Source organism: Martes martes (genome assembly GCF_963455335.1).
Source record: "Martes martes genome assembly, chromosome: 9".
Classification (NCBI taxonomy): Eukaryota; Metazoa; Chordata; class Mammalia; order Carnivora; family Mustelidae; genus Martes; species Martes martes.
The window spans coordinates 120,080,387-120,215,816 of record NC_137896.1 but is presented as its reverse complement, the minus strand read 5'-3'; the positions used below and the strand labels follow the sequence as shown (position 1 = coordinate 120,215,816).

At 48.3% G+C, this 135,430-nt stretch overlaps 2 protein-coding genes across 2 annotated transcripts; one reads left to right on the top strand and one right to left on the bottom strand.

The window, feature by feature from the left end:
* Positions 1 to 28,872: 28,872 nt before the first annotated feature.
* On the top strand, positions 28,873 to 113,272 carry EFR3B (EFR3 homolog B; the record flags this gene model as incomplete). Its single annotated transcript, XM_080814695.1, has 23 exons — positions 28,873 to 28,957; positions 66,219 to 66,295; positions 67,330 to 67,457; positions 75,901 to 76,051; positions 90,628 to 90,749; positions 94,046 to 94,195; positions 95,662 to 95,796; positions 96,245 to 96,323; positions 97,022 to 97,157; positions 97,381 to 97,542; positions 98,232 to 98,343; positions 98,721 to 98,772; positions 101,215 to 101,387; positions 102,087 to 102,162; positions 102,486 to 102,647; positions 103,855 to 103,986; positions 105,489 to 105,556; positions 106,258 to 106,385; positions 107,121 to 107,212; positions 109,737 to 109,785; positions 111,067 to 111,173; positions 112,470 to 112,519; positions 112,935 to 113,272. 23 exons carry the CDS (start codon positions 28,873 to 28,875, stop codon positions 113,038 to 113,040), a joined length of 2,532 nt encoding a protein of 843 aa, XP_080670821.1. The 3' UTR covers positions 113,041 to 113,272.
* Positions 113,273 to 119,998: 6,726 nt separating this feature from the next.
* POMC (proopiomelanocortin) lies at positions 119,999 to 123,209 on the bottom strand. The gene is made up of 2 exons (XM_080814640.1): positions 123,064 to 123,209; positions 119,999 to 120,840 (listed from the first exon to the last, which is right to left on the bottom strand). Exons 1-2 carry the CDS (start codon positions 123,193 to 123,195, stop codon positions 120,175 to 120,177), a joined length of 798 nt encoding a protein of 265 aa, XP_080670766.1. The 5' UTR covers positions 123,196 to 123,209; the 3' UTR covers positions 119,999 to 120,174.
* Between the last annotated feature and the right edge of the window lie 12,221 nt (positions 123,210 to 135,430).

Genomic DNA, 135,430 nt, shown 5'->3' with positions numbered 1-135,430 from the left:
GGAGACCCCACTGAATGCCCTTTGATACCTTTTGTATTTTGTACCATATGTAGCTGTTGACCATTCAAAAAATAAATGTTTTAGGAGAAAATAATAAGCAACAAAGATACTGGAAACAAACAGCAAAATAGATGGTGCCAAAGAACAGAATTTGGATTTTTTTGTGCCATATCTTATGAGGCCGAAAGGAATGGTAATGAGGGACGGCGTACTCCTCATTAAGGTGAAGATGAGTGTGTTCAAGACAGACCTTCTAACCTGACCAAAAGCCTTTCCACTAAAATGTGAAGCAGAGGAAGGACAGAGCCAAGCTCTGGCTGCTAAATTCAATGCCTCCAAAAACATACTAGCAACAGAGATATAATTGGGAGAGAATGGGTTGCTTAGCACTGGCTATTTGGTTCCAGAAAGAGAACCACATTAATAATCACACTAACTTGAGGAAGCCAAAAAATGCTCGTGTGTAATTGTAAACCAGATGCTAGTTTTTAACTTGCCTTCTACTGGAAAGGGGCAGGAGGTCTGTGACAGCTCCAGGCGCTGTCCAGCTCCACCCATGAAGAAGACCAGGTACCAGCATCCACAGCTGCTCTCAGGTGGGCTGTGGGACCACTGCTTCAGGTTAATGGTCTCCGGAGATCAAAGAAATGTACAGAAAGGGCAAGGTCAGGGATCTGAGAAAGTACTTGAGTCATGGTCAACACATGCCCGGGCACTGGGGGCCAAGAAATGCCACGGGCCAAGTGACAATCTTCCAGAGTCCCCTCCTGGGAAGTATTTATGGACCTCAACACAGAAAAACTGTAATTTTGATGTGAAGCTTCTTTATTCTCCGAAGAAAGAACAGCAAGGTGGATTGATAATTTGGGGGATCCAAAGGTCAAATTCATAACCAGCGAGAAGAGGAAAACAGATCTATGATGTGTTCCTGCTAGAGTGGGATATTCACAGGGGTCAGTGGAACAAGGTCTGGGGAATCAGGGACACTTGAATCAAGATAACGTAAGAATGATTGTATATTAGAAAATATGTACTCAAGATGTATCAAAACCTCAGGGGTCCCACTGGATTCTCAGTATTGGCAAATTGTTCAGGGATGAAGAAGTCAAAAGGAAACCAGGATGGCTCTTAAAAAAGAGAACAGATGGGGGGATTAGGGCCTGGAGCAGCAGAGGAAGTGGTGTAGCTGGGCCTCTGTCCCTCAAGCCAGATCTCTGGTCAGTGAGTTTCAATGCGTGAGGGTCAGCCTCCAAACCCAATCAAAGCCAGGCAGGCTCAGATTGGAGACTTCATGGCCTGCTTTGCACTCAGACCATAAAGTGCATCACAAGCAGTATCATTGTGAATACTTGGTCACCAACCCCTTGGCATTATTCAGACCCCAATTATTCGCCACAGTTAAAAGTTGGGCAGACAGGGGATGGCCCCAATATTTGCTTTAGCTATGGTAACGAGGAAGAGCCAGTGGGAGTCTGAAGTCTTGAGGATTTTTACCCAGGGAACATATCTTTTCTTGCATAGGATAAGGCAACTCCTCCTAGAGAAATTCTGCATTCCTCAACTTTAAGAATTTCAGGCAGAAACTATGAATAACTAAGAATCTGGCAGCGGCTCTAGAGTCCTCCATTAAGATTGCACTCCCCCAACAGGGGGTTGGAGTATAAATACAAGGAACAGTGGATGGTCTAAAATGATATGTATCATTCCTCGTGGAGAATCACAGATGTTGTACTGGGGGAGAAGGAAAAAGAATTGACAGTGTTGAAAGAGAGACATGAAGACCAAGAGGAATGGTGGAGAAGGAGATTTTTATGACGTATTACTGGAAGTTATGAATAGGTCTTTGTTAATAGTCCTTGAAGGAGGCAAATAGAGATTATAATTTCTTTTATTTTTTTATTTTTTTTAAAGATTTTATTTATTTATTTGACAGACGGAGATCACAAGTAGGCAGAGAGAGAGAGGAGGAAGCAGGCTCCCTGCTGAGCAAGAGAGCCCGATGCGCGGTTCGATCCCAGAACCCTGGGATCATGACCTGAGCCGAAGGCAGAGGCTTTAACCCACTGAGCCACCTAGGCGCCCCTATAATTTCTTTTAAATACTTCCGGTTGCCAGACTCTGTTTATTGGACTGTGACACCCTGCAGAGACTGGGGACCATGGAGCTCAGGCTGAATTTTGGGTTACACCAGGCTGTACCCTTTTGAGAAGCAGAGAAGAATATAAGTGACAGACAGTGTTTTATGCTTCATAAATACTTGTTATTGAATAAATAAATGAATTGATTAATGAGAAATTGCAGGTAGCGAAGAGAAGAGATGACATATAAGAGAAAGAAGCAGGGGCGCCTGGGTGGCTCAGTGGGTTAAAGCCTCTGCCTTCAGCTCAGGTCATGATCCCAGGGTCCTGGGATCGAACCCTGCATCGGGCTCTCTGCTCGGCAGGGAGCCTGCTTCCTCCTCTCTCCCTCTGCCTGCCTCTCTGCCTACTTGTGATCTCTGTCTTTCAAATAAATAAATAAAATCTTTAAAAAAAGAAAAAGAGAAAGAAGCAGTGAACTGAAGGAGAGGTAAGGTTGTTACATGCAGCAGAGCAATTAATGGGCAAATGTGGTCATTGTTCTTAGAGGACAAGAGACTAGAAGATGATTGAGATAAAGAAGAGGAGTGGTTGTGTGGGTTAGAAAAGCTAAGTCCAGGAAGATGGAACTGGGCGTGGCTTTATGCACACCAGAGAGAATGCTCTCAAGATACTCAAGGCATAGTGGTTCCATGTTGACCTTGGATTCATTCTCTTAGCAAAGGTTTATCGAATGCTTACTTATCTGACAGGTATTGTATTAGGTCCTGGAGACTAATCATAACCAAGGCACAGCTCTGACTATTCAAATCTTACAGTCTAGTGCAAAGCTCAGCAAGCTGCCGCCAAATCCAGCCTGTTTTTGTAAATAAATGTTTGTTGGAACACACTCATTTGTCTACATATTATCTATAGCTGTTTTTTTAAAACAGCTTTATTGAGATGTAATTCACATACTGTTAAGATTCACCCTTTTAGCATTTACAACCTAGTGGTTTTTAGTATATTCACAGAGTTGTGCAATCATCACCATTATCTAATTTTACCCCACCCCCCCAGTACCCCCCCCCAAAACCCATACTCATTAACAGTCACTCCCCCATTCGCCCTCCCACCCAGCGCCTGGAAGCCACTAATTCACTTTCTGTCTTTATTGATTTACCTATTCTGGACATTTTATCTAAATGGAATCATACAGCCTTTCGTGTCTGGTTTTTCTTACTTAGTGTATGTTTCCAAGGTTCATCATGGTAGAATGTATCAGTATTTCTACATATGGCTCTGTGATGGCTTTTGCACTCTATTGACAGAGTTACATAGCTGTAACAGATTCTATAGCCAGTAAAGCCCAAGAAACTTACTAATATTTATTAAATATGATCAAAAGGTTTGTAGTGTTTGGTCTAAGGTGAGGAAAGAGATAACTTAGAATCTTGGTCTTGGTGAAAAGGGTACAAGTCAGCAAGTTTAACGTCTCACCTAATTCTGGGATCTCTTCATTAGCATTCCTGTTAGTCTTAGTCTGTTGAGAGGACATCTGATGGATTCTTGACTTGACTTGCCAATAATGTATCAGGAAATATTGAGAAATAACTGACTCCTAATGGAGAAGTCATGAGAAAGTGGAAGGAATGGGTGGGAACTAGGGGCATAGTAAGACCAATACCTTAGATTTTAGAAAACCAAAGAAAAGAATAACTTGACCTAATAGTCAGAAATTCAAAAAGGGCCCAGATAAATGAATGGGAGGACATCCATGTTCATGGATTGGAAGACTTCATATCATTAAGATATCAAGACCACCCAAAGGGATCTTCAGATTCAGTGCAATCTCTGTCAAAATCCCAGTGACGTATTTTTTTAGAGAAACAGAAAAATCCATCTTAAAGTTCATATGGAATCTCAAGAAACTCTGAATAACCAAAACAATCTTGAAAAAGGACAGTCTCTCTGGGAGGTGTTTGGGATCCTGTGGGTGCCATTTTGTTTGCCACAATGATTGAAGAGCCCCAGGGGCTTGCAGAGATGCTGCACTGTGTGTGATGTATGGACGGGCCCACACGGTGAAGAACTGTCTCACACAGGTTTCCAGTGCCACCAGATTATCCATGTAGAAGAAATCCTTCTTATACTTATCCTAGCCTAGAGGTGAACTGCATTTTACATATGAACACACACACAGTTTACATGGCTTTACTGGATATAGTGAATTTTCCCCAAGGGCAACTGCTGGTTAAAGTGGGAGAATATTCCACTTGGTTTTGTTGGGAACTTTACCAAGAGTTGCTCAAAGTTTCAGAAAATCATATCACTTATGGTAATGTTGCTTGCGATATTTGAGTCAACATACCTGTATCAGCCTGCATTTGTGTCTGTCCAAGCTATGGTGTTTTTATGGCTTGCAGAAGCATATTTGTTTAACCTTTATTTCTAAATGTTAAATAGGAAGTTAAAAGATCAACAGTATCCAGATGCATGTCATCTTACTTCTCTTAAATCCAAACTTATTCATTATAAGGAGTCACAAGCATCTGCCTGTTTCATGCTATCTTCTAACTTAGCTGTGCCTGAGTATTTATGGATTAAAATACAACATGTTTTATTATAAATTACTTTCCTTTATTTCTTCTTTATGTCATGGGAATATATCGATTTTAGGAAGTGATGGGATTATGTTATCTATATTGCTTATGAATTTCATTCATAAGGGTGTTACAAATATTTTTAATAAAAGGTTAATGTTAGGTCTTGCGGGTTTGGGACCACTGTTCTGGAATATTAAATGAACTCTTATTTTTATTTATTTTTTTAGGGTTTATTTATTTTAGAGTGAGAGGGAGTGTGCATGTGAGCAGGGGGGAGGACAGAGGGAGAGGGACAGAGAGTCTTCAGCAGACTCTCCAATGTGGGGCTTGGTCCCATGACCCTGAGATCATGACCTGAGCCGAAACCAAGAATCAGATGCTTAGTTGACAGCACCACCCAGGCACTCCAAAATGAACTTTTATTTTATTTTTTTTAAGATTTTATTTATTTATTTGACAGGCAGAGATCACAAGTAGGCAGAGAAGCAGGCAGAGGGAGAGAGGAGGAAGCAGTCTCCTCGCTGAGCAGAGAGCCCAATGCAGGGCTCAATCCCAGGACCCTGGGATCATGATCTGAGCTGAAGGCAGAGGCTTTAACCCACTGAGCCACCCAAGTGCCCCCAAAATGAACTTTTAAATATACCTGTAGAACTATAGTTCTCACACACACACACACACACACACGCACATGCACACACATTCACATCTGTGTGTCCACATATGCTGCCCATGCAAAGCAAATCCCTTCTTAGAACATAGCTTGTTATCATTACAAGCAATCAGATAGAACATGTGTCAAATAATATCCCCCGGGACATATCAACTTCCTATGGAAAAACTGAACCTAATTTGTCTTTAAATATCCTTCCTGGCCAGGCTTATTTTCTTGGAATGAGACCAAACGAAAACTGTATGGGTGCATGTTACTACTTTTCTAGCATAAAAGGAGCCATGGTTCTTGTCCTTGAGGTTTCAAAGCCTGCAGAGCACGGACTAATCTGTGGTACACACACGTTGTTGCAGTGCAAGTTACAGTTGCTGCCATTATGGTAATATCCTTTTACAACATTAGTCCCCTCTTCCTTCCGAAGTGACTGGACTGCTGGACAGTGGAGGGAAGATACTTTGTCTCATCATTTTCTGCATTCATGATTGCAGAGGCCATGGGGTAGATCATCTTTATAGATTCAAAGTTCCAGGGCCTTTGTTCCCTTGTTATTTCTCTCCTTCCTCCCCACCCTGCATCTGTGTTTTCCTCCTGGTCCCTTCCTTCCCTCCCACTCTTTTCTTCCCTCTGCTGTGCCTCCACACGGCTTGAGTCACTGCCTCCCGTCCTGAAGGCGTGATCATTAGTCAGGGATGCAGGCTCAGCGTTCGCCTGGTTTTCCCTTTGTGTGCAGCCGTTCCGGCTCTCTGCAGGATTCTGGGGAGACTGCAGGGATAGCTCGGCTGCTGGCATGGCCCCGGCTCCTCCAGAGTTGTGGTAGGGATGGCCACGGTGGCCGCAGTGACCACAGGAGAATGAGGGGCGTGGGCTGATGGAGGCTGTGCAGGGGAGACCGGAGGGGCTGTGTGTGTGTGTGTGGAGGGAAACCCAGCAGGTGCACGGGTGGATGGGCAGATCAGGGCTCTCACCTGCCTGCCTGGAGAAACGTCCTCGGAAACCTCAGGCACTGTGTAGACAGTAAGCGAATCGTCTGCCTGCAGTGTCGCCTGCCCTGTGACGGGCACCCAGAGGAATGCGTGCCCACCCCCCGCTGTGCCAGCCCTTGACCTTCCCTCTGTCTCCTCTGTGCCTCCTCTCTCATCCTTCCTCCCACTCCCTCTGGAGAAGAAGTGCTCATGGTACTTTTAATAGTTGCAGTGACGTAATGCTCTGGAATCCCCAGGTACCTGAATTCTATAAGCCAGGGGACTCTGAGGAAGTAAGTGGGCGCTCAGAAACCAGTCCTGCAGGCAGGAGGGAGTCACAGTCTTCTCCTTCCTCTCCCTGAGTCCGCCCAGTTGTTTCTGGTTCTGTTTTTAAAATCTGGTGCGGTTCTTTGGAAGCTGGCGGTCAACACCCTTTCGTGTCTTTTTCAACCTCCAGGCCAGGGCAGAACTGGGACCAACCACAGCAAGAGGTTTTGAAGGGATGAGCTCTGCTCTCCTCCATCTCGCTTCCTTGTTCCAAGCCAGGTTTCTGTCTCTTGCCTCACCATGAAATTTGGTAGCAAGGGTCAGAAAAACTAAAGTTCAAAATTGGAATAGATTCCAAGGGGATGAAGGTGGGAAGGGCCATCCCCCTTTCTATGAAACTTGGGGACATCACATGATGGACTCTTACTCCTTTTCCGCCCTGCATCTCTAGAAAGGATACGTTTGGGGTAGACCAGCAGCTCTAGTCTTAAGTGAAATTGAATAGAAATTATAGTTTATGTTGGGTGTACTCCTTTTTTTCTGGGCCCATGTCTTTGCATTGTCCTTTCCTTCTAATTTACTTCCCTCCAGGGAATTATGTTCCCCGTGGTGCTCTATCCAGAAATGCCCCAGCCAGATCTCCTGGGGCAATAGTGCACACTGACTCCGCCTTCGTCTTCTTCCACATTTCATCACAATTCTGGTTCCCTTGGGCTGGGTTATCTCAGCTGGTAGTTAGGAGAAAAGCATCTAATTAAGCTAATTTAAGTTAAAGTCATGAAAATGCTCTTCTTAAAGAGCTTGTGTATTTCCCCAACCTCTTAAAATAGCCACACAGGGTACCCAGTTGGCCTGATGTGAGGGATTCCTCTTTAAACCAACACTCTCCTCCTTCCTCCTTTTGTGGCCAATGAGCTCTGCCGGCTACCTTAGAGAAGGCCCACCTCTCTCACCTTCTCTCATGCCTCACCGTGAAATTTCCCAGACATGTAAGGTGAAAGCTAGGAAATGCCTCCAGGGACGGTTTCCTGAAATGCATTCAGCATTTTTAACTCAACAGGTCCTTGAGGGGCACCTGGGTGGCTCAGTGGGTTGAAGCCTCTGCCTTCTGCTCAGGTCATGATCCCAGGCTCCTGGGATCGAGCCCCGTATTGGACTCTGCTCAGCAGGGAGTCTGCCTCCCTCACCTCTCTGCCTGCCTCTCTGCCTACTTGTGATCTCTGTCTTTCAAATAAATGAATAAAATCTTAAAAAAAAAAAAACAAAACAGGTCCTTGAGTGAATGTCCACACCTCTGTGTCTAGAGGTAGCCCTGATCCTTATCCTGGACTCCTTAAATCCCCTAGAAATCAAGAGCTACCAGAAGCAGAGTAGATTACCGTTGACCCTAGAAGCAAATAGATGCAATGTACCAGTTACGATGAGGAAGAAATCAATCATCTGGAACAGAAATAATGAAGATGTAGGCCAACCATTACCATTTGTGACATGTTGCCTTGGCTCCTTTTTTTTTTCTTTTGGGAAAAAACCAAAACACAACAGGACATATATCTATCTATCTATATATAGATAGATATATAGATAGATAGATAGATGTATGTATGTATGTATAGATATATAGATATAAAAACATAACATAAAAACATAACAACAGGATATATACATATATCTATATATACATATAGATATATACATATAGATATATATGTATATATCCTGTTGTTATGTTCTTATATATATATATCTATATATATATAAAACATATGTCTCATATATATATCCCCTGTTGGGTTCTTTGCTCCTCTGGAGAAACCTCACTAATACAGAGTTTCTACCTAATTTCCCCCAAATCAAGAAAGGACTAAATGGAGGCTCAATTCTCATGCTTAATCTCAGTTTACCTGCTTGACCAAATGTGGAATGTCACGGGATCAGATCTTGTATGTTTGTCAGGATTGTGTCAACTTAAAAGGCAAGAAGGAAGGGATTTGTTGACTCGTGCATCAGGTTGTCCTAAACATGACTCTTCAGATGTGACTGGGTTTAGAGGTTTAAATAATGTCATCGGTTCTGTCCTCCCATTGTTGACTTGTTTGCTCTGGAGTTGGCTTTCCAGCCAGGCAGGTTCTCCCCACCTTGTAGCAAAGATGGCCTCTGGCAGCAATAGACATTACGTTGTTTTCCTCAATAGATCCTTCAAAAGTCCCCAGGATGACTCTGATCGACTTGTCTTGGGCCAAGAGAACTGAACAGTCAGGAGGATGAAATCCTTTAATGGCCAGTTCACATTGTGGGTCCACCATGCGTGGGAAGACCAGGCAAGAGATTGGCCATCCTGTTAGGTAGAGGAGGAGCAATTCTCAAAAGCAAAATGCGCCAGGCCGATAAAAAGTAGTGTGTTGATACACTTTTATAAGGGTCAACATACTTTCTGAAAATTTAATTCAAATTAGCAAGGAATAGGGTGAGACGTGTGAATAATACAGAGATTTTTAAGACATGCTTTTTTTGTCCTTAAATAACATTTATCTAGTTGTTCTGAAACTGATCACATTATTTAATAATTTAAGGAAACACGAATTATTTCATTAGAAACTATTTTCTGAGTGCTTACTGAACGCTAGACCTCATGCTAGATGTCTGTTGTACAGAGGTAAAAGACAAATTTCTTCTCACAAGGACCTTACAATCAGGTGGGAAAGACAAGCAAACCAGGAAACATTTTCAATGTGGGGCCACAAGTGCAATGATAGATGCGGGCATAGGAGCCATGAGACTCCCCCAAAGGGCACCTATTTAACGCTAGGGTTTGAGAAGCTGATACAGGAGCCAAAGTTTGAAAAAAACAAGTGGGGGTCAGATGATGTTGGAGGATGGGAAAGAGTCTTGCAAGCAGAGGGACTAGCGTGTACAGGAGAACAGGGTCACAAGGTAGGGTACTATGTTTGAAGAAGTATAGATGACTTGAATGGTGTACAGGTGGAGTGCAGGGAGGGATGGAGCTCGAAAAGGTAGGCTGGAGACAGATCACAGAGCCCTGTGCCAAGCCCACAGATTTGAGTTTATCCCTGAAGGATTCTAAACAGGGCATGATTTGTCCAGATTTGCAATTGAGCATGCTGCTCCTGGCAGCAGATGGAGCGGAGTGAGCCAGACTGGAGGCAGGGAGAATCGTCAGAACACTGCAGTGGGTATGTAAGATACGAGGAGAACGTCTTTACAGAGAATGCCCCTTAATAACATAGGGGAAGTAGCAAAATCACTATTTTGCAATCCCAATTCAAGCAAGGATTGTGATTATCCACCGATGTCAAAGTGTTCATATGGTCTTAAAGAATCACTCATTGGATTATTAATTACAAAGGAGAATCCGTGCTTTTCCAATGGAAAGATCTGGCGGCCATCACCTTAACCTTGAGGTCAAACTTAGCGCAGTGGAACAATCCAATGTTCCGTGCCTTCTGGTGTGAGGCAGTAAGAGTCACATAACATCTCTTACATAGTATTCTTTCCAAAGATGTTTAATCTGAATTCAAGCATGTAGAAACAGACAAATCTAGAATGTGGGATCTTTTCTAAGAAAAATGGCTGGAACTCTTAAATAATGTAGTGTATGGAAAACAGAAATACAAAATAGGAGGGGAATGTTCTAAATCGAAAGAGGTTAAGGAGAGCCAGCAACCACATACATATGTAACCCTTCCTGAGATCCTTGATCAAAAACTTGAAACAGCTATAAAAGACATTTTGGGGACAATTTGGGAAAGTTGAATATGAATTAAATATTAGGTAACAGCTTTCTTAGTGTGACAATGGTATCATTCCCACGTAAGAAAATGTCTTCATTCTTATGTGATGCTGGAGAATTAAGAAGTAAAGGGTCTTGATATCTTCAACCTAGTTTCAAATGGCTCCATCAAATGCATAATGTATATATATGTGCAAATATGTTATATACGGATGCTTTGGCATATATGATGTATGTGTGATATGTATGGGTGCTCTTTCGTATCGAGACCATATACGGTGTATGTGTGTGTATGTGGGAGAATGGGACAGATCACTATTCTGCAATGTCTTCTTCAGAATTTTACAAGAGTGGGAGGCCATTTTGGAACCTTATTATGATGAAACACATTATATACTTGAGAATGAAATAACTGACATATTAAAATGTTAAAATATGTTAGCGAAATATTCAAATGTTTCTTTAACATTATTTGTATCTCCTTATGTAATAAAAAGATTTACTGTTTTCTTTTTTAATTTGGTTTGCATTTATTAAGGACTGCATTAAAAAAAAAGATTTTGTTTATTTATTCGAGAGAGAGTGAGCACAAGAAGGGGGAGCGGCAGAGGGAGAGGGAGAAGTAGGCTACCCGCTGAGCAGGGAGAGTGACATGGGGCTGGATCCTAGGACCCTAAGATCATGACCTGAGCCAAAGGCAGATGCTTAACTGACTGAGCCACCCAGGTGCCCCAAAGAGTCACTGTTTTCATGTAAGATATTTTCCAAATGGTGACGACTCTTGGCTCATTTCTTCTTGTTCTGATATAAGGCTGACCTGTTACATTATCAATTCAATACCAGAGAATACCAGAATAAAGAAAGGACAAGGGAAAGATACAGAATTTCTCGGTCTATGATACTCTATCACCGCTTCTGAACAGCAGTGGTGGGATTTGTAGGGGGTATGAGTATAGTGAATGCATAACAGGGGACAACCAATTGAAGGGAGAAAGGAAATGAATTAAATAGGAGAGGTGTGGAGATACACACATATGGTAAATACCTTGGAGATTCCTTCTCCTCCTTTCTTACTAATGCCAAATAATAAAGTTTAATTTTAATGTACTGTGTGTGTGAGAGAGAGAGAGAGAGAGAGAGAGGAGTGGGAGAGACATGTGAGGGGGATACATTCTAGAACTTCAAAAAAAAAAAAAACCAACCCAGTATTAATTGTGAGCACTTTCTAATGCCATTAAATTCATTTAAAAACATCCTAACAGTTGACAGATGGGTATTGTTTATTATTTCCAAGGAAGACCCTAAACCATTCACTCATCTAAGCATGTAATATTTGAGCCAAGAAGTTCAAATCACTTAATTCATCTTCATGGTTTCTCTGGGAAGCAAGGAGAAAGAAGAAATTACTCTCCATCCCCTCTTTTATACACCATCTGTCTATGAATGCATATATTTGATTATGCACTTTATAGAAAAGGAAATTCCATAAACCAAGTACATTTCTCTGAAACACTTCTAACCCTCATTAGAATACATACATTCACCTGAAATTATTGCCTACAGACGCCCTGTATTCTTGCAATTTTCCAAATCGGTACACTTCTATGACCACCAAGCTTATTATTTTTAATGGCTATATAATATTCCATTTTATTGATTAGGCCACAGTTTGCTCAAATACCTTACTCTGACATTTTCAGGGGTTGTTTCTAAACTACTTTTGGCATCATAAGTAATGCTGTGAATGTGTCATTGTGCGAATATTTTGTTTACCTTTTGGATTCTTTACCTGAGTCTCAATGATGCTGGCTTTATTATTTCATTTTTGCTGGACTTGTAAGTATATAATAGAACCGTTAAGCTGTTTGATTTGTATTTCTCTCATTTCTGTCAGTGGTTTAGCCCACAGTTTCTATTTGCCTGTGTACAAAATTGTCTATTCGCGTATCCTTTTACACACTGACCAATTGCCACAGAGAAGCTAGAGTAGCCATAAAAATCTTTATTAGATCTAAATTTTTTAAGAATGTAAGCTCCCACGAGTTATATTTGTCACAAATCGTTTTCACATTCTGTGGTCTTTCTTTTTTAAACTTCGTTCAGTTACATTATTTAATATGATGTATTAATAGACATTAAGAAGAAACTGTAACAGGATTTGCTCACAGATTCTTTTCCAGTGATTTCTATTGCCCTTGGAGACCTCCTTATCACCCCTGCAATTCCTAACACCCGAATCCTCTGGTCCCAGAACAAGAAGAGAAAATAGCTTTGGCTCAAGGTTGAAGTGAGGCCTGGCATACCCTGCGAACACAGCCTCCTCCCTGGGGACCATGACTGAGAGCTGGGCGGCTAGTCCCCAGGGACACTGTTATCTGCACTCTGTTTTTTTCCATTTCCCTATTTGTTCCCAAATGATCACTGTGATATCCCAGAATTAAATCTCTGGCTGTCCCTTAAGCCATGTGGTGAGGAACCAGAACTGACTATTCCCAGAGTTGCTTGGCGGGGTGGCGGGGGGTGGGGAGTCACAGGGAGAAATGGGCAAGGGTGGTGTGTCTCTTTGTGTCTCTTTGACTCAGTCATGCTTGCTCCAGGTCACTGCGATGACACAGCTGTTCCCTTCCATTATCCTGGGCCCGAACCAGGCATTGCACACTTCCCTGGCTTGGGGCTAGAGGTGTGAGACAGCTCCCAGCTCCACGCAGAAGATTATCTTTATGGCTGTTTCTGGCAGAACTCAGTCCGTGTGTGTGTGTTGTGTGTCTCTGGAGTCTCTGTTGTGCGTTACACCTGTGTGGCAGCACCGCCTGCACCGTCCTTGTGATGTGTGGATGCGTGCTTGGCCCCCAGCAGCCATGAGGAGGGAGCTGCTTCAAGGCCACCAAGCCACATTCTCTGACGCAGTCTTTCTGCTCGGCTGCGGGCACTTGGACCGCAGTGGGTCCTCGAGCTCTCCACTCTGATTCTGCTGAGACGTAAATAATATGACCTGGTATGAGAATCCACGTGAAGCTGGAGAGGCTGAGGAGCATGGTGGTTTGGGAATGGGAGCGGTGGAGGGGAAGAGGAGTGTGGAGATGGTCTACCACTGTGTTTTGAAGAAGGAGGACTCTAAAACTTAAAGATAAAAGGATATACACATTTGTTTGAAAATGCTCCGTTGAGAGTTCTGAAAGGCATCATTAACTGCCTGAATTAGGGGACTGCAAAAGTTGGTATGATCTTCCTCAACTTACGGTGGGATTCCATCTCGAGAAACCCCCCATCGGCTGAAAATACCATGAGTCGAAAATGCATTTCATTCACTTCACGGGCACAACTGCACCCCCTTCCATGTGCTCAGAACAGTTCCACTAGCCTATAGCTGGCCCAAATCATCTAACCCAGAGCCTATTTTATACTCAAGTGCGGACCATCTCATGTAATTTACTGAAGACTGCGCTGAAAACGAACAGAATGGTCGTGCGGGTGCAGAAGGGTGGTCCGTGTGTGGACGGTTCACCCTCACGGTCGTGAGGCTGGCTGGGTGCTGTGCTCACCGCCCGGGATCATGAGAGAGGGTCGTCCCGCACAGCGCCAGCCCAGGGAAGAGATCCAAATTCAAAATCTGAGGGATGGTTTCTACTGAATGCACGTTGCTTTCACCCCATTGTAAAGTCAAAAAATCCTAAGCTGAATCATCATAAGTCTGGGAATGCCTATATTGAGGACGTGGTGAGAGAGAGCTGTTCACACACAGGCAGAGTGAGAAATCTCAAGGATAAAACAAAGGAGGGTAAGACTCAGGGCAAACACTGTGTAAATAAAGAGTCAGGCGGGAATCGGGGAGGTGGGGAAGAGTGGGGCAGGACAGGGCTGTCACTGGCAGGGCTGACCCCATAGACAATGCAGTACATTCAGCAATTCTTCATTCTACCCATAAATAGCTCTCTGAATACGAGGCCATAGGTACCATTATTTGCTTAATATTTATAATGGACTTTCTTTTTAAAATGTAAGCATCTGGGGTGCCTGGGGTGCTTAGTTGGTTAAGTCTCTGCCTTCCGCTCAGGTCATGATCTCAGGGTCCTGGGATAGAGCCCCACATCGGGCTCTCTGCTCAGCAGGGAGACAGCTTCCCCTTCTCCCTCTGCCTGCCTCTCTGCCTACTTGTGATCTCTCTCTCTCTGTCAAATAAATAAATAAAATCTTTTAAAAAAATAAAAATAAAATGTAAGTATCTAGTTTCATCTTAAATAATCCTACCTGGGAAATCAAGTTGGATATGCTAGTTATGCATATTTCTAATATATATTAAAATAAACACATACATTATATGTTAATACAAAAAAGAACAAGATAAGACCAGTAGTCTAAATTCACTATATAGAGAGAGAATTTAAAAAAAAAAATAAGGAAGGATTATGATTCCAAAGTTAGTCTTGGTTTTCCCCATCATAAATAGATATAGAAAATTAAAAGTTATATAGAGACCCCAGAATACAAGAGAGATATACTCTATTTAGATAACATTATTCTCCCCAGGATTTAAATGTTTTCTAAATCCATTAAAAATTACAAAAGACAAAAAAAATAAACATAATTAGTATGGATATACATATGTGAAGCATCTAGAGTAATCCGAGGTACCGATCAGCAGAAGGCACATCACGTGCTGGAAAATCCGTCCTTTCTTCACCCCACAGCCCATACCTCAGCCATCATCACCTCTTACTGGAATTATCGGAAACTTGCCCAGAATACTCTTTTCCTTCTCTCCATCTCCTGCTCTGGGCAAAGTTAGACTAAGTTTGAATTTGGCCTTCACGTTCCAAAGAAATGCACCCCACCCCCAAACTGCTAGCACACTAGACTGGAGAAGGTTTCCTACCATTGATTCCATAATTCCCCCTCTTCCCTAATTCACTGACTACTCTTACTACTATCACTGAGTTCAATACAGTTGCCCTGGAACAATCCAGGGGCCAGGGGCACCGACCCTCATGCAGGGGAAAATCCACATATAACTTTTTTTTAAAAGATTTTATTTATTTATCTGACAGATAGAGATCACAAGTAGGCAGAGAGGCAGGCAGAGAGAGAGGGGGGAAGCAGGCTCCCCGCTGAGCAGAGAGCCCGATTCGAGGCTCAATCCCAGGATCCTGAGATCATGACCTGAGCCTAAGGCAGAGGCTTAACCCACGGAGCCACCCAGGCTCCCCTACATATAACTTTTCGCCCTCCAAAACTTAACTACAAATAGCCTACAATCTTCTAGAAGCCTTACTGATAACAAAAACATTTGACTAACATGTTTTGCATATGTATTATATACTGTATTCTTACAATAAAGTAAGCTAGAGAAAAAAATGTTATTAAGAAAATCATAAGGAAAAGACATTTACGGGCACCTGGGTGGCTCAGTGGATTAAGCCTCTGCCTTCGGCTCAGGTCATGATCTCAGGGTCCTGGGATCGAGCCCCACATCGGGCTCTCTGCTCAGCAGGGAGTCTGCTTCCCCCCCCTCCCCGCCCCGCTCTGTCTGCTTCTCTGCCTACTTGTGATCTCTCTCTGTGTCAAATAAATAAATAAAATCTTTTTAAAAGAGAAAAGAAAAGATATTTACAGTAGCACACTGTATTTATTGAGCAACATCCACATAAGTGGATCCGAATACTTCAAACCTGTGCTGTTCAAGGATCGGCTGTTATTTTCAACCCTCAATTGGGCATGAAGCTGCCAGAGCAAAGACGCATTAGTCTTTTTCATCATTATATTATCAGGCCTACCCCGTTGCCAAATACATTGTAGCTCTCCATGCAGCACTCAATTCAAGCTGTTGAATGAATGAATTCCACTGTCTAGCACCCTTGAACAATTCTTCCTTTTATCAAAATCTTTTCTTAGCTGAACTTTCAATCTGCAAAATATTAAGATCTCTAGAATTAAAGACCAACTGCGTTACCGGCCTATTTGTGTGGTCCAGCTAGCCAGTGAGATATTTCCCTGCAGACAATCAGCTCAGAGTCCCTCAAATCACACTTACGTGGTGGGGCCACCTGTTTTGCTTCACAAAATAGCAGTGTGCATGATGGGTGACAGCAGTCTCCCAGGTTGGATTCCTGGGTTCCAGTCTCTGATTTCTCACTTACTAACTGTGTGACATTGAGCAAGTTATTGAGCATCCCATGACTCAGTTTCCCCACCTGCCTCATAAGGTTTTTTTAAATGTTTTTGACATGGTGCTTGGCACACCGTAAGTGCTAAGTAAATTATCATTATGGCTACTAGAAGCCTTTCCCTGCATGCTCTCCAGTTTGTTACTATTTCTTTTTCAAAGTGTAACCAGTCAGTGGGGCACCTGGGTGGCTGGGTCAGTTAAATGTTTGCCTTTGGCTCAGATCATCACCCCAGCACCCAGGGATTGAACTCCATGTCGGGCTCCCTGCTCAGTAGTGAGTTTGCTTGTCCCTCTGCCATTCCCCCCACCTGTGCTCTCTAACTCACTCTCTCTCTCTCTCAAATAAATAAAATCTTCTAAAAAAATAAATAAAGTGTAACCAGCATTCTAGTCTGACCAGAGCAAAAGGTACAGGAGGATAACATTTAAGTTCTAGATATTTTACTTATTTTTAAAGATTTTTATTTATTTATTTGACAGAGAGAGATCACAAGTAGGCAGAGAGGCAAGCAGAGAGAGTGGGGGAAGCAGCCTTCCTGATGTGCAGAGAGCCTGATGCAGAGCTCGATCCTAGGACCCTGAGATCATGACCTGAGCCGAAGGCAGAGGCTTAACCCACTGAGCCACCCAGGTGTCCCTAGATATTTTACTTATTTTAATACATTCTAAGATCACACTGGTTTTGGTTATCATACTATTGAGCCATACTGGCCTTGCATTTCGTAAAACCTTCACGCCTTTCTGTGTGAATTTCTGTCCAAATAGCACTTATCCTTCCTGTCTCTGAAGAATTATTAAAAAAAAATGCTGAACTTTTACATTTGTTCCTGTTAGGTTTAATTTTTTTGGCTTAGACCTGGTATTTCAGTTCATAAGGATCATTCTGAAGTTTGATGACATTGTGCCATATTTGTTACCATTCTTAGATCTATGGCGTCTGCAAATTTGTTAAGTCCATTTTTTTAATGGCATATCTAAATCGTCCACAAAGTTGTTGAACAGAAAGAGGCCAAGGGCAAAATCCATGTAGCATTAGTAAAGTCTCTGCAAGTTAACATCTAATGGACCAGCAGCATTCTTCACATGACATCATCCAGCCTAGAAATCTCCATCTGGTCCATAAGGATTCTAGATTACCACTTCTCAATAAAGATGCCTGTAAAAACTAGGATCTAAGGATGTTTGTCGAGGTACTATTTATAAAAGCAAAAAACAGAAAACTATCTTAATGTCCCATAAGAGGTAATTGATGGAATACATACTTCCAATGGATTAATTGTCATTGCAAAAAAAATTAAAATTCTGCAGACTCATGGTTTCCAAACTTATTTTGAGCCATAGATACTATAGAAATTTGCTGGTTTTGCTCCCTAGTTTTCATACCCTCTTCTGATAATGTCATTTGGACATCCAGGAGGAGATTTCCCTTTCCCCACTGATGTACTTTTAGTAAAACTAATAATTTTCCTTTTGCTTCCCTAGCCAGAGGGTATACCCCTGACCCAACCTGGGACAAGTGGGTTCTCTCTCCTAGCACTTTAAAAACAAAAAGTTGGAACTGATGCACCACAACAGTCATGCCCTCCTCCAGCTGGTTGATGCGACATTCCCGCTGCTGGGAGCCCAGAGCTGCCCTGGTTCCTGCCCATTCTGATTCTGATTTTTGACCTATGCCCTTAAATCAAAGAGCTACACATAATTTTCTAATGAATTGCATTTTTGTTTCAGTTATCTAGTGTTAATTTCTGTCCCTTAAATCCAACATTCTATGTATGGTAACAGATGGATGCTACAATTGTGGCAAGCCTAGCATAATGTATAGAGTTGTGGAATCACTATGTTTTATACCTGAAACTAATGTAACATTGTGTGTCAAGTTTACTTCAATAACAAATAAATTGAAAGATTAATTTTAAAACTCTAACTCTAGAGCCCTTAAATACTTTATTAATCCATTTCTAGAATTACAATATATAAACAAAACAAAACAAAAATCCAGAGTGTCCATGTTAATGGGAGGTCTATCCATTTGGCTGCCTCTTGCCCCATTTATTATATAAATGGAAAAGGCTCTACAAACGTAGTGTAAAATGGAAGTCATCTTTCATTGGTGCCATATTTTCTCTTCCTTCTCTGGGGATAGTAAATGTAAAGTTTTCTTCTACTAGCTGCACTGTCTCTATGTCCTACAAGTCCTATCTACTGTTTTGTGTTTTGTTCTCTATCTTTCATGTTAGATGCTTTTCTTAAGGATCTGATGATCTTTGGCTTTTAGTTTATATTTAAAAGCAACCCACTAAAACATGATCAGAAATGTGAATGGACAGGAGGCATATCCAGTTCTCCCGTTTTCAGCTCCACTCCCTACATCTGGCTCTTAGTGCCTGTGATCCTGAGAGTTCCTGGAGTTCTGCTGTCCACACCGCCTTGTTTTCATTGGCATCTCCTTTGTGGGCACTTGTTTTCCACTCTCTTTGTTCTGCCAAGTCAGTTCCATACATCTACTTTCCTAACTTCTATCTTCCAAAAATGTGTTGTCCTCTATGGTCCTGTTATCTCTTCTTCTCATTTCCATTTCCTTGTGGATTCTTATCTTCCTTATTCCTTTAATGTAATTAGTGGGGAGGAAGTACGGGTAATAGTTGGAGTTCATTTCACTAGAAAATTCTATCTACTTTTCCATAATTCCCATTGTTTCTTTTTATAGTAAAAGCAAATAATGGTATTTTTAACTTTTTAAAGACACAGTACTTATAACATTTTCATTTTGTCTACTGATGGTCAAAAACCAATTAATGGATTAACAGATTGAATGATTGATGAATTGATTCAAAAAGGAAATAAAGATGGTTACTATGACTGGTCCTTCATAAATTCATACTGGCTCCAAGTGTTCACTTAATCATTTTCTAGGTATTCACAACAAGCAACCCTGTTTAACCAAGTGATTCTATTAATTGTCAGCATTTAACACGAATCTGGTAATTAGCAGAATCCACAATTTTCCTTCATACAAGGTCAATTCAATTTCAATTCCTTTCTAGTTTCTCATGAATTTTTAAAGTTTATTGATACTTTGCAATCCCTTTTCCAAGACTTCCTAACATCTTAGAAAGAAATTTATCTAGACATGGAGATTTTCATTTGTTAAAATAATTAATTCTAATAAACAACTTTTGCCTACCTTAGGCTTTGTCTTTTTGCTGTTTGTTCTAAATCTTTTCAGTTTAAAGACCATAGTAGACTTTTCCTGGGGGGAGTGGAATGGGACCACCTAGTGTCCAAACGCTCTTCTCATGTGAGGGAATCCAACATCTGTAGGAAACAAGGTTCCACCTTTCACTACGGAAACCAAGCGGAACAGCTCTCCCTGTTCTCCACATACCAACTAAGCGTATGGTCTACAACCAGTGAAACAGACGCTACTGTACAAGATTTTGAATATTGTGAAGATACAGAAGGTGGGAGGTCTTTGTTACTGCAGTACGGATTTGAAAGAACAGATGAAAAGGAATGGGCATCCTTTGTTAGAGACACTAAAAGTGGCAGCAGCAAGTAGCCAGTGGTGGTGTGGTCAGCCATGGTGGCCTTATTTTAGTGGTGTGATCCTGATGGCATTTGGATTCCCAATCTCTCTTGGTTTCTGGCTGGGTTTTGATCTTGGGCTTCCTATAGACTCTCTACTATTCTAATGAATTTCTTTTCTGCTTAAGCTAGCCAGAGTTAGTTTATGCTATGTAGACCAAGAACCTTGACTAGTACAAAGAAACTGGTGCTGGGAGATCGTTGCCAGCAACAGAACCTTGGGGAAATTGGTAGAAGACAGAATCTGCTACCTAGTTACTTAAGACCAAGAAAAGTAAATACCATTAGTATACATGACATCCAGTGGCTGGAAAAAATTAAAAGGTAAATAATGCCCCTGATCGTTGTTTGTTAGAACCAACTATGATCCTGCCAAACTACAGCAATGTCAAAAGGAATTAAAGGACTACAGAATGGTATGACTTCTTCTGTTGTGTTGAATTTGCCTAAATGAAAATAAGCCACCAACTCAAGTCCTTAAATTCTCAGACTGTAATACAAATTTTCTGAGACTGCATGAAAAAAACTCATTTCTTACAGCCACAGGACAGAGACAACTCAAAGCTACATTCCAAGAGTTGCCAAATTACAAAGTCAGCGGAATTGACAGCCTTCCTAGATCTCTTACATCAAAGTTGGGGCATTGATCAGCAAACTGGTATACCTCAAGCACTAAAATGGGAAAATATGCAAGAATATGAAGAGCTTAGGGAATCCTATTCCCCCCCAAACCTCACTGAACCTCCACCAGTTCTAACAGGATCTGCCTTTCTATCTAATGAGGCTATTATTATTTTACATGAAGAAGCATCTAAGGGAGTTACCTTGCAAGGAGAAGCCAATTATCCTTCCCTACTCTACCACCTTCACTCCTCGTTATCTCCAAACATATAACTAGAATTAGGGACCAGCCTGCCCAGGGGGGCCAATTATAAAGTAGAACCCGGGAGTTAATGATCAGCGCTCACTGTGGGCAAGTTGCACACACACACACACACACACACACACACACACACACACCCCAACTTTTCTTAATTTATATGAATGTGAGGGAAAACACACATGGGAATAGTTTTTTGGGGGGTTTTTTGTTTTTTGTTTTTTTAAGGAAGACAACCAACATTTTAGATTCAGGCAGAATTTATAGACGTGGATGTATTTTCTAGAAATTTGAATTTAACATACTAATTTGAGTAGTTGGAAGTGTTTCTCCTTATTTTCTTGGTGGGCTGCCTAAAACCTAGTCACACCAGAGAACAACGTTAAGTGAAGCCGAGATACGATGTAGTGTAAGGTTGAGGAAGGACTTCAAAGGCACTGAAAGGTAGAAATATCAGAGGGCATTTTTCATATCCTCTTTCTATGTCCCCAAGGTGGCCCAGAAAATGTTCATGAAGGAAATCTTTGAGAGCGCTTTAATGGCTATCCTAAGTAGGCCAAGAATGGCTGTGTTAAGCTACAGCTGAAATGGACCCTCCCCCCTCAACTCCCCTTCCTTTATTTCAAACACCATGGACAGATCCTGGCTCAGCAAAGGCCAAAGATGACCTTTAATTGCTAGAGGTACAGGGACGTGATTTGCATCTTGGGCAGCAAGGCAAGTATAATAACCAGAAACTTCAGGCCTTCCAGGATTTTTTTTTACTAAAATAAATAATCAACCACTAGGATCCTATTTGATTTAAAATTTTTTATATAAATAATTTGAAAATTTGAAAACCAAACACCTGGTCTGCTGGAAAAATGTTTGGCTCAAGTCTTTACAATAGAGTGGCAGCCTCACATCAAATTGCTAGACCCAAGACTTCATGAATAAAGGGAAAGCCTGGGTGCATTTGAGGAACAACACTGCTGTGCCACCACAAGTATAGACGGTGTGTAGTTCTACCCTCTCCCAAAGGGGATTGTGGCCATAAAAAAAGGATCAGTTAGGGATTACTGGGCAATGACTTTGGCATAACACTAATTCTTCAGAACATTTCGTTTCTCTCTTGCCCACTGGTTGGAGTGAAGGTCTACTAGAGTCAGGTCATAAGTGGAATTTTGGTCAGAATCTACTTCACAGTAGGCCCTAGAACCCTTGAGTCCATCCCATAGTTATTCCCTCAGCTCTTGAGTACAGAGTTGGACTACACATTCTCAGAGCTTGGCATAATCACAGAAATGGGTTCCTCACCTGTGGAATAAGTTCTATTATGTAAATAGGGCCATGTGGAAGTACCGGTGATCCCTCCTACTAAACAATATGCTGATGGTCACTTAGGTTGTTTCCTTATCTTGGCTATTGTGAGTAATGCTCCAAATGAGCATGGGAGTGCAGACATGTCTTCAAGATATTGATTTCAGGGGGTGCTTGGGTGGCTCAGTTGGCTGAGCATCTGCCTTCTGCTGAGGTCATGATCCCAGGGTCCTGGAGTTGAGCCCCACGTAGGGCTCTCTGCTCAGCAGGAAGCCTGCTTCTCCCTCTCCCTCTGTCTACCACTCTGCCTACTTGTGCCCTCTTTCTCTCGGTCAAATAAATAAATAAAATCTCTAAAAAAAAAGATATCTATTTAATTTCCCTTGGATACATATCCAGGAGTGGGATTTCTGGGTTATATGGTGGTTCTATTTTTAATTGTTTAGTAACACCCATGCTGTTTTCCATATTTGCTCTACTAGATTACATTCTCACCAACAGTGCACAGGGGTTCCCTTTTCTCCACACACTCACCAACACTTGTTATCTCTTGTCTTTTAGATAACAGATATGAAGTGGTATCCCATTGTGGTTTTGATTTGTATTTCTCTGATGACTAGTGATGGGAGCATCCCTTCATATACCTGCTGACCATTTGAATGTCTTCTTTGGAGAAACATCTATTCAAATGCTTTGCTCATTTTCGTCTCAGGGTCTTCTTTCTTTTGATGTTGAGTCAGATGAGTTCCTTATGTATTTTAGATATCAATCCCATACGAAGAACATGGTTTGTAATTATTTTCTCCCATTTCATAGGCTGCCCTTTCATTTTGTTTATTGTTTCCTTTGTTGTATGAAAGCTTTTTAGTTTGATGTAGTCCCATTTGTTTATTTTTGCTTTGCTTACTAATGCTTTTGTTGTTATATCCAAAGAATTATTGCTAAGATCAATGTCAAAAAGCTCTTTAAGTATGCTTTCTTCTAGGAGTTTTAAAGTTTCAGGTCTTATGTAGAAGTCTTTAATCCATTTAAAGTCAATCTTTGTGTTTGGTATAAAATAAGTGTCTAACTTCTCTCTTTTGCATGTAGATACCCAATTTTCCCAGGATCATTTGTTGAAGAAACCGACCTTTCCCACTGAATGGTCTTGGCACCCTTGTTGAAAGTCATTTGACTATAGATGTGAGGGATTATTTCTGGGCTCTTCATTTTATTCCATTGGTTTATATGCCTATCTTTGTGCCAGTACCATACTGTTTTGATTACTATTGCTCTGTAACATGGCTTGAACTCAAGAAGTGTGATGCCTCCAATTTATTCTGCTTTCTCAGGATTGCTTTGACTATTCAGAGTTCTTGTGGTTCCATATGAATTTTAGGATTTGTTTTCCATTTTTGAAAAAAATGTTGTTGGAATTTTGATAGGGCTTGCATTGAATCTAAAGATTGTTTTGGACCCTGTGGACATTTCAACATTCATATTAAATTTTTTAAGCCCTAAATACAATGTCTTTCATTCGTGTCTTCTTTAATTCCTTTAAGAAACATTTTAGTTTTCAGAGTCCTGACACTCTATTTTGATCCTTCTTCTGATATGCCATTTTTTATGTCTTGACTTACCTTTTCTACTAGACCGTGACTTTTCTGGATGGTGGGAGTGTTCTTAGTTCTCTCTCTCTCAGACTCTCTAACAAAGTCTCTTGCATGTAGTACGCTCTCAGTAAATGTATGTCCCATAAATTAGAGCACAACTGAGTCCTAACCTAACAGACATAAGATACTAATGGGTTCAAAATCAAATTGAATTCCTTGGTTATAGGCATGTTGGTATAAAGATGTGCGAGCTTCTTCATTATTTTCCCCTGGGAGTTGCTGAGCATCCTGTCAGGGGACTGAACTGAGCGGTCATCCTTGAGCCAGAAAAGTGAGCACTTTTAGAGATTCAGAGATTTAGAACTTTAGAGATTTAGAAGCTGAGAATGGGGCTGAGTATCAAAGAGGGGTCCTGTGGCCAAGCGGAGTCCAGGGAGGGGGAAATGGGCATGGCCAGGGATTCCCAACTGCAGGGCCACCAAAGACTGGGCATCTTATGGGAGAAAAGGAAAGGTTCTCTCCAAAGCCAACATGTGACTGTGAATAGACAAGGCTGGGAAGCCTGGGTGTGGCTCAGGCAGGCCAGGGTAACGTTTTTGGAGAGTTGGCATCTGGCCTCGCTGAAGTCCCAAGGCTCTGCCTGCACTGGTGCCATTTTTCCAGGCTTCGAGTTCAGCATCACACATGTCCTTCCTATATTCTTCCCTAGTGGTCATGTTTTTCTCCCTTCTCCAAGTTCGCTTAAACCCTGCTTTGACAGGGTTGGCCAGGCTCTGGGCAAACCTGTTCCTTCTGGGTGCGGTATCATGCTGGTCTCCTTAGCCAAGGTCTGGAAAGCCAGATCTGACCTTCGGAGATGACCTGTCTGACCAGCCATTCACCTCCCATGTTCCTCTTGCTTCTAAACCATGTCTTTCAATGGACAAACATGGTGCCATGGGCCTTAGAGTCTTTCAGTGCGTCCCAGTGGAAGCAAGCATCCCACAGGCTGGAGATGGGAGGTGATGAGTGGCGAACAGGTGGCTCCTGACAGCTGGGAACAAGGACAGAGCGAAAAGACAGAAGAGTCAGGCCAAAGGGCATGGTAATCCCTGAGCTGTTTACTAGAAGCAAGTGAACATGGATTTGAACTTCGCATGGGAAGGGAGCCTCTTCTCCAGAGACCACAGACAGCGGCACCTAATGAAGGGAAGCCGGCTCTGCTCTGGAGGGTAAACACGGGATGAACCGAAGACAGTGAAGAGGACAGTGACCAGGAGAATTTGCTTAGTACTTTTAAACCTTGAGATGTCAATAATCGATACCTCTCTTCACTCACTCTCCGGCAAAATCTGGTTTAGAGGTGAAATCTGTCTGCAGCAGCCTCCTGTCCCCTGGATGCACAGGCCGTGATCGCACGGCAGCAGGCAGCCCTGTCCCCCTGTGTCCCTCCTGCAGCCCAAGGCAGCTTCCAGGAACCTGGCCAAGAGCACGTCCTACTGACCCGGCTCTGGGCTGTTTTCTGTGTTGTGGAGATGCATTTTTCGGCCCTAGGATACCCACCTGCTCCTAAACTTGGGTACTGTTTTTATAGGCTGTTCTTTCCCTGCGGCTCCTGAGAAGTAGGTCAAGGTACCTGCTTCAAGGGAGAAGTGCCAAGGGTTCAAGTCACCAGGTCCGGAGTCTGGAATCCTGAGTTCTATTTCAGGCTTCACAGCTAATCAGCTACGTGACAACCTTAGGGGCACACTCTCCCCTCTGGTTCTCCCTGGACCCTTCTCCAGGCCTGATCATTCCTTTTCTCGGGAGCACTATCACTCGGAGCTGTCGTCTTCTTCCCTTTTACCTCCTTCTGGAAGGCCCTTTAAAGCTGTTGACTGCTTAAGGCTGGTGCCCAGAGCAGGAGCTGCTGTAGCTGTGTGGCTGGTGGGGCGATTAGAGGCTCCTGGACAGACACAGAGGAGCCGGTGTGGCTGTGTAGGGCTGGAACATCACAGGCCAGGGTCCTGGACTGAAGGACAGGCCTGGTGTGATTCCAGAGCCCAGGATGCAAGTGAGAGTCCTGCTTTTCATGCCATGATTGTGGACTGCTTCCCACTTCTAAGCCCTCCTTTCTCTGAAGTGCAGGGAAATCTGGCCTTTGGTCCATACAGAAACTCTGTAAATTGTGGTGCCCATTGAGGGGATCATTGAGCTATTGCAGCCAAGCACATTGCTCGGAGTGATTGTGTTCCCCAGGGTGCTCTCTGGCTAATGGAGAATAACTTTTCCTTAGGCTTAGTTCCTCCAGCCTGGCCAACCAGGTGCCAGGACACTCCTGGGCTCTTGCGCAGCTGATGCCACAAGGGTCCACCGCTGATGGCCTAGAAGGGGTGAAAATTAGAGCACCTGCTTTGGTCTGGATAGCTTGAGACCCTCTCCACCCCACCCTCCAAACCCGAATAATGGGAGAGTGAAATACAGATGAGGAAGGAGAGCAAAAACAGGTAAAAGAGAAGGAAGGGGGCATGGCCTTTGGACTGTGAAGAACTACTCAATTCAAAATGCAGTTGTCCTGTGTGCATCAGTGTGGACTGCAAGGCGTCACAGTGTGGTGGGAAGAAAATGGTTCCTGGAGAGCAGAGTGTCCTGGGCTTGAAACCCTGCTTGATATTTACTAGAGTCATCTCACCTCTCTGGGCCTCAGTTTCCCAGCTGCAGAATGGGAGTAGCACTGTTGACCTTGCAAGGTTGCTGAGAGTGTTGGCTGAGATAAACTATGTAAAGTGACCCAAAGCATAACGTACACACCATAAATGCTATTTCTTCTCTACTTTCCTTCCTGCCATACTCATCACCATGTTTTGGGTTTCTGCAGATACAGAAAGAACCTAGTTAGGATTGAAATCTGAATTCTCACTTTTCCTCCTTACCACAGTTCACCTAAATAGTTGATAGCTGCTTGATGTCTTTTCATGGGCACACTATCCTGGCTATTGGGACTCTTGGTTTCTGCCCTTACATTTAAATTGTGAACCAGGGGCACCTGGATGGTGCAGTCAGTTAAGCACCTGACTCTTGATTTCCGCTCAGGTCATGATCTCAGGGTCGTGAGATGGGAGCCTCGCATCAGGCCCCGTGCTCAGTGGGGAGTCTGCTTGTCCCTCTCCCTCTCCTTCTCTGTCCTCCTCCCCCTGCTCATGCACCTGTGCTCTGCCATGCTCTCTCTCTTTCTCTCTAATAAATAGATAAAATCTTAAAAAAGAAAAAAACAAAACAGTGAGCCAAAAGACTGTGCCCCTACCCAGCTTCCTCATACAGGAGTAGCACCTATCAGACATTTCACTCCATGAAGACAGACAGTGCATTAGCCACCGTGCTGAGGGCACCAGTGTTTAATGAGTATATTTTGCGTTGAACAGAACTGTGGGCTGGGAGTATCTCCAGGTGTTCAGACCAAGCTTGACTCCAAATTCTCCCTTCTGCCCTGGTTCAGGTGTGACTCTCAGCAGATCTCAAAGCTACCTGACTTCCTAAAACCGGAGAATAGAGATAGAGCTTCTTTGTAAGTCATCGGAGGGTCTAGAATAAATGTGAAATTCGGGAACCCTCCCAGGGTTCCCAGGGGGGCCTCCGGTACTCACATGTGCTGCCAAGAGAGGTAAAGAGGTAAAGGAGCAGGAGCAAAACCTGGAAACAGCAAGGGAGTAGAAGGAGATGGTGAGGCCAGAGAGAAATAGGAAACATGAGTTTGGGGTACAACAGAGAGAGCACTGTTCCAAGAGTCCAGCAACCCTCCAGTTTTGTTCCCTGCCTTGGGTGAGGAAGGAAAGAAAGTAAATAACTGTGTGAGTGCCCATTGTGCACTTTCACGTAGGTTTTATATAAACTTACCAATAGTTCTGCAGGAAGCTGAGGTTCAGAGAGGGTGGATGACTGGCCTGCGGACACACAGCTCAGTATCTAGGAAGAACACAAATTAACCGCCTCAGTTTCTTCTTCTGTACAATAGGAGACATCACACCATCTTTAAGATTGTTACCTCCTTCACTCCGACTTGTAGAATATATTAGGGACAAAAACCTCAACCATGGGATAAGAGGAGAAACTAAGGAATAGATGCTGGAAGGAAGGCCAGGTGAATGCGTGAGACGCAGAGGAAGCTGGATGGAGAAGCCTTAGGGAAGCCACGGGCTAGGCCAGAAGGTGTCATCAGGGTGTGGGGCGGGAGCCTTCTGCCTACCCTCTGTTTCTCTCACGGTCACAGAGGGTGAAGTCGGCCTGGAGCACAAGTAGAGAGGATCCTGGGCGCAAAAAGTGTGAATTATGCAAGCGGGCTTCCTGCAGCACTTAGGGGGTGGGTGGGGTGGGGTACGTTTCCCGCGTACCTGGCGGAGGATGGACGCTCTTTGGTAGCCAGAAGCTGACTGGGAGGGCCACAGCGGAGTTCTTAATTAGGGAACGGGGCTTCGCTGAGGGAGCCTAGAAAGGGAGGAGAGTTAGTCCCTCATCCTTGCCTCCCCTGGCTCAGCCTACGCATCCTGGACAAATCGGGGGTGGGGGTGGGGAGGGGTACACCTGCGGCTTCGGGAGTCCCTGCTGACCCTATGGGCCCAAGGGTTAGCGGCGATGTCCGCTGTCGACCTGCGCATTCCAACAGGGGCAGGGAATTTGGGTGGGCGACTCCCCCGAAGAACGCTGCAGCTGGAAAACGCGCGGCCCAGGACCTGGGAGCGACAGGCTGGGAAGGGCGCATCTTGGGGTTGGGGTTTCTGGGGAGACGGCTGGGGTCGCAGCAGGCGGAGGGCGGGAATTTGCCTGGGGCGGGGCGCGGCGGGGCGGGGCCGGGGGTCGGGGCGGCCTGGCAGTGGCCGAGCCAGGGGGAGGTACGTCTCATTAGCATAGCCTCCTCCCCTCCCGGCGCGGCCCTGCCCAGCAACCCGAGCGCAGGCCGGCCGCGCTCAGTCTGGGCGGCTGAATGGGCGCGGGGCTCCCGGCTCCGGCCCTTCCGCGTCCCGCCCTCGCTCCCGCTCCCGCCCCGCCCCGGCCTCCGCCGGCAGCCGCCATCCGCCGCCCAGGCTGTGAATGAAAGGCAGGCGCCGCCGGGGCTGGCTGCAGGCGACACGGCGACGCGGCCTCCCAGGAGGCGCTCGCCCCGCGGAGATGTACGGTAAGGAGGGCTCTGCCTCCGGGCTCGCAAACTTGCGGGGCGCGGACCATTGTCCCCCTGCAGGGCCCGGCGAGGCCAGGGGGCGCGGACTCGGTACCCGGCTGGGCTCTTTCTGTCGCTCTGTGCGCGCGCGGCTGCGCCGAGAGGACAAAGATGCTTGAGGCCGGGGACCCTGGGGTCCTCGGAAGTCCTTCGGGCCGGTCGTGTGCGGGCGTGGGGCGGGTGGGCGGTGGTCCGTCAGGGGGCGGGGGGCTGGAGTGACTCGAGCGGCTGCGTTGTGGGGAGAGCGGGTCTCCCCTGGAGCCGAGCAGGCAGGGAGCGTTGGTGGAGGTGGCCGTGTGACAGCATTTGCAGAATTAACAAAAGCGGGTTGCGCTGGGGAGTTTTATGCGGGAAGCCGGTCTGGGATTTCGGGGAGAGCTCGCTGCCTGCCTTGCGCCGGGCTCCGAGGATGAGGGGGGCGGCGCCGGTGCAGAGGGCTGGGGCGCGAGCCAGTTCTGGGAGCTTCTTGTCGCCGTCCCTGGAGGGACGTGGCCTCTGTCCACTCCTGCCGCCCGCGGGTCCCAGGTTCCCTAACTTCCAGATTAGCCCTCCTCAGTGATGAAGGGAGGAGACGCTGCTGAGGGTACAGCGCAGCTCTGGGGAGTCGGCCACCTTCTGGCTGTCACCACCCCCCACCCCCGACATCTCCTTCTCCCTTCCCCAACCATCCCCTCAACTGATGTGCAACAGTTAGCCAGACCCTCCTGATGCACAGTTCCGCTTTAAAAATTTGCCAGGCATTTCTCTGGTTTGGAGGCAGTGTGGGTGAAGAAAAGAGAGCACTTTGGGTCTCACATTGTATCTCTAATGAATGGAACACTGGAGACCCAGACCAGTCTAGGAATCAACAGCCTTATAGAGCCTCAGACGCTATGAGCTGAGGTGTGTGTGTGTGTGTGTGTGTGTGTAAGAGAGAGAGAGATGATCCCAATGGACATAAGTCCATCAGGACCCAGGTCCCGGGTTCAAACAGCTATTTAGGATCAGCCAAAACACTGGAGCTGTGCTCACCTCCCACCCCTGCTGCCAGGTAGGGGCTCAGATGGCACCTAGGGGGTGAGTGTTGGGAGAAGAGCAAGTTCCCAATTTCACCCGCCCCTGAGGCCCTCTCAGCTGCCTCACTCTGCACACAGATCATGAGTCACAAAGTTTGGTGGAGGCAGAGGAAGCTGAGCATGGTACAAAGGCTCCGCAGTCAGTGGGCCTCTCTATTTAGAGAGAGAGAGAGATTCAGCCCTACCATCAGTGTCCTATCCTGTCCTGTGGTCACACATCTGCATTTTTGAACCAGGTGGAGACATCAGCAGATCCCCCTCCGCGAGTATGATTTCTCTTGGATGCACCAAAGGTGGGGGGTGGGGGTGCTGCTCTGAGAGCGTGTTCTGCCGGCCAGTGGGGACTCTGCAGGAAGGTAACAAGGTGGATAAGCTGGGAGGTAACAAGCTTTTATAAGCTGGGAGGCTGTGAGGTTCCCAGGAAAAAGCCCTATTTTCTTTCTTTCTGTTTCCCCCCCTGTTCTTTTCTGCAGAGTGTGCAGGCTGGCGCTGCAGATCACTTGACAAGAGCACGTGACTGCAGGGCACCTGCAGTGGGGAAGGAGTTAGGACCGGGCCCATGAGAATGGGGTGGGGGGGGGGGATTAGGAACCCTAGTCCTGCTCGGCCACCTCTCTGCCTTTACTCTAAGACAGTTTCATAACTGATCCCGGGTATCTGGACATTGGGGGTCCCAGTCTGCCTCTGCTGTGTGGAGTAGATCAAGGAAGAACTGATTGGTACAGAGAGGTGAACTGGGAAGCCAACATATCTGGGTGTTATTTTTGGATACACCACAGCTTTTTCATTTCTCTGTTATGGTTTTATTCCTCCAGTTGCAAACAGAGATGGCACTTACTCCTAAATCATTCATAGAAAGATTATAAAGAAAGAATCCTCTGGGCAGTTGCCTGCAGCAAAGGGAAGTCGTGCCAGTGCTGGTTGGGAGATTATTACTGAGTCTCGCTTAGTGCAAAGCCTTGTCTTAGGAGGTGTGAAAGGGAGGCAACTCTCCAAAGGGAGGCCTCAGTGGTCTGGATTTCAGTGTTTTCTTGCGTGTCGTGAAAAGAAAGGGTCCATGAGATACTTGTAATCATTCTCTCTCCAGCAGTCAAGAGAGTGATGAAAAAAAGAAGTGGATAAAGAGGTTGGGAAGGCACCGGGACAGACTTTTTATATCTGGTTCTTGTTTTCCCCTATTTTCCAAGTGATTGGCCCAAGGTGACACAGTTAGGTGGAACAGGAGGAAATGAAAACAGGCTTCCTGGCTCAGTGCCCTTCTCCCCTCAAAGCCCTGGGTAAATGCTCATTAGGAAAATGCCATGAGGGATGTTATTGGCTGATGGGCAGTGAGACCCCATGTATGGCCAAAAGTCACCTAAAATTTAGGTGAAAGTGTCCCTTGACCACCCACCTGGGTGACTTGATCCCACTCTGAATTTGTAAAACCTGACTCCTGTTGCCACCTCTCAGCTCCTTGGAGATGTGGGACAGACCTCCCCCAGCTCCCCTCTTCCCTCCTCCTCACCTTACCTCAGCCCCTGACAGCTCAGTCTTTCTGCATTCCTCAGTCTCCTCGCTCCCCTTCCTTCTGTCTATGGGAGAATAAGGGCCCCTTGTCTTGGCTAGAGGACACAGTGCTATTTGGGGCAGAAAAAAATCTTAGAACTGGGGTCAGCCCATCTCCGTCTAAGAGCCAGCTCATGGCTATGTGACTGCAGACAAGTGGGATCCTCTCTTGGAATTACATCTCGGTACAAACTGGTGGGGTGCCCGTCTATACCTCCTGAGTCTGTGGTGAGCCTCGAAGCTGGGTGGTGGGTGTAACAGGACGTCAAGAGGGTCTGCACTCACAAGACAGGTTGCTCGAGAGCCTGGGCCCTTCAGATCCTCTCGGGCATTTACTCTTCTCTCTTCCTCTCTGCCAGCTCGTGGGATGGCTGTTTGCACCACCTCCTGCCCCAGCCTAGCCACACAGATATCTTCCTTCAACAGCCGCTCAAGACTCACCCCCACTGCCTCCTTACCATACACTCATTCCTAAATCCCAGTCACTTTCTGGAAATGGCTCTCCAAAGGGGGACTTCCCACAGTCTTGTTTATACCTAGAACAGAGGTTGATAAAGGAGCTGGAAAAATAAAAGCACTTGGTCCTGGGGTAGGAAGACCGTAGGCAAATTTTCTGGAAAGAAAAGGGTCCCTCTTAATGTTTCTTTGTGTTGGAATTGTATAACTAAGTTTCCCTATTCCTCTCTCCTGGGGTGGAGCCACCACGTCCTGCCTAGGAGTGTCCCACTTAACCACTGAGGTGAGACAGAGCTCTCTGAGAGACGATACCCTCCAGGATGAAGGGAATGGGCCGTGGAGGCCGTGGAGAGCGATTGGACAGGATTTCCCCAGAACCCCATACAGTCCCTAGAGCCCCATCCCTCTAGAACAGAAGCTGCTCACCTCCGGGTCCTGCCTCGTCCTCAGCATTTGCCTTTCTTCATGCTCTGTGGTTGAGAATGTAGACTGTAGGGAAGTGAGCCGTGATGGACAACTTTCTGGAAAGATGCCTGACACAGCACACACGTGTGCAACCCATGTGGATGGCATGGAGAAACCGCAGGGTGGGGCTGACTCCCTCGGAGGTGTAAGGCTCACTGTTGCAGAGAGCTCCACAGCTCCTGCTGCTCCCGTCGTGGGCAACTCCCACAGCGCACACACACACGCACACGCACAGGCGCACACGCACGCACACGGGTTGCAACCTCCTCCCCCAAATCTCGAGGCTCCTGCAGCCCTATGGTGCAGTGTCTGGCTTGGGACAGGAGCCCTGTGCCCTGCCTCCCCTTACCTCCCCGCCACCCAACTCCTTTAGTCCTCTCAGGAGCGGGCGGGATCTCCCTGCGGCTCACAGTTCAGTGAATCCAAACGCAGTTTTCTTTTTGCACATGTATGAAAGTAAACCTTAATATTACCTTACAGAAAGTCTAGAAAAAAGAGGAGGGAAAAGACCATCCACAATCCTACACACTAAAACCAATGTTTTAAAAAATACCATCATATGAATGACCACTAGGATTTTGTACTCATCTTTTGCCCTTTTCCTTGCGATTTCTTGCCCCATCCTGGCTGGGTTACCTGTGGTGTGAGGGTGAGGGAGCACCGGGGGGCCCCATAGCCCGGGTCTGAACCCCGACTCTGCCCTTCCGGTAACCTTGGACCTGAGCCTTTCTGAACCTGTTTCCTGGCTCTGCAAAGATGACAACGCACGCCCATCTCACTGCAGAGATTAATCAGGATGAGAATGCTGCCCCCACTCTCTCCTTCCCTTTCCTCAACTCTCTCCTGTGTCTTAATAAAAAAGCCAGGGAGAAACAAAAATGTATGTCCCATAAGCCTGATACCAGTTCTTGTGAGCCTGTTCCTTATATCAGACAACAACAACAACAACAACAACAACAAAAAGAAAGAAAGAAAACAAGAAAGAAAGAAAATCCAATTTGAAAAGCATTTTTTTTCCTGGTAGTCATCCAATCCTTCTAGAAAATCTGGAAAACATAGTAAACTATAAACAAGTATAACTGCTTTTACTGTTTTGATATCTTTCCTTCATGCATTTGTTTGTGTGGTTGGAATTACTCATTTTACATAATTTTATATTGCATTTTTTTCTACTTTAACATTGGAATATAAGCATTCCTTCCCCCACCCCCCACCCAGGTTAATGGCTGCCATTTCTAATGGCTACGTTACAGTCCACTGAGTGGAAGTATAATTTCCTTCTACATTTAGGTTGTACATACAGTATTATAACCCTGGGAAGGGTACCAAAGCTTTCTCTGAATTTTAGAATATTTCCCTAGCAGCTCTCTAAATGGGTCGATCAAGGTGTATGAACATTTAGAATATTTGTTACATATTGTCAAATTATTTTCAGTTTGTATCAGTTACAATCCCACTAGCAGTTATGAGAGTACCTAACCCCCAGTACTCTCAACACCATTAAATATTGAGATTTCCCCCCTACCTGTGCTAATTTGATAGAAAAGTTGTATCATTTTAACTTGTATTCTTTATTTCTAGTGGTCAAACACTTCATACGTGTTTTAACTATTTGCACTTTAGTGAATTCTCAAACAAGTGAGTGCCTTATTTATTGAAGATCTTAACTACTTGCCTGTCATTTGCTCTATGCTTTGTGTTTGAAGGGAAATGGATAGACATTGTCAACGATTTCTGGAGTGTCAGCTACATGTGATACTCCGCGAGGCATCCAAGGGGGATACAAAGACATAGAGAAGTCCTTTCCATCAAGAAGATGGAATTATTTGAGTTATTTCAGTAGGTAACCAGGTTGTAAAACGTGCAAGACTGCAAATGATACAAGGGTAGATTCGGTAAAGTTGCACAGTGTTGCAGGACCCAGGGGTGACTCATTAGCTGTTCAGCCCACAGCATCTCCAGGTGGAAGAGACCACTGCCAGGTGGAGCTGTTTGTGAGGACTTTCGAGGGGGTCTGAAGGCTGGATGGGGAAAGGGATACGGGCGTGTGAGAACGCGCAAGGAAGTGGGGAAAGAGAAGACCCGTCCAGAGAGAATTAGGGGCGGGGCGGGATCCCTGGGTTTGGGCAGAGGTTAGGTGAGGAATGGCTTGATGGAGATTTTGTCAAGATAAGGGCTTTTCACTTATCTCCGGGAGCTTTAGGAGCCATTGAAGATTTTAAACTGCCAAAAGGCGGATTGGCAAAGTTGATTGTTTTGGGAAATGAAGCTGGGGGCACTGTGCAGAACGGGATGGGGGTGGGGAATGAAGTGAAAATGAAGAAAAGCAGAGACAGTTCTTGTAGCCACAGGCAGTAGCCGAAGGAGTGAGAAAGCTTTGGACCACTTAACAATTGTGCATTTTCAGTGGGAAATGTTTGCGTCTTTAAAAAAAAAAAAAAGAAAGAAAGAAAAAGCAGTAGGACTGCGGTGGGGATGGGGGGAGGGGAACTGAAACATAAAAAATTCTCTTGCTACATAAATATGGGTTATATAAGCACATATAGAAAACAGTTTTTTGGGCACCTGGGTGGCCTAGTGGGTTAAAGCCTCTGCCTTCGGCTCAGGTCATGATCCCAGGGTCTGGGATGGAGCCTGCTTCCCTTTCTCTCTCTCTGCCTGCCTCTCTGCCTACTTGTGATCTCTGTCTGTCAAATAAATAAATAAAATCTTAAAAAAAAAAGAAAACAGTTTTTCTCTCAAAAAAATAAATTTTTTTAAGAAATAAAGAGAATAGTTTAAAGTAAGTGCTAAATTACTTCGTGCTGTAAAATTATAATCTAACTTGTTCTAAAGATGATTTGGAGCCTATACTTTATACACACACATATACACATGTACACACATGTGCACTACAATAAATAAAGAGATCAAAGCAAGGAAAATCTAAGAATTATACAGAAAAAAATAAAGCCGGGAACAAAGTTATTTCAGCGGGGAAGAAAGTGCATACCAGCAGGCCCTGTTGCAGGCCCTGTTGCAAATTCAGTTTTGAATTTTCTACAGGAAATTCAGTTTTGAGCTTCCTGTAGGCCAAAAAAGAGGGGAAAAGTCATTTGCAAGAGTCACAGCATCTGCAGACTTTTTTTTTTTTTTTTTTAAATTCAGTTACCTAGGCCCCAAACAGCTTTTTGAGATGCTAAGGTCTGAGAGAAAATCCTCGGAGTTCCTCCAAAGAGAAGAGGTATTTCATAAATATTGGTCTAAATTAGATTTTTCTTTTGCAAATGTAGTTCTCTTAATCTGCTCTATACCAGTCTGGAGGGTACCCGAGTCCTGTCCAAATGCAAGTTTGTGGGTTCTGATTCCCAACCTTGAAATTGTCCATGGCTCTGTTCTCTGCTTGTCCCACTTCACAGATGTGATTTCTCCTCCCAAGGATGAACGTGAACCTTCAGAGACGTTGCTCCCTGGAGAAGACATTCCTGACTTTACAGTTAGGGAGGCTAGCTGGTCACTCTGGCTCATGTGCCTTAGTTTATGTCCCCTCCAGTATTTCTCTTGTCTGTTCTCCACTGGACTGTCCACTCCATGTAAACGGGGAACTCATTTCTCTCTCCCCCACTGCCTCTTTAGGGCATAGGACACTGCCTGGTATAGAGTAAGGCGCTGGAAAACTTGATTGAAGGAGTGAATCCCAAGTTAAGTGTCATCTTTTTTACTAATCTTTGTAACTCCTGACCCTCTCCGTACTTCAGCCTTAAATGTGTTTTGAATCGCAGTACAATTACTGTTATTGTAGTTTCCTTTCAGTGGGCATTTCCATGTGCCAAGCTAGTCGTCTAAGCACTTTTTATGTATTAACTGACTTAATCTTCCCCAAATTATGTTAGGGATTATTATTTTCATTTTAGAAATGAGAACATGGAGGCATTGAGAGGTTTAGACACCTGCCCACGGCTACACAGTTACGTGATAGGGCTGGGATTTCAACCTCGGTGGAGTGTGGACTCCCCCCCCCTCCCTGCCCCAGCACCAGCCCTGTAATATTCTGAATGAGAATCCAAGTGTTTCCTTTGCAGAGCTCGCTGTACCTCACAGACTCACACATGTCAATTTTGGCCATGCAGGGGAGTGCAGAAGGCAGGGAGGGACCCCTGGGAGGGGATGAGCCTGCCCTTTGGGCCCAAGCCAGGCAGCACGGAAACTGAGAGGCCTCACTCCTGAGTCGGAGCCTGTGCCTCTGGCCACCCTTCTTACCTCCTTCATCATTGTTTTGTTTTATGGGAAAGGCCCCTGGGAAAGCCCTAGGTGTGGATAAGTAAGCAGGAAAGGAGCCAGGAGAGCAGGTTGGTGAGGCCGAAAGATAGGATACAGGAGCCCATGATGGCATGAGAACCAAGGAGGCACGGGCGTGCATCTCAGAGAGAGGGACACGTAGGGGAGCAGAGGGAGGCTGTCACGACTACCACTGAGTCACACACATGCGTAGATGGCAGCGTTCTTAAAGACGTGCTCCACGGTCACTGCTTGGCCTGGAGGAGAACAGAGACTGGAGACCTTCTTTAGCAGGAGGACCTCCTGTTTCTGACAGCTTGCCTGTGAATTAAAACTCTTTCCCTGTGTCTTCTGGTCTGGCCAGTCCGGATGCGGCAGTCGCTGACTCTGAGGGGTGGGTCAGGACTGAGCAGTGTGTGGGAGAGAGGGACCGTGGTGCCAATCCCAGATGGCCACTTCCCAGCTGTAGGACCCTGGACAGGTAGTTCCCCTCCCTCTGAGCCCATTTCGTCCCCTGTAAAATGGGGATAATCCTGCAGCCTGATGTAGGGAGGGTAGACTGAGAGAGTCAAATGGGCTAATGTCTAGGTGAGTGTGTTTCCATTGCAGAACACTATGCCTATCAAAGGTGATATTATCCCCAGTGAAGCAATTCTAATGGATGCTTCTGGGGCATGCCCACCACCTCTCCAAAAATACTGACAAGCCCCATGTACAAGGGTGGAAATGTTATGTTTAGACTGTGTTTGTTAGATGCCTTAGAAGGGTCTGGTAAAAACAATGTAAAACCAGAGGGCTGCTTCCATATTGTGAGCTAGATACCTGCCTCTGTGAAATCTCCCTGTCCAATTGGGCCCCTGAGATGGGATAGCCGTAACGCTGATGATGTCGAGGGCTTTCCTGTCACCTAGAGGATCAGCCAAGGGTTGGCGGTCTGTGACCATGTCCCTTTCATCCCTGCACCAGAAAGACAAGAAAAATCTCAGAGACCACAAAGAGGATGGATGTGGCCCCTTCAGCCAAGCCTTATACTATGCTAAGTTTTTGTGCATTACTGACATTTACCAATGTTTACTCTGTGTCATTCTACTTATTATCTCAACTCAGAAAGGTCCTCAGACGGTGGATCCCATTCTTTCTGTGGCTGAGCTGAGGGCACCGAGATTTGGAAGTCCAACGATTTGCTCAAGGTCATGCAGCTGGTGGAAGTCATTTCTCTTCCCTGTCTCCTAAGCAGGTGCTCACAGAGCTTCGTGTGAGATCAAACACTGCCTTTGTACCTCGTGGCAATTAGTGTGCCTTATGCCTTATGCCAAACAGCAAATTTCACTGTGAGGGAAGAATTCCAAGCCGACTATTTGAGTAGATTTGGCATAGTTTCTTTGTAGCTTTACATCTAGGACTTTTAAGCTCAGTGCCCTAGTGCACATCCTGTGGTCTGAATATAAATCGGAGAATTAGGACTTCTGGGTTCAAATACTGACTTTGTCGTCATCCTACAGAAAGACCCAGATAAATTCAAGCACCTGGGAAGCAAGAGTCTTAGCTTCGTAGCTTGGCAGAGAGCCACGCTTTATCTCATGCTTATTGAGAAAGACTTTGCTCTGTGTCCCAACTTTCTTTTTAGGTGGATAATACTTTAAATAACATTTATACATTGTATGAAGAAGAATCCCCAAATTACAAGAACATTTATAAACACCTTGGCAGAGATCCCTTAGAAAGGAATACTTGTAATAGGATGTCTTCTCACTACTTGTACAGGAGGGATGCTTCTAGAACAGAAGCATCCAAGACGATGCTGAAAGAAATCAAGAGCTCGGCAGCCTCCTGCCACGTCTTCGTGTCCCCGCTGTATCTTAAGCTCTGCTGTTATTTTTGTCACTTATTTGTCACCCCGAATGTCATTTCTTTCTTTCTACACTAGATCTGTCACACTTTTGAAGACACAGCCCATATCTTAATTATCTTTACTTCTCCTAGCTTGCAGCAGAGATCTTTGGTATGTAGTAAGAGCTCAAATATTTGCATTGAACTATAGAATAATTATATGTGTCATTCATCCATCCATCCATCCACACAAAACGAGCAGCCCATGTTTCCAGGACACCAATGATAGTGGGCAAGGCAGGGGGCTGGTGTCTCAGAAAGAATCCTATAGTGAGGGGCGCCTGGGTGGCTCAGTGGGTTAAAGCCTCTGCCTTTGGCTCAGGTCATGATCTCAGGGTCCTGGGATCGAGCCCCACATTGGGCTCTCTGCTCAGCGGGGAGCCTGCTTCCCTCTCTCTCTGCCTGCCTCTCTACCTACTTGTGATCTCTCTCTCTGTCAAATAAATAAATAAAATCTTAAAAAAAAAAAAAATCCTGTAGCGATAGCAACAGTATTTCACCATTTTTCTTTGTCTTCCCCCATTGGTCATAAGGCTATATGGTGTAAAGAATATGCCAGAATATAGCCATTTGCCTTTTCCTCTAGACTTTGATGGCATTAGTCACGAGAAACAGCCCCTTGGCCTGCCCGCAGAAACGTGAAGGGCAATTAGAGAGACATTCTCACACACTTCCTCCTTGGTTTGTGAAATTCAGAATAAATGTCACAATCTTTTTCCTCAAAAAGGAAGGTCACTTAGTAGTATAATTATGGGTAAATCTTTGCTTTCCATTCATATCTTTTGTGCATTATTCTTTTGTAAAACAAGAAAGATAAAAGGCCTTTTGAGCCAAAGGCAATGAAATGCCTGTTTTCTTGTTGCTTGGAAGCACCTGACTAGAATGTTCCTGGATAAAGCACTACACAGCTCTGTGCACCCTCAGTCTCAGAGATGGATTTCAGAGGCACTGAGTGGAAGAGCAGGTGTGCAAATCTTGGCTGAGGGTCATATATAGACAGAACAGAAGAGGGAACAAACACCAGGGGCTTCCCATATTGTTTCCATCAAACTCCTGAAAGTGCTTGATCTTACGTGCTGCCTGGGCCAGCAGCTGGTAAATACAGGACACACGTCTGTCTTGAGAAGTTTTGCCCCAAAGCTATTCCACAGCACCACTAGGAATGTCCTCTTCTCCCCAGACAACACTGTCAGAGAAGAACAAGGCTGAGTGTTCTGAGGAGTGGGCGGTGCTGGACGTCATACAAGGCTTTCCTTCTGCTTGATCAAGGACATTCATTTCTGTGCTGGGAGGGAGAGTTTGGCCATCAGGGCTGATTCTAGCTCCGTGAATTTGAGCAAAATTCTTAAACTCCTTCAGATTTGGTTTCACTGTCTGCAAACTGGGAGAGCTGGACTGGATAGTCTTGACGGGTTCCCGGGTTCTTGGGTCTGAGAAAGGGTTGGAGCATCTGTCTGTCCCATTACGGGGGTAGCAGGGGCTGAGGGTGCACTGACAATAGGATTTTTCAAAAGATCCATAGGGCGATGTAAACAACGTGATCTCGGGTCCTTTATGGAACCTGGGTATGCATCCATTTCCTCATTGATCAAATGAGGGTAATGATCCCTTTGTTAATACGAAGAGTGTCCGTGCTGGGGTCCTGTTGAATGGGGTGGTGCAAGCTGACAAGTATGTTGGGGTAAGCTTGGATAAGAGCTGTGTACATTCGAAGTGCTGGGCGCTACTCTTCTTGCTCTCTGTGTATGCAAATTTCACAAAAATCCTGGGTGGGAGGTGTTCCTTTCCCCTGACCCGTTTTCAGATAATGATGAGAATATTCAGAAAAGGGGGCATCAGGCTGACTCAGTCGGTGGAGCATGTGACTCTTGATCTCAGGGTTCTAAATTCAAGCCCCATGTTGGGTATAGAGGTTACTTAAAAATAAAATCTTTAGAAAAAAAAAAAAGTCCAGGAAAGCTAAATGACTTGTTGGAGGTCAACCAGCTCATTAAGTGGTATAGCCAAGAAAAGAACCAGGTCTGTTTCATTCCAATGTTATTTTCATCTGTTATGCCTGGATTCTTACTGAAAACACCATCATTAATTGGACTACATCAAAATTTAAAATTTTTGTGCACCAAAGGGCCCTATGAACAGAGTATAAATGCAGCCCATGAAATGGGAGAAAATACTTGCAAATCAGATATCTGATAAGAAATTTCTATCCAGGGACGCCTGGGTGGCTCAGTTGGTTAAGCGGCTGCCTTCGGCTCGGGTCATGATCCCAGCGTCCTGGGATCGAGTCCCGCATCGGGCTCCTTGCTCCGCAGGGAGCCTGCTTCTCCCTCTGCCACTCTGTCTGCCTGTGCTCACTCTCTCTCTCTCTCTCTCTGGCAAATAAATAAATAAAATCTTTAAAAAAAAAAAAAAAGAAAGAAATTTCTATCCAGAATATATGAAGAGAGCTGGAGCATCTGGGTAGCTCAGTCAGTTAAACGTCCAACTCTTGATTTGGGCTCAGGTCTGTTCTCAGGGTTGTGAGATTGAGCATCCCATCAGGCTCCACACTGGGCGTGAAACCTGCTTAAGTTTTTCTTTCCTTCTCCCTCTGCCTCTCCCTCCCCACCCACCAAATGCACTCACTCTCTCTAAAAAAAAAAAAAAAAAAAAAAAGTGCCTACAATTCAACAACAAACCTGTTCAAAAATGGGCAAAGGACCTGAATAGACATTTCTTCAAAGATATATAAATGGCAACAAGCCCCTGAAAAGATGCTCAGGGTCAGGAATTATTAGGGAGATGCAAATCAAAATCACAATGATGTGTCATCTCAGAGTTACAGGGACAGCTGTTATCAAAAAACCAGAAGTGTCAGCAAGGATATGGAGAAATTGGAAACCCTGTGCACTGCTGGTGGGAATGCAAAATGGTGCAGCCATTATGGAAAACAGTAAGGCGGTTCCTCAAAAAACTAAAAATAGAATTACCATATGATCCAGTAATTCCACTTCTGGATATATACCAAAAGAAGTGAAAAACAGGGCCTCAAAAAGGTATTTGCACACCCACGGTCATAGCAGCATTATTCAAAATAGCGCAAAGTGGAAGCAACCCAAGTGCTTATCCACAGATAAATGGATAAGCAAAATGTGACCTATGTGTACAATGGGATATTACTCCGCCTCAGACATCGCTGATGACCTAGCATTAGTCACTTGATTGCTCAGGGGTGGATAGAAAAGAAGACCAAAAATTATGGTGTCCTCATATTCTTTGGGTCTCTGAAAAATTCCTCTAACTTGAATGAAGAATATCATCAAAGTGCCTTTTTTTTTTTAAAGAAGGAAGATTTACATAAATAAAATTGAGGGCGTGTCTGTTACTGCCCTGCGGTGGGGGGGCGTGGCCAGAAGGATGGTGCGATTTGGCCGGGGAGGGGGAGGAGGGAAGGGGAAGGGAGAAGGGGAGGGAGGGTAATCAGGGGTGGTCTGCGTGGCTGGCAAGTGCTTATTCACCTGGGCGGGGGGCGTATCCCAAGGAGCTAGCCGCAGTCCTTGCGAGCAGTGAAACGGAACCTCCATGAGAAGTCCAGAGGCGTACAAGACATATTCCACAGAAGAGAAGAAATCGTGAATTCAGACGTTGGCCCCCACTGAACCAGAGGGGCTGGCGCGCTAAATTGCAGGTTGAATTTTTGATCAAGCCGCCTGTCCCTCAGGCGGCTACAGGCTCGAAATGGCCCGCTCTGAGGTGAGCAGCAACAAGCCTTATTTTTTTTTTTTTTTTTTTTACAAAAAAGCTCATGCTCCACTAGGGAGCCAGCCTATAATCAGTGCGTGTGTCCCAGCCTTGAAAGAAATCTACTGGAATACTAGTGGTGGTTATTTCTGCGGGACAGGATCATGGATCGTTTTTGAGTTTTCTTTAAAAACTATTTTGCATTTTTCACATTTCGTGTAGTGAGCGTGTGTTTCCTGATGGCAGAGTAAACATAATTAAAAGCATTTTTCATCGTCAAAAGCCTGCGGAGAGTTTTCTAGAACCTTCTCATCATGTTGTAGAAACAATTATGCAAGAATGCATGCAAAAACAAGAAATTAGAAATCAGAATGTGGTTGGGTGAGGGGCTTGCCTAGAAAGGGGGGTTCTTTAGAGGCATCCGAAATGTTTAATCTCTTGTTTGAGTGGTGGCCACACAAATGTATAAACAGTTGTCAAAACTCAAGGCAGTGGACTCAAGATCTGGGCATCTATTGCATGTTAATTATATTGCAATAAGACCGTAGGAAACCCAGGAGAAGAAGAAAACACGCACGCAAACAATAGCGGGTCTGTTCTGCATCGCTGGGAAGTCGTTGGGCCGGAGACAGCCAAGGACCTGTGCCAGCCGGCTCCAGGGATCTTACCCACGGCCCCAGATGGTCCCCGGCACCCCAGGAAAAGCGGCCATTGAGAGCGGCTGGTCAGGGGGGTCAGGCTGCTAGACAACTTCCGTGCTGAGCAGAGAGTGGAGGAAGCCACCCTGGGAAGTCCAGCTCATTGCTGGCAGCCCGGGAGCTGATGGTGCCGGCAGGGCTGTGGGCAGAGGGCCCACAGAGCGGGGCCATCTGGTGGAAGGCCTTCTGAGCACTGCCACTGGCATTCCCTGGGACTCTGAATGGCAAAATAAAGCCTGGCTTGACCAGGTCTACAGCAGCGTCTCGGCACCAGCATCGGCCCGGCTGATGGCTGAGTGGGGTCCTGCGTGGGTACAGGATTGATTTTTCCATTTCCTCCCTGGGGCTGCTGTGACCTTACGGCCTACAGTCCTGTCTTTTGCTGAAGAATTCGGAGCCTCTAATGGCCTTATTATTCACCTGTTCTTAATAATTCTTTTTTTTTTTTTTTTATTTGACAGAGAGAGACAATGAGAGAGCAAAAGGAGTGGGAGAGGGAGAAGCAGGGAGCTTTGGGACTCGATCAGGGGATCCTGGGATCATGACCTGAGCCAAAGGCAGATGCTTAATGACTGAGCCACCCACATGCCCCTCATCTGTTCTTAATAATTCTTAATAATGTGCTGGCTTGTGACATCTCTGCACAAAGGCCTGTGCCTCCCCAGCTAATTTTTTTTTTTTTCCCCTAATGACAATGGAAAGGAATGAATCTCAGCATCACCTTGGCAGGCCAGGGTCAAGCGTGAACAGCCTGGGTTTCAATTCCAACTACCTCACCTAACAGTTGTGTGACTTTGGATAAGTTACTTCATTGGTCTAAGCCTCTGTTTTCCTCATCTGTAAAATGGGGATAGTAGACCTCGCCTCGATATTGTTGGATGACATAAAATAATGCATTCAAACCTCTTAACAGTTCCTGACACAGAATGAGAGCTGAATGTCCGCTGAGGTTAGTATTAACAGGTGAGGTCATAATAGATATTTTACTACCAGCATCCTTCGTAATGATAACAGAGCAGTAACAGGGCCTGAGGATATGGTTCCAAGGAGGCTTTCCGCACTCATTGAGAGCTTTCCAAGGAGCTGTTCCTTTCCAGCTGGGTTTCTGCTTTCAGAGACGCACTCGACTGAGCTGCCTTAGTCCACCTGTCTTTTGCTTCTTGCAGAGGGTGGAACTTGCTGGAGGGACTTTCTTCCTCGTGCGGGCTTGGCCAGAGCACCCATGCGCGCTAGAGCTGCTTCATTAAAAATGGGTCTTGGCTGTGCTTGGCCCGCTGCTTACTTGGCATTTTTAGCATGACTCAACCTAGTACTTGTTTTGCATTTTTGCAGAATTCTGCTACTTGCTCCTGATTCTGTTTTGCATTTCAAAAGTGTTGCTTCTGAAATTTCCCTCTGGCACCGAGACCACCCTGGTACTGGCTTTATTCTTTAGCAGCTCTGGGCACCATGCCGATTTTGGGCTCTGGCACCGGCAGCACGGGCTGTGACAGACTCTCTGATTATATATTTGGACTCCGAAGTGATTGATCTTGGATTCGTAGCCTGTTAGAGTCTGCATCTTAAATCTGCTAGTTCCTCTACATATTTAGAGCACTCACACTTGCTCTCAATCAGTTTGGCTCCCTAACAATGAAGCCTCCTCTGGTTTCTATATTTGATACTGTGTGTTCATTTGGAAAGCTGGAGGTGAGTAACCCTGCTTTTTATAGGCTGCTTGGTGACCGCAGTAGGAAGCCGGACGTATTATGGGAATGGGGAAGGCGTACATGTGTTGTAAATCCTAAATCCTAATTTCTAGTTCTTAGCTCCCAACTTAAACCAAATTGCCAGTGAAATTTCTAACACTGCACTGTTTTCATGTGAGAGAGTCTACCGATCGTTCTGCAAGCTTTTTGAGGGCAGGACTTATCTACTGGAAGGTTCTTAGCCTCCGTAGTTCAAATGTCCTTAAAAAAAAAAAAAAAAAAAAAGAATGAGGGGCGCCTGGGTGGCTCAGTGGGTTAAAGCCTCTGCCTTTGGCTCAGGTCATGATCCCAGGGTTCTGGGATCGAGCCCCACATCGGGCTTTCTGCTTGGCTGGGAGCCTGCTTCCCTTCCTCTCTCTCTGCCTGTCTCTCTGCCTACTTGTGATCTCTGTCTGTCAAATAAATAAATTAATTAATTTAAAAAAAAAAGAATGAAATGCCTCAGTGTGCTGTATTCAGATGAATGAATTTCCACAATGAGCTCAGAACATCTTACAGACAACTATACACGTAAGGATTAACTTTCCCCCTCTGAGCTCATGGATGAGGATTCCCTGGGCTTCAAAGGCCCACAAAATACTATCTTCCACAAGTGGAATCAGGACACTACTTATACTGATTAACAATGCTTTTTAAGTAGTACTAAGGGAATCATAAAAGAGCAACAATGCTCTGTTAACAGAAATTCTATCATCAAAGTTACAAAATATGTCTAGGGTCCTGAGGCCACCCTCGAAGCACAAAGTTGGAGGGCCACCTCAGAAATTGGCCCCCAGCCCAGGGGCCTGCGCCGATGATCCTGGAGGTGACCTGTGGGTCCTCAAGTACGCACACCCGGCAGCGGGAGTGGTGAGCTACCAAAGCAACGTGTCCCCCGTGATGGCTGCATAGACAGGACCAAGCATTACCTGTGCTGTTGTTAAATAAAATGACTCCTGTCATATTCTAGACCCTTCTAAACCAGAAGTGATGGAAACTGACGTTACAGCTCTCCTCCTCCCTCCATGGTGGCTGTCCACTTACCCATTCTATTTGAGATTGCGCTGTCCCCTCTCTACGGAGAACCTGTCCGGAAAGCCGCCAGCCGGTGCCTGACGGCCGAGCCGCATGCCTTCCCTGTCCTCTCAGCCTTTGAGTTTTTCCTATCTTGACCATTTGCACTTCTTGGAACTCCCTTTGCCCCCAAACTGCCATGACAGGTGGCCCCTGGATGCTCACCTCCATCTGACGGCAGGCGTCCTTGCTGGTGGCTGTGCAGACACGGTGAGGCTCCACCCTCACTGTCTCCAAGTGTCCCCCTGGAAATCCCCTCTCCTCCCCTTCAGCTGTCAACTCCCCTCGGTGACCCCCATGGGAAAAGAGAGGGAGAGAGGCCAAGGGAAGCCCACACTTTGCCCACCTCACCTATGGTCCTCCAGCCTGATCCCAAAAGTCATCCCTCACCCTCGGGGCAGGTGAGCCACCAGCAGAAGCCCTTCCTTCCTCCTGACTTTCCTTTTTACCCACTCACCACTCCACTGTGGTGAGACACTGAATTTGCTTTGACCGCCCTGTCACACCCTCACCCAGTGTGACATCTCCAAGTGGGCACTTGCTAGTTCACCCCTTGTCTTGATCCTCTGCCTGGGGAGTCCCATTCCTGGTGGCCTATGGGAGGGGCAGACCCTGTTCCTTCCATGCACCATCCATTGGAAGTAGATTCCTTACACATTCTTCTGCACAATAAAATGTGGTCGAGGGGCACCTGGCTGACTCAGCCAGGGATCTTGGGGTTGTGAGTTCGAGTCCCATATTGGGCATAGAGATTACCTTAAAAAATAAATAAATAAATAAAAGGGGGTTGAGACTGTCATTTACTAATGAGGACGGTTCTCCTCTTGTGTTCTATTTCTTTTCATCTTCTACCCCCTCTGATGTACTCGTTTAATGTACTCCATGGGTTTGGGCTGCATGCATGTATGCACGGGTGTGTGCAACTGTGAATAAATGAAATGACTCCTGGCTCTTTCACAGCAACTTTGTGTCAAAATTCCAGCAAGAACCAAGCTGAGCAAGTGCAGAAAACAGCCCCCGAGTGTGTGTGTGTGTGTGTGTGTGTGTGTGTTTAAACTCTCAGATTCCAAATATTTGAACAGAAAATTCTTCCTGTCACATTTGAAGAGAAAATGGAAGAAACATGAAAATTATGGATGTTTATGTATTACCCATACATTACACATTGTTTTGTATTTTTTAAAGATGTTATTGATTTATTTAATTGACACAGAGAGAGAGACAGCGAGAGAGGGAACACAAGCAGGGGGAGTGGGAGAGGGAGAAGCAGGCTTCCTGCTGAGCAGGGAGCCGGATGCAGGGCGGATGCAGGGCGGATGCAGGGCGGATGCAGGGCTCTATCCCAGGACCCTGGGGCCATGACCTGAGCTGAAGGCAGGTGCCCAATGACTGGGCCACCCAGGCGCCCCTGTTTTGTATTACATAACACAGAACCATTTTGGGGGATGAGGAAATTGAAATAATATTTTAATATTTAATATTTAATAGTCAATATTATTATTTAATAGTAACTTAAACTAAAGGTCTAAGCCAGAGCTGTCCGGGAGAACTGGCTATGGTTATGCACATGTTTTGTATCCGCCTTGTTTGGTACGGAAACCACTAGCCACATGTGGCTGTTGACCACAGAAAATGTGGTCACTGTGCCTAAGGAACTGAGCTCTATGTTTTATTTAATTTAAACAACCACACGTGGCTAGTGGCTTCCGTGGTGGGGACTCTGTCCCCTCCTCCCCAGGCCCCAAGCGGCACTCCCACTCCCCCATGCTGGAGGTAACCGCCGCTAACCCTGCATTGTGGGGGATCCTCACCAGACTTTCTGGGTGCATTTATGGCCTGTTTCACACACATGTTTACACACGTGCCGCGTTTGCTTGGCCAGCATGTGTTTCACACACCTGGAATCATGCCATACGTGTTGTGCATATGTATGAAAGGAGGTTTCCTTTTGAATTGACAGTCTGTTGGGAGAGTTCCTGGGAGCAATGCTCAGAGCCCCGCTTTATTCATCCCGGGGGCTGTGTAGTGTCCTTTGCCTGGAGGTTCACTGAGTTGTTTAGCTGGTTCCCTCTTGATGACCATTTAGGCTGTTTCCAAACAAAGCCACCAACTCGTTCCTACCTGCTTCCCTGTACATCTAGGCAGGTGCAGACACTCAAAATGGCATTCTGAGCCAAGGGGAGGAAAAGTACCCATATTCCACCCATGGTTCTTCGAGGCCGCGTTCTCCTGGACCATGCATGCAGGCTCGGGGCCGAGAGTGACCAGGAGCCATTCTTCTTATTATTATTGTTATCATTATTATTTTGTAGGAAGCTGGCACCCATGTAATACGGTGATCCATGCTCAGACGTTGAAACCTAGATTCCATCAAACAGGCTGCAACGCGCTCAGAAAATACCAAGACTTTAATAACAATCTGAAGATGACACAGACAGCATTCGGCAAGATAAGCAAGCCGAGTGCAACACAGAACTGGAGTAAACCCCGGAATGTTCCGTGCCTCCTTTTTTGAGTTTGATTTCTCAAACCACGGGCATTATTCCCATCTTGGGGCACAAAATAAGGTAACTGGGCTTACAGGCCCGTCTGTTTGCTGGCACCTGAAAATTGGGTGTTGAGCAATGAGACAAACAAAGATTCATTGTCTGATCTGTACCAGAGAGTCATGTTCTAAGTGAGCCAAAGGAGGCCAAGGCTTTGGAAAGAGCCAGGAGTCCATATGAATTGAAGAGAGAGGACTTTGCCTGTCCTGGTGGCCACAGTCTATCTATCTAGTACTTCATTTTTTTTTTTCTAATGTCAAAGCATGCTGAAATAAAAGTTGCTAAAGATTCTGCACAAGTTTTTTCTTTCCCCGCAGTGGTTGCCAGGGGTTACTGGTGGTGATTTTAAAGTTTAACCCTGGAGGAGGAATGTGACGAACAGTAGGTAGCATCCTAGAACTTGAAAACGGCCCCTCCACAGCCAGGAGAGGGAAGGGGCCATCATCCAACCCAGAACCAGCAAAGGAGAAAGAAACAGAAGTGAGAACGGGGAAGGGAAACAGTGGCTTGGAGGGAACAGAGCCTGCTAATGGGGCTTGCAGGCAAATGGAACCAGGGCGGGCAGTGGTGGTGGGCAGGATGCGAATATCTAGTGTTCCTGAGCTTGCAAACAAAGGAGAAAGTTCACTGTGGTTTACACCCCCAACAGGTCAAGCTGTTTCCTTTCCTGAACATCTCCTGTCCTGATTTAATCTTAATTTTGCATAGTTTGGGCCATCCCCTGAACACATATTAACATATACCGCATTTACCTTTCTCTCAGCCCATCCTAAAATGTTTCCAGGTTGTCACCCTATCTTCAAAACCGTGTCAGTGAGGGTTGCCCTTAAGTTACTTCTCCGAATCCTCTCCAGCCCGCTGGCTAGGCTTCTCTCCCAGTTCCTTTGTTTCCAAACATCACTGTGAGCGAGCGTGTATCCTGTGCCTGCGATTAGCAGACATCTGGAAAACAGGAGAGCCCATGCTGGGAGGCTCCTCTCCATTGTTTTCCCTCCAGATTTTTATCAGCGTTCAGTGCACTGATTTTACCGGACAGTGTTTGGACTCTGGCCTCAGTTCACCTTCTTTGTCACGGCCAGTGACACATCTCGCGTGTCGCTCTGACTGGGTGCTCACTGCAGCTGGCATTCCACAGCCAGGGCCGAGTTTCTCAGCCATGGTGAAGCGCCAGTGGGGTCGCTGTTTTGGTCACTAGTCGCAAGTAGTGGACTTCCGCCTTCATCTCTGTGAGGTCAGCATGGGCCATGGGCTGTTCTTGCTAGGACTGTGACCATCGGGCCCTTCCTCTCTCTTCTCTTCCGTCCTCACCCTGACCCTGGCCCTTCTTGTCCTAAACCTTGGTTCCCGCTCCTTGTCCTGCTGGCCTCCCTTCTTCCATTCTCTCCAGAGTCAGGTTCATCTATCCAAATTACTTTTGTTAGTCTTCCCAGGTCACTCTGCTCACCCTCTCACACCTGCTTTTCAACAAACCCTCACGTAGCTCCCCTTCACCGATGACATACTTTCTCAATTTCTGCAAATTTGTCCCAAGAAAATAATCCAAATAATGAAAAAAAAAAAGCTGCAATGGACACACACTCATTCTAACATTATTTTTAACAGCGTGAACCTGTAAACGAGAGAAATGTCAAAGAGTATGGGAAAGGTTCAGCAAATAATAATAGATCTCCTCGCTGGGATTTTAAGTCACGTTAACAATGATGGTTATGATGACAATTCAGCAACAGGAAAATGCTTATGAAATAAGGGGATCTGACAGCTCACATTTATGGATGCCTACTGTACACCACATCCTGCTAGGTGTTTTGTTCATCTCCCACAAACAAGGAAACCAGCAGAGAGCTTGCATGACCCATCAGAGATCAGATAGTTCGTAGTCCCAGTTTTGGTTAATTCCAGAGCATGTTCTTTGTATGCTATAAAATACAAAACGGCAGCTATGTTATGACGCAATTTCTGTTTGGAGTGAGTACCTGGTAGGTCCACATCCTTTAAGGCTCTGCCCAAATTCTACCTCCCCCAGAGAGTTTATCTTCCTCAACCAACCCAACCTAATTCAGTCTTCTCTGAATTACTATAACACATGCAACTTTGCTTGAGAAAACTCTGTCCACCCAGGCTGGCTTACATTTCATTTATCGGTTGTGCCTTTCTCTCCCAATAGACTGTAAGAGTTTTGAAAACCAGACCTGTGTCTTGTGAGCGCCTTGTACCCAGGCGGCCTTTGGCATGGGGGGGGGGCATAATAGGGGCTCCATGAATGTGATGACAAGCCTATTTTTCCCGTGGCAGCCAAGCTAGTTTGGGGCTGGCCGGTCATTGAAAGGGGCGGTGGGAGAGGCTCTGGCATGACTTTGGTCTTATGCCCCCGGGAGCAGATCAGAGTCCTATGTCAAGGTCTTCTGCCAATTACCATCTCCATTCAAAGCAAGTGCCTTTGCCTTTGTTATATGCCAACTTTTAAAAAACTTCTTATTTTGAAAAATGTATTTACAGGTAGTTGCAAAGAAATGTACTGGGAGGGCCTGTGAACGCTTTACCCACCACGCCCTGTGTCTGCTTCTTGTATAACCGTCATTGAGTGTCAATACCTGGAAACTGACATTGGTATAATGTCAGTTTCAGAGCTGATTCAGATTTCATCGTCAGTTATATATAACTTTAAAAAAAATAATCCACCTTGGAAATTATCTTTTTCTACCTGGGCACATTTTCTTCATACTCTTGCCTGACATACTGGCTCTCACTTCAAATCTTTATGCACATCACTGCTCTGAAGTCAGAGGGCCTCTCTTGCTCTGTTCCTGACTCTGTTCCTTGCTCCCTGTGTGGTCTTGGTCAAATTAGTTAACCTCTCTGAGCTCTGATTTTCTCATCCAGAAAGTGATCATACTAACCTCGTGGAATCCTTGTTTTAAGTGTGACGTGATTAACCTAGGCACGTGATATCCTAGACATGAAGGAAATGCCAGTGTGCCCTTTCTACCCTCTAGATACATGGAAAGCCCTTTTTTTCTCACGATTTAATGGAATCCTTCTCATTCAAATAGTGTTCAAATTTAGTCTCCTCTCAAAATTACTTTTCCATCCCATCTCATTACCTCCACAGTCCTGCTCTGTGTATGTGGAACATTTAATTAATATGATTCTGATTATATGTTCCATATTCCTGTCCAATATATTTTTATTCCTATTTTTGCCTCTCAGTAACTTAAGGTATCTGAGGACAGACCTCTGTGCTTTGATTTCTATCAAAGGGATGGTGCCATCTGTAAAACGAGGATGAATACATCAACCTCATAGATTTTTTGTAAAGATTAAACAGACAAATGCAAGTGAGACACTCAGCATAGCACCTGGTCCCACCAGGGTCGAAGCATGGTAATAGCTGCTTGGGGGTGCTTCTACCTGGAGCTTTGTCCTTGGGCATCCGAGAGGTGATGAGGATCTACCTGGATTTGGATTTAAATCCCTAAATTGTTGTTTTGTGCTTTATGTCACACTCCAAGTATAAAATAAAACCAAGAGACTGTCAGGGTCATTCTTGCTCTGAAATTCCATTTTATTCTGTCTTGCCTTCTCTCTCCTAAGCGGGCAAAGAGATTTTAATAATCATTATTAGAGCAATATTAATGATGATAATAGCTAATAGTTTCTGAGTGCTTATTATATGCTAGGAAGGCTTCTCAGAACTTCCCTTGTGTTAACTCAGCCCGTCTTCACTGCAAACCTATGGAGTGGTTCTGTTATGCCCATTTTACCGATGAGTAACCAAAAGCACAGAGGGCTTGAATACCTTGCCTAAGTGTGTACCACTGGTGAGATCTAGAACTGGGGCTGTAATCTGGGCTGTCCGGCTCCTGAAAATAGTTGGGATAAATTTTCCCCACTATCAGTGGTTCTAAGAGACAAAGAATAGAGAAACATTCTGTTTATTTTTACTTATTTTTTTCTTCTCTTAGACAGAGATAGAGAGAGAGAGCGGGAGTCGTCGGAGTGTGGGGGGAGGAACGGCAGAGGGAGAGAGAGAATCTTAAGCAGGCCCCATGCCTAGCACATAGCCTGACATGGGGCTCAAACCCACAACCCTGAGATCATGACCTGAGCCAAAATCCAAGTGTCTGACGCTCAACCAACTGAGCTATACCCATGCGACCCACATTCTGTTTATTTTAATGAATTTCTCACTTGGAGAGCAATACCAAAGCCCAGACAAGCTTACAGTTAGTAAAGAATGGAAGCCTTGACATAAAATCAATTGGACACATTTCTTTCTTGGTTTTTTTTTTTTATTCCCATCCTCTATTAAGGTGGCAATCAGATTAATCAAGATTGGCTGGAAAGCAGTGAGTGTGTTAGAAACGTGGGGGGCCCGAAAAGGTCAGGCTGCTGTCAGACACTGTCTGGCCCGAACTGTCTCCCCAGGGACAATTCATTTGCTGTTTAATTCCACTCCCAATGAAATCTGCCTGGAAACTTGGATCCTGCCTCTTTCCTCAAGCTCATTTTCATCATTGTATCCTCTTGGTCCCTTTGTCCCCAAATCTTCCTGGACAGCGAAAGACAGGTGCTGGTCGCCACAGACACCCCCTCCACTGCACCACAAGTCCGGCAGCCACGGGTCACCATTTGATTTCCTGATCCCCAATAAAACCAACCCAGGCTTTCCCTGCACGATTTCTGGCTTTAATTACCAAGGGCAAATCGCCACATCATTCAGGATAATGAAAAATTAGAAACAACAGAGAGAAATGATTAAATAAATCAGAGTCTGGTCAAAAGGTTGAGTAGTGAGTAGCTATGAAAATGAGGTTCTGGAAAATAATTTCATGGGAAGGTAGATAACAGTACAAAAAGAAGAAAAAAGGTTTTAACACTATACTGTTTGATCCCAAATTTTATGCTTGTATTTAAAAATATGCACAAACACAAAAACAAATACACTAATTTGGGGGGACAACAGATTTTATAGAAAATTGAAAAGGAAATGAACAGAACAAATATTACCTGTGAAAGATAAAAAGAACATACATTTGGGACACCCGGGTGGCTTAGTCGTTAAGCGTCTGCCTTCAGCTCAGGTCATGATCCCTGGGTCCTGGGATTGGCCTGCATTGGACTTCCTGCTCGGCGGGAAGTCTCCTTCTCTCTCTCCCACTCCCCCTACTTGTGTTCCCTCTCTCTCTGTGTGTCTCTCTCTGTCAAATAAATACATAAAATCTTAAAAAAAAAAAAAAAGAACATGCAATTATATCTTCAAGAATTTTCATGGAGGGCACCTGGGTGGCTCAGTGTGTTAAGCCTCTGCCTTCGGCTCAGGTCATTGATCTCAGGGTCCTGGTATCCAGCTCTGCATTGTGCTCTCTGCTCAGCAGGGAGCCTGCTTTCCTCCTCTTTCTCGGACTGCTTCTCTGCCTACTTGTGATCTCTCTGTCAAATAAATAAATAAAATCTTTAAAAGAAAAAAAAAAAGAATTTTCATGGAACATGTTCTCTAACACAGGTGAACTGCTCTGAGAAAAGGCAGTAAGAAAATATTCTAATGTAGTGCTGCCTACTAGAACTTTCTGTGATGATGGAAAGGTTCCATTATCTCTGTGCTGTCTAATACGGCATCTGCTAGCCACATGAATACTTACCACGATTTCACTAAAATTTTAATAGTTAATCACAGGTAGTGTGATTATGTGATGTTTACATTCATTTTTATTTCTTGCTATTTTACAAATGTATACGCATGAGCATGGATTCCTTTTAAAATCAGAAATGGGGGGCCTGGGTGGCTCAGTGGGTTAAGCCTCTGCCTTTGGCTCAGGTCATGATCCCAGGGTCCTGGGATCGGTCCCCGCATCGGGCTCTCTGCTCCGCGGAAAGCCTGTTTCTCCCTCTCTCTCTGCCTGCCTCTCTGCCTACTTGTGATCTCTCTTTGTCAAATAAATAAATAAAATATTAAAAAATAAATAAATAAAATAAAATCAGAAACAAGAAAGAAAGGAAAGAATGATTTTTTTTTTGCCCATTTTACTGATGAGTAGCCCATCAGTACCCATACAGCTACATGCTTAAAAAGATGTCATCTTTGTGGTTTTCTTCAATTTTTCCCCTTTGAAGAGCTGTTGATTTTTCCTTCTGTGGATTCACCTGCATTTACCAACTCTCTCCACCCCTAGAGATCCAGCTCAGGTCTTGCCTCTTCCAGGAAGACTTCCTGGACTCACTGAACTCCCAGATATTTCTTCAGGCTTATGAACTCCTTGGTCTCATTGTGACATATCATCAACCTTAGATATGTATCGGTCTCAACTAGACAGTAAGTTCCTTGATGGCAGAAACTATATATTTTAAACCTCCTCTTCCCGACCCCACCCAGCAAGTACTGTGCAATGTGCTGGATCAGTTAGCATCAGCTGGACGTGGCCAGGCCCTCTCCAGAGGCACTTGAGTCTGACGCTCCTTGTTCTCCAAACTTTGTTCTGCTTCCTCCAATTCATCTAGAAGGGGTGTCTGTGCTATCACCCTGGGGCTAAATTTCATTGTAAATTGCTTAAATAGAATTAGTTGGCTTTGGTAAGGATAACTAAGTCCAGGCCTTGCCTTTACAAGGGGGCTGTAAAGCTAAGAAAATAAATATGAACTATTTTGAGTAAAAAGGCATTGCTCTTGGTGAATGGGGATAATGCAGTTGATGTTTATAAGAAGGAAACTAAGGGCCAGGAGAGGAGGTGGCTTCGCTGGGTCCCACGCTGATCAAAGGCATCACACGTCATACCCACTTTCCTCCAGTCCTTCTGGGCTCAGGATACTGTACTGAGGTCAGAGGAAAGAGACCCGAGGAATTTACAGTTTATCTGGAGGAGGAAAATATGAGTCACTGAAATCACTTAGACCGAGCACGCGGGTGATAGGAGAGTGTGTAAGACAGTACAAGAATACAGCTGGGGAAAAAAAAAAAAATACAGCTGGAGAGCAGAAGGTAATGTCTAGCGCCGGGGCTGTTATTAACAGAGGTCTTTCAAGGAAGACCCGGCAGGTACCAGGACCCACCCAATGTGATGATTTCAAAGCCCCAGTTCCAAGGTTCAGATTCTCCGGCCCCTTCACCATCTTCAGCTTCTGCACGGTCCTCGTCACCCAAACACCCCCTCATCAGCAGGTGCATGACTCCGTCACTAAGGGCCTCCCCACCGGCTCCTCTTCGGACCTCCCTCTCTTGTCACAGCCGGTGTGGCCTCTGGCTGCTGGGCCAGCAGTCCCAGGAGGAGAACATGGGCGAGAGCCGCCCCCCCATGGTGGGAGAAGGACATGAAGACAGACCACGCCGCCACCACCACCGCCACCCCCCACCACCCCGCCGCCGCCACCTTGATGAGCCGCCCCATGTTGAGTACTAAGTTGAAGGGATGACATTTAACGAGTTAGCCACACTGACTGCTTGACTGTGAAGCAAACTAAGGCAAACATAGATTCACCTCAAAACTACACATAGAATGACCTGAAGCAAGGAGACTAGGCAAGGGACATTTACAAGGACTGGCTATCAGGTGTCCAGCAGGCAATCTAGTACAGTGGCTATGGCCAAAGACAGCAACGGCATGAACCCGAGGAATGGCTGAGGATACGTTTTGGGGGAAGTTATGGGAGACCCTCACGGCAGAAAGCTGCGCGCTGTGTTACCCGAGACAGGTGCTTAACCCTGCTGGTCCTGCTTCTTTATCTGTAAAGTGAGAATAACAGAACTTACCTTACTGGGTTGTTATGAGTATTATATTAAAATATTTGTCAAGTGCTTGGTTTAGTGCCAAGCATAGAGTAGGTATTCTCTTTAGATATTAAAGATCAACACATGAGATGCTGGGGCAGTGAGAAGGACAGGAAGGACCCCGCAGGAATGAACACTGTCACTCAGGGCATCTGACAGAAGATGTGCTAATGGGGAATTTGGAGCAAGGGCCCTGGACGTTGGAAAGAATGACGTGTTCGTGGTGTTGGCGATTTTCTGTTTGTTTGCTTCAGACCACCCATCGCCCTGGTTAGTGGGTAGCTCCCATCCAGGGGTCAGATCAGTGGAGGAAACCATCAGACAGGCGAGCAAAGGAGAAACAGGCTGCAGAGTGTAGGAGGCACAGATGCTGCCGGCAGACAAGGTGAGAGGTCCAGAGTCCCCAGAGGCGGCCAGCAGCTGGGAGATCTGCCGCCTCATTCCAGGAGCGGGACCGGTGCTTCTCCCCCGGCCGTGCACCAGAATCACAGAGGAACACCTCAGGCCCCTCCTGAGACTCAAGGTTCTGATTCTGATGAGTGGTCAAGGCCGTAGCCACAGGTCACGCCAGGAGCTGGCAAGGCTGGGGGCCCACGTGCGGCGGGGGCAGGTAGAAGGTGCCCTGTCCCCAGGCTACCCACCAAAGCGCCCCCTCCCCACCTCACCCCTGCCCACCTGGAGGGAGCTTGACTCCAGTGAGCTTGGCCTCAAGAGGCACAGGGGGTGGCCACCCCAACAGATGGGCTGGAGTTAGCGATTCTCCAAGGGCACCTTTCCCCGAGGCCCTCCTAGAGCTCTGTTCTTTTGTTGTCCCCTTACCGACCTTGACATTCATGATTCCTTTTTGGCACTGTCACACGCTCATTCTTCATTCAGCAAATGTGTATGACCATTGACCCCGCCCCAAGGGCTAGACCCTGTCCAGACTCTGGGATTCAGCAGAGACAAACGGGCTAGGTTCTTGCTCTCGAGGTACTCACTGGCAAGTGGGGGAGCCAGAGTGTAGACATAATATGAAATGTGTCAAATGGTTAAAAAAAAAAAAAAAGGAAAGGAAAAAAGTGTTGTGAAGAGGAGTGGGAGGAGTAGGTCAGGGATAGAAATTAAAGGAGACGAAGTCTGTTGACCTGGGGGTCAACGAAGTTCTCACTGGTTAGGCGACATTTTGGGCAGAGACCTTAGCAGAAAAAAGTGGGGGAAGAATGTTCCAGACGGGGGAATATTAAGTGCAAGGGCCCCGAGGTGGGGTCATGCAATACGGAACGTGCAGCTGGGGCAGAAAGAGCCATAGGGAGATGGGAGGAGGGGCAGATCTAACCACTCTTAGAGTTTTCAAGTTCAAGGAGGTCACTGAAATCCTGTCATTGCCCACCATTAATCCCTACTGATGTGATTTGTCAGTAACCCATACAGCTCCATGCTAGTGAAGTTGGATATATCACTTTCCCCTCATTTTCTTAAAATAGGGATAGGAGCACCTGGGGGGCTCCGTCAGTTAAGTGCTGACTCTTGGTTTCAGCTCAGGTCATGATCTCAGGATCGTGAGATTGAGCCCCACATGGGGCTCTGTGCTTAATGTGGGGTTTGGTTAAGATTCTCTCCCTTTTAGATGAAACCAAAGAGAGAGACAAACCATAAGAGACTCTTAATCACAAGAAACAAACTGAGGTTTGCTGGAGGGGAGGGGGATGGGAGGATGGGGTAACTGGGTGATGAACATTGGGGAGGGCATGTGATGTAGTGAGCACTGGGTATCATATAAGACTGATGAGTCACAGACCCGTTCCTCTGAAACAAATAATACATTATATGTTAATTTAAATTTTTTTAAATCCCTTCCCCAAAAAAAGATCTCTCCCTCTCTCTCCCCTCCTACCCCTTCTCTTGCGTGCACTTACTCTCTCTAATAAATAAATAAATGAAATATTTTTTAAAAACAGGTATAAATATATTAGGCAAGGGGCACCTGGGTGGCTCAGTGGGTTAAAGCCTCTGCCTTCGGCTCGGGTCGTGATCTTGGGGTCCTGGGATCCAGCCCCGCGTTGGACTCTCTGCTCAACAGGGAGCCTGCTTCCTCCTCTCTCTCTGCCTGCCTCTCTGCCTAGTTGTGATCTCTGCCTGTCAAATAAATAAATAAAATCTTAAAAAAAAAAATATTAGGCAAGACAGGTCCTAGTGAGAGATCAGGATCCTTAATAAATTTACTTTTACCATCCTGTGGTTGGATCTGTTAGACGCGATCCCTGGAGAGGAAGAGAGAGCCCTGGGGGAGAGTACTTCTGCTTAAGAAATAAAATGGCTCAGAATTTAAAAGATACATTTGGAGGCCGTGGCTGAGTTAAACTCCACCTACTTCTACAGACTCACATTAGGAATAAGTACGGCCAGTAGCAGGATTAAAGAAATATAAAACACTGTATTGCTGACTCTCTTGTAGCAGTGAACAGTTTTCAAAATATTTTCAGCGTCTTCTGTTTTTTTTTGTTTTTTTGTCCCCCCTGGCTGGGTTGTGGCTGCTTTGAATTCACTTTCTCCCGGTTGGAAGCTTTCTAGCAGTGCCTGTGGGTTCCTGTCGTGCCCTGAGCTGCTCTGGCGCGGGGAGGCCAGAGGGTCTCGGCCAAGCCTTGCCAGACATCTGCCTTATCAGAGAAGAGACTTATCTTCTGCTTTCAGCTCTGATGACTGACCCGGGAAGTACAGAGGGCTGTTCAAGGCTTTCTGCCCTCTGGCTGAGATTCGAAAAAAAATCTCTGTAGTTATATGACTGCTTCCTTTCTAACCAGGAGCAGATATAATGGTAAATAATAGTGTTAGGCTGATTTTCCTCAGTGACTCGTTCTTGTGTTTCTTTCCTCCAGTCAGGATAGGGTCAGCTATGTGGCTTCATAGTCGTCCACCCCATCCGCTTCTGGAAGTCACCCTGCCGTTGCTTAAAAACAAAAAAAACAACAAGCTTTTTCTATTTTTCCTCTCTGCTCCAAAAGAACAAACCTATTAATTTTGCTTCTCTAGCTAATTTTCCTTAAAACTGGGTATGTAGGGGCGCCTGGGTGGCTCAGTGGGTTAAAGCCTCTGCCTTCAGCTCAGGTCATGATCTCAGGATCCTGGGATCGAGCCCCGCATCGGGCTCTCTGCTCAGCGGCGAGCCTGCTTCCCCCTCTCTCTGCCTGCCTCTCTGCCTAGTTGTGATCTCTGTCTGTCAAATAAATAAATAAAATCTTAAAAAAAAAAAAAACCTGGGTATGTAAAGGGTTAAAAAACAAACAGAAAACTCCAGAATCCAACACAGCAGATCAGTGTACAGACATTTATATACTGGTTTTCCTTATATAAACACCCTACCCCTGCCCCGTGCCCTCAAGATTCTACTGTTAGAGATTATTTTGTTTGAGTTAGAGATTTTTTTTTTTTAAAGAAACATATGCCCTCCGGAAGACTCTTTATCAGCTAGCTACTAGCATCTTGTGAATTAGATAATCAGATCACTGAGACAGGGAATTTTGGTTTTTTAGCAGGGTGCTAATAAGGGGATGTCTCTAGGACCAATATAAGCAACCTAAAGGCCCCAAATGCCTTAGTTGGAGGGCCTCAGGGAAGGGGAGAGAAATGAGGAAAAGGTGAAATGCCTCACAGAAAAGAAGTGGGAGGGGCAAACAGGAAGAAAATAGCAGAGGGAAAGGACTAGGCAGCCATCTTCGGGGGATCTGCCTTTTGCCCGCCCTCGGCCCGTTTGCCCTGAGCGATCAGATCCTGTCTCACAGCACTGGTGCTCGGTCATGTCTGGGCAGATGAGCCTCAGAGCTCCAGCCTTGATCTCCCTGACAAGCCCTTGCCTTCCGCCCTGACTGCCTGCTGGACAGTGCCACCTGATGTCCCCAATCCCCTGTCTTCCCCCATTCAGCCGAGGGAGTCGCTGGTCCCCCGTCATTGTACTGGAAAGCCCACTGTCCCACCTGGAGCCACCCTCCTTTCCTCCCCACAGAACCATTGCCAATTCTCTCCTTCCTCTCCCATCCGGATGGCTTCCCTCACTTCAGGCACTTACCCCCGACCCGGGGTGATTCACTCACTTATCTCTGCCTTAAATCTCTGAGTCCAGTCTTGCACGCGCCCCCCCCCCCGCCCGCCCCAGGCTGATCATCACCGTCACTCCCTGCTCTTGAAGCTCCCAGAGCTCCCTGGTAACTTGGCAAAACCTAAATTGTCCGGCCTAGTGCTCGAAGCCGTCTCCAGTCTGGCCCAGCCTGGCCGCCCGGGTCTCGCCTTCAAGCGGGCTGAGGAAGAGAGAGGAGGCAGGGGGCCGACTTACCACTTAATTTGCATCGTGGCCCCCTGGCAAGGAGCCATCACCGTCTTCATTTTTTATGGGAGAAAACTCCGTTCTAGGTTAAGTGAGTTGTTCAAGGTCAAATAGTCCGCGATGGGAAGCGCTGGGATTTCAACCTAAGCCTGTCTGACCCCTGAGCTCAAAGGCTTCACCTCTATGCTCTGGGACCTCGCCCTCCCGGTGCAGTCAGTGGACCAGGGGCGGGGGCGGCACCTGGGAGCCTGGCAGGGATGTGGGGGTTCAGGCCCCATCCCTGCAAGGTGAACGGGAATCTGCATTTTAGTTGATTCCCCAGATGTTCTCTGGTGCCCTTTACAGTTTGAGATTTTAGGGGAGAAAAAAGTGTTCCTTGACCCTCTTAGGGCTGGGTCCCAAGATAAAACGGGCAAAGATTAATGGGACAGACGCACAGGGATCTGAAGTTTTACAGGAACCTGGGGGCCTTCACGACAGAAGGAGACCCTAAGACGAGACCAGAGCAGGACGCTTTCGTACCTTTTAGGCAGAGACACGAGAAACTTGTGAAGAATTGACAAGACAAAGGGGTTTGGGCTACGGGGTAGTAGACGGTGAGGAAGCAACTAGGAAGATATGGGTGAACTTAATAAAGTTTGTTTGCCGATTCCTCTGGTGCCTTCTCTGCATTTCTACCTTTGCATTTACTGCTCCTTGATTGCCTTCAGTTCAAAATAATTTTTATGTCAAAGAGCCATATTTTGGGGTGACATAACTCAATTCCCTTTAGGATGCACTGCCTGGGTGGCTCTTCTCTTTCCGTACAAGCTCTTGGCTTTCCCAGCTCCGTGACGGTGCCATCCCCTCCCCTCCCTGGTATAGTAGCTAACGTCATGGCCCCTGGATTTGGGGGGTTCAAATCCTGGTCTGCCGCTTATCAGCTGTGCCACTCTGGGCAGGTAACTTAGCCTTTTGACGCCTCAGTCCACCCATCTGTGAAATGGCAGAACAACAGGACCACCCGGGGGGGTTGTTGCAAAGATTTAACACTTTTTTTTAGCACTGTGCCAGGCACATGAGGAAGAAAGCACCCACTGTGTTTTTCAAGTGTGAATCCTACCCCACATCTTGTTTCTTCTCTTCCGAGAAGCCCTGCCTCCGACCATCAGCTCTCTGGGTGATCTCTTCCTTTCTGGAAATCTGTGGCAAATTCTGGGACTGCAGTCACAGCATTGTATCTTAGGGAAAATCTTTTCCTTTTATGGTCTTGATGAGGAAGCCGTCTCGAAGATAGAATGGCAGAACCGGGACTTGAACTCAGAGTTCAAAGCAACAGAAACGGGACTTGAACCCAGTCCTTTTCAGACTCTAAAGTTAGCACCATTTCCAATGTACTACGTTTATAGCCTTGTAAACCAAGGCATATGCACTTGGAAAAAGAGTGTTAAAAGTATGCGTGATGGTGATATTTGTAGTTGTGAAAAAGGAGGAGATGTTGGTTTGAACAAATGTCAACAGATTCCCTTACCTTATGACTTACCAGAGGCTTTAATATGCTAATTTGTACTGTGAATCTGAAATCAGGGGATTTGACATGCACAGTTTCCTGCACTGAGTTGCCCTTAGACCCTTTTCGGAGGGGTGCTTGTTAGTGTCTGGCAACTAGTGTTCCACGGAACATAGTTTGGGGAATGCAGCTCTGTTCTCCAGAGCCCCCCCCCCCCCGCCTTTTACCCATGGACTCCTCAGTTCATTGAAGTTCACCTTTGCTTCTGCCATGGTGGTGCTGGCAGTTTGGGAGGAGCCAGCGGGAGACGAAAGCAGAGTTTATTGAACAGAGAGAGCAGATACAGACAGAACCTCTGGGAGACTTGGAGAAGAAAGGAGCAGGAGTCTGTATTTCTTTGGGGTCTGCGGGATTTTACTGAGGACAGTGGTCTGGTGCACCTGCCCTCGCAGGCGTCCAGGAACCAGTTAGAACAAAGACAAGGACCCAGTTGCTATTCCTTGGAGCAGGGCGCCTTGACAGGGGTCCCGAGTACGCAGAGGGAAGCTTCCTCCGGTCTTTCTCACCTGGTCCTTCCTTAGATGTTATCCATCCTAGAGAAATCCATTAGCTCCTTGTCTCTTATAAGGAGGACATGTGCTATTTGCATCACAAGGCATGTCTAAAGTGGAGTGGGAGCGCAAGTCCTAGCAAGAATAGAAGCCCCAAAAGAAGCAAAGGAAAAAAAAATTAGCTTTTTCTCTCACGGGGTCCCTTCTGTTTCCCTGTCTCAACACATGACCAGTGCTGTCCCGATGACTGACCTCCCGAGGACCAGTCCTGGGGATTCTCTCCAGCGACACTTGCTTTGTCTCATCAGCACCTGGCTCTGCTCTGCTGAGGGAGCACCTGGCATGTCACATTTGCACTGGGGTTTGCGAAAGCACTATGGTTTGGGGACCCTGGCTGCGGGGAGGGGCTGGAGCTGGAGGTCAAGGTACTGTGATTTGCAGGTGCCTCGAGCTGCCTCGGGCAAGCGGTACATGTTTCAGACCCACAGGTCAATGAGGTTTGATCCAAAGGAGAGTGCCTTGTGTCTCCCTGCTCAGGCCTTCAGATGTGCACCGGCCTTGGATGCTGTCACTGAGCAAGCGGTCAGCGGGGAAAGTCCCACTACGACGTACCAGCCAGCACAGAGCAGCGGGCCGCGAGGAAAGGGCGCGTCTGCCCCGAGCCTGGGGAATGCAGGGGGGACACTACCTTTGAGCCTTCTCGGGGAGCTACCAGGCCCCGCCCTGCTTCAAGGGCTGTGCTGCCACCAACTCGCTTAGACCTCACAACAGCCTTGTGCCCTGAGCCCAGGACACTCACACACAGAGTGTGGTTATTTGCTCAAGGTCACACGTCTGGGAAGCGGCAGTGCTGGGATTTCACTAGAAACCATGCTGTGAGGCACCCGGGTGGCTCAGTCGGTTAAGCTTCTGCCTTGGGCTCAGGTCATGATCTTGGGTCCTGGAATCGAGTCCCGAGACCGGCTCTGTACTCAGTGGGGAGTCTGCTTCTCAGTCTGCCTGGGCTCCTCTCCCCTCCCCCAGCTCCTGCATGTACATGCTCTCTCTCTTATTCTCTCTCTCTCTCAAATACATAAATAAAATCTTTTTAAAAAAAGAAAAAAAAAAAAAGGAAGGCCGTGCTGTTGACCACTCTACCTCACAAGCCCTCAAGGGGTCTGAGGAGGTCGGAAGGGAAGAACAGACCAGGAAAAAGCCCCAGGACCTAAGTCAGGAGGGACCCTGAAAACAGTGGCAGCTTTGTTGATGAGGGGGTACCCGCTCTCCTCTCTTGTTCTTTCCGCCTTCTTACCGCTCCCCGTATGGTGGGACAGTGCCCTGGGGCCTTGAATGCGACTGGTTCTCCCCGGGGCCATGCCCTGTGGCTCCTCACAGCCTCTGTGCTGGGAGAGGCCTGTTCCAGGGAGAGGCCCGTGGGTTAGAGAAGGAGGCACGGGACAGAAGGGGCACGTGAGGCCTACCCCTTCTAGAGACGAGAGATCAGGAGACCAACAGGCTGCCTGGTTTTACTGGGAAGACACCGAGCCCATGTCCCTAGACCGAGATACAGCCAGGCCTGCTCACTCTGGGAGGTGGCTTGTGTCCCCACTGGTAGCACCAAGAGCCCCCAGCCCCCTTGGTGCCCCTGCACAGAGCTTTCTGCCCTGAGTACCCAAAATGGGCTTGTGCTTCCTGACAAGTCTGGGTTTCTAAGGAGCTTGGCCTGTGTCCTGTGCAGGCCCTGCCCCCTAGGCCTCTTAGACACGCCGGAGGGAGGAACAGGCACTGGGGCTGTGCAGTGCCAGCTTCTCTGCGATGCTCTGTCCTCACTCCCTTCAGACACAAATGGCCGGTTCTCCTGGTCTGGGGACAGCGACGAAGGAGGTTGCTGGGAGAGCGGAGGGCATGTCCTGTGGGCATCTTGGGAAAAAGCGTGCTGACGGCTGCACTGGGCAGAGGGCAGGGTGGCCGAAGGGGGAGGGAGGATGGGCTTCGATCCCGGGCTTCGATCCCAGCCTTCGAGACCCGGGACAGAGAACACCACCCCTGGGAGCTGTTCCATCAGGAGAAGTAGCCCTGGCTGGCGTCCAGAGCCCGAAAACCCCCTCCCAGGCGTGGGCAGAGAGGAGATGAGCGCAGAGGGCCTGACTCTGCAGCCGCCGACCAGGTCTGCGGCCCTCCGCAGGGCAGGTGGAAAGCTGGGGGCGCGCAGCTGCCTGTGAGGCGGGCGAGGGGTGATGTGAGCCAGTTACCGGGTGGCCTGTCCTCCTGTGGCGTGCCCCCGGCCTTCTCCCAGATAGCACCCGTTCCCTTGTACCGGAGTCACCCCAAATCTCTGCTCCTTCCTCCTCCTGGCACAGCCGCCCGCTACCCCCCCACCCCCACAATCAAAATTCCCAGGGAGCCGCTTTTCTCCGCAGCTGTAAAGCTCTTTGTGTGATTCAAGTAATTCCCACTAAAGTAATTCATTCTTTCCTGAATGGTCCATGGCCTCGATCCTCCCACGGTGCACTTGGATTCCGACTGCAGAGTTTGTACAAGCAGAATTAAGCATTAATTGGGAGGATAAGGGAACAATTATTTTTGGGGGGTGCACTTTCCCAGGCCCTTCGCTGTCCTCCCCTCGGCTCCTCCCTGCCATGCCCACTCCCCGCACCAGGCAGGGAGAGGTGTGGCCGGAAGGTGTAAGGAAAGATCCCGGGGGTGGGAGGAAGGTGGAAACAGCACCGGATCCCAGAGGGTTCCGTGTCCTTTGTCTAAAGACAGTTTATGGTGGGGCCTGCTTTTTATTTTCCCAGGGTTTGGTCTATTATCACTGGTTTCCTAACACCATCATCTCACAGCACTCAAAGACACAGAAAGAGGTCATGTCAGGGAGCCTTCTACATGCAATAGATTCAGCTTTCTGGAAATGTACCGCGTTGTTCTCGGTCTCTCATTTTGCCACAGGCTGGTAGACACCTCATGGGGTGGGGATGGGGGGGTAGCCCTGGGTGGGGGGAGGCTGGCACAGGGGGGACTGCGATGGGGGGCTGGCCCCCTTGAACTCCACCCCACCCTGAAACACCACCATCACCCTGCATTAAAGATGCATTTTCAAATGTTAATAATTAATGGTAACGTTAATTTATCAGCGTTTCACGTAACGTTCTATAATGGAAATGGCCGCAGGGGACGGGAAGGTAGCTGATATTGAGGAGCAGAGAATAAAAGAAATGGGGTGTCCGTGGGGGTGGGTGGGAGGAACAAGCACTCCTCAAGCTGTGTGCATCTTCCCAGGACGCTGGGGAGGCTCTGGGGTTGCTGGAGGCAGGTTTATAGTCCTGCCCCCGAGAGAGAGAGAGAGAGAGAGAGAGAGAGAGAGAGTGTGTGTGTGTGTGTGTGCGCGCGCGCGCACCCGCGCGTCCGTCCGGGGGTAGCACCTGACCTTTGGGTGAGCTCCCAGCCCTCAAAGTGCCCCTCCACGGCCCGGCTTCACGCTCACACATGCTGCAGGGCTTGACCCTCAAGCGAAGGACGCAAAGCACAAAGGCAAAGGTGTAGCATGAGGCAAGTCGTGAGAGACGGCCACCCCAGGGCCCCCGGGGCTCGGCACTTGAGGGGCGGGACCTTTCTGCTCCCCAGCCTGGGTTTGATTCCTTACAAGCCGCCTTGGCCTGGTTCCCAGGAGGCCACATTCATGGGTTTTTCTTCTTGCTGTTCTAGGTGTCTGTGGCTGCTGCGGCGCTCTACGCCCCAGGTACAAAAGGCTGGTTGACAACATCTTCCCTGAGGATCCCGAGGTGGGTCACTCCTCCGCTTGGCATCGCCGCCCACCGTCTCACCCCATCCAGGGCTGCGAGGGGAAGGCGGGTCTCCCAGCCCCTCGCCCGTGGGCCTGCTCAGACTCTGGTCAGTGCGGAGCGGCTGCCGGGGGTCTGCAGGCCTCGGAGATTTGGATCTGTCTGAAGTCAGGATCTGCAGGGGACTCGTGTAGCTGGTTTCGGCTCGGTTTAGGTCTTTACTGCACAGCTGAGACATCTTTCTCACTCGTGTCTCTCTGAGCAGTGGTTTCTAGAACTGCTCGCTCTCTTGATGGTGCTCTCTCCCTGCTGTGTCCTGTGAGCACTTCCCTTCTTGGGTTTTGGCTCAGGAGCCGGTGTCTTCTCTGTGGCTCCCTCTGGCACCCGCCTGGGGTCTGGCTGTGCGCACACGGGAGGCCTGGCTTCCTGGCTTCCCGGCCGCCGCTCCCCGCTTGGGCTGCATTATGGATTGTGTGGTTTTGGAAATGTCGGGATCTGATATTCTTGATTTGCTCTTTGGAAATCAATGACATCTTCTTGATGGACAGTTGAAGGGCCACATTTCCAGCATCCTCTGGAGAATTCCCTAATTGCTGCTGAACTGCTTTCTCTTCCTGTTCATGTCTTAGGGCTGGATTTCCAACACATTTTAATTCTGAGTTGCTTTCAGTGAAGGCTTGTCATTCACACACGCACACACACACACACACACACATACACGCCTACACGCATGTACATATACATTTGTGTCTATATATGTATACATATATCCATATACATATAAAAATAATATGTACATTTATACCACTATTCTAATTTATAGCTGGCACACTCTGGGCTAAGTTGTGAGTTCCTGGGAGGCAGGAACCATGTTTTAATCATTTCTGTATCCCTGACCCCACATGGGGTGTTTGTCACATACATAATGGCACTGGGCAAAATGATAATTCGATCAACATATTATTTACCTTTAGACTTGAACCCTTCTAGCCATGGAATGGGCATGGTGAGACATGAGGTTCTGTCTTTTACAGGATGGCCTGGTGAAGACCAACATGGAGAAGCTGACTTTCTATGCCCTCTCAGCTCCAGAGAAGCTGGACCGAATTGGTGCCTATCTCTCCGAGAGGCTCATCCGTGATGTGGGTCGTCATCGATACGGGTAAGAGTGTGAGAAAATGAGAGAGATGCTTTCAGAAGCAGTATTGTATTTTTAGGACAAAACATAGGGTCCTTTTATGAAAAGGATAGTAGACTTGGTCACAGAACAGACTGGAAAAAGAGTTGCATGTGTTTTTCCAATGGCAGGTAAAATTTGATGCCATTGCCAAGATGTGGGAAGAAGGGGTTGTTGGCTTCCTAGAAGCACCTCTGTTAGCCTCCATTTTCCCCTTTTGTCTCTATCCAGAAGCCCTCACCCACACTCTAGGGCCTTGAAAAGTTGGTCTAGTCCAAACTCTGCCATTATTCTCATCAAACCAAGCAACTTACAGTCTTAAAAAGCAGGGAAGGGGGGTGTGCCTGGGTGGCTCAATCAGTTGAGTGTCCGACTCTTGATATCGGCTCAGGTCGTGATCTCACGGTTGTGAGATCAAGCCTCACGTTGGGCTCCATGCTGGACATGGCACCTGCCTGGGATTCTCTCTCTCCCTCTCCCTCTGCCCCACCTGCCCCCAATCTCTGATTTAAAAAAAACCAAACAAACAATATTTTTTTTTTTTTAAGCAGGGAGGAACCATCTACATTCTAGTGAGAAGGCAAGGTTAGGGGTAATTTGTCCATTAAAAACACACTAAAATGAAATATTTATCAATCTGAGAGGGAAGGACTTGCTATGTGTAGTAAAGAAAAGAAACCTTAAATGAAAATGACTGATCGATAGATTTAACTGTTTAAAAATTCAAATATTTTGATGTCAAAAAAGAAACCACCAAAATTTAAATGACAACCAGAAGAAGTGTTTTGAAGGAATAAGACAAAGGATTCAAACTCGTCTGTTATTTGTATAAACCAATGGTGGGGCTGGAGTGGGGAAACTGAGTCACTAAAAACTGAAACCAGGGCCCCAAGTAACCAACTCACAGAAAGAGGAAGGAGAAATAATAATGGTCAATAAACTTATAATCAAAGATGTGGCTTGAAGCACTAAGATACTATCTTCACTTAGCAAACTGATAAAAAAGTATTTCCAGTACTAACCAAAGAATGGCAACGTGAGGGGTAGTTTCGTACTTTTCTAGAATAAGTGCAAATTGATTGAACATTTTTATGTTCATTTATGACCATATGTTCATTTGTTCATATGACCATATGTTCATTATGTTCATTTATGACCATAATTTTAAAATGTAAGTCAAGTCTTCAAAAATGCGTATGCCCTTTGATCCGGTAAATTCTTTGTCTATTCTTCTATCCCAAGAAATCAGTCTTTTTTTTTTTTTTTTAATTTTATTTATTCATTTGACAGAGAGAGAGATCACAAGTTGGGACAGAGGCAGGCAGAGAGAGAGGGGGAAGCAGGCTCCCCGCTGAGCAGAGAGCCCGATGCACGTCTCAATCCCAGGACCCCGAGACCATGACCGGAGCCAAAGGCAGAGGCTTAACCCACCGAGCCACCCAGGCGCCCCCCGAAGAAATCAGTCCTAAATATAAACTAGCTTTACACACAGAGATGTTCATTGTGGTGTTTTTTATGATAATGAACTATTGGAAATTAATGTCCAATAAGAGGAAAAGGGTTTAGTGAATTATAATATGTCTCACTTGGTGAAATATTATCTAGTCAATAGAAATGATGTTTATAAACATGCTTTTCCCATAATAATGAAAATGCCTTAAGTAAATGAAAAATAGACTGTATAATTACAAATGCAGTGTTTTACAATTAAGTTAAAAAATAAGCAACAAATACCAATGCGTAGAAAATAAAGTAAAAACAAATATGCCGTAAATGCTACGAGAGCTCATTTTCCAAGCAGTGTGGTTGGGTTTTTGTGTGTGCAAAAGCTGAATGTAAGAACACCCGAAGACATCCCTGGTGGCATTGCTGATGGGTTGGAGGGCAGGGTAAATCTAGCGCCATTGTTCTGAAGTCCCGTTTGCTTCCGTTCTCCACACATCCCTGCTCTGCGTTCCTCTGCTTCTTCCTTTCTCCTGCTGCAGACTCCAGATCACGGCAACATTAGCAATTCTCTTCCTGCATTCTCTCTCCTGTTCTGGTCCTTCCAAATGAGTACTAGCTATGACCTTCAGAACATGGACCTGGCTCCTTTTGAATAAATTGCAGCCTCCCCAGCTTGACTTCTACAACCTGCCCCTAACTCACCAGGCTCCCCCAGCCATGCCCGCCACACCTGCCTTGCCTGCTCAGACCCGCTCCAGCCATCCCCAGCTCTCTGAGCCTCATGCCTCTGCGACAGTGCTCTCTCCTTCTCGATCCCAGTCATGGGCCCCCACCACGGCCCAACAGCCCAACCACCTGCCAAGCTCCCTTCCTCCTGGCGAGGAAGCCAGAGTGAGCACTGGCGTGAAAACATTTGCCTTGTGCTGACAGGGTGTAGACCTCCAAGGTCTGCAGGACCCACCTGCGAATCCAGGATCAAGCTCTCCCTAGGAGTGACAGCAAGACCAGAAACAGTACATTTCTATCATCGTTTTATAAAATAAAATTAGGTCACACGCTCAATAAAAAGGGCACAAATAGACTCTACGTGCTGATTACGTAAATCGCCCTGACATATTGTAAAGCATGCTCAAGCAAGTAAAAATGACTTCGGCCTAGATTCAACCGAAAACTGATATGCTGGCAATAACATTAAACATTTAATACTAATTTCATCCGCCCTCTCTGCAGGGATGGTTCTCTCAATAAAAATGTCCTATAGTCAGCAGAGCCAATTAGAATCATTCCACTGCCCTTAGAACTGCAATTTGAAATCGGCATCGTTCTGTTAAAAATAGTCGTGGCAGCCTCTCAGTGTTTAAAGCCTGGAAGGCCTCAGTGGAAGTTTTAATCGTAAACATTTGGAGAAGAGAAATCCGTTAGATTTGATCTCCCGTTCTCCCTCCCTACCCGCCCCATCTTGCCCAGCCCAGTGCTATGTACATCATTACCGTCTTCCTTGTCATTAGTAGCTTCCTGATGGCAGCTTTGGAAGCGCAAATATTCGCCTACAGACAGTCTGAGGGCTGTGTCTCCCTGTGATCACGCAGGTGTCTGTATTTATGGTTTAACTACATGGATGTGAACCTCGGGGGTTGGCCTCAGGGGCAGAACCATCCTCTTTGACCCCCCCCCCCGCCTCCCGGCCTTTTCACCCCACTCCAGTGGGTGTGAACTCTGCCTTTACCTGTGTTCAGCATCAGGAATGATGACCAAATGTGGGTGGAGAGAGGCTAGGCTGTGAATTCTGAGGTACAGCTCACTGACCTGAGCTATGACGGGCAGAGACGTGCAGAGCAGCAAAAAGTGAGATTTCCTCCCGTTTTTCTCTTTCTTTGTGCATGTTCCTTCCAGTTCAGCCCAACGGCTAGAACAGCCCTAGAACCTGGAGAGGGGGTTCATGCCTCCCTCCCTCTGCTGAGGTCAGCCCCTATATCTGAGTTCCTAAAGCCCAGAAGATTCTGTACTGGAGTGGGGCTGACCAAGTACATTCCAACTGCTTAGAATAAGAGGTTCTTTGTCAAGGCGACTGACCTTTGAGTGATTCTCAGGCAGTGACTGGCCTTGCTAAAGCGTCCCCTCTCTCCTGCCTGCCTGTCTTCATCTATGACTTTGCCTCTCCTCTCCAACACCCCCCGCCCCCCACTGTTCCCAGACTCTATACACCTGCTCCTCCTTTCCTCGGGTTCAGGGACTCTTGACCGAGCTCAAGGTGTTCAAACAGAACGGGCTTCCTCTTCTAGACTTCAACAGGAGACATGTCTTGCCTCATCTCCTGTGTATTTTCCTCAGCTGTTATGACTTACCTCCTGCCTTGGCCGTCGTCGCTGAGTTCCTGTCGTTATCACCTGTCAAGTGTCTTCTCCCGATTTCGGTTGCTGCCCGCGAACCCAATTCTAACCCAGGTTCCTTGGGTTCTGCCTTCCTCGCCTGCTGGGGAGCCTTACCAGTACATCCAGGACCCTTCATCGTCACCTGCTGCTGTCATCTGTACCCGCTCTTGCCTTTCCCCCCAGGCCCTGTGGCGGGCTAGTCCTCACCAGCTCTGTCCGGCCTCATCCAGCTCCTAGCACTCAGGCCAGCCCAGTCTCCCAGACCCACCACTACACCAGACTCCTTCCAGAACACTCTATTCTCCTTGACAGTGTGGACCCCACTACAAGACCTCCCCGGGAAGGTAGAGATTAGAGAGTGAATCTTTTGAGATACTTGGAAAAATTCAGGCTCATAATTACAACCTTTCCATCCTTCATATCGGGGCCCGACACGGGGAACAAAGCAGAGCATGTTCAAAGAACTAGGCTTTAAACTTCTGGACTTTTCAGTTTCTCTTTCTACCATAATTTTCACTTCCCATCAGAATTTCCACTCTGGATTAGTAGCCAATTGCTTGTTATTTTATTTTCTCATTCATTCAATCATTTTGTTAGCAAAGGACTATTTTTTCCTTCTTAGGGTTTTCTGGTAATTTTTTACAGGAAAAGGAAAAGCAGCGATCTAAGCTCTGGGATTTGGGAAGCCTTCTAGTTTCTTCTCCTGCCAAACCCCACCCTGCCTCTTCCTTTCCCTCATTTAAGCTCTGTGAACTAAGGGTGAAGCCCTTCGTACGTAAGATGCTGGCGATGATTCCTGAGAGAAGAGAATTCTACCCTGCCTGCCCCCGTTTCCCACCCGCCGTGTTTGGTTGCCCAAATGGGGCCTGGTTTTTCTGCGAGGAAACTGTGTCTCCTTTGGAGGGGCCCCACCCAGCCAGGCCGCTTCCCCAAACGTACACGACTCAGTCTGCCTCACTGGCCAGCGCAGCCGACCTGAAACACACGGGGACTGTCTGCAAGGCATCGCAGGTTTCCTGGACTGCGATGGTGATCGCATCTGTAGAGCAAGGCTGTCACGAGCCGGGAATGGCCAGCACCCCACCCTCCACCCCAGCAGGGACTGGGGGCTCCCGTTTGCTCCAGGAGCTCAGAGACCCAGGGCTGGCCTTCTCTCTGAAAGACATTCTGTAGACAAGAGCATGACCTGATCCGCTTGTAAACATGCCCAGTGATGACTATTTAATAGTGCTTAATAATAGTAAGTAATAATTTAATCATAGTGGACTCAGTTCACCAAACATTTTTTTTTAAATGGGCAGGAAAATTTCAGGGTAGGGAAGCTGCTTTTCTTATAATTGCTCAGTACAAAGGTTAGCCCAAGAGCACTTAAGAAGTGGTATCTGATGTCTTAAAAAAAAAAAAAAAAAAGAACATTAAGGAAACAGACACCGTGATGGCCGTTACTTTATAGGTTTGGATTGGCAAGGCTGGCTCCTGTGTGAGGCTGTTTGGACACACATCTGAAACCACACAGCTGCCCCAAGAGTCATCGTGCAGCCTTATGTTGTGGACTCATGGAACCCCCGGAAATCACCTTGTAGTCATACTTTTGATCTAGTTTTGTATTTCACCAAACTTGGTTTTAAAAAAAGAAGATAAGCAACTCTCTAATCAAAGTCTTTTCAAATGCTTGCCTAACATTCAAAGATGGGTATGATTGGGATGGAGGCATAAGGGAGAACAGATCTCTAAATTCATTCTCGATTCTGTGTCTGGCATACGAGCCTGGCTCTCGAGCGTGAGGCAGCGTTCACACTCCGGAAGCTCGCGCTGACAGCTCTACTAATCTTCAAGACAGGTCTTTTGCTCCTTGCTTTCGACTTGGAGGCACTACCCTGATTCCTCCGCACCTCTGTTAGGTTTGGGGTTCTCGGCCCACTTGACCTGCCCTGCACTTCTGTGTATCAGGAAGGACTCTTCTAGTCCACGTGGTTTGAATTAACAAGTAGAAGGATCGACATCCCGGGCACGTGGGTCCACTCATGAGTCCGTGGAGTCTTGTGATGACCTCCCCATCACAGGCTCCAAGCCCTTCCAGCTCTCCTCCTATCTGGGAGGTCGGTCACCGATTTGCCTTGGATTGCTCAGGATTCGCTTTTATTTGCACCACTGGGTCTCCGAAGTGCTCCTAGACCTGAGTATTAGGTATCTGTGTTCTTTGTGTAAAAATACAGTGGCTCCAGCATTTCGGGGTTTTGCAAGGGGTTTTGCTCTCTCTCTCGGGTGAGTGTCCAGCCTCACAATGTTGGGTGGGTGGGGGGATCGTCCGGGGACTCCAGTGCCTGGGACTCCAGTGGCTGCCACTCCTCAGTCCCAGGAGGAAGGGAGGAGGGGAGGGGCCAAGCCTGTCTTCTAAGCCAGTGATGCCGACATTGTTCACCTCGATTTCCCTCATTTTTTTTTATTAACATATAATGTATTATTAGCCCCAGGGGTGCAGGTCTGTGAATCTCCAGGTTTACACACTTCACAGCACTCACCGTAGCACCTACCCTCCCCAATGTCCATAACCCAACCACCCTCTCCCTACCCCCCTCACCTCCCGGCAACCCTCAGTTCGTTTTGTGAGATTAAGAGTCTCTTATGGTTTGTCTCCCTCCTGATCCCATCTTGTTTCATTTTTTCCCTCCCTACTCCCAAGCCCCCTATGTTGCCTCGCAAATTCCTCATACCAGGAAGATCATATAATTGTCTTTCTCTGATTGCTTTATTTCGCTCAGCATAATACCCTCTAGTTCTATCCACGTTGTCGCAAATGCTTTCTCTCATTTTAATGGGAACATTTTCGTCATGTGGCCTCAGCTAGCAGCAAGAGGGACTGGGAACTGATCCCCGTGAGCCCCACAAGCTCCGCTAAAATTCCAAATTACGAGGGAAAAGGGGGGAACGAGATTCCAGGAGCGATGTCTAGCGTTCTGCCTCAGAAAGTTGACTCCCTAGAAAAAAATTACAAAGATTTCAGCTAGATTGATACTGGACAGATTTGCAGCAGCTTCTTCATTAGAAGGTGAACAATGACCTTTTCTAATGAACGTCTACTCTGTTTTCTTTTTTTTTTTCTTTTTTTGTTTCTAGAGAGAGATCAGGGGGATGGACAGCGGCAGAGGGAGAGGGAGAATCTTAACCAGGCTCCACGCCCAGCACGGAGCCCAACGCAGGGCTCGATCTCACAACCCTGAGATCCTGAGCTAAGCAAAATCAAGAGTCAGATGCTCAACCGAGGTGCCCCTTCTCCGTTTTCTGTAGTGTGCAAGTGACTTATAAGTTAGGCATGTACCCTTCATGATGCAACTTAACTGACCACACGCTCGTGTGGCCACCGTGGAACACACGTCGGGTTTGGGCTCAGATGTGCCCTCCTAATTCTCAGGAGGAATTTGATTCGTGGCATTTTTTTCTTGGGGTTCAGGAGAGGCATTGAAGGAGATAGCCACCAGCCAGGATCATCAGGGGTTGTCCTGTGAAGGCTAGTTTGGGAAGGATTGGGTATTTTTAGCGTGGAGAAGAGAAGAGTAAGAAAAATGGGACTGCTCTTTTCAAGCGGTTGAAGGGCGGGCGGGTAGAAATATGAAGCTTGAAATAGCTTGAAATCTGAAAAAGTTTTTATGTAGTTGTCAAGAAATGGGATGGGCTGACCTACCTAGTACGTTCGTCATTGGGTGCTGCATATTTCCAGTTTCTGAAGGTATTCAGGTTTTAGACTTTAGAAGGAATAAGAAGTTTGGGCCTCAGAATCATCTTCGTTAGGAAAAAATAATAATTTTGTTCCTTGTGTATCTTATCCTCTGTGAGGTACAGATGCTCTCTCTAAGTATGAAATGTGTCACCTAAATATGGTAATACCAGCAACCATATTGTGTGATGATCAGAGGACTTTGGAGGTCTTCAAATGCAATATCTGCAGGTTTTTACTCTTTAACCTTCACAGTTGACTGGTCTTCAGGCCCATCTCAGATTCTTCACAAACATTCTTCCTAAAGTTCTTCTCTTCCTCCCCATTAGAGTCATCTCTCTCCTTTGGAACTCTGTGGAATGTTCTGCATGATTTTCTTGTAGTATTTTTTATGTTCCCTTTACAGGAGATATCTGTGCATTTATCTTGTCCATCCAAGTCCAGGCTCCTCGAATTGAAGGACCTCTTCCTACTACACCCCTCACTAAGACAGAGTGTTTCCCCTGTGGGTGCCCAACAAGTACTTTTTGACCTCAGATCTAGTAATTCTTTGATCTCATCAGGTTTGGGTTCAGAATTTGCTCTTCTGAGCATCAATTCTTTCTGCTTATATCAAGTCATGAGATGGTACACCTGTCTGTCCTTACGTTCTTCATCTGTAGAAGGAGTGGCTGGGGAGAGCTGGTCTCCAGGCTCCCTTCCAGGGCTGGTTCCTGCTGATTCTTGGTGCTGGGCTGCAATGGGCGCCAGCTGGAATGGCTGTCCAGACATTGGCATCCTATTGGAAGAGCCTCATTACCCAGATGCTGGCCGGGTGGTCACTGTGCTGCTTGTCCCAGTCATGCAATGAGGGTGGGATGGGCTTGAAACCCAGTGATGGTGTTGCTTTCCCCAGGTATGTGTGCATCGCCATGGAGGCGCTGGACCAATTGCTCATGGCCTGCCATTGCCAGAGCATCAACCTCTTCGTGGAGAGTTTCCTCAAGATGGTGGCCAAGCTGCTGGAGTCGGAGAAGCCCAACCTGCAGATCCTCGGCACCAACTCGGTAAGGAGCCGGCTGGGGGGTGGGGATTGGGGAGGACCAGGGGCGGGGGGTTCCTGGAGGACATCTGGGTCAGCCTTGCTATAATCCATTCCTATTCAGTTTCTGACTCTAAGTATAACTCACCTCTTACCTTCGTGTCCCTCTTTGCATGAAATAAGGGCTATTTGGTCTTTTAATTTAGATAAATATAGAATAAACAGAATAAATGTTAAAGACAAAGTTCACATAGTAAAGCATATGATTCTGTGGTTTTTAACATGTTCACAAGGTTGTGCAACCACGGCCACGATCTGCTGTGTGTATCTTTAGACTGGCGATCTTCAAACGTTTTCTGGTCTTGGATTTTTTTCCCCTGAAATAATTTTAAGTGGAGCTCCAACGGATATAAAAGTAGATGGAAAGGGAGCCATTCCTTTGAGGGCGGGGGGTGTCCCGTGCCCTCACAGCGTGGCCCCTGACTCTATGGGCCCCACTTGGAAAGCTGTTGGACAGAGGCATCAGCTAAGTGGGAAGATCACGGGGAAGCAGGAAACGGGACTTCTGGCTCAGTTCTGCCCTTGCTCCGCTGGTGACCCGGAGTGGGCTATCTTTTATGGACCCGTCTTTCCGTCCATACCGTGAGCCGACTGAAGTTGGTCCAAGCTCTGTAATGCTGTTCCCCGTAAAGGGGCTGCTGTCATGAGAGGTTATGGTTTGGGGGGATATCAAATGTGATGTGTCAAAAACTCCCCACCTCGTATTTATCTATATATTCTGGAATATCCCGGTGGCTTTCTTCAATGTCTCGCTCTCGGTCCTCCTCCCTCCTCTTCGGGGCATACTTTCAGCTCCAGGCCTTCCAGCGGCTTCGCCTTAAAAGCCCCGATAGGCGACCATTTTACAGCTATCACAAAACACAAGGCCAAGGTGTGTGCCCTCTTCGCCTGCCCGGCCTGGCTTTTCTGAATTTTTATTGCATAGATCACAGCTGCTTTCCTGTCCTACCTGAGCTGAGTTCACCAGAAGATAGTCTTTAAATTTTAATTTTAATTTCCGGGCCCCAAAGTAGCAACTATGGCCTTCCCTTTCCTCTCCCTAGAAGCCAGCTGCCTTTGACAAATTACATGTACAGTAGCTGAGGGTGAAGTCTTTTGTCAGGTTGCCCTGGCAACAGCTTCTGATACTGTTTCATTTGTCCTGTTTAAGATAACTCTAGTCTAGGAGAGAACATCCGAACGGAACATAAGCCAGTCATCATGCATCCAGAGGGCCTCTCCCCATGGGGGACACAGAAGCAGGCGGCTGCCCCAGCTGCCCTTCCCCACAGCCAGACCTGGCCCGGGGTAGGTGTTTTCTTAGCTCCAGCCTCGAAGATTTCCTAGATTCCCCATGACAGCGAGTCCCTGCCTCATCTGCGGAGTGAGTCAGCTCATGATTCTGGTGCTGCATTCAATGAAGGTTATATAAGGACAGGCGATAAGTGAAGTCACATAATTACAATAGATTCAAAGTCCAGCTTGGGAGGCAGCTTGGGCTGGTGGCACCCCTCATCCAGATGCTCTTCCCAGCTCCCAAAGCCTAGGACCTCCACAAGCCCCTGCGAGAACGGGGTTCCTCTTCTCCTTATCATCTTAGAACAGCCAGACGGCCAGCACTTGATGTCATCCTAGAGAGTCTAGCCTGGGAGTTTCAACTGGTTTTCGTGGGGCTTTGAGGCCTCGTGGGGGCAGAGGAGGACCGGGAGGAGGACTAGAAGAGTCCTGTCTGGAAGTTTGCAACCCTTCATTTGGATAAAGGGTTTTGCTGCTAGGAAATTAACAGAAAGACACGGAAGGAGGGGGAAAGAGAAAGAAAGAGAAAAGGAAGCTTCCCATGCGATGCTAGCAGCAGATTTGGGGACCGCTGAAGCACGGCAGCCTTAAACCTGTGCAGGGTTCCTCCCTCCCTCCCTTCCTTTCTTCCTTTCTTCACCTCTAAGAGGTGTTCGTCCAGCTTGTACTTGATCACCATAAGGATGACGTTGTGTTGAGACTTCTCACAAAATCCAAATGTGCTAACGCCAATCCTGCATGTTGCATGCAGTAAAGTGTGATTTTTGAAATGTAAGGGATGCTTTCAAGCCCTTAAGGAGAATATCGGGGTTTTGGAGGATGATGAGTGCCAGGAAAATCCGAGAAGATGAGAGCCAGGGCCAGCTAAGCTCACTTTACTTGTTCAGGGATTTGCCAGTGTGCACCTGCCTCACTGCCTGATGGGTCCATATGTGTGTCTCAGGGACAGGGAAGTGACCATGTGTCTTGACCTTTTGAGCTCACTCCCTGATGATAAACTGAAAATATTAAATCTGAAAGTGCCAAGGTCCCCTGTATGACCAATCCAATGTGTTAGCCTCATGTATACAAACAGTAAACTCTTAAGAAGATTCATGGGTTACAGTTTGCACTTTGGTCCCTACCTCACAACATATACAAAAATTAACTCAAAATAAACAAAGACCTAAATGTAAGAGCTGAAACTACAGAGCTCTTAGAAGAAACTAAAGGATTCTGTGTTCATGATCTAGAATCTGGCCGTGGATGCTTAGGTACATCATTAAAAGCAGAAACAACAAAAAAGAATAAATAGACCACAGACTTCATCAAATTAAAGACTTTTGCGCATCCAACGACACTACTGAGAAAGGGAAAAGACAGCCACAGAATGGGAGAAAAAATTTACCAATCATATACCTGATAAGGGTCCAACAACCAGAATGTATGAGAAATTCTTACAACTCAACAAAAGAAAGACAACCCAATTAAAAAATGGCCCAGGATTTGAATAGACCTTTCTCCAAAGGCGATCCACAGATGGCCAAGACACACGTGAAAAGATGCTCAACATCACTAATCGTTGGGAAAATACAAGCCAAAACCGTGGGCTACCACCTCACAGCCCGGGGATGACCATTAAAAACAAAACAAAGGGCGCCTGGGTGGCTCAGTCAGTTAAGCGACTGCCTTCACTCAGGTCATGATCCCAGCATCCTGGGATCGAGTCCCGAGTTGCACTCGCTGCTCAGCAGAGAGCCTGATTTTCCATCTCCTTCTGCCTGCTACTCTGCCTACTTGTGCTATCTCTCTGTTAAATAAATAAATAAAATCTTTAAGAAAAAAACAAAACAAAACAAAATAAAAGCCAAAACACTATAAATGACAAATGTTGGCAAGAATGTGTAGAAATCAAAACCCTCATACATTGCTAGTAAAAAGTAAAATGGTGTGGGTACGATGGAAAACAGGTAAGTGTTTCCTCAAAGTTAAACAGAATTACTAGAGGACTCAGCAAGTCTTCCTAGGTATAGACCCCCAAGAACTGAAAACAGGTACTCAGACAAATTCTGGACACAAATGCTCACAGAAACACCACCCGCCACAGTCAAAAGATGGAAACAGCCCAAAAGTCACATGGTGTGTGATTCCATTTAGATGAGTGTCCGGTCTCGGTCAATCCACGGGTGCAGAAAGGAGAAGAATGCTTGCCTGGGGCTGGGGAAGCGGGCAGTGGGGGTGACTGCTTAGTGGGTACTGGGGCTCCTTTGCAGATGATAAAATGCTTTCACTGCAAAATGTGAATGTATTAAGGGCCACGGAATTGTGCACTTTAAGAGGGTTAACTTTAGGTTTTGTAAATTTTACCTGAAATTTTTTTAAACTGCATCTTCAGGGGCGTCTGTGTGGCTCAGTCCGTTAAGCACCTGCCTTTGGCACAGGTCATGATCTCAGGGTCCCAAGATTGAGCCCCAGTCGGGCTCCCTGCTCAGTGGGGAGCCTGGTTCTCCCTCTGCCCCTACCCCTTCCCCTGTTTATGCTCTTTCTCTGGATCACTCTCTCTTTCCCAAATAAATAAAAATAAAAATGAAACCAGACTTTCAGCTCTCAGCAGCCCAACGTCAATGGCACACAGGCGTTTGTGTTCTCGCTGAACCACCACCTTCGGTCAGGCATGCAGAGGCCCTGCAGGGAAGGGTGGCTTCCTTCCTGGCGCTGGAGGGATGCAGGAGCCGGGAGTCGTCTCCCTCTGGGAAAACAGATTTCCCGCTGGGACTTGCCTGTGTCCCGTCCTTCCCATCTCGCCCTCCCACCAGTCTCCTCCAGACCTCGCCTCCAGGATGCCTTCCTTTCTAGCCCAGGTTCAGCTGCCACGGGTGCTCCCTTTCTTTGACTCCCCTCCTGAACCTGGGTGGGAGCCGTTGCTTTCCACCCGTCCTTGCTTCCCTGCCCCTCGGCCACACTGCCCTCCCCACCCGAATGGCCCGGTTCAGAGAAGTGCCTCTGAAAACCATAAGATGTGTGGGTCTGGGACTCTGTGGATACCAGCTGCAAAATTTAATTTGGGCTTTCAGGGTCCTTAGTCCTTTTTTTTTTTTTTTTTTTTTAGCCACTGCCCTCACTCACCTTCTCAGTGGTCTCTGCAAACCTTCCTTTCTTTTCAGTCCAATCCCCTCCCATATTGGCTTCCTGGCTTCCTCCGCGTTAGACGCAGCTTCGCTTTCTTCTGTCCCTGAGAAAATAGGTGGGGTTCCCGCAACTTCCCGCATCCACCTTCCTCTCCAGAAGAGTCCCATCTGGGCAGGAGCTTTCTCCATCCATTCTCTCTCTCCTCCAGCTTCTCCATCCTTCCCCGTCTCTGGTTCCTTCCCTCGATCGACGTGGAAGTTCGAGTCTCTTCCAGTGTCAGTGTCAACAAAGTCAGTGAACAAACTCACAAGAAAAAACATACGTTCTGCGTAACTGCAAAATACCTTTAGCTCACCTGACAAAATGAACGACCATTCCATGATATTTGTTTAATATTTAGTACAAATCCAAATTTCCCCAATAGTCGGCAAATTGTCTTTATTTTTTTTTTTAAGATTTTATTTATTTGACAGAGTGAGATCACAAGTAGGCAGAGAGGCAGGCAGAGAGAGAGAGAGGAGGAAGCAGGCTCCCTGCCGAGCAGAGAGCCCGATGCGGGGCTCGATCCCAGGACCCAGAGATCATGACCCGAGCCGAAGGCAGAGGCTTAACCCACTGAGCCACCCAGGTGCCCCGGCAAATTGTCTTTAATCGCTATTGTTCATATCTGAATTCAGTAAAGGTGATGCGTTCACGTTGTCTTCTGGGGCTCTTCGCCTGTCCCCAGCCCTCTCCTGCCCAGCTTTGCTTTTCATGACTCTGACTTCTTGACTGGGTTAGCTGGTTTGTGGAATGCCACACACATTCTGGGTTTGTCCGGTTACTTGCTTGTGGCACCTTTTCTTTCACTCTCCTGTTGCCTGTAATTCCTGCTAACTGGAATTATAACAGGAACACAAACATCTGGGGTCTCAGGTTTTTAATGGATGCCGTCCCAGGTTAGGGTGGTATCAGCCAGCTCTCTCTGTTTTAAAAGTATGTTGTTGTCTTTTGCCGGTAGAGATCTGTGGAAAGCGGGCGAGTAACCCATTCCCCATCTTTCCACTGATGTTTTACCTTTGAGAGCACTTCTCCTTGTTGACTGCACCTGCTTCCTCAGGCTCCCCTGACTTCCCTGGCCCCGTCCCCCCAGCTCTTCCCACCTGGTTCATCCTTCTTGGCTCCTGTGGCTGAGTAATGGTCCCCCAAGGGTGTCCACGTTCTAATCCCCGGGACCCGTGAACGTGAACAGAAATGACAAAAGGGCCTTTGCACATATGATCAGGCTGAGGATCTTGAGATGGAGAGGTTCTCTCGGATTATCCAGGTGGGTCTGCTGGCATCACAGGGATGCTTATAGGTGGGAGTGGGTCAGAGTCAGACAGAAGGTGCATGATGATGAAAGCAGAGGGAAAGAGAGAAAGACTGCTGGTCTTGAAGATAGAGGAAGGGGGCTATGAGCCAAAAGCTGTGGGTGGCTTCTGGAAGCTAAAGAGGGCAAGGAAATGCTCCTCTGGAGCCTCCAGAGTACACACAGTCTTGCAGACCCATTTTAGACTTCCGATCTCCAGAACCGTAAGATAATAGACGGGTGTTGTTTTACACCAATAAATTGTGGTATTCTTGCAGCAGCAATCGGAAACGAACAGTTTCCTGCGATGATTCTCTTCCTCTGCACGCCCCTGCAATGCCTGTGGTCTCCCCGGCCCCTGGTGCCCCATCTTCTCATTCTCTGTGCTCCCCCTGGACCATTCATCAGCTCTTGCGGTTTTGACTGTCATCTCTAGACTGGAAGTCCTCCCCCATTCAACACTGCTGCAGAAACCACCGCTAGAAGCCCACGAGCTACATAGAAGGGGGCTCCTTTGGAGGTGGATCAAGTCAGAGTTGCAAGGCCATGGGGGTCAGCAGCAGCAGCAACACACGGGAATTCTAGAACAGAGGCAGCTGGTGCTTCCCTGGGTCTCTGTTGACCCAGCCAGCACATGGGGCAGCTTGAGGCCAGGGGGATCAGCTTCTTGGGCAGCTAGGACCAGGCTTTCCCAAAAGACCTTAAAACTGTGTCAGTTTTGTAATGAATCTTGACAAAGAGAAGGCATTATGTGGGTAGACAGGAGGAAAATATCCTAGGTCTAGGGGAGGACCATGCCTCGGCTGGCATTGGCAGGCCATGATCACATCACAGTGGAACTTTCTCTGGCTTTAGTGGAAAGTGCTCCTGGGAGTTGCTATCAACAAGAGGCAGCTGGAGGACCAGGCCGAGGGTGTTACTGTCAAACCCACGCAATGTACAGCATCTGCTTCCCAGCTAGGATTTGTCTCAGCGAAGCTGAGAAGCAGTTCCTGAAGCAGTTCAGTCTCCTGGTGGAGGCCAACACAGCGCGATGGCCTGCAGTCCTAGACCCAGGAAGGAGCTGGGGTTCTGTCTATGCCCAGCATTTTATTTATTTTTATTTATTTTTTAAAGATTTTATTTATTTATTCCACAGAGAGAAAACGGACATAAATGGGGGGAGAGGGGGCAGCAGGCAGAGGGAGAAGCAGGCTCCCCGCTGAGCAGGGAGCCCGATGCAGACTCAATCCCAGGACCCCAGGATCATAACCTGAGCTGAAGGCAGACGCTTAACGACTGAGTCCCCCAGGTGCCCCTGTGCCCAGCATTTTAGACTGTGGTTCTGTCCTTGACAGCAGGAAATCCCGCAGCTCAGAATGCTTCTGTATAAGAGGGAAAAGCTAACTTCTGCGTGGAGACACTCAGTTGGCACAGAAGTGAGGCCAGCCAGCTCAGCTTGCATTTTCCACACCAGGGAAGAGCTGTTTTTACACTGTCAATATTTGGAGACTGCTTTCCCTTTATTAACTCAGGCCCTTAGGAACTCTCAGTATTCGCATCACAACCACTCCGCCTGCCTGTGCCAGGGGTGGGTGATCGCCCCGACAAGCCTGCCACCCTTTGTTGTGTGTAAAGAGCTGAAACTTTGATCTTGAAAGGGTGGCCCTAGCAGTGCCTGGGGCCTTTGAAGTGTCACATGTTCAGAATCTTCAGTTTGGGGGCACCTGGGTGGCTCGGTCAGTTGAGAGTCTGCCTTTGGCTCAGGTCGTGATCCTGGGGCCCTGGGAGCGAGCCCTGAATAGGGCTCTTTGCTCAGCAGGAGAGCCGGCTTCTTCTCCCTCGGCCCCTCCCCCCATTCATGCTCTCTCTCTCTCTCTCTCACACTCGCTCACACACTCTCAAATAAATAAAATCTTAAAAAAAAAAAAAGAATCTTCAGTTTGTTGCTATGGAGAACTTCCTCATCGTTACTATATCTTAAAAAATAAAACCAAAAACAAACCCAGCTTTATTATTTCACAATCTTATTCACTAGGCAAGTAGCATTTTAACAAAAGTCGATTGTAAGGTATGAATTAGCAATAATGGGAGCAAAGCAGACAGGAAGTTCCTGGTGTATGTTTAAAAAAAAAAAAATAGTGACGTGTCACACAGGTAAATGGGCCCAGTGAGAATCCAAGGAGTGTTCATACCAAGCCAAAAATGCTCTGGGGTTGGGGAGTGGAAATGTTGCCCCCCCCCCCAATCAACTGGGATGGGCTACTCATACCAAGCTGCTGATAAGCCAACTACCTTTATTAGCTCCATTTTACAGATGGGGCAACTGAGGCACAAGAAACTTAAGGAACTTGCCCCAGATAAGCTTCATAAGTGGAGGCAGTGGGACTCAGCGATGCAGTCTGGCTCCAGACCCCTTCTTATAACCATGACATTCTACTGTCTCTCATGACAGGACGGAAGGCCTTCCTCACACAAAACCCTAGTGTTCCAACCCCATGTCTGCCAGGCCTTGGTGGACTTCCTCAGCGGGTATGGGGCCTTGACCAGGGCCCCCATGAAGCACTCCAATTTCACCCTCTGAACCGTGATTACCAAAGGTTCCTGTCAGCCCCTAGAAGGCTCAGGAGCACCTGGGGATGGGCTCTCTAGGAGGTGTCCCTTGGGGACTCCACAGGCCAGTGCTCCCTGACCAGGCCACTGGGGGCTGGCGCGTCTGGGCAGTCATACTGTCAGACTCGAGGGAGAAAAGCTCCTTCTATCAAGCTATCACACCAAGGGTTCCTAGGGACACTCAGATATCCTGGTAACAAAAAGTTACCTATTTCACATGCCCCATCATGTGATAAACAGGGTGTGTACCCTCTGAATAGGAGGTTCAGATGGACAGCAAGTGTGGTCTCATGACCAGACCTCCGGACCGAGCAAGAGTCCCGGCAAACACGGGAATGGAATGGTTGGCAGCCAAAACCTCGAAGCTGCAGCTCACCCCCAGGCCATTGGGGGCCCCAGAGATGGAGCTAAGGCCCAGTCGGTCATCTATCCAACCCTTGGTTTAACCCCGAACCACTTCAGTTCAAAGGAACTGGTCTTCAAAGGAGATGACTGTCTATCCTGCCTTGCCAACCTCCTTTACCAACATTTTCCCAGCGTCCTGCATAAGCGGTCTCCCTCCCAACCTGACTGGAAACATTTCCAGAGCTACTGGTCCAGCCTGTCAGTAAAGGGACAAAGGACATAGGGTCTGTAGACCTGCTGCCCCAGAACCTCCAGGGCGGAAGTTGCCTGAGGGATGTCTCTTCAGAATGCAGATACCTGGGCCCTACTCCCCAGATAATCGTGTTCACCAGTCCTGGGGTGGCTCAGAAGTCTGCATTTTCCACAAGCTCCCCAGACCAGATCATTCCAAGACACATTAAGATTTAAAAACCAGGGCACCTGGGTGGCTCGGTTGGTTAAGAGGCTGCTTTCGACTCAGGTCATGATCCCAGGATCCCGGGATCGAGCCCGGCATTGAGCTCACTGCTCAGTGGGGCGTCTGCTTCTCCCTCTGCCTGCTGCTCCCCCTATTTGTGCTCTCTCTGTCAAATAAATTAATAAAGGGTGCCTGGGTGGCTCAGTCGTTAAGCAGCTGCCTTCAGCTCAGGTCATGATCCCAGTGTCCTGGGATCGAGGCCCACATTGGGCTCCTTGCTCGTCGGGAAGCTTGCTTCTCCCTCTCCCACTCCCCCTACTTGTGTTCCCTCTCTCTCTGTCTCTCTGTCAAATAAATAAATAAAATCATTTAATAAATAAAATCTTTAAATAAAATTAAATTAAATTTTAAAAACCGCTGGTAGAAGGCAAAGAATATGAGAGTATCAGAATTCCCAAGTTCGGGGCCCAAATCCACCTGTCACAGCTCATTGACCTGAAATAACTCACTTGCTCCCTTTCAGCCTCAGTTTCCTTATCTTCACAATGGGAGCAACATAGACCCTGCAAAACTCACTGGTTTGCCAACAATTACATCCCATAAGGCATGTTTGGGTAGGCTGAAAAATGGCCCCCAAAAGAGATCTATGTGCTGATCTCTGGAACCTGTGAACATCCCTTTCTATGGAGACAGGGTCTCTGCAGATGTGAGTAAAACTAAGGATTATGAAACGGGGGGGGGGGGGGGGTATCCTGGAGTAGCCCCAGGAGCCTTACGTGCTGTCTCAAGGGTCTTAGAGAGGAGAGGGAGATGTGACACAGAGGAGAAGACGGGATGAAGACGGAGACAGAGGCGGCCCTGACGCAGCCTCAGGGAACTCGGGATGTGTGAGGTGCCCTAGAAATGTTGTAGGTGCCTTAGAAATATTTAATGTTGTCATGACAGGATGTCAGCGTTAGGGGCTGCTTTTGCATATGGCTCCCATCCGCATCCGGCGGGAAAGATGGGCGGGGCCTGCTGTGGCTCCACCCAATACAAATTCCTTTCTATAAATCGCCTTCTCTAGGGCCCCTGCCTTTTGAACATTTTGAGGACTATCAACAGAACAAGGTACGAGTTAAACCGAGGCAAACAGGCTTCACCACATCCATACTGGAAATGGGTTTTTCTGGTCAGGAGGGATGAGAACGTGCACTGAGCACCGTCGTGGACATGCGCAGAACAGACCCCTGGTTGCTGAGCGGTGTCTGCAATGCGTTTGGCCGCTGCCCTAGCACACACCTTGGATGATCTTGCGCTGCTGAATCCTGTAGGACCCATACAAAGTTACAGCCTCAGAGCGCCTATGTGGCTCAGTGAATTAAGCCTCCGACTCTTGATTTTGGCTCAGGTCATGATCTCCTGGAGCCTGCTTAAGATTCTTTCTCTCTCCCTCTCTCTCCCTCTGCCCCTCCCCCACTTCTTAAAAAAAAAAAGTTTAACCCTCTTAGAAATAAGAATCTTGCTAATATGAAAACTTGGAATCACAGAGTTCCTGTTATAACAGGAACTTGGGGAGCTTTTCTTAATTATTTCTAATGTATTCACATCCCTAGGAGATGATGTGTGCATTTTAAAGAGAAGAAAACGAATGTTCGGCTGGTTTGTCCCTGGTCTTGCTGTGATGGCTGCTGGCTATCCCATAGTCCCTCCCTCTTGCCCCTCGGTGCGGTGCTCTGTCCTAGTGCCCTAAATGACCTCAGTCCCTGAATGGCACCTGGGGCAGGGCGTGGCCATCACCCCCCATATCCCCTGCCCTCTGCCGCAGCCCTCACTCCTACCCTCAGCCACCAGTTCCCTGGGGGATGGCAAAAACTAGTTTCCTTCTCTCCACACTCCCAGGCATCACATTTGAGGCGTGTTGCCCGCACGGTCCATGCTACCCACCTGGACCCCTCCTCTGTGATTGCGTGGCCGGGCCTGTGTTGGTGACATGGAAAGGACAAGGGTCACACTGTCTAGTCCCCGAGCTGATGGACCAGACCATAGTCACCACGGTCACTGCAGCACTGTTCCCTGAGCTAGCCAGGCACTGTGGTAGTCATTCTGCATATGTCCCCGCATTTAATCCTGGTGACCACCCGGTGTCCTAGTGTCCCTACTTCACCGAGGAGGAGGCAATGGCTCAGAAGTTTTACAACATGTTTACAGTCACACAGGAGATAAGAGGCAGAGCAAGGAAGCGGCTGTCCACCTGTGGCCCCATTGTTAAGTAGACCATTGTCTACTTAAATGGAAGAACTCTCTTGTCAAAAGCAAAATTTGAGAAGACACAGACCTAAATTCCCAGGGAGGAAGGGTGCAGAGGAGTGAAAATCCAGGGACACAGACAGTCACAGAAGAAAAGAATGAGGGCAATTTCCAGTGCGGTTAGCAGCTGGGGCTGGCCCTGTGGGCACAGATCTAGAAGAAACTAGTAAAAGGCCACGCCGGTTGTAGAAAAGGGATCCCCATGCATGTTTTCTATCCCGCGTTACCAGTGTGGCTGCCGTGGAATTTTCGGTTTTTAAATATCGATCATATCTCAATTCTAACCTTACAGCCTGTGGGTATGAGTCAAAATATTTAGCAGCTTGAAAAGCATGGGTAATGGCCGGTCTCAACGGCACTGGGCGTGACAAGCACTCAGGCCGTGCTGCTAGGCCATGCCCCTAACTGGAGTCAGGCCTTCTTGTGGCTTCACGGTGCTTAGAAGAGGAGGAAAGTCAAAGTGGAAAGTTGCACAGAGATCAGTCATCGGTTCAGAGAAGCATCCGTGCCCAAGAAGTGGTGGTGTGCGGAAGACGGGAGGCCAGGTTGTCCGCTAGTGACCGGGCAGTGTTTCTCAAATGGGGGCCGTCCCATTAGGTCTCCTGGGACCGACCATGCTCCCAGGTCAACCCCTGGGCCTCCTCCCAGAGTGACTCAGCATGTCTGCGGCCGGTGGTGCCAATCCAGGTGGCTCTGGAGCTCTGTGGCTCTGCTTACCATAATCTGTCTCTCACTTAGAGTCGTTCTAAGAAGAGATGACGTGTGTAAAATGCTTGGTGGCACTCCTAAACCAGTGAACCTGAGGTCTGGGCGTTCGTTCCCCTGACATACATCCGAGTCTACCCAGTCAGTAAATGTTAGAGACTGAAATCTTTGACTATTTCTCCCTCTTTATTATGGTCTCTTGTTTTAATACTTTCAAATGCATATTCTTTTGTATACACTCGGATTGTCTTATTTTAAGCTGCCTCATCATATAGGAAGTACATACAGTATAAGAAAAAAAAATAAGGGGCACCTGGGTGGCTCAGTGGGTTAAGTCGCTGCCTTCGGCTCAGGTCATGATCTCAGGGTCCTGGGATGGAGCCCCGCATCGGGCTCTCTGCTCAGCCGAGAGCCTGCTTCTCTCTCTCCCTCTGCCCTCCCCCTGTTCTTGCGCGTGCACAGTCTCTCCCTCTCCCTCTCAAATAAATTTTTTTTAAATCTTTTTTAAAAAATGAAGACTCTTAGTGAATGATGACTGAAGTATTTATTTCACATACGGGAAAACCAAACTATCAGAGCAGTTCAATGTCCCGCTCAAAAGTCATGCTGTCACTGAGAGTAGATCTGCTGCATGTCCCCTTTGAGTAGACGGACACCCTGACCACGCCAGACTCCCACCGTGAGGAGGGAAGGGCGGCCAGGGATCATCCTGTCGGTAGGTATGAGCAGGCATGAGCCCAAACTTTGCTTGAACCTTTGTATCAACCTACCTGTGTGTTCTAAATCTTTGGGGACTTAAGAAATTCATGTAGCCGAAGGCTGACTTTATCATTGTTTCTAGAATTCCTGAACTTACATCTAATCAATGAATTAATCTAATCAACTTACAATCCATCAATGATGGATTACCACTATGCCTCTTCTGCAGAACCCCATCAATAACGCAAGCAGGGTCCTTTGGATTTATTGCTAATATCAGAATATTCGCTTCCAAATAGAGGTTTACATTTCAGATGTTAACTTGGAAAGCAAGATCTTCTCATTTGCTTTGTATGTTGAGATTCGTTCAGCCAGCAGAAAATAAATGTATATTTATTAGTGAAAGAATAATTAATGATGTTGGTGCAAGCTGCTAATTGTCATCCAGAAAAAGTTAACAAATTTTGAGTTAAATAGAGAAACAGATTGGAATTGGTGATGAATATTATGAGTGCATTAACTAGATGATTTTAGAAATAATAGCATATCCTTTTAGAACGAACAAATGTTTATAAAAATTAAATAATGCAAGACAGAATCATGGAGAATAGATTTCATTATAAGTGTAATCTTTTGAGTTGTTTGCAGTACTAAATTTATAACATTAAACAGAATAACCTATAAGAATTATACTTAATTTTTAGCTATTTAACTCTACTTAGTCCCTGATTCTTGCTTCTCTGCGGGAGTCCATTGAAATTAAGTCCCTATTTAGAATTGCAAATGTGCAGCCGGGTGGCAGAAGGAATCCAGCCCTGATAATACTGAGCCAGACTTAACAGAACTGAATCGGCAAACTTTAAAAATGTGCTCAAATTTGAAGCAATAGGGGTGCCTGGGTGGCTCAGTTGGTCAAGAGTCTGCCTTTGGCTCAGGTCATGATCTCGGGGTCCTGGGATTGAGCCCTGTATCAGGGCTCCCGGCTCAGCAAGGAGTCTGCTTGTCCCTCCCTGCATCCCAACCCCCTGTGCACTCTCTCTCTCAAGTTAATAAATAAAATCTTTAAACATAAATTAACTAATAAATAATTTTAAATAATAAAATGGAATTACATTTTTATAAATTATATTTATTAACATATAATGTATAATTTGCCCCAGGGGTACAGGTCTGTGAATCATCAGGCTTACACGTTTCACGGCACTCACCATAGCCCATACCCTCCCCAGTGTCCATAACCCAGCCACCCTCTCCCTACGGAATTACATTTTTAAATCAAATTTCAGGTTTGTCCTTGTTTCCCAGAATTCATTCTAAAGTGTTGAGACATGGTTTGGCATTGGCTTTGGCTGTTTCAGTTCATCCGTGACTGCCTCCAGGCCTCCGTGTGTTTGGTGCAGCTCTGGGCATGGAAAGGGGCAGGAGCTTAAGGGAGTCCCCTTCGTGTCCTCACCTGTTCCATCCTCTGCTCAACTCAGCGGGGAAGGGCTGAAAAGGGCCATAGCGTCCAGTCGTGTGGTGTAGATGGGAAGGGCAAGCAGGATTTGGAACCCACGGAGGCGTGGAGACTGGGTGTGCTGTCCTGGAACCCTGGAATGTGCAGCTCCTGGGTGTGTATGTCCCCTGGCTTTACTGGGGGAGGGGTGGGGCTCGGGATGGCAAGCGCCAGAGCCCAGAGCCCTAAGGTGAAGAGCACAGTGGGTCACCTCTCACCTGTACATCTCTCCCTCCTCCTGGGCAGTTTGTGAAGTTCGCCAACATCGAAGAGGACACCCCATCCTATCACCGGAGCTATGACTTCTTTGTGTCCCGCTTCAGTGAAATGTGCCACTCCAGCCACGATGACACAGAAATCAAAACCAAGTGAGTAGGGGAGGTGAGGGGTCCCACTCAGCTAATGGCAAAAGCATCGAGGGGTCTTACAGCATTCCCAGCCCAGAGCGCACTGTCTGACCTCATCAGCATTTACTTTGGCTCTGACATGGCTGGGGAGGGAGGGAAACACCTGGCAGGACGTAAGTGGGCAAGTGGGCAGAGCTGGACACCCAGCATGTGCTTTCAAAGGAAAATCTTCTGGGGCACGAAATAGGAGCAGATGGAAGGCAATGGTCCTGGGAACCAAATCTGAGCACACTTATACATACATGCACAGACCTGTGTTTTTTTGTTCAGGAGGACATGCATTTATACACACCCAGAAACACACCCATCGCCACTATCCATCACAACATATATCTGCCGATACAAAACCCAAGTCTTCACATTGGCTGATCCCTATGGGCATCCTGACTTTGTCTCTTCCACTAACCCCTGGCTCATTCCCCTCCAAACACACCAAGGACATTCCTGCCACAGGGCCTTTGCACCATCTGTTCCTGTGCCTGGAATGCTTCCTCCATAGATGTGTCTAGCTCACTTGCTTTCCCCCTGCAAGGCCTTGCTCAAATAACTCCTGGTCAACACCACCTTCTCTCAAACATCCCACATACCCCCTTCTCGTCTCCCTTGCTCTGCTCTGTTTTCCCCACATAGCACAATCCCCTTCATAACACACTTATTGTTTCTTACTCTTTGTCTGTCCCCCAGCAGAATGTAAACTCTGGGAGGCCAGGAGTCATCGTTTTGTTCACTGCTGTCTCTCAGGTGCAACAGCACAGCCTGGGGACCAGTAGGTGCTGAATAAACAGTTATTGAGTGAATGAATGAGTGAATGAATGAATGCTTTTTTTTTTTTTTTTGAGATTTTATTTCTTTTATGTCATCTCTGTGCCTAACGTGGAGCTTGAACTCACAACCCGAAGATCAAGGGCTGGATGCTCTGCCAACCGAGCAAACCAGGTGCCAAGAATGAATGCTTTCAGATAAACGTCTTGAATTACAGACTATGCTTTTACGTTCAGACTCAAACTTATCAAGTTCTTCAACTCACAGAAACACACTTATCCACATAGAAAGAAAACTTCCCAAATAAAATCACAAAGACATTTACGTGAACCAATGCCCACAGAAGATAAGGGGGACAGAGCGTCAGACCAATGGAGCAGTGCATGGGCAAGGAAACAGGGAATTGGGGTTTGCGCTAAGGCTCGTCGTAGAACGATAAGGTGCAAAACGATTGGAAGGGGGCCTCTGCCCACACGGGGTGTGTTGTCTACTCGGGGAGGCCCTATGAAATGGAGAATATATTCAAAGGGGACAAAGAAGGAAGGAGAAGGGAAGAGAAGGGAGAGACCGGGGGAGTCGGAGCAAGGAGGCTTGGCGGCTGACGCTGACAGTGGTATGCCCACAGCAGCCCAATTCTCCAGTGCTTTGTTCCAGAACTCAGCTGCTGGCTCTTTCCTTCATCACCCCATTACCTCGGAGGGGCCCTGGGCATCATGTTTTGTGCAACAGCAGGGCCAGGGAGCCCTGTTGACGGTCTGGGTTGAAGAAACCGGAAGTGAGTCCCTCCATCCTGCAGAGAGCCAGTTCCCAAAGTTGTGAGCCTGTGGAACATCTCCAGGGCAGGTCACCTGTGAGTGGTTGGCAGGATCCCCTCCTCCCCAGACCCCCATCTCTAAAAATAGTCATGGACTCTGGAAGGGTGCTACCCCAGTGCCTCCGACGGGTAGTGGGGGCCCCTGGAGGAAGGAGCCCCTTGTCGTCTCCCCAGCACTGGCCCTGCCGGAGCCCCCTCACGGCAGATGGGCTCTAAAGAGACAGAAGGTTCTGGAACAGTTGGGGCATGTTTGGGGGCAGGTGCTGGGGAAGGCACAGGACAGGAGCCTGGTGTGGCTGTAACAGGGGCTGGTCATTCAGGCAGTACTGAGCTTTCAGAAGGGGGAGCAGAGGGGACACCCCTGTGCCACCACACACACACACACACACACACACACCCCACATACACACTAACACATACATGATCACACAAACACAGGACATGGCGGGGGAAGAAGGCACAGGAGCAGACGTTGTCAGCCCTGTGTTGTGACAGCATTGGGATGTGCGGCCTACGGGGAAGACAGTGGCTGAGGTTGGCTCCTGGCACCTGAGCGGGGCCATTAGTGCCCACAGACGGCACGTGCCGACCCTGAAAGGAAGGCCTGCCAGGGTGACAGGTGTTTCTGGCATAAGTCATCCTTTTTCTTTCTGTCAGCCTTCCTGTATCCCTTTTCCCCAAGAGCCCCCTGGTTGTTCATTCACAGCCTCAGCAGAGCCCAGAGCCCCCTTCCAAGAACAACACTTGGGTCTTATAAATAAGAGTGTGTGTTGCGGGGGGCGGGGGAGGGGTCCCTTGGGTTCAGATACTCCCCAGGCCCCTTGCTCTTGGTTAAGCCTCTGATGGGCCCATGACAGGGAGCCATAAGAGGAACAGGCCTCTCTGAGGGCCTGGTCTTTTGGGGTTTGTTTTGAAAGGGTCGGTGAGCTCCAGGTGCCATGGAATGAAATGTGTACATATGTGGGAGGCATTCTGGGGAGACCGAATTAATTCACATTCACACATAAGGAAGCCCTGGGGAGGAAATGGCCCATCTACCTGCCGGCAAGGCTCTCTTGGGTGGGACATAGGAGCCCAGTGTGTTTGGGACATATTTCTTCTGTGCATTAGGAAGTACCTTGTTTTTTGTTTTTTAAAAGAGTTTACTTATTTATTTGACAGCGAGAGATCACAACTAGGCAGAGAGGCAGGCAGAGAGAGAAGGGGAAGCAGGCTCCCCGTTGAGCAGAGAGCCCAATACGGGTCTCTATCCCAGGACCCTGAGATATGACCTGAGCTGAAGGCAGAGGCTTAACCCACTGAGCCACCCAGGGGTCCCTAGGAAGTACCTTGTAACCCAGAACCAGGAGTAAGAATAGTGAGGGGGACAATATTCTAGTTACTTCGCTCTTTTTTTTTTTTTTTTTTTTAGTTACTTTGCTCTTAAGTCTGCATAGCCTCTGGCTCAGGGTCTTGACGGGGGTGGGGGCAGGGCAGGATCAAAGCAGCTCATGTCCACTTGCACAGGAAGCTGGCCGGCCAGGAGGCTGAGTCATACGGCGGGTAGAAGGTGGGCTCCCTTCTGCCTTTGGATGGACGATTGCATCCCCGGTCCCCACGCTGTGCTCCTCCCCTTGCCACAGAAGCCAGGCTTCTCAGGGCTGGAGGATTTCATGACTCCGTGTTGCCCTTTTTCTTCCAGAATCAGAATGTCAGGCATCAAAGGTCTGCAAGGGGTGGTGAGGAAGACAGTGAACGATGAATTGCAAGCCAATATCTGGGACCCACAGCACATGGACAAAATTGTCCCGTCGCTGCTTTTCAATCTGCAGCACATAGAGGAGGCAGAGAGGTAAGCAGGCGAGGCTGGAGCTCGGGCAGCAGCCATGCACGGCCCTCCCGGGCTGCCTCTGCCATCTGCTTGGGAACCACAGGGCTTGGGCTGGCTGGTAAAGCCTAATTAAAAGGCCAGGGATCTTGGGTTTTGTGGCTTGTTATGCAATGCGTCCAAGGCCGGTTCCCTAGGAGCCTTGGCTCTGGCCTTCTGCCAGCTTGTTGCACCCCCTAAGGTCTGCGTTCACGAAGGATAGTAACTGTACTGGGTTCCCTGAGGGTAAGTGCGAGATGGTAAGAACACAAAGAACCAAGAGTCGGGTTACCTCTGTCTCTCTGAAAGCAGCAGGCCAAGGAGGTTTTAAAGCGCCTTTCATGGCTCCAGTGGCTGAGGACTTTCCCTTCCTCCCTCACTTCCTAATGGCACTGCAGGCCATTAGGAACTAATGGAACTAGCTTGACCAGCCAGCAGCCCCTGGACACTAGTTGGAGATGCTGGGTTTTAATCTGGGAGCCCTCAGACAGGGGATTCAGTGTGTCCCAGCCCCTCGATCTTCCCATCTGTAAAATGGGATGCAGGGAAAGGCTCATGTTGCTCTCCACCTGGGCTGTGCATGGTGAGGTGTGAGAACAGCAGGTTCCTCCCTCCTGGTGAAGCTGGGGACAGGCTGAGGGGGAAGGAAGTGTGGCCCTCTAGGGGCCGTTCCTGGAACTGCACCTCACCCCCGAGCTTGGCCTGTGGACTCTAGGGGTCTCAGCCCCCAGAGAGAGACATGAGGCTCCCTCTTCTGTCCAGATCCAGCCCCTGTGACTGAGGTACCACTGAGTCCCACTTGCGCCAACCGCCATGCCTTTCTTTTTCCTCTCCCTCCCTCTCTCCTCCACTTTCTTTTGCTTTCTCTATTACTCGGCCTCCCTCTCTTTCACACTCAATCTTTTTCCTTCCCAGGCTTTGGGGAATGGAGACACTGTGGTCTGTGCCTCCCAGACCTGTGATGTGCAGGCTATCTGTCCTTCCTGCGGGGGCACCTGTGCTCAAGGATTTCCGGAAAGAGAATTTGACCCCTTCTCCCATGATCTTCCTCCATCCTGGGGTCCTTTACTCTGTTTCATCTCTGACAGTCAGGATATCTCCCACATTATCTCTGCAGCCCACATCAAATTCCTGCCTGTCCCAGTGCACCGCGTGCAAGGACACAGTGTGGAAACGCAGGCTGCTGGGGCGCGTGGGCCGTGCAGTCGGTTAAGCGTCTGCCTTTGGCTCAAATCATGATCTCAGGGTTGAGATGGGGGCTCGCCTTGGGCTCCCTACTCAGCGGGAAGTCTGCTTCTCCCTCTTCCACTCTCCCTGCTTGTGCCTCTCTCTCTGTCTCTGATAAATAAGTAAAATCATCTTTAAAAAAAGAAAAAAGAAATGCAGGCTGCACAAAGACTGATTCGAGCTTTGCTCGCCATCACTTACCCACGTGCTGCTTGTTTCCACAGCCGCTCTCCCTCGCCCCTCCAAGCACCAGAGAAGGAGAAAGAGAACCCAGCAGAGCTGGCCGAGAGGTGCCTTCGGGAACTGCTGGGCCGGGCTGCCTTTGGCAACATCAAAAACGCCATCAAGCCTGTTCTCATGTGAGTGCCGCCGGCCCCCACCCCAGCCCTCAGAGAACTTTCAGGTCCTGGCATCTTGCTGACTCGGGGAGAAGGGAAAGAGGTGTTATGGTGGCGGTCCTTTGCCCAAGATGGTCCCTTGTCTGTGCCTGTGTGACAGCAGAAGCTACCACACAGTGGCCAAGAGTGGTGTTGGGGAGAGGTGCTGGTAGGAGGCCCCGAAACCAGAGGAAGGTGCCCGGCTTCACTCCTGAGTCCACAGCTGCGGAACTCTGTTCTTGGCTTCCCGTGAGGCGACAGCCCCGGGGTCCTCATCCTCCTCCCTCCCGCCACCTGTAAGGCCTTCCTCACCTGGGAGCTCTGCCAGGGGCTGGGTCTCTCGGGAGGCTCCTCTACCCCCAAGCTTGTCTGTCCTCCCTACCATTGCTTTACCTTTCATAGCCATTCCCCCGTGTTTTCTCCCTCACAGCCACCTGGATAACCATTCTCTCTGGGAACCCAAGGTCTTTGCCATCCGTTGCTTTAAAATCATCATGTACTCAATTCAGGTACGGCGGCTTCCCCCTCCAGCTTGTGGACCAGCCAAGGGCACCTCGGGGAGCAGGCTGGTGTGCTAAAGGAGAAAGCCAGCCGTCCTCTGTGACTTCTTCCCAGCCCCCAGGTTCCTCAACGTGCTGCTTCATCTGGCTGGGAGGAAGGGCAGGTTTTAGTTTTATTTCTGATACAGCACAGATCAATACTTTATAAAATACAATTAAAAAGAATTCTTTAAAAAAGTAAATGAAAAGCTCATGTAAAATACAAGCCCCCAGACCCCACTCGGCCACCACAGCCTGGTGACGTTGCTTACTAAGTCCTTACTCTCGAGGTTTCTACTGTCCCAGTGTAATTGGGCTACACTTTATGCAGCACGGGACTAAACCCTGTGGCCTGTGGTGGCCCTTAGCAGTATGACCTGGGACCCAGGAACAATGAAAAGAAAGACCAAAAAATTGACTTTTGACCCGTTTGAAGTGGAAGGGCCCAGGGCAACTCTGGAAATCAAGGTCGTCCCTGGGATGGGGCTTCTGCTCCTGTGGGACCTGGGGGAAGGGACTGAGGAGACGTGGACACCATCTCCAGTGCCCACTGGCCTCAGGACCTCACCTTCGTCCACGCCGGCCGTTGCGTCCCAGTCGAGGGCTGCCCTGGCGCAGAGGCCGCGTGGGGGTTGCGGTTTGGGGCCAGCACGTCTTCCTCCCCCCAGCCGCAGCACTCCCACCTGGTTATCCAGCAGCTCCTGAGCCACCTGGATGCCAACAGCCGCAGCGCGGCCACGGTGCGGGCGGGCATCGTGGAGGTCCTGTCGGAAGCTGCCGTCATCGCGGCCACCGGCTCTGTCGGTAAGGGGGTCCTGAGGGACAGCGTGGGGGCCCCCCGAAGCCTCCAAGGACAAAGCCCTGCCCTCGGCGGGAGGCTGCCTCCCCCTCCAGAAAAGGGCAAGGGAGCGTGGAGAGGGGGCAGAGGAAGGTCCTGGCTGGAATGCAAGACGGGGAGAACGAGCGGGGGTGCCAGCCCTGGATTTCGGGTCTCCCCCTCCCTGCACCCCGCCCCCGCTGCGCTTAGGGCCCACGGTGCTGGAGATGTTCAACACTCTGCTGAGGCAGCTGCGGCTCAGCATCGACTACGCCCTCACCGGGAGCTACGACGGGGTCATCAGCCTGGGCACCAAGATCATCAAAGAGCACGAAGAGCGCATGTTCCAAGAGGCTGTCATCAAGACCATAGGTGGGACCCGGGGCGGGGCCATGGTGGGCGGGGCCCGGTGGTGGGGCGGGGCCGGGCGCCGCCGCGTGCGCCCGGGTTGGGAGGGGCAGGGGGCGGTCTCCACCGGGACCGCGCTCGGAAGCTGCAAGAAAGTCGTCCGCTCAGATTGCGTTACTCGCGGACGTCGGAGGGGGAGTCCGTCAGCGGCGCGCACAGCTCTCGGACTGGCCGGGGTCGGGCGTGAGGGAGAGCGCAGAACGACGTCCGTGGGTTGCTCAGGCGGGGCTTCGGATCAGAGGCGGAGAGCCGGGAACTCTTCCCGCCCCCGGCCCCCATCAGGCGGGTCGGATGCCGCCACGCGGGAGCGATTGGTGGGGAGAAGCGAGGAAGAGGAGAGGCGGGAGGGAGGAAAGGGAGAAGGCGGTGGGTGCGCACGTGGATGCGGACGGGGAGAACCGGACGGCCACCTCTCGAGCTTGCAGAGCTCGTCACTTCAGAGCCGTCCTGGCTTGGCACCGCGGGCGCTCCCCTCTCCTTCCCAGAGACGCTGACCACAGCCTGCGGCATGACAAGCGAAGGTTTCTCCCTCCGCGTCTTAGTTGCCTCCCTAGGGACGCAGCCCGCACTCTGGGCGGTAGTTTGTCCAATTGAGAGGCGGAGCCCTGGCAGCCGGCAGCCCCACCTGAGCCAACCCCGTCTCCTTCCTGCAGGCTCCTTTGCCAGCACGTTGCCCACATATCAGCGCTCCGAGGTGATTCTCTTCATCATGAGCAAGGTCCCACTGCCTTCCCTGCATCATCCCATGGAGACAGGGAAGACAGGGTAAGCCTCCCAGCCTTGCTGCCCTTTCTCCCCTATTGGCCAAAATTCCACCCCAGCTTCCCTTTCCGTGTTTCCTCCCTTACTTCGTTTAATTTTCCTGGTTCTGCCCTCACTTTTCTTCTACTCTCAAATCCCTCAGCTGTCTTTAGTGGGGCCCTTAGATCCCACAACAATTCCTCAGGCTGCCCCACCAATAACTACCTCCCACCTTTGGGGCAAGCTGTTAATTCTCTGGTCTGTTTCCTGGCTCTGGAAGTCAACTGTCCTGGGAAACAAGCTTAATGGAGATTCTAATCACAAGGGGAACCTGGGCAGGCAAATGTGGGGTCTCTGCCCGCATCACCATCCTGGTGAGTATTTGTGTCTCTGGTCTACAGAGAGAACAGGAACCGGCTGACCCAGATTATGCTGCTGAAATCCCTCCTTCAGGTGAGCCTCTCCTGTCCCCAATCCTGCTCTGCCCCTACAGGAGGCAGCTCCTCCCAAGGGACCAAGAGAAGGCTACCACATACAGTTGTGCAGGTTGCACACTGCACAAATAGGCCCGGCCTGAAGGGTGACTAGGGGGCTGAAATCCCCCTAGTAGCAGTCTGGGCATCCACAGAGCTGGATCATCCGGAGCAGGCAGGGCACTGCTCCTAATTTTCACGAAGGTTCCTTATCAGCTACTAATAGCCTTGTCACTCAAACATTATCTCTGAATTGGGATGCTATCTTTGGTTTCTGCATTTTTCCCCCTTCCAAGTACCTCCCTAGGTCCCTTCCACCTGTTTTCCCCTCGGCACTTGTGCCCACCTCAGTTTATCTTTCCCTTCATTGGGATTTTACATTCCTCTTTACATCTTTGCAACCATCACTGGGATCCAGATTGATTATCTTCAAAAGCCATCTCATGACCAACTTTTTAGAACATATATGGACTCGGTGGAGATTTGGAGCCATGGGTCTGAGTGGGGTCCTGGAATCTGTTTGTAACGGGCTCCCCAGGGATTCTTACACACAGCTCCACCTAAGCTCTGGAAATCTCACAGCTAGATTCTCCTCCTGGTTGTCCTTATCTCCATCTGTCCTCATCAATCATACATACAACCGCAAGGAGAATTTTCTAGAAATGATGCTCCCCACACGTTGCTCCTTTTCAGGTAGTAGGTGTCCGTGTACAATTGACATGCCTCCAGATTTCACACCTCTCAGAATGAGGTGGGAGATCCCCAGGCGCCTTCCCTCCCTGACTCCCCATCTCAGCCCTCAGCCCCAGTCTCTGTTCCAGCCCTGCTGATCTGCACGCCCCACCCGTTCCCGAGCCCACGCCGTTCATGCCACTGTGTTTTTATAAAGACTTTTCATGCTGGCATTGCCCACATCTGGTGACCTTCTTATTCTGTGTGCTCCTGCCATTTCTGCTGAGCTTGACCTCGCTGTACCCAACTCCTTATCAAGGTGACAGTTTGGGAGGTACTCACACCCCCCTTTAGCTGATGTTTACTATTGATGCCACCAGGCCTTGCTAGATCCCCTAGGGTCTGCTGAATCATCAAAGGCATTGTTTTGCAATTTGGATTTAACCCATCAATATTGTTTTGCTGCTTTTGTTTTTTGTGGGTTTTTGAAAATTTTTTTTTGTTTTTATTCAAATTCAATTAATTAATGTACAATATATTATTAGTTGCAGAGGTAGAGGTCAGTGATTCATCAGTCTTATAATACCCAGTGCTCATTACATCACGTGCGCTCCTTAATGTCCTTCCCCCAGTTACCCGATCTCCTCCACCCCCTACCCCTCCAGCAACCCTGTTTGTTTCCTAAGAGTCTCTTAAGGTTTGTCTCCCTCTCTGATTTCGTCTTGTTTTATTTTTCCCTCCCTTCCCCTATGATCCTCTGTTTTGTTTCTTAAATTCCACATAGGAGTGAGATCATATGATAATTGTCTTTCTCTGATTGACTCATTTCGCTTAGTGTAATACCCTCTAGTTCCATCCACATTGTTGTATTGGCAGGAATTTTTTGATGGCTGAGTAGTATTCCATTATGTATATACATCACATCTTCTTTTTTTTTTTTCTAAGATTTTATGTATTTATTTGACAGATCACAAGTAGGCAGAGAGGAAGGCAGAGAGAGAGGAGGAAGCAGGCTCCCCGCTGAGCAGGGAGCCCGATGTGGGGGCTCCATCCCAGGACCCTGGGATCATGACCTGAGCTGAAGGCAGACTTAACCTACTGAGCCACCCAGGCGCCCCTACATCACATCTTCTTTATCCATTCATCTGTCAGAGGACATCTGGGCTCCTTTCACAGTTGGGCTGTTGTGGACCTTGCTGCTGTAAACTTTGGGGTTGTTTTGCTGCTTTTGTACACTTTAACAACATTAAGGGTGATGTGTCTACCGACAGCCCCTGGCTTTAATCCGAAGACCCCCAGGATGCCCACCTCGAAGAGTTGTTTTGAAATGGTTGTTGTATGGGGGGGTTTGTGGGTCCTCAGCCCCGCTGTAAGCTCTCCCACCGTCTCTCCGTGTCTGTGTGACCATCCGTGCCCTACACAGTGTCGTGTTCGTGGGGAGTGTTCATCAGCTGTGCCCTGACAGCTGGACCATTAGGTCCAGAGGCTTCCTGGCCCTTGCTCCCCTCTAGTGCTTACCCCTTGCTTGCTTCTAACAACCTTAAATATGTCTAGGTGGTTGTTGGCATGTTCAAAAAAGTTGCCTCAGGCATCCAGGGCCTAGGGTGGAGGACAAGGGAGCTGGACTGTGAGCTGTCAGGAGGGGTCAGGCTCATTAGACCCCAGGTCCTCCGGCTGCCGTCCATCTCCTCGCTGCACTGAGGGTGCCAGTGTCCCTAACTAAGCTCGGCCGTGCTGGGCTTGCTCACAGGTGTCCACAGGTTTCCAGTGCAACAACATGATGTCAGCCCTGCCCAGCAACTTCCTGGACCGCCTTCTGTCCACCGCCCTCATGGAGGACGCAGAGATCCGCCTCTTTGTTCTAGAGATTCTCATCAGTTTCATCGATCGTCATGGCAACCGCCACAAGTTCTCTACCATCAGGTGAACTTGGGGTCTCCCCTCCAGTAGGTGTATGGTGGGGGAGAAGACTCCCCGTAGGTCTCCCACCCAGGTGAGAGGACAGTTCCCTTATTCAGTGGGAACCAGCAGGACCTGATCATGGACATGGACCCTGGGGTCCTACGGGAGCAGGAGAGATGGAAGGGTTCTCCCGGGGAGCCAGGGGATGGAGTGGAGATGGGGGAGAGGAAGAGCAGGTACTAAAGGGAGTTAGTGGGTGGGGAGGAAGAAAGGGGGTGCAGGTTTATCAGTAAAGACTGGCGAGGAGGGGAAGGTGGGAAGAGAATAATCAGAATTGGTGTTTTAAAGATTTTATTTATTTATTAGAGAGAGTGAGAGAGGAGAAGGTCAGAGGGAGAAGCAGGCTCCCCATGGAGCTGGGAGCCTGATGTGGGACTCTATCCTGGGACTCCGGGATCATGACCTGAGCTGAAGGCAGTTGCTTAAGCAACTGAGCCACCCAGGCGCCCCTGAACTGGTGTTTTAGAAAAAGGGATCAGAAAAAGTGGGCAGGACAGAGGGGTTGAGAACTTGAGGAAAGTGGAGACTGGGCTAAGAACCAATGCAGGGTGAGGGGAGGCTGGGACCCAACTGACAACACTGAGGTAAAGCCCAGTGACGCTGCCTGAGCTCTGACTGGCCTTGCACAGGGCTAAGGTGGCCCCTTGTGTCCCTTCCCAGTACCCTCAGTGACATCTCTGTCCTGAAGCTGAAAGTGGACAAGTGCTCCCGACAGGACACCGTCTTCATGAAGAAGGTTAGCCCCTGTGACCTTAAGCCCCAGTGAACCCCAGGTGGGCCAGGCTCTGTGGGCTCCCGCCTCCCAGCCCCCAAGTCAGCGCTGACCCCATCTTCAGGTCTGCTTGCTCCCTCTTTGAGCACACTTAGTCGGGATGACCAGCCGAACCCTCGGGGGGCCAAGTACTTGAGAGAGAGAGAAAAGGCACCCTCTCCCTAAGGGTGGAGGTGGGGTGCACACAGCCTTGCCCCGCCTGCAGACTGGTCTCCTCCCACTCTCCCTGCCCCTCCCACCTCCACCCACCCACTATGGCCTTGCCCCCGTCCTTTTCCCACGCCCAGCACTCCCAGCAGCTCTACAGACATATCTACCTGAGCTGCAAAGAGCAGTCGAACACACAGCAGCACTATGAGGCGCTCTACGGCTTGCTGGCGCTCATCAGCATTGAGCTGGCCAACGAGGAGGTGGTGGTCGACCTCATCCGCCTGGTGCTGGCTGTTCAGGTGGGGCTGTTCAGGTGGGACCTGGTGTGGGTAGCATGTGGCGGGGTGGGATCCACGAGGGGCACCGGCTGGGCAAGCATTCATGAGACCACAGCTGTCTCAGAGCCCGGGAATACGGCACCCTTGGCTCCCCATTCCTCCAGGGACCACAAGCCATGGTTCTGTTCAGGGAACCACCCAAGAATGCCTCATTCGTGGCTGGCGCCCATCCTCAGGCCAGAGGAGACCCAGGGAACAGGCTTTTTCAAAAACACCCTTTGGTCCCTGGTATTTCAAGTCTCACAAGGTCTGAATGAGACTTCAAGGGGTACCAAGTTCTCATAAACCTTGAGTGATCCCAGAACAAACCTCATCTGTGCATCGTCTGGTGTCCAAGCCTGGCTGTGTCTCAGAATTACCCCAAGCACTTACGAAAATTACATATTCCCAGTTTTTGCCCCATGCGTGGGGTCTTGGAGATTCAACAAGCCTCCCTCACGACTCTGAGAGAGCCAGTGTTCACTAGATAGGGCTGCAGCCTTCCCGAGTCCTTCTGGATGGAGGTGTACTCTTAAGGATGCTGGGTATTGGGGTGGGTCCTTCAGACCTCAAAAGACCGGGCAGTGTCCAGGGTCCTGAAGCTAGGCAGCTTCAGATCCTACCTAGGAGCAGGAATGAGGGCAAACCTGGGAATTCAGTGGGGGAGAATCTTGGGCCACCAGGGCTAAATCCTGCAAGGCCAACCCAGCCGCTATGATTGTCTTCACTCTAGAACTTGAGATTCCTCTATGTCCCAGTCCCAAGTAACTGTCGCAACTCTCTCGGCTTAATATGGGGACCCAGTTTAGCAAACCAGTCCAGTCCCCCAAGAGTCATTCAAGGCCTATATTCAAGGACACAGCATCCTAGAGGTAGGATTAATGATGAGGGTTTGGACGGTCAAGGTCACCAAAGTCGGAACCGCAAAGTGGAGAATGACGTCATCACCCCTCCGCTCAAGTACTTATGAGCTCCCAGATCATGTGTTGTTCTCAGGGTGATTCCCTTCCACTTTACCAAGGATGACTTCTGTCTCCCAGGAACTTACGGGACAAATGCTGAAAAAGGCTTGGTCTAAAGAGATGGGCCGTCCCTTACTAAAGAAGGCTGGGAGAGGTTGGGCGGAGGTTGGGGCACCAATGTTAATTTGTCTGTTGAAAAACTCCAAGGCGCCTCTGTGTTGCCACAGGACGTGGCCCAGGTCAATGAAGAGAACTTGCCCGTGTACAACCGCTGTGCCCTCTACGCGCTGGGCGCGGCCTACCTGAACCTCATCAGCCAGCTCACCACAGTCCCTGCCTTCTGCCAACACATCCATGAGGTTGGTGTCCTCGAGACCCTGAGAGTTCAGGAGGCCCTCGGCTTGGGGTTTCCCCGGAACCACTCATCCTCCATTGCAGGAGCTCCGTGCCACATGTAGGCATTGAGGAAGGGTTGACGGGACAACTAGGGACCAGGGGAAGTTACCAGAGGCAGCATTTCCTCCTGTATGACACCACATAGCGTGGTGGGGTCTGCCACAGGCAGGAACCTGGACCCCTTTCTTACCTGCAACCCACCTGCCTCTACTCTCTGCCCCCACCCATGCCGCCCCCGCTCCTGGAGGCCCAGCTACACACCACTCTGGTGTCGTCTAGGATGAATGCTACTTTTAAAAAAAAAAGTTTTTATCATGGAAGTTTTCAAACATCACCAAAGCAGTGTGAGGAGAGCAGTGAACATCCATATTTCTATCATGCGGATGAAACAGGAGGGTTTTCCCACATTTGCTTTATCTCGTTTTCACTTTTTCTTATTTCACAGCAAATCTCAGCTTGCATGTCATTTTACCCCTGTAGATATCAGTGTTGTGTGTAAAAAATATGGACCCCTTCCTACCTAACCACCATGCTATTAACGTGCCTAACTAAGTTATCCGTAATGCCTTGGTGTTATCTAATACCCAGTCTATATTCAAATGTCCCCAAAAGACATTTTAAAAACATACTGAAGTATTTATAAGTGGAATGATAGAATTTCTAGGATTAACTTTGAAATACACAAGCAAAGGGGCACCTGGGTGGCTCAGTGGGTTAAAGCCTCTGCCTTCAGCTCAGGTCATGATCCCAGGGTCCTGGGATTGAGCCCCGCACTGGGCTCTCTGCTCAGTGGCGAGCCTGCTTCCCCCTCTCTCTCTCTGCCTGCCTCTCTGCCTACTTGCGATCTCTGTCTGTCAAATAAATAAATAAAAGTCTTTAAAAAAAATACACAAGCAAAACGAACTAAAATAAGAAACCTCGAGTCCCAGCTGGCTCGGGGGTGCTGGGGGCCATGGGGGAGGGGCACTGTGTCACCTTGCCCCCGCAGCATGGGCCAATAGGGGGCGCAGAGAAGGCCGTGCCCAGACCTGGCCGGCTCACTCCTGCCCATACTTGCACGCCAACTAGCCTCCCGCCTCTCACCATCTTACCAACTTTCACTGGAACTGCGTCTGTGACTGTCCATCAGGATGTTTCTGCTCCGCACCTGGGTTGGGGGGAGGGTGTGACCTCAGCTCCCCCTTCCACGTTTACATAGAAAATAGGAATAGGGTACAGGAGCAAGCAACCGCCATCTCCCCAGGGCTAAGTGCCCTGCCTTTGAAGGACGCTTGATGCGTACCGCTGTGAGGGTCACTGTTGATCTGAGTTTGTCCCTTCGAAGCCCAGCTGCAGGGTGCTCGGGCAAGGAGTCTGTGGGAGGAAGGAACCACCAGGATCGGGGTGGGGGAGAGAAAGCCTTTGCCTGCCCAGAGCTCTTCCCCTCTGTCGACCCCAGTTCTCATGTGGTTCCTCCCAACTGCAGGTGATAGAGACTCGGAAGAAGGAGGCTCCCTACATGCTGCCTGAGGCCGTGTTTGTGGAGAAGCCCAGGTGAGGAGAACACCTGGGACCTGGTGAGCGAGAAGGTGGGCAGTCTGAAGCCGGGGCTGAGGCCTTCGTGGGCTCAAGGGCCGGAAGTGGACCCTGCCTGTGGCCCAGACGTTCTGGGTCCAGTGTGACCTTCATCACGGGGCCATAATCCCCCCTTGAGCTGCGTCAGTGTGTTGTGCTCTGGAAAGTTTGATGTAAGCTTCCGGGGCTTTGGCCAAGCCCATGGACTGTGCCTCCTGGAGAAGTCGTTCTTGCAAGACACCGGATCCATCCAGGTGGCGTCCTCGGACTGCAGTCTGTGTCATGCCAGCCTCAGAGGAACTCAAGGAAAATACTGGGAAAAAGCAAAACGTCCAACCAGAGGGGGTAGCTTTGTAGACGATGGCCTTTCCACCACAGCGGTTTGGGAGAAAAGTTCATGGGAACCATGCATGGTGCAATCAGTAGATAAAAACGGTGACAGAACAGGAATTCAAGGGGTGAGGTGACGTGTGTGTGTATGTGTACGGGCACATGCGCATAGACCTGAGCCCCCGGAAGGATTCTGCACAAAATGCAAAGATGTTGTCTCTGGAAAGTGGGACTATGGCTGATTTTCTTTTCCTTCTGCTTCTCTGTCATTTTGTAGGATGAATGTTCCTTTTATAATAAAGTCATTAGGAGATCCCACTAGTTGCCTCTTTTCCTTCTGTGTCTTCCAGGTTGTCCCAAAATCTAGACGGAGTAGTGATTGAGTTCCTCTTCCGTCAGAGCAAGATCAGCGAGGTCCTGGGGGGCAGCGGCTACAACTCCGACAGGCTCTGCCTGCCCTACGTCCCTCAGCTGACAGGTAGGCCCTCTGCGCGAGCACTTCCGAGACTGCCTCTTGCTGTTCCTCAGTAGAACAGGGCCTGAGCCTGAGGGGCTTGGGTGCCCTTCAGGGCCTCCGCCGGCCCCTGGCGTGTCACGTGGGAGTGGACAAACGCAGGGGAGATCTGCGGTGAGAGCCTCTCGATTCCCCCACCTCTTCTCCTCAGGGCCGGATCCTTGGGGGAAGGTGGCCCATGAGACAGGCCCACTTGTGGACGGGAGAGGCCCCACGGAGCCCCAAAGAGCACGCATGGGCCGTGCACGTTCCCTGCCCTTTACTCCCTGAAAATCCTTAGACGGGTTTCCCGGCATCTGGCAAATGAAAAGTTTCATTTTCCTTGACTAGCAAATAGGGATTAACGACCCCTGCCTTAGGGGGCTGGTGGGAGACGCACACAGAATAATAACGCCACAGGCACTTCAGGAAATGCTCCACAAGTGACAGCTTCTCGTGCACCTTGCTGTGTGCTTTCTGGTCACGAGCGGCTGCTTTGTGCTCATCGAGGATTTCAAAATTGTAGCCTTAAACAGCAAAACTCACCACCCTAAGGCTGGCAGCCTTCAGAAAACCAGCTGTCACCTCCGTGCATCCTGAGCCTTCCAGAAGGACTGTGGGTCAGGCAAAGGTGGGGGATGGGGGCGAGATGGTGCCAGAGCTGTGAGCCTGGCTCGCTCTGAGCACGGCAACTCTAGCTTCTGGGCTTCCCTCTCCCAGATGAGGATCGCTTATCTAAGAGGAAGAGCATTGGAGAAACCATTTCCCTGCAGGTGGAGGTGGAATCCAGGAACAGCCCAGAGAAGGAGGAGGTGAGTGGCCTGTTCTCGATATGCTGTCCCGCATCCCCAGGGGAGGGGACCGGCTCTGGCTGCTTGCCAGTCAGGCACTCCAGGCTCCAGGCTCCCCTAACTGCATAACACATTTAAAGTTGCGTGGAAAGCCAATTTCTCAAATACCCCATTTTCTTACCATCTCTAGTCATGTATGTCATAGATATTTCCATCTGGAAAAATTATATGCACTACTCACACACACACACACACACACACACACACACACCGCTCCCATGACAACGTCATACAAATCCCTCTTGAAAAGCTTGCTTGTGATCATTTCCCATTCCTAGCGGAGGCCGGTGTGCGCCGTGTTGGAAACCGGAAGGCCTAACAGGAGAGATGAGGGCGAGAAGAGCTTTCACAGTGTTTCTTCCAGAAAGATCAATAGAGGTGCTTTTTTAAAGACAAAGTTGTGGCTTAAAGATCTCTCTTCCATTTTCTCTTGGGGGCTCTGAATATCTAATTTATGTCCAAATGAACCGGGGATATCTCCGCTGTCATTACTTCTTCTACCTCCGGAAATAAAGCAGATGTGCCCATGAGTAAGCAAGAAGGAATCACAGTGGAAAGACTCAACTTACTCCTACAAATGAAAAAGAAATAAGGACGGGGCAGAGCAGGAGCGGAAGGGGTCATGAGGGGGATGAAGCCATGAGACGCAGCACACTTGGGTTTAACTGGGTCTCCCGCCATTAAGGAAACTGACAGGTGAGGAAGCCTCAGTAGAAAGTGAGGAGGATGCCCAGGAGCAGGAGGGGGGACTGGGACAGTTTCTACCTGTTGGTGCTGGGGTAGCCGTGGAGGACAGACTCTACCCTGAGCCTTTCCCCAGACGCACCGGAGCAAGGAGAAGTCGTTGGGGTCAGGACCGAGCCTCCCTCTAACTGTGCCCTTAGCCACCTTCCCTGCTCTTCTGTCACTGGGGCACTTGTCTGGAACCTTCCCCTACAAGGAAGGAAGCCCTGACTTGGGCTAATTGGAAGACTGGAATGGAGTTGAAGCTGGCGTCCTCCCAGGCCTTCCGGCTCTGCGAGACAGGGAACCGTGTCAGGGTTGCAGCGGGAGTTGGCTGCTGTTCCCCGCAAAGTTGTGATTCTCCTTCCCAGGAATTAAGAGACCCTCAGGAACTGATGAGTAAAATGAAGCAGAAGGAGAAGGAGAAACAGAGCCTCCTACTCTCTAGTGTCCCCTGAGTGACCAGAATGGGTTCCTTTTCTTCCCAGGGAGTCCGCCTAGCTCAGGGGAGCCTGGTAGCTACAAGAAGAGTGTGGGGGCCTCCAGCCTGTGCCCTTCAGCCACGCCATGCTTCTTTCCACTCTCAGCCTGCCATACCCTACCAGAAGCCTGCGCTGGATCCCTGTAACTGAGGGCTCAGCACAGCTCCCTCTGCGTGTCCTTCCCATGCTAACAGGCTGTGCCCTCTCTACCGCGGGACCAGCCATTAAGTGACCAGTGCTCACTTAATATTCCATGAACGACTGTCACCCATATCTACATCTCTAGCCTTCCTCCTCACACGAGCATTTGCTGAATGGTAGTCAAATCAGAAAAGGACAGCTCAGTCCTTTTCACATTTTCACTAAAGAAATGTGTCCATGCAGTCACACCCAGATCAGGGGAGAGAACGTTGTCATTGCCCAAGAGACTCCCCTCCCAAAGGGAGCCACTAGCCTGACTTCAGTCCTTTCTTGGACTTTATAGCAGTGAAATAATTTTCTGCTGCGTCTGCTTCTTTCACTTAATACTGTGTTTAAGTGATGGCATAGGAGTGAATCATGGATCCGGCCTCAGGGAGCCCAGAGTCTCCTGGGGACTACCTAGGACTTAGTTCAAAGTCTTCACGGCTTTCAGCCTCTACCCAAGGCTGTGTGGCTATGGGGCGGTCCTTCTTTGGGTTTGTTATTTTCCACCTCCTTTACTAGGCCCTGCGAGGGCTGAGAACCTGTGACCCAGGTCCCTGAGCCGACCTCAGCGTGTCTGACCTTTACTCAATACTCAGATCACCTCAGTGGGTCATTTGATATCCTGAGTCTTCAAAAACATTATTCAGTTCTTAAAATATCCATTTGGGGTATTTGCCAGCTGCTTCCCCTTGCTGCCAGTATTTTCTGTTACATTCTCTGAAGATTTTTTTTTAATTTCACGGGGTTTTCTTCCCATGGGGCTTGATGGGACAAGCTGGGGTGGGGGTGGGGAGGCAGGGAGGCACCAGGCTTTTCCAGGTGATTCTTGGCACGCTGATGAGAACTGGGCCCCCCCCACCCCACCCCACCCCGACCCTGCCATCCCGCTGCCGTCCTTCAGGGGACAGCTCTGTGCCCGCCTGCTGGGGGAGCTTCAGGGACCCTGGTGAGAATGTGGGTGTCCTGGGGCAGCTTCCCTCACTGGGGACATTCTTCTGAGGAGGCAGAGGGGCTGCCCACTAACTGAGGAAGCCCGAGCCACCTCCCCCACCCCCACCCCACCTTTCTGATCACTTCTGTCCCTTCTCCCTCAGCGAGTGCCTGCCGAGGAGATCACCTATGAGACCCTAAAGAAGGCCATCGGTGAGTTGGCGGGGAGGCTGGGGCTGGGTCCTGGGGGAGGCACGGGTGTGGGCAGCACCCCTGAAACTCAGGACCGCTACCACAGCTGCCATGAAAAGCTCCTCTTCCCTGATGGGGATCATCAGCGCCGGCCCGCATCTCCTCGGTCTGGCAACCCTTCTTCGACAACAGCGAGATGCCCTTAAGAACAATCAACTGAGGGTTACAGCCAGTTAGGCAAAAAGCAATTTTGTGTAAATACTTAGACCATTTTTTTGGTGGATTATAATACAAAAGAACAAGTTGACCAGTGAAAGATAGGAAGAACAAATCAGATTCATAGTTACTGGCAACAGATTGTAAAATGCAGTAGTACCTCCCTTGTCTGGGTGAGTGGGCAGTGAAGTATTCCGAATAAGAGAATTTTTCTGATAACTGATGATAAATTATATTTTCAGATGCCAGACCATTTTCATTGGGGTTGTCCCTGGTAGTAGTCCTTCTGAAGGCGCAGTCTGCTCAGCCTTCTTCAAGCGTGGACATATCGAACCACCACCCCCTTCTTTATTTTTGCTGTATCATTTTGGAAACTAAAAGGAATGTGTAGAAGCCTTAAACTGGACAGCATCGGACTGCTGGGCCCTATTGGCTGAGCTCTTATCTTGGCTCTTGGGATCCATCTGGCTTTGCCACTGTTGGTGTCCCTTTCCAATCAGTGCCAGAGTACTTCCCATTCCAGACACTTCTTTGAGAGTCTTAGTGGCGATGCAGCTTTAAAATCTTTAACAGGGGTGCCTGGGTGGCTCAGTGGGTTAAAGTCTCTACCTTCAGCTCGGGTCATGATCCCAGGCTCCTGGGATCGAGCCCCACATCGCGCTCTCTGCTCAGCGGGGAGCCTGCTTCCCCCTCTCTCTCTCTACCTGACTCTGTGCCTACTGATGATCTCTGTCTGTCAAATAAATAAATAAATAAATAATTGTTTAAATAATAGATATATAATAAAATAAAATCTTTAACAGCTTTAAAAGCCCAGCTGAAGGGTCCCCTTCACGGGTTCTCAGGTTCTTTCATGAGGAAAGGGGCCGAGCCTCAGGCCCAATCACCGTAAGATCTAGCCATCATGGGCCCAAGTAATGGCAACCCACCCTCCATGCCCCACTCATCAGCAGGGGGCAGGGCCCCAAGCGCAGTCACGGACGGCGCTCCCCTGGAGGGGTCCAGTCATCTTGCTGTCTTCTCCAGGCCCTGCCCCCGAGTCCGTGGGGCAGGACCTCGGGGCTGACCCAGCTCTCTGTGCCACAGTGGACAGCGTAGCAGTCGAGGAGCAGGAACGTGAACGGCGGCGACAGGTGGTGGAGAAGTTCCAGAAGGCACCCTTTGAGGAGATCGCTGCCCACTGCGGGGCCAGGGTGAGTGAGCTATAACAGGACTGATTCCTTGGGGACCCAAGCAGGGCTGAGTTTCTAGGAAGTCTTGGCACTTTTGTCACCCAGAAATTAGCGTCTAGATCCTACCAATGCCCCGGCGCTGCATCGTTTCTCCAAAAACCCAGAGGCTGGGCTATTAGCCATACACTCCTTTAGATCTCGTAATTTCTCTATGAAGAGGAAGTCCTGACCTCGGGAGCTCCTGCATCAGCTGGACAGACTGTAATACTTACAACAGCAAGTCTGTAGCTCGCACTTAGGCACATGCCAGAACATCTTCCATTTATTAGCTCATGTCATTGTCATGACACCTCTGCAAGGGCCGTGCCGTCATGCGCATCTCATTACGGGTGAATGGGGAATGAGCCCCGCCAGAGGAGAGATGGCCATTGTTCACAACAGGGTCCCGCTACCAGCCAGGGACTGCCCGGTAGGGGGTACAGAACAGCCTGGCCCTGGAAAAGAGATTTGAAAGAGACGGTGGCAAATAAGTAAAAAGGAGGACTCCTGTCTATGCATTTCTTGAAATTGATTAGGATTCGTTAGCCACAATGGCCATCTTAGGAACAATGCAACATAATTATAAACATCCCCAATTGCAAATAACTTCTATTTTATTGTGATTTTTTTTCCTCTCGGTAAAAATATGTGTTATTTTCTTTTCTATTATGTAAGAGATATTATCTATATTTCTGTATATCTTAATGTATAATAACAATGTAATAAGATACATAAATACCTATAGATTTTTCTGGGCCTATGTTATCCTCACCTGTTCCATCTCTAGAGGTGCACCCTGCTCATTTCATGAGCTCAGAGCTGAGGGGCCCGTTCCTGAATCAGGCACAGTCTCACTCTCTGTGTACATGGGCTTAGTTAGAGCCAGAAGGGACCAAAGAGAGCCTCCTCCCTAACCCACCAGTTTAGCACAGCTGCTCCTTGGAAGTTGAGGGAGATCTCAAACCAGCTGTGAGCCTCCTGACTATATATGCCCAGCAGGGCCCTACGACCCACTTGCAGGAACTATGGGCCCTTTACGAGCTGTCTACTGAGGCCCTCCTGGGGGTCCCGGCCTCTGTGCCGTCCCCAGCCGGCCTTCCTGGGTGGCCCTACCTGATCTGAACCCACAGGTAGGATCCAGAGATAAGTGCCAGAAATAAGCTCACACCAGTTCCCCTTCTAAGACTGCAACCAGCCCCCATCTCCACGGGTTCTCTGGACAGTGGGTCTCACAAGAGTGGGGAAGCCCCTGGCTGACTTCCCTCTGTTTGTGTCTAGGCATCACTGCTGCAGAGCAAACTCAATCAGATCTTTGAAATCACCATCCGGTAAGTGGCAGCCCTGGGCAGGGACCCCACCCCCACCCCACCCAATCCTCCTTTCTCACCTGTCTCCAGGCATCCCTGCCTCCAGGGCTTCATGCAGCCACCAGCTCTCCCAGATAAGGAAAGCAAGACTAGAGGGAGAAAAAGATAGCTCAGTGAAGCCCAGAAAAGAGCCAGGGGTCCTAAGCTCCCAGGCTGGTATTTTCTAAAGCAACAGTGTTACTGTAGAGCCTGCAGTGAAGCTATACTTCAAGTGAAATCTAGAAGATTCTAGAACTTGCAACCTAGGAACCCATGGAGTGACAGTCTCTGGTCCCTGTTCAAAGAAAAACCCAATTCAGCTACTCCTTTTGGTTGCATGGGGTGGGACCCGAGAGACCCCTTCTCACACTTTTCTCCCCCGTGTGCTTCTGCCCAGGCCCCCCCCAAGCCCATCAGGCACCATCACCGCAGCCTATGGCCAGCCTCAGAACCACTCCATCCCAGTCTACGAGATGAAGTTTCCTGATCTGTGCGTATACTGAATCCAGAAGACAGAGCTCCTCGGCCGGGTGGGGTCTGAGGGAGGGACTGGCCCTCACAACCCACCCCTGTGGCCTGGAAATGGAACTGAGATGTCAGAGAAAAAGCAGCTTGGTTGGCAGCACCTCCCCAGCTAAGCAAGGGAGAGCCTTGGGCCCCCTCTCAGCCCTCCCACTTCCTCCTCGTCTTCCCTGAGGGAGATCAGCCTCTGGAGCCAATAAGCATCTCACCTGCCCTTTGTCTCCTCCTTTGTGTCCACCAAGAGCTGAGAACCATGGGAGGGCTGGGGCGTACTCTCCAGAGGGAGACAGGGGTCCTGAGAATCTCCTGCTTGCTGTAGGTCGGGAAGGGTTTTCATGGGGGTGGGTCTGGGGGGCACAGCTGCCGATCCCCCGGGAGGGAACTAGACAGAGACATGGACGACAGTCAGGAGGACGCAGGGCGAGCTCGCAGCTGCTCTGGGAAAGCAGCGGTGTGCGAGGCTGGGAGGCGGCCGCTGTCCGCCAGAGCATTCTCCCTCTGTCTGGAGGCCTCCAGCCTCTCCTCCTTTCCACTCTCCTGCTTGCTCTGCCGGTTGTGTCCTTGTGATTCTTTCTATTATTAATTCATGTCAAGCCCTTCCAAAGGAACTGCAGTCAAGACACCATGCACGGCAAGAAAGGATAAAAATCCAGGATGGGCAGCTTGGGCCATAGAGGGGGCTGGCTCTCCCCGGGCTGGGCCTGTACCCGTGGAGGAGCAGCAGGCAGAAGCGGGCAAGGCCACATCCCCTGTTGCATCCCCTCACCTCCCTCATTGAGAGGGAGCTTGCTGGGTCCTCCCACAGTTTTCTTCCTTCTGGATGTTTCTCTAAGTTGAGTTTTCTCTCTGATGCCTTTCTTCCTAAAGATCCTAGCGTGTTTCTACAGCCTCTGGGTTGAGGGAGGACAGAATGAGATAATGGCTCAAGAAAATCTGGTTCTGTGTGTCTCAAAAGGAAGAGGAATTGTGAGGGCCTCCGGGCCTGTCCACTTCACTTCCTGTGGCAGAGGCTCCCAGCCTGACTTGGGAGGGGGCGGAGGAGGGGCTTATGAAGATAGCATTGCGCATCTCAAGCATGTCAGAGTCCACCATTTGGATGTTTCATTCAAGGAAAGAAGGATCTGGCACCCAATATTGGAATGATCTCTTCACTCTTTGGGCAAAGTGAGGACATCAGTGCCAACTGGCAAACTTGAGGCTTGGGGAGAAGCAGTGGGGACCCTTTTGGGTTCTGGCTTTCCATCTTTGCTGAGCGCCCCGCCTGTCTATGTGCAGAGGCAGAGCTAGAAGGCCTTTCGCCGTGTTCTCTCAGCTCCCCTCACCCATCCCCTCTCCGGGGGCCTTTGTCCCCTCCGGAGCCTCCTGGGTCTCCTCCCATGGCAGCACCCTATGGTCCCAAATAGCCCCTCTCTTGTCTTCCAGGAAAACTTTCCATCACTTTTCTGAGTTGATGGAACTCCCAGTAAGGTGTGAATGGTCAAATGATTCCTCCCTGGAGAATTTGCTTTTTAAAAAGGAGAATGAGATTTCTTGACCCAAAGGAATCCCTTTTTAGGGTACAAGTTTAGGCTGTGTGGTGAAGGGCCAGGAGCAGGATGTTTCTGCTAAGGGGAGGGGGCTTCGTGGGACACCCTCTGGTCACACCGGTGCCCACAGCCCTGCACAGACACACAGTGAAAGCCTGGGTATGAGGGTAAGTAGGTGTATTTTCCTGAACTGGGAAAACCTTAACATATGCATTTTCCCATTATGCGCAATAACTATTTTGAATAGGGGGCGCTATCTGACTCTCATCCTGTAGTTTCCACTCAGGTCGGTGCCTCTGTGCTAAGGGCCTGTGGCTTCTGGATGGCCTGCATGATTACGAGGCCCAAGGATCTCGGCTTCTGCTCCCCACCCCTCCCCCACCTGTGGCTCTTGGCTGATGCTCAGCCCAAATTTATAAGCATGAACTTCGACTTCTCTTTACCTTACCGTCTCTTTATTAAGAAACAACATTTAAAATAAAATATGAAGGCAAATGACCTTTGGAAGAAACTTTAGAGAAACTCTCAATCTTGAGCCACAAACGGGTCTTTCCTTACCAGATCTTTCTATCTGTATCCCCTGCTTGGCTTTGATGAGAAACCCTATTTCTTTCTTGTGTCCACTTGACTTTGGGGTCTAATCCATGGCAGCTGCACCCTGGGACATACCCTTGGGGTCCTGGCCCTGGGACTGGGACTTCGTGGCGCTGGAGCCTCTTTTCAGAGCCAGCACCAGAACCAGAGATCTGTGGGCCCACCCGGATGCTCCTCCCTCTTCCCGCCCTGGGAATGGAGCGAAGAAGCAGGTGCACGGTTACCATTCTTCTTCCTACACTCACGCCTGTCTCTGTCCCCTGCAGCTCTTCCCTTACCTCACCAGGGCTTAGCAGAGATGCGCTTCTTTGGGGGGAACTAGTCATTTCTTGAGGGCCCTCTTCTCAGTTTCAATTTAGAAACTTACACTCGGTAGAATACTGGATTGCCTGCTGACAGGAAGTAGGACCTGGATCCTAGCCAGATACGCCTCAGAGTCAGAAGCCATAATGTGACTTATCTCGAACGATTACTCCGTAAACTGCGGAGTGTCCTTCACACCCACACTCCCCTCCCGTGAGCCCAGGGAGAGGCGCAAAGCAGACTGTGACGGGCACCCAGGCCTTGGGCTTAAAGTCACTGCTTACTGCCTTCCAAGCCGGCTGGCGTCTGGCTGCCCTGTGTCATGTGACTGACACTGCGCCCTGCCTCTCTCCGTCTGGCTTGAGCCAGCAAGCCCATCCAAAGCAGCGGCTCCTGGGAGCCACAGAGGGCTCTTGCTTTGAGGCCGAGGCGCAGGGCTGGTTACCACTCTGTTGGCATCACTTAAGGCACGAATGTATTTGAGATTTGAGAGGTCCTGTTAATTTGGTTGAATCGTGTAAGTGGGTAGGAAGCCGCGCAGCAGACAGTCCCCATAGGATCCTGGAGGCTCGTTCTTTTCCTTTCAGTGGGGTCCCTGGTGCCCTGTGCCCGTTCCCATTTTCCTCTCTCTGAAAAGCAGAGATAAGTGGTTCTTTGACTCCTAAATGCCTCCTCACCAAGGGAGGGAGCCCAAGGAAGTGAGAAGAATTAGAAAGGTCCTCCCTTGGATGCTGTCCTCTGTCCAGCCTCTCCCACAAAGAGACGGATGGGCAGTGAAAAGTGGGAGGGGACCGCCTACAGTGCTGGATGGAGAAGTACGAGGATCATACACACGCTGCCCTTTGCCCTGGGTGGCCTGGGTCCCAGACAACATGCTTCAGTTGGCCTAAGAATCACAGCAGCTTGGGGTACCGTGAAACAGCTCAAAGCCAGACCTTAGGGCTTCTCTGGGGGCCCCTGGGGCATGATAGCTTCCCGTTGCTGTTACACGGTCCTCAGGCCTTCTGACCTGGTCACACGGAGGGTCACCGGGAAGTGAGGCTGTTTCTTCCAGTCCTTTTCTGTGACCATAAAATGGCAACTGGCTTGTGGGGGTCTCTGGGGAAGGATGAGGCCTGTGTGTAAGGCTGAGTATTAAGTTTAAAGGAAGATAGGAAAGGGGCGCCTGGGTGTCTCAGTCGTTAAGCCTCTGCTTTTGGCTCAGGTCATGACCCCAGGGTTCTGGGATCGAGCCCTGCATGGGGCTCCCCGCTCATTGGAAACCCTGCTTCTCCCTCTCCCACTCCCCCTGCTTGTATTCCCTCTCTCCATGTCTCTCTCTCTCTGTCAAATAAGATCTTTAAAAATAAAAAATAAAGGTAGACAGGGAGGACAGCTCACGATAGCAGATCATGCCTGCTTTCCCTAACCCACAGACCCTGGCAGGCAGATCCTGCTGAAACATGGTATCTTATGGTGTCTGAGGAGGTTTAGGGTCCTGTGCTGCTGCTCCATCCCCTAGAAATCTTCTGGTTAAAGTGACCCTACGTCTGAAGATTGCGGCAGGATGGTCATGGTGGGCCTGGCCAGCTGAGGGGGTGGGGAGGAGACGGACCGTGGATGGGGCTCAGTGGCCCACTGGGGACAGAGGGCAGTATTCTGGGCTCTCCTTTAGCACGGCCAGGTTGACCTGGTCTTTTCTCCTTCAGGGGACCTTGGGGCCTCAGGCCATCCCCTTCCCCTACTGAGCTCTTCCTCCGTGACCGTCGGTTCTGGCCTGTGGAGTGCAGAGCTGGAAATCCGCAATACTACAGCATTACACATACATCATGACATGTCTGTGTCCACTTAGACCCTCCTGACTTGGCTGAGAGAGTGTGTGCCCACGTGCACACACATGTGTGCAGCATAGTTGATAGTTGACAATATATGTACGTAACAGCTGACGTATTTATGTGGGAGCACAGAATTAGTGCCTGTGGCAGTTTTCTGTATTTTAAACTCATTGAGTCAAAATAGTTTTATTTCAAGGAAGGGGAAAGAGGATGGGGGTGAGGGGGATTGAATGAAGAAGGACTCTTTAGTGAGATTATTCTCTAGGATATTAGTCATGATTTCCCAATGAGTCTTCATGATGCCCTTTTCAAATAAATGTTAATGTTGTCACCACATGGTTGTGTATTTGATTTCTTTAAAGTAAATGGTTTTGGGGGGATGCAAACGGGATCTGAAAATACCAACATTAACTACTGACATTTAGCTGCCTCCACCTACCATTACTTTATGCACCTAAAAAGGAAGGAGAGTAGGGGAAAAGATGCTGCCCAGATGTAAACACCAGGCTTGGGATTCCCAGCATGGGAGCTTTCTGATGGGAGAGCCTAGGCCATTTCTTCTTCACAGCGACTAGACCCTAGCCCCATTATATAACCCACCATAGGGGAGATTTTAGACTTAAGAATAGGGCTTTCCAATTCCCTTTGCAGAGGATTGCTCAGGGTATGTTCCAGTTTTCTTTAATTAGGAACTCCTAGAGCATCAAAATATGGGGATCTCTGTGCACATGCCATACACAAATGTTTCCCAGCGGGATTTGATCTGTACCATCCACTTCTATGTCTAATGTAATTGACATATATGTGTGGATCTCTGTGTGCATGTGAGTATTTGTGAGTTTCTTGTGAATTGTCAGTGTATGTGGCTGTAAATCCATGACCCCAGCATTATACAAACGCCATGGGACATCTGAAAGAAAAACAGGGGTGCTGGGCTTGGAGTCTACTTAAAAAGAAAAAGAAGAAAGAAAGAAAAAGACACAACCCCAAGCCTTTGCCCTTTGGACTGTGGAGTTTCCCTGAAGAGAACACAAGAGTGCGTGAAGCTAGAACTTACCATCCAGCCGGACTGTGTGCCCTCCGGGGCTGAGAATGAGGAGACTCAGCTGGAAGAGATCACAAGTCTCCCAGCAGAACTGGAGTCAAGCCTGGGTTCATGTTTTAAAAAGGGTTTCACAATGGTGGGGGGAGGTGGGGAGTTCGTTCCAGGCAGAGGGGGAAGGGGGAAGGGAAAAGAAGGATGAGAAGACTGGTAGGTGGAAACACAGGAAATGGGGTTTGGTCAGGAGAGTGAAGCTGATGGACGAGAGTCCATGGCCAATGAAATCTGACTTTGAGAGCAAATTGGGGTGGGGTGACTTTTGGCTCTTGAACCAGGGAATGTAAGGAAAACAAGATTTTGTATACATTAATCTGAAGAACTTGTGTATGGTGGGTTGGGAAGGAGACAGACTGGAGACAAGGGCACAGGTTGGTTAGGAAGCTGTTGGGATAGTTGAGGCCGAGCACTGAGTATAATAAAGAGAAAGGCTGAAAAAAAAAAAAAAGAGAGAGAGAAAGGCTGTGGCGAGGCAACATGGGAAGGGGTCTGGGCATAACAAGGGCAAGAAGACAGAGCCATGAAGGCTGGAGCCTAAGGGTCTGAAAGAAGCATCTGTGTATGTTGTGTTGTATTTGTACAGGTATGTCTCCATGGCGGGGGGAGAGGTGTCTATGTAGGTTAGAACAAGTGTTTGGGGACATTTGTGAGTAGCCTGAGAGAGCAGCCAAGTCCGAACTGTCACCTACCCTCAGCTGTCACACTTAGCCTCTCAGTGATAGAAAGATCACATCTCTTTTCTCATTAATCCTCACACTAGGAAGAGGTGGGTGGATGGATGAAAGAACCAAATCTTGGAAAAGTAGAGAGACTTGCCTAAGGTCACACAGATAGCTGGATTCAGGGAGGTGTTACCACAGCATCCCATCTGGCAACCAACAGTGAGCTTCAACCAATGTTGGGCTGGCTCTTAGACATGTTAAAAAGAAAACCACAGGCTCCCAGAATGGCATCAGCCAAGTCACCAAATTGGGCTTAATGCCTTACCTAATTGCACCCTCCCCCAGAAATGTAAATCTAGTTCCTTCATCAGGAATTTCCTTATAAGCACCAATCAGGTAATCTGTCACATGGGTCCTTTCCATTTGCTGCCCACCCCTCTCAACGTGCAAATGTGCACACCGGGCATGCACACACATCACACACCCCCACCCCAAAGATTAGGTAGTCAGCATGAGACCCTCCTGCTTTTCCCTCCGAGGGAAAGACCTTTCCCTGAACGGTTCTTTCGCTAATAATTTTCTCACCCAACCCTCCTTCCTATAAAAACCTTCCATCTTGTACAACTGCTCTGAGCTTCCTTCTACTTGCTAGACGGGATGCTACTGGACTCATGAATCATTTAATAAAGCCAATTAGATCTTCAGATTAACTCAGCTGAATTTTTGTTCTTTCATAGAGGGGAGCTCCTACACGATTCCCGTAACACCCATGGGGGCAGGGGTACATCTCCTCTTCATTCTCACTGTGTCCTAGAAAATACACTTCCACATGGTCACATGGAAACCACTGTCCCTCCGATCAATACATGCTGCTCTTTTTTTGATGGATATGTATTTTTATTTTATCCGCCCCGTGGACATTCAGAGCCAGAGTCAGATGTGAGACTGGAAAGGTTTTATTTCCTAACTACAGACAGCTTGAAGAGGCTGACTATCGGGCCATCTCGGCCTGAGCGAGAAGCACACCCAGGCCGGGAGGCGGCGGGAGGGCAGGCGAGGAGAGGGGGGCCTTAGGGTCGACTTCCTGGGGAGAGAAGTCTCTGGCCCCACGGCGCCCTCACTGGCCCTTCTTGTGGGCGTTCTTGATGATGGCGTTTTTGAACAGCGTCACCAGGGGGGTCTGGCTCTTCTCGGAGGTCATGAAGCCGCCGTAGCGCTTGTCCTTGGGCGGGCTGCCCCAGCGGAAGTGCTCCATCTTGTAGGGCCCGTCGTCCTTCTTCTCCGCCACCTCGTCCTCCGCCACCAGGCCGTACTCGAGGTCGGCCAGGGCCGCCATGCCCTCGGCCGCGCCCTCGGGGCCGAGCGCCGGCTCAGGCCGCTCCCCGGCCAGCTCTCTCTTGAACTCGAGCGGGAAGGCCTCGGCCGACTCGTCCTCGGCGCCGTTGGGGTACACCTTCACCGGGCGCCGCTTCTTGCCCACAGGCTTGCCCCAGCGGAAGTGCTCCATGGAATAGGAGCGCTTGCCCTCGCGCGGGCCGGGCTCGCCGCCATCGCCGCGGAGCTCCGGGCCGCCCGCGGGCAGCGGGGCACGGCCTTCGCCCACAGCCACCTTCTCTTCCTCGCGCTTCTGGCCCGCGCTGCTGTTCCGGCGGCCAAACCGGTCCCAGCGGAAGTGGCCCATGACGTACTTCCGGGGGCTCTCGGTCAGCGGCTGCTCGTCGCCGCTGCGGGGGAGCACGGGCGTCTGGGCCGGGAGGTCAGGCTTGCAGGCCCGGATGCACGCCTGCGGGGGCGAGCGGCGAGGGCGGGGGGGGGGGGGGGGGGGGGATGGTTAGCAGCCGGGTACCCTGCCCTGTGCCTGCGCCTTGCGCCTGCGCCCTGCGCGCCCGCGGCTCTCGGCACGTGCCGGCAGGACTTAGGGCCTCGGCAGCTGCCGCCTCCCTTTCGAGGACGAAGAGGTCTGCCCTCCCGGTCCTGTTGGCGCCCACGGACACTCGAGACCTATCGCCTGTACCCTTTGGTTCTTCTGCCTGGCAGCTACAACAAATACCCCCATCCCATTCGTTGGTTTACTTATCCCAGAGCTTTAGTGAGCAGGGTCAGTGTCTTACCTTAATATATAGGCACTGATCAAAAAATGGTAAATGGTGGTCATCTTTGGCACTTAATGAATATCAAATAAATAAACATGGTTCCGTGTAAGTCCGAGAGGGGCATTGGGCTGAAATTTGGGGGAGAATTTTTTTTTTTTTTTTTTTTTTTTGAGAGAGAGAGAGACAGAGATAGCAAGAGAGCATGAGTGGGGAGGAGAGGGTGAAACAGGCTCCCTGATGAGCAAGGAACCCGATGTGCGGCTCCACCCAGGACACTGGAATCATGACCTGGGCCAAACGCAGCTGCTTGACTGACTGAGCCACCCAGGCACCCCTGAAATTTGGAGGAGAATCTATTCAGGTGAGAGAAGTAGAAGTCTGTCCCCTAGAGCCTGTATTTCCAATTATGCCTCAACCTTTTCCCATGATTTGTACACCTGACTGATGCCCTACCCCAGCCATCTCCCTGTACCATGTCTCAAAATTTTTCCCATGCCATCTGGCACTTTCTTTGGTTCTTTCAAGTCTTTTGAGCTGATCCAGTACTGTCCCCAACCAGTGAGCTTTGGAAGGGAGTAGTTGCCTTCCCTGTCACCTCATTCTACTGGAGGGAGGGGTAAAGAACCAGGATTATTTCCATTGCTTGGGTCAGGGAGGATAAGTCTCTGCTCTCTGTAAGCAGACAACTCCACTATGGTACACATTTGTCTGACAAAATGACCTATAGGCTGCAGCCTTGAGTTTTCAGTTACTTGGGACTGCAAAGAAGGAAACAGAAGGATCCCACCCACTCTGTTGAGTTGGGAATTTCATACTCCAGAGATTTGGAATTATGACGCTGCTGAACAGTGAAAAGTAAAAGCTATCTCATACTCCTCTCCCCTGGATACATAACCAAGCAGGAGGATCAAAGAGGTAAAAGGAACTTGGCAAGTTTCCATGACTCTTCAGTGGCAGAGCTGGGGCTAGAACTCCGACCGTGGCCACTGCTCCTTCCCTGGTGGGCTCTCAGTAGGAGAGGCTGTGCAGTGGGTATCTCCAATCAATAGTCTCTTGGGTCTCTCTCTGACCTAGAACTGACAGAATTCCCTGGGCTCTTTCTATTTTGTACTGTACATGAAACCTCTGTGTTTCTGAGTTCTCTCCCTTCACCGTAACTAACCTCTTCATGGACAAAGCACACAGAATGTAGTGACATTCATTCTACCCTCACCAGGCAGGTGCTGGCAGCAGGATGAAACTCAACCACTGATACTGGCAGTGTGTCTTTTAGTCCTTAACTTGGTATAATTTCTCATTTATGCCTCTCAATACACACACACACACACACACACACACACACACAATTCCAGCTTGGCACAAATGGCTTTTACATGCTTCTGGAAAGGCTGCAGGTCAGTCCTCCAGAAGAAGAATGAGACATTTGGCAGTTAGAGGAAAATGGCACCCGGGTTTTTCCTTCTCCTGCTAGAGAAGATTTGCAGTACCACCTAGCTGACTTTGTAATTGGCAGTAGAAAGGGAATGAAAATGTCAAGTGATACAAGGTTATTTAAAAAGGAATGATAAGTCTAAAAGATTGAAAATTATTATTACTGCTGCTATCATTGTTATTATTTTAACGGCAATATCGCTAAATAGCTAAAACCGAGTGGTCTTCATACAAGAAGATAAGGAAGGAAGATAATTAAGTAGAAACTGTGGACCAGACCCCCATCTCCCTGAAGCTGCTTCCTCCCCTCCTTGTCTCAATTCTGACTTTACCCTAGAGATCTGTTCCTACCCTGCCCTGAGTTACCCATATCTCTGGGAATGAATTTCACCTTCCCCAGTCCCCTTTCTTTTGTGCTGTCCTAGTCCCAGCCGCAGTCCCATCCAATGCCCAAACCAAGATGGTGGCCACAGCCCACATACCAGCAGGTTACTTTCCGTGGTGAGGTCCTGACACTGGCTGCTTTCCAGGCACCAGCCACTCACTTCCACAGAGGCCTGAAGCAGCAAGGCCAGCAGCAGGGTCCCTGGGTGGCTGCAGCATGATCTCGGCATCTTCCAGGAAGGCTGAGGCTCTGCAGAGGCAAACAAGATTGGTGGGACCCCTGCAAGGAGCAGAACAATGTTGGCCACTGACCAGGAAGGACTGTGAGCCAATATTAACAACACATTCACTTGTGGAGCTCAAGGCTTTTTGAGGACAGGAGCAGTTCAAGGAGAAGTTTGGTGTGAGTTGTGGTGGAAAGGAGGGGAGAAGGACCTGGGTAACCTATGTGCAATTTCCCCTTTGTCTCCTGTTAAAAATCAGACCCCAAAGAAGGTTACAACTAGAAGCTATTTTAGAGATCATTTGGTCCAGCCGTTATTTGAGAGATGAGGAAAATGAAGTCCAGAGAGATGATAATTTGGATGTTCAGAACAAGCAAGGCTAAGTTCTCCTGTTTCCCTGAACTTTCCTATTTCACCACCTTCATGAAGCCATAGTTCTAACACTCCAGATCCAAGATGTTACTTGGGAAAGACAAAGGACTCTGAAATTCCTGCTCAAGACAGTCTCCTCCTCCTCCTCATCCACTAGGATCTATCATTCTTCAGAAACTCCTGTTTCCTATGAATAGTAGGTTTGCGTAAAGGCAAATAAAACCTCTGGCCAATATGGCCAAAACCTCAAGCAACCTAATATGATGTCCTGTACACAAATCACTCAGATGATCACTATTTCTCAGATTCCTGCAGGTTTGAAGATATTTATTCATTTTTTTAAAAGATTATTTGTTTATCTATTTATTTGACAGACAGAGATCACAAGCAGGCAGAGAGGCAGGCAGAGAGAGAGGAGGAAGCAGGCTCCCCGCGGAGCAGAGAGCCCAATGCGATGCAGGGCTCTATCCCATGACCCCGGGACCACGACCCAAGCCGAAGGCAGAGGCCCCAACCCACTGAGCCACCCAGGCGCCCCTGAAGATATTTATTTTTAAAGCAGACCCCCATTCTTTCAAAACTGGCTCATCTTCTGTATAAATTACATATTGGACCTCCTCTTGTTCTCCAGGTCTCTCAAATGTAGTCTGAACTAGCTGGACTTGAAGATGCTATAAGTGTAGAAAAGAAGGAGGTGAACACACAAAACAGAAGAGAACTACCCACCCCCCGATGTGAACACCCCCCCAAAGATACTTTGGGGGAAGTCAGCAATTACCTCTCAGCAGATGCTGAAGTCAAGAGGTCAGGATGCAGTAAAGAAGGGAGCACTGGTGCTGCCCTTTGCCTCCTGTGCCCAACACTTTCCCCAGCCCTCTACTTCTCCCACTACCTTGTCTCCCTTCACCTCTCACCCAATTCAACTTCCAGAATTGACCCTGAGTTTGGTCATTAGCTCAACACCAACCCACAATCATTTTGGGTTTCAGAAGAGCTCAACCAGATGTAGAAAGACACCTAATTAAGTTGAGAAAAGCAATTCACGTTAAGGTGTGGATGGCTGATTTTCTTATCTGTCCTAGTGAACTTTTGCATTTTAAAATGTTTGCCTAAAAGAAATCTCCTATTTGTGGAGGGGTGGCCAAATCTTTTTTCTGGATAAGGTTTTGGAAATGAAAGTTCTCTCTGGCTTTCATTGTCTAGTTCAGAAAGCATTTCCTTTTCTTTGCCCCGCCTCCACTCCTTCCCCCCAAAGCTGAGCCAGCTCAGGGCTCCCTTCTTGAATGACTGCCAGGTACAACCGGAGTGACTTCAGAGCAGCCATTAGATGGCGCTGGCAGCCAGTCAGCTAGCCCATGAGCGCCTCAGGTTGAAGGGGCAAACAGGAGAGCATCGATCAACCTTGGTGTCCAGTCTTGACCAGGGGCAGACTGCTCCAGTTCAAGAATGGAGCCCAGATTTGGTGGGTAAAGCAATTTAGATTAAAGCTCTGAGGCCACACAGCACATTTGGGTCAGATTTACAAGAGAGGCAGAAAAATGGTCATTACATACCACCGTGGGCAAGTGTAAAATAATATCTTAACAGAGAAAGAAGAGAAAGAAGCAACAGATCTGGCAGTCCCCTCAACTATACTTCAATTCTCCTCAAGGCTGGCCATTCTGGGATGATTTCCATTTTCTTACAACCTACCTCATGATTTTAGGACTGTCTGAGAAGCCGCAGAGAGCATTTCTTCTCTCTCTCCCCAACTGACTGTGTCATACACCATGGTAACAGTCACACTGCCCACCCTCTCAGCATTCCATTCTACTGCTAAAACATTAGTTTCCTGAAGGCAACTCGATTTCTTTTTGCTTATGTTTATTTTGTATTTTTCTATAATGAGCAAATATTATCTTGTGTCCTTTTTTCCAAGAAATAGAGTAATGGGGAGATGTCAGGTGTTGTGCTTTTTGTAAGTAGGGATAGTGTTATATACGATCAATAACTGAAAGTCTTGGAAAAATAAATAGAATTTTGTAATTTACTAATCTGGACATTAACTTTATAACAGAACTACACTTATTAGAACTGCATATATATAGGCGAATTCTCTTTGAGCTAAGCAAAACATTGTGTTTTTCGGTCTGAAACTGGACACTGGTCATGCCCTTCTATAAAGGTTAGAGGGACAGAGGTGCAGCGTTTTCTCCTTTCATCATGATACACACATATCAAGTCCTAAAACGAAAGTGTCGAAGGAATATTAAGTCATTAAATAAGGTGTAATCTGTGCATATGTTCACAATTAACAAAGTAAATTCACAGTCGTACTTTCCTTGACTTTTTCCAGCAATTCTGTGAGAACCACCACCTCCCCATTTATGTGCGGAAAACTGGGGGGATCCAAATGCCCTGCAGACTCTCCCTCCTTCACTGGAAACCTCCCTTAGCTAAGCCTTATCAGCTCAAAGGGCTGCTTCCGCCCTGCAATCTAGGGTCTTCAGGATAAAAGGTCCATTCTGTTGTCCCATTGAGGGCACAGACAGAGGGTGGTTCAGAACCTTGGACAGTTCCCACACGGGCCACCTCTTTTTAACCCCAGCTGGGTCTTACAGAGGAGACCCGTGTCTGGATCGAGCTCAGCCACATCGGGTGCACTATAGTGGGCAGAGAAACAAGGATTCAGAGGTCTGAATCTAAAGAAATCTGGAATGCAGGGAGTTTATCGTAACTTCTAGCTTTTACTCTCCTGCTCTCATTTCCGACATAAATTTATCTACAGTACATGGTATCTTTTAAGAAGTGACACCTACCCAAGAAAATCGAGAGGAAGAGGAGCCAAAAGGCGGGGCTTTACCGAGATCTCCCCCAGAAGGCTGTAGAAATCTCGGGAGTCCTAACAGCCCAACTCCCTGGGGAAGACGCTCTCGCCCGCTCCTGGAAGGCACCGCTTTCAGCGCCGCAGCCGTTTGCCCACCATCCGGAGGCTGCCCCCCTCTGCACCTCTGCGGGCGGCTTACCACGCCGCACTCAGTACGGAAAGTTTTGGGAACTCAGGACCACAGCGAGCCAAAGGCGCCTCAAGTCAGCGATTGGGAGATGGGCGAGAGCATCCCGGGGCCCAGGGACAGGGATGCCGGCGTAAGAGCGAGGTTCCGTGCTGCTGCTGTACCCTTACCTGTTGCAGAGAGGCTGCGTTCTGGGCGACTTCTGCTGCGCCGGGTGACGATGCTCGGCGGCCCCGTTAGGTGACTTTTCTTCCTTTCTCCTCCTTCGCCGCCGCCTGGTCCGGGTCGCTCTCCTCGGTCCTTATATACCTGCCAGGCTCGCCCTGGTGGGCAACGAACGTGAACTTCCTGGCAGCGTAACAAGCAACTCCCCCGACCATGAGAAGGGGGGCCGTGGGGCTCAGGAGGGGGGTTTCCCGGTAGGGGCTAGCGCAAGGGCAGACGTGCCCGGGAAGGGGGCCGGGTCTCTGTCCCCGGAGGCTGGAATTAACACCGTCCTGCTGAAGGGCGCACCTGGCAGCCATCAGGAAAGAACTTAATTAAGGATGGTATTGGGTCTCCAGTTAGGATGAGCAGGCGGCTTATCACCCCGGTGTGGGGTAGGCCTGGAGCAACGGCTGAGGTAGTTGAGGAGAGGGTGAAGTTACTTGTGTGCGGGCTTGGACTGTCATTTGCCTCTTTCGCACTTGGAGGTAAATATCCCGCAAAGGGGAGTGCATCTGCAACGGCTCAAATTTCCCCATCGTTTGGAAACTGTGGTGAAGATGTTATGGGAAATCACAATCCCTCTGCTCCAGCTTAGGAGTGCGGGGCAGCAAGGGGTGGTTGTGGGGGAGGAGGTGAGTTAGGGAGGGAAGTAGAGAAGGTCAGGGTTCACTCACTGGGTAGAGGCGCGGGAAAGTTGCCTTCTTGGAGGTGTGACCGCAAGCTGCATTGCCCCTCCTGGGGTCTAGTCCAGAGCAGGCTCCTTCTTGTGCCCCAAACCCCAAGGGAAAGGTGTTGTTAACCTTTTATTATTAGTGGGGAGAGGAAGGGGGTGCTCTGGGAAGAGCAGCTGAAGTACTTTTCCTGTGGCCTCTACCTTAACCTGGAGTAAAAGAGAAACAAATTGTTAGGAGTCACGGGGGTGAGAGGGAGTGTTGGAACTAAACTGAACTTCAGATCAAGGTGCTTATTTTATTTTATTTTATTTTTCAAGGTGCTTGTTTTAATGTGCCAATTGCAAGAGCTTTCTTTATTCCCAGTCAGAGGTTCTTTCAGATTCCAACACTCCCGTGAGAATTCCTCGTTGGTGACGTTGGCTTTATATTCCACAATCTTTTCCTTTTGGGACACAGGAAAAATCTAAGCTAAACAGTAAACAAGGTACTTTGTCATCTGGCCTTGCCCTCTTTCCAGGGTCATCTCCCACCTGTCCGTCTTGCATCCTGGCACTTCAACCATCCACAACATTCCTATTCCCATAAACACTACTTTCTCAAGTTTCCATCTCTTTGTCCATGCTACTCCCACAACTGGAACATCCTTCCTCTCTCCAGCCACGCAGGAACATTGAACTCCTGCATTAAGATTTAGCTCATCCATCACTACTTGTTCTCTCAAGCCCTCCTTGGCTACTTGTGCTACGTGGGACATGAAACATGGCTTTCTCTGTTCTGCAAAGAATCCCATTCCCATCCCATCCATACATGTAGCCTTTATTGCTGGAACAAATTCCATGCTGTTTTCCATCTTCCCTCCTCCACCTACACTTGCCCCCCCAACCACCAGGCTTGTGAGCACTCTAAATCAGATTGTGATTTTATCTTATTTTTCTTCGTATTATTCTTCTAACTTTAAGGGGCAGCTGATGGTAGCAGAAAGGCCAGGTGAAAAAAAGTTCAGATTGACCCAGCTCCTGTCCTTCTTTAGTTAGCTGAGTTCTTAATTACACACAGCAGAACTGAAAGGCCACTGAATTGCATTTAGGATCACTGAGCAGGTCGGGGAACTGGGATCCAAAAATAGGCAGGAACGAAAGTTGGCTGGAATTATGACCAAAATCAGGTTGCTGACAAGATCCAACTAGGAAAAAAATCAGATCATCACTGGAAACAAGAGGGCACAAGTAGAACTGTCAACACCAGAGGTGTTGAACATATTTCTAGAACTTCTATCCCCAGAATTTAAAGAGTGGGAGGTTGCAGATGCCACCAGGTAGGACTGACCATTGCGCTTGCTTCTCTAGCACTAGCTCCTCTTTGAAAGCCTAGAACAGCTGCCTTTGATTGCCTGAGATAATACGACTTTTCCCCTTTGTTGAGATAATGTGGTGAATTACAGTGTTGATTTTTAGTGTTACAGAATATGTTCCTAGATTGAGCCTAATTTGTTATGACTTGTTATCTTTATATAGCACTGGGTTTAATTTGTTAATATTTTACTTAAGATGTTGTATCCATACTTATGAGATTGGCCTGTAATTTTTCTTTCTTATAGAATTCTTGTCAGATTTTGGTGTCAAAATTAGGCTGTCCTCATAAAACAAGCTGGAAATCTCTATCCCCCCATCTCCTCCATTTTAATAATTTGGTACAATTTTTATACAATGGTATTTATCTCTTCCCTAAACGTTTGGGATAATTTATCACTGATAGCATGTTTGTTTGTTGATTGGCTTTGAATTACAGATTCAGTCTCTTGAATAGCACTATTCTAATAATCTATTTCTTCTTGTGTCACTTTTAGTAAGATGCCTATTTCTTTTTTTAAATTTTTTTTTAAGATTTTATTTATTTGCCAGAGAGAGAGAGAGAGAGTACACACAAGCAGGCAGAGAGGCAGGCAGAGGCAGCGAGAGAAAGAGACTCCCTGCTGAGCAAGGAACCCAATGCGGGACTCATCCCAGGACCCTGGGATCATGACCTGAGCTGAAGGCAGCGACTTAACCAACTGAGCCACCCAGGCGTCCCGTAAGATGCCTATTTCTAACAATGTATCCATTTCATCTAAATTTTTTAATTTATTGGCTTAAAATTATTTATTACATCTTCTTATAATCTTCTTAGCATCTACGGAATCTATAATTATGGTCCCCTTTCATCTCTAATGTTGATATGTCATCTCTCTTTTTCTCTTGATTCTTTTCTTAGGAATTCACCAATTTTTTAAAGAATCAATTTTGGTTTCATTGATTTCTCTATTGCATGTACACTTTTATGTATTTCTGAAATTTCCATTTTTATTATTCTTTGCTTTCTAATTCTTAATTACTTATCTTTTTTTTATCCTCTCTCTCTATTTTTTTTTTTTAAGTAGGCTCCACACCCAGCATGGAGCCAAAGAACCCACAACACTAAAATCAAGAACTGAGCTGAGTTCAAGAGTCAGAGGCTTGTGGTGCCTGGGTATCTCAGTCTGTTAGGTGCCTGACTCTTGATTGCAGCTCAGGTCATGATCTTGTGAGATTGAGACCTGCATTGGCTCTGCACTGAGCACAGAGCTTGTTTAAGATTCTCTTTCCCTCTCCCTCTGCTCCTCCCCATCCTATGTGCATGCACAAGTGCTCTCTTGCTCTCTCTCTCTTTCTTAAAAAAAAAAAAAAAAAACCTTTAAAAAGAATGACACTTAGCCAATTGATATTCACCCTTTATTCTTTTTGATATATGTATTTATGGCTATAAATGTCTTTTTTTTTAAGATTTTATTTATTTATTTGAGAGAGAGTACACATAAGCAGGGGGAGGTGGGAGGGACAAGCAGACTCTGCATTGAGCACAGAGTGCTACAAGGGACTTTATCTCACCATCCTGAGATCATGACCTGAGCCAAAATCAAGAGCTGGTCACCTAACCAACTGAGCCACCTTGGTGTCCCTATAAATTTATTTTAAAGTATGGCTTAATTTCATCCCACAAGTTTTGCTATGTTGTATTTCTATCACCATTTAATTTAAAATATCTTCTCATTTTCTTTAAGCTGTTTGGATTGACCTATGCGTTATTGAAAAGTGTTTTGCTCTACTTCCAAACATTGGGGATTTTCTAGTTATGTTCTTGAAACTAATGTTTAGACTGATTCTACTGTGGTCAAAGACGATGCTCTATTTTATTTTGGTCTTTTGAAATTAGTGTGTAGTGGCACCCGGGTGGCTCAGTCAGTTAAGCGTCTGCCTTTGGCTCAGGTCATGACCCCAGAGTCCTGGGATTGAGCCCCCACATCGGGCTCTCTGCTCAGCAGGGAGTCTGCTTCTCTCCCTGCCTCCCCCTCTCCACCACCCCCCAGTTCATGTCCCCTTTCTCTCTCCTAAATGCATAAATAAAATCTTTAAAAAATAATAACAAATTCGTGTGTATATATGGGGCTGCTTCATGGATGAACCTATGGCCCATTCTGATTAATGTTTCATATGCACTTCAAAACATTATATATTTTATGGTTTCTTAAATATTCTATATCCTTTCCAATTACTTGCTACTGTAGAAGCATGTTTTTAGAATCTCCCCATTATTTTTGTAGATTTATCTACTTCTCCCCTTCCTCCTGGCATAAAAACAACTCTTTCTATAAATTTAATGGTGAGTGTGGGGCAGTGGTGAAGAGTAATATAGGATCAAAGTACAGGTAGCAGAAACATACTAGAGCCTCATTACATGCTGGTGGGAACAACCTGGTGGAGAGGGGGAAATTGATGCTGCGGAAGAGATGGGAGGGGCCAGATAATGCAAGTCTTTGGTATTAGCAAGAGGGGATGGAAGAACCTGACCTTTGAACAGTAGAGGGTCTTCCTCTTGCACAAAAGTGATGAAGGAGGAGAAGGAGATGCAGAGCGGACTTCGGTCTGAACCAAAGCCTTTGCCCTTTAACCCAGCATTTCCTGGGAATTATCCTGAGGAACTTACCGTCGTAACAGTTACACTTACTACTGTTCAAGTCTCTTCATACAACATTGTTGACGGTCACAATGAAATGAAATAACTCAACATCTATAGCAGGGGTGTAATGATAAAGCCATATAACGGAATACCTTGAAACCACTCAAAATAATAATGTAGAAACTTATTTCTAGACATAAAAAACGGCCACTAAGTGTTAAGGGGAAGAGGTATAAGATGGAGATATATGTAGAGATAGAGATAGGAACTGAGATAAAGATTAAAAGACACCGAAGTGTCTGTAGTGGTGGTTCTGGTTCTCTAATGTTATACTACAAACCATTCCCAAAACTTAGTGGTTTAAAATGACACTTATGTTGCTCACAGATCTGCAGAATGATGGGGTTGGGTCAGGCCAGCACATCCCTGCCCCACTTGGCATTGGCTGGGGTGGCTTAAAGCTTGGCATCTGTAATTATCAAAACCACTCATTCACAAGACGGGTTCCTGGGCTGGAAAGATCTCAGACAGCTGGGGGCAAGAGGAGTTGGGGCTCCTCTGACAGCCCTTTCTGTCTCTCTCTAGGCTTGCCACGTGATGTCTTGCATGTGGCAGCTTTAGGGGAGCTGGACTTCCTAGAAGTCTCAGGCCTCGAAAGCATGCATCTGGGGGCAGTTTGCTCTGCCGAGTACCGTGGGTGGTCAGTAAGGGCTTCCCAGAGAAGCAAATGCTGAGTTGGGCTGAGCCTTAATGCAATAGGCCACCAGGATGGAGAAAGGAAAGGCCATCCAGGCAGAGGGCACAGCATATGCAAAGAGCTCAAGGCAGGAGAAAGCTGATTATGTTTTCTGGAAGGCTGGGTGCATGTGTTGGAAGGTGCATGTGAGGAAGTAGAGAACCACTTAGGGATGGAGTCAGAGAGCAATGGGACCAGGTTTCTGTGGCAGTGAGGGGCGATCGTCGGAGGGGAAGGAGCCTGGAGATGGCAAGTGTTGATCAGATGGTTAAGGGCACAGCTCTGAAGCCAGACTCCCTGGTCCGAGCTCCACTCAGCCACTGCTGAGCTGTCGGACTCTGAGCAAATTCCCAACTTCTCTGTACTTGGTTGTCACATCCGTGAAATGAGGGAAATGGTTGCACCAACCCGAGTTGCTGTCATGTAGATGAAAGAAGGTAATACGTGTAAAGATCTTAGAGCAGAGCCTGCACACGGCTAGACGTTACCCTTATTATTCTAGAAGTGCTGGCCCAGGAGAGCCCAGCCTGGAGTGGAAGGAAGAGTGGGAGGGACGGAGGGAAAGAGGCAAGAAGGAAGGAGCAGACCCAGGGTCTTTGGACAGGGAAGAGAAGGTTCCTTTAGAGACTCTGAGTGTGAGGTCGCCGGGGCGAGGTGACGCACCCACACCGGGCTGGGCTGCGGGCACAAGGCCAGGCTGCCTTCGTCATCCCAGCTTTTCACCTTTGATGGTTTAATTGGAAAAGCAGTGTCACCAGGGTGTGACTGCGTTACAAAGACAGGTGCAGAGGTGGCTTCCAGGGGAGAGGGAAGAGCAGGGAGGACAGTGACGAGGATGGGTGACTGGGAGCCCAAGGTGGGAAAGACGCACAAGGACTCCAGGCACTGGGGCCGGGCCAGAGGCACTTTTCTCTGGGAGAAGAGGCCAAGGAGCAGGACGCTGCTGGACCCCAGGCAGACCAGCCCTGTGCTGCAGAGCGGAGCAGAAAAGGCTCCTTGAGAAGGACACAGCAGGGTGGATGGGGTGATGGGGGCTTTGGACACACGGAGTGGAGGAGGGAAGGGAGGGCAAGGTAGGGAGAGAGACAAGGGGGAAGGGTCATTAAAGGGCCATGTTCAGGCCTTAGGCTTTGCCTGGATGCAAGGTTTGTGGGGAGAGAATTTGGGCAGGATTTAGTGGGGGCTGGGGGAACAGACTGGGAGGACAAGGAAGGGAGGGGGTTGGGGGTGAGGAAAAGCTGAGTTATGCTGACTCTGAAGCAGCTACTGTCCAATCTGCTCTCTACCCCAAACCAGGCACCCAGTGGGTGCTCATACGGTGCAGAGTAGGCTGCCAGGAGCGGTGGGGAAAGTGCTGGCTTGGAGGGCCCAGATTTGCTTCTACAACTCACACACTCAACACATGGCTATGGATCCCTACATGTGCCTGGACAGAGCCTCCCCCGTGGGGAATTCAGCTCTAGGGAAACTGACAATGAGCTAGTCAATGAAACCTTAGAAACAGACACTGCCAGTGGTTTTGCCAGCAAAAGATGGGTTTATTCGGGAATAAAAAAAAGAACTGCAGTCCAGGACACACAAGCTGCAGCAGAACCATAGGCAAGTCTGGGGAACATAGGAGAGGTGTGCTTGTAGAGGAGAAAAGGGGTGAGTTGGGAAGGCTCTTATGAACTGAAAGTACACTGAAGTCAGCTGGGAGTTTGAAATGTGCTGAATTTTCACTGGCGGAGCTGTGGCCCTGGGTGGTGAGGAAAGCTTCTCTTCTTCCAGCTGAAGTAGTAGAGGAGTATCCATGTGCAAGGTCAAGTCTAGGTAAGGTCAAGTCCATCTCTTCCTGTTGGGTCTGCAACTGACCGCAAGGGGCAGGGCGTGACAGCTCCCCCCGGCGACTCCATTTTGGTGAGGCATCCTGTTACTAATGTTCACATTAATAAAGAATTACAAACTGTGGTAAATACAATGAAGGAAACTGAGTGGGAGAGGGGAGGGGAAAACTTCTTAGCAGAAGCAACAGACAGTGCAAAGGTCCTGGGGTAGACAAAATAAGAGATTTCCAGGAGCTGCTGGAATGGGAGAAAGCAGAGGGGAGCAACCCCAGGAATGGAGGAATGTGAGGGGACAAGTCTCGAGGGCTGTGACAGTCATTAGATGGTGACTCAGATTTTATGCCGAAAACAGAGGGAAGCCAAGGCTGAGTTCTGAGTAAGGGAGTAATGGAATCCACTAGAATTCCTTTAAGAAATGGCTCTGGCTCTTGTCTGCAGAATCAATCTGAGGGCAAACAACCAACAGCTTCTTTTTAGAGTCAGAATCAACAGGACTTGGAGCAGATGTGGGAGTGAAGCAAAGGGAGGGTATTTATTTATTTATTTATTTATCAAAGGGAGGGCTTAAAGAAGGTTCCACATTCTGGTTTAAGCGGCTGAGCTGGATAGTTAGTCCATGGGACTGTGTTCAGAGATAGGGGGGAAGACTGAAAGGCTCATACATTTGGAAGAGGAAACCAGGAGCTCTGCGACCTTGGGCAAATTACTTCTCCGAGCTTCCCTGAGGGCATCCAAAGTCCCGTCTCACAGTGAAGTAAGAGGATTCTTCCAAGACTCCTGAGCCAGTGTGAGAAACACTATATGCTTGTCAATGGAAACACTAATTAAGAAAGCTTCCAAAGCGGGGCGCCTAGTGGCTCAGTGGGTTAAAGCCTCTGCCTTCGGCTCAGGTCATGATCCCAGGGTTCTGGGATCAAGCCCCACATCGGGCTCTCTGCTCAGCAGGGAGCCTGCTTCCTCCTCTCTCTCTGCCTGCTTCTCTGCCTACTTGTATCTCTCTCTGTCAAATAAATAAATAAAATCTTAAAAAAAAAAAAAAGAATGCTTCTGAGGGGAGCTTGATGGGGGTTGGGGGGTTGACGTAGAGCCAGCCTCCAAAAAGGGACCCTGAAGCCTGGAGTAGAGTAAAGGAGAAGGTTCCCAGTTCCCCCATGGCCCAGGGAGAGGAGGAGGGTCCCCTGCCCCCCCTTATGCCCTGCCCCCACACAGGCCCAGCCACAGCCCCTTGCAGCTGGCCCCCTTCCTTGGCCTTCAGTTTGACCCCAAGGGCAAAGAGGAATCAATTTGTGCAGAGAATTGGAATGAAAGCGATTTCAATTGACCTTTGAATGGGGTTTTAATTTGCTTTATTACAGCCGAAGGGGCCTTCTGAAGAGCCCCTTGAGACTGCTTTTATCCACTAATGCGTGCATTAGTACAGCAGCCTGGGCCTCCGTCTGGATGGGGGTTGGGGGGAGGGAG

Bases quoted from the DNA above. Each gene is read 5' to 3' on its own strand.
- POMC (XM_080814640.1), bottom strand. From the start codon at position 123,195: ATGCCGAGATCATGCTGCAGCCACCCAGGGACCCTGCTGCTGGCCTTG. The intron at 120,841-123,063 runs GTATGTGGGCTG...TCGCCCCCGCAG, and splicing joins CCACGGAAAGTAACCTGCTG to GCGTGCATCCGGGCCTGCAA.